Source organism: Coloeus monedula, assembly GCF_965178545.1.
Source record: "Coloeus monedula genome assembly, chromosome: 3".
Taxonomy (NCBI): domain Eukaryota; kingdom Metazoa; phylum Chordata; class Aves; order Passeriformes; family Corvidae; genus Coloeus; species Coloeus monedula.
In genome coordinates, this window is record NC_138783.1 from 47,631,119 (window position 1) to 47,775,297 (window position 144,179).

The 144,179-nt window shown below is 40.7% G+C and overlaps 2 protein-coding genes across 3 annotated transcripts; one reads left to right on the plus strand and one right to left on the minus strand.

Annotated features, from left to right (window-relative positions):
• Positions 1–49,391: 49,391 nt before the first annotated feature.
• Positions 49,392–69,998, plus strand: WASF3 (WASP family member 3; the record flags this gene model as incomplete). Of its 2 annotated transcripts, none has more annotated exons than XM_082277678.1 (8): positions 49,392–49,524; positions 55,701–55,835; positions 58,684–58,837; positions 59,710–59,827; positions 64,274–64,449; positions 66,905–67,168; positions 68,765–69,120; positions 69,841–69,998. In XM_082277678.1, 8 exons carry the CDS (start codon positions 49,392–49,394, stop codon positions 69,996–69,998), a joined length of 1,494 nt encoding a protein of 497 aa, XP_082133804.1. The 2 variants fall into 2 exon arrangements, with proteins under 2 accessions (XP_082133804.1, XP_082133803.1); XM_082277677.1 differs by lacking the exon at positions 64,274–64,449 and adding an exon at positions 66,066–66,232.
• A 34,656-nt stretch (positions 69,999–104,654) lies between these two features.
• On the minus strand, positions 104,655–105,674 carry GPR12 (G protein-coupled receptor 12; the record flags this gene model as incomplete). The annotated part of the gene is made up of 1 exon (XM_082278453.1): positions 104,655–105,674. The coding sequence occupies exon 1, from the start codon at positions 105,657–105,659 to the stop codon at positions 104,655–104,657; it is 1,005 nt and encodes a 334-aa protein (XP_082134579.1). The 5' UTR covers positions 105,660–105,674.
• Positions 105,675–144,179: the final 38,505 nt, after the last annotated feature.

Sequence of the window (144,179 nt, forward strand, 5' to 3'; positions counted from 1 at the left end):
AAGATTGTTTGGAAAGCAATAATCAGGTAATAGTAAGCAAAGGTTCGCTCCTACAATGGAAAACTGTTGCCTGAGATTCTCCAGGGACGTGTCCTGAGTTTGGTAATGTGTTGTATTTACTTCAGGGACCTGGATGATGAAGTAGAAAGTATGTTTAGCACATTTGCAGATGTCACAAAGCTGGTGGAGTAGCAATCAAAGTGATCCTGACAAATGGGACAGATGGCCAAAAAATCTAGGATGAACTTACTTCAAAGAAGAGAATGCAAGGTCTGCACTTAATCTGGAAAAATTAAGTGCATTAACACAGAATGGGAAACAGCTGACTAGGCAGAAGTTTTGCTGAAAAAGATGTTGAGGTTACAGTGACTCACAAGTGGGATATGTATCAACAATGTCATAGTATTACAGTAAAAGCAAACATGAGGCTTTGCTATTGAGAGCTGCATGTCCAGTTCTGTGCAGTCAACTTCAGCAAATGTGGAGGCAATTCAAAAGAAAGAAAGGAAAATGACCAGAGAATTAGAAAACATGTCCAATGAGGCAAGAATGAAAGAGCTAGCGGTTTAATTTATTGAATGAATGACTGGAGAGACGTGAGAAGCTTTCAAATAATCACACATTGTCATCTGTTCTACATATTCCATTGTGGATATCAAGAGAAAAGAATGTGCTAAAATTACATCATTGAATAGTTACATTAGATATTAGCAAAAAGTTTTCGATGATAGACACTAGGCAAGAATGCATGAGGAAATGGTGAAATTCTCTGCTTTAGATTAAATACCTTAAAATAATACAGCAGACATCAGTCCATAACCATATCTCTCTCATTTATGCAGACTTGGCACAGGAAGGTGGATTAAGATAGCCCTTTCTGCCATTTTGGCCCCATTTTCCATGTCTCTATCACTACTCTTCCAATTTAATTCTAGTGTGAACTTTTCTAATTGCAGTTAATTTACATATATTTTTGAAAGGTGGTCTCAGTAAAACTTCATCTCACTTCTATGATTCATACATTTGATTTTCTTCTGGTGCTCTCTAACTTCTACCTCCACACCTTAATCCTTTACAACTCAACTTCTTCCACTCTGGGACACCAGATGCTAAGTCCATTGGGCAAGTCTAACTGGTGATCCAACTGCGTCTAGCAGCTGGGGTCAGGGAGTTGGAGAGTGGCATCTCAACTGGAAAATACACTCCTTTGTCATGCTGCTGGAAGGAGACAGTCTCACTGGCCTTGTGTCACTCCCCTGTCACATAACAGGATACAACAGTGCACTTGTCACAGGGCTCCTAAGAGGAAGCCGTGTACAATGGGCCAGGGAAGGTTCAGAAGAATTTTGTACTCATTGTTGTGCAACTTGTACACACATTTGGTCCCTGCCATCTAAATGGCTGTGCATACAGAGAATAGATTCTTGTGAGGTAGACTCTGAGATTAGTAGTTAGGGTGCTCCCATGACTGCTTTATTCCCATGAGATATGTATGGTTAAAAGCGAGGTTTTTAATATTTTTTATATTTTTATTCATTTTGTACCGTACTCCTCATGTTCGTTTGCTATGTAATATGCCTCCTAACAATTCCAGGATATGCCAGGAGCATATTTTTTATTGGAACCCACTATGATTTTTATAATTGAATGAAAAAATGAAAAATAATTTAATGTAACTAATCCTTTCATCACAGACACCTCCTCCATTATTCCTAGGTCACCTTATCTCACATACTAGGCTGCAGCTATTGCCTGTCCAAAGAGGTGGGATGCTGCTGGGACATTCCAAGCTCTTGAACAAGCTTGGGTTTGGCCCTGCAATTTTGGGCATCCATGTGTCATTCAAAGTACTTTCATGTCTAAGGCAAATCACAGGGGTTCAAATATTAGCCAAAGTCACTTCTCGTTCTGATAGCTTATTTTCACTCTGTCTCCTTGACTTTCCCAAAGTCAGAGATGGTAATGGAGGACAACACTGAGGCACTCAGTCTTTTCTGTGGATGAGAAGAGAGATTTCTAACGGGCCCTAAAGGACCTAGATGATAACCTCTTGCTGAAAGTCAGTGGGAAATGGATGGTTGCAATCTGTGCTGGTAAACTTTACCCTTGAGAGAGACAAGAGAGACAGACAAATCAGATGGAGTGAGGCTACCAGCAACTATTGGACATCAGGCTGGGAGCAATCCAACATAGTTATCATGAATCTTTCAATAACCATGTCTGTTTATGGGCTTAGTAGAGTGAGAAAGTAGCTAGGGACTTCCCAGAACACTGAATAAATCCGCTGACACTGAACAACATGTTGTTATTTCTTACCCTTTTATATTTCTCCAGGAAAGCCTATTTTTACCTATATAAGAGATTTTTTCTCTCTTGACATTACACCCATGTTACAATTGGTGGCCATAATACAAAGAGGCACAGAAGTTTAGGAAAGGACTGCTGGGTTTGTAAAAAGCTATAGCGAATCCAGCCAGGGGAAAAAAATTAGCTAAAAAATTAGCTCATCCTTAGCTGATGGGAAAGTGTTTGTTACAGTACTCTTTGAAACATTCACACTGTCCTGTTTGCAGAAACCCAATTATTCTAGCCCTTCCCTTCCCTTCCCTTCCCTTCCCTTCCCTTCCCTTCCCTTCCCTTCCCTTCCCTTCCCTTCCCTTCCCTTCCCTTCCCTTCCCTTCCCTTCCCTTCCCTTCCCTTCCCTTCCCTTCCCTTCCCTTCCCTTCCCTTCCCTTCCCTTCCCTTCCCTTCCCTTCCCTTCCCTTCCCTTCCCTTCCCTTCCCTTCCCTTCCCTTCCCTTCCCTTCCCTTCCCTTCCCTTCCCTTCCCCTAGATATTCACCCTGGTTCCCAATCTTTAGCTTCATCCCATTAGTGCTAGCTGTGCCCCGCACCACACTAAATCAAGTGTACTACTAACTACAGCTTTCTGTATATAATTTTAAAATCCCTCAGGGAACTTGGAATCATGTCTTTCCTGTGTTTATTTTTATAAATGGAGCTTCTTCAACTGGCCACGCTGTAAAACCATTAAGAGAGTCTGTCCACTCCCGCTACAGATCACCAGTCCTCCCTTCATAGGATATCCTGCTACACTGCCCTCCCAAAATGTCAGGACCAGCAAAGAAAAAATGAGTTCTTTGCATAGCAAATAGTTTTTATGACTTACAGTTAATGGACCTTACTATTAATTGGCAGAATTACAACTCCTGTTTAGTTGATGAAAGTAGCTGTCTTGAAAAGTTATTAGGCTTCCTTTTGTTCTTGCTTCCCTGTATTTTTTTCCCCTCAAGATTGATTACACAGTGACTCTTTGAACTTATATTGAATGTTTCCTTTGAGGATCTGCTTGCATCTTGGTTTCATATTCTTTGCTAGTCTTTCAGTATTCCAGCAATCCAGGGATAGCAGAAGGAAAACAATAAAGAAAAAGCAAAGAACTAATAGTCTCAGGAAAATATTCCTGAAAAATATGACTCATATGGTAATATCAGTAACGCTGAAAATATGAGTAGTATGAGAAATACGGACGCAGCCTTATCAAGGCTAAACAGTTCTGTGATAAAGGAAAATAAACTCCATTAACAGAGATGGAGTAATTCAAAGAGCATCTTAGGCTGTGCAGTGTTTGTATCTGCTGGCTATCCTAAATCAATTCCATCAGTCAAGACATGGTTCCCCTTTCTCTGGGGTGCGGCTGCGGATGGAGGGAAAGCAATTTATTTCAAAAGCTGATTCAGCAAGAAACTCTGCAGGGGCCTATCAATGTACCATTAATAATCAGAGATGCTGTAATGATTATCAGTGGTGTTGTAAATAATTTGTGCAACACTATTTATTTTAACATTATTCAGCAATTCTGTGTTTCCTGGAAGACAAAAAAGTTTTCATATCATGAAATACGCCCTTCAACAGGAAGCAACAAGCTATATAACAGGCTTTCAAAATATTGTTTCTTCTTATGCTGTATCTTTTTATTTTTTTTGGTGAAATTAACTATTCAAGAAAAGGAGGTCCTTATAAATTTGGTCTAAACCAGTGATATTACAAGCAGACATTAAGAAAATGTCATGCTCACTCCCACTAACTCATCTTGGTTTTAGTCTCCAATAACCCTCCCTTTTCATTACCCTCTGGAGTCTGGTTCTTCCTTCAAGTGAAATTAATAGAAGATCAGTCCTGGATACCTTTTGGTGTGCCAGTCTAAACCTCCATTTACTGCCTTCAGAAGGCTTTTCTGAAGCAAGATTTAACTTAAAAATAATATTGGTTCATACAAATGCGGATTCAATTATTCCTTGCATTTAATTTAACCACCTTTCTTTTTTTCTTAATGAAAACTCAATACAAATTCAATGCAAATTGTTTGGCAGATTTACCTTATTGGCAAATTCAAAAGCAAGGTCAAAGCAGCAGTAATAAAGCTGTGCCTGACTTCCTTTTTTACAAGATCTAGATGTTATTAGAAATGGCATTAAAAATGTCATGAATACAGAGCAGAAAAATGAAAGCTAAGAAGTAATCCAGGAGACTAGGAAGCAGCTGGAACGAAATAAATGTTAATTAATACCTTGCATCACACAGACTACTTACTTGTATTGATGGAGCAGAAAAAAAGTAGGGATAAGAGATAGGACTGTTTGAAATTAATATTTTTCAAACCGCAAGATCCCATTTTCAGCATGAAAAAAGGACCACTGAATGAGGATGAATGCAGCTGTATTTTAACAATAGCAAGTCATTTTCCCTCTGTTTTATTTTACAGTCTCTGAAGTGTTTCCACTTGCTGCATATGTGTTTTAGGAAAAATACCCTTTTTTTTGGATAGAGAACGAATTTTTCTGAAAACCTTGAGCCTATTTTGTTCTTAGGATTTTTGTCCCACTAAACCCTTATGCTGAGTAAAAAGCCTGCTGCTTCCTTCTTTTAGGGTTCTGTTACTTAAAAACTTCTTTTATGTTTGTTTTGCTAGTGATCATAAAACTGTCACCATCAGCAGTTCAAAGCTGGCTTGCTGCTTTTTGCTGTGTAACCTGGAGTGATTACAACAGTGGTTCTCAGCTGCTGCTTCTTACCCCGACTGATACCAGTATCAAATACAAATAATTTTTCTGAAAACTATAGCAATCCCATATATTGTTTTGTTTGGGTTGGTTTTTTTTTTTGTTGTTGTTTTTTTTTGTTTGTTTGTTTTGGAGGGGCGGGGTTTGGTTTTGGTTTTTTTGGGGTTTTTTTTGAGAAAAGAAGGTGCTTGTGAGCCTGCAACTTTGCTGTAAGGCAAGATGTGGGTAACTGAAGTGGTACAATTGGGTTTGAGTTCAGTAAACTTTTGGTTGCCAGTTGACTGGAGATGGTGTTTAAAAAACTCTTTTAACTGTTTAAAACTTGCAGTTGTGATTATTTTTATTGACTAAATAGTATTTATTCAATGCTATTACCGAGACAGTGGCTGCCCCTTCAGCTTTCCATAGCCTGAAACACCACTGCCTCACTGCTCCTTGGAGTCCAAGTGACTGCAGCGGAGCAGCCTGAGCCTCCATGGATGAGGGCAGGCTGCTGAGCTGGTTAGACTGGCTGCCCATCATCGCGGCGGGCTATTGCCTGGTCCTCTTCTCTAGAGCATTATTCCCAGTCATGATCACGGTATCGTCCCGTATAAAGGCCAAGCAGAGACTCACTGTCGATCTGGACAGCCTGCTGAAATGGGCAGAGCAGCTGGTCGTCATCTTCACAAGCTTGCTGGTTTTGGATGCACCGTGTTAGTTATCATTAGGTATTGAAGCCCCCCGGCCATTAAAATCCATCTAGCAGTTGTTCTACCCCCCCTGCCCCTCCAAAATCTGATTCACATGATACACTCCCACCTACTTTTTTCCTAGAGGTTTTGCGGCGCGCAACAAAAGCCCCCGCTCCAGAGATAACCACAAAGGACAGCAACTCAGGCAAAGCTGGAAGGGGCACATTGTAGGGGCTGGGTCGGCAGCTGCAGCCCTCGCAAGGCACCTGCCCAGCGGGACAAGGGCCCCGCCGGCAGCAGAGTCCGCCGCTAGAAACATGGATCTCTTGGGGGCCCGGATGACCAGGAGCTGGATTCAGCAGGAATTGGGTCGCAAGGGCAAGGAAAGGGCAGGGGAGGGGTGGGTGTGCCTGTGGCAGTCAGGATTGAGGGCAGGAGCGCCGCAGAGGCCTCTTGCGGGCAGAAAAGGGGCCAGGGAGGTGGGAGCGCGACAGCACAGACCCCGCGAGCGACGTGTGGGAGATGCCCGATGGTCCCGTGGGCTGCGAGGGACTGGCCACCGCTGTCCCGCAGCCGGGGCCGGGCGGGGAAGGGGCGGCTCGAGCACCGGGGCTGGAGGCGGCTGCTCCCGATGGGCACATGGGTCTCGGGGACCGTCTGGGAGCCCCAGGGCAGCCGCCACACCCTGGGGGCTTAAGCGGCCGCACGGGACGAGGCGGGATTCAAGCCGGGGCTGGCAGGGGTCCAAGCGGCGGGGACGGCCGAGGCGGCCGCGGAAGAGAGGAAAGGCTGAAGGGATGGATGGATGGAAGGATGGAGGAGGGAGGGAACTGCCATGCCCGCGCCCGACCGCTGGCGAGCCCCAGGTAGCGGCCGCTGATTGACAGCTCGCCCCGCCCCCCGGAGCCCTCATTGGCCGCTCCCCACGCCGATCGGCGCTCGGCGCCGCGGGGCGCTGCTCCCCATTGGCGGGCGCCGCCCCGCCCCCCGCGCGCGGGCCAAAAGGGCGGTAAGGGGGCGGGGCGGCGGCTCGGGGGGCGGGGCCGGCCGCGGCTTAGCCCGCGAAGGCGGCGGTGGCTGGAGCGGCGGAACAGCGGCGGCGGCTGGAGCGGGATGGGACGGAACGCGGTTCCAGGTGGGTGCGGGGCTCCACTCCAGCCCCCCACAGCCGCCGTGCAGGGAGGGCAGGAGGGTGGGCGGCTGCGCTCAGGAGGTCCTTTCCCGCCTGGGAGGAGCGCGGAGGGGGAGCAGCCGCTTTTTAGCGGTCTTCAGCCATGGGGATAATCCCGGCGCTGCCCTACGGGAGCCCCCTTTCTCCTCCCGGTCGCGGCGGGGGCGCCGGTGGGTCGCTCCGGAGCTGCTGGCTGTGCTCCGCTGGCCCGGGCTGAGCTGCCCGTCCTCGGGCCCTCTCGCCTCAGCTTTGTTCCGAGTCCTCCCGCTGGCCTCGGCCTCTCGCCGGTCCCCGGAGCTGCGGGGCGCGCTCCCCTTCCCCCCGCCGCTCTCGGGGGAGGCTCCGGAGCCCTCCGTGCGCGGGGTCGGGGACAGGCCCCCGAACTGTTCCCCGTGTTTCCCACAGCCCCGGAGCGCTCCGTCCGGCAGCGGGAACACGGCGCCCATTCCCGGGAGCCGCCCGCCCGGGCTCGTTCCCCGCTCGTGTTCGCCCCCCGAGAGCGGCCCCCGCGGCGTGGCACCGGCAAGGCTTTCTCATGTCCAGCGCTCTTCAAGTACTTAGAAATAATCCTTTGGCTTTGAAGGGCGCTGGGAGTCCTTGACAGCTCGGGAACTTTTAAACCCTTCCCCGCCCCACCACGTTTTTGTTTTTTGGTTTTTTTTGTGGGTTAATTTTTTTTTACTTGGCTCTTGAGTAGATGTGTCGCTGCGAAGAAGCTGGGAGTCTGAGTGAGTGCAGGCGTGTGAAGACAGGGATGTATCTCAGCTGCTGAATGTCTAACACCGACCTAAAAGCAGTTAAGAAATGCTTTGTTTATTCTCCTTCTTTCTGATACAGTTCTGTAATCGCTGCAGATAACAGGAGAAGGGCTGATAGTTTTAGGTTGAGCAGTAATCTCTGAAGAGGGGCCAGTACTTGAGTGATGGGTTATTGGATACAGTTGTGAGATTCCTTGATAGAAAACGCTTCAAAGGACAAATGGTTTAGTGTGTGTAGTTCTTTGTGCTCCTTTTGTAAATTACAGGGAATGAGAGGACAGTATTCCTGTTAGAAAAAGATGGGGGCAAATTATGAAAGCAGCCAGGAACTTCAAGAAACTTTACATCTGGGGATGAGGAGGTTGTTTTGTCTTGCCTATCATGCAAGACTGGCCTTCTTTTTAAAACTTTACATCGGGAATCAAAAAATGTTACATTTAGAGGAGACAGACTGTTGTTTTGATTTTGGCTGACACAGTATTTTCCATAAACTAATAGTGAGTGAACTTGAGAGGAATGAAGTAATGGAATAAGGCTGCAGTTGTTATCCTTCAGTATGCTGTGCCACACTACTGCGATCTGTAGTTCAGATGCTAAGTTATGTGGCCTCTAATATGTGGAGGCTGACACGATATTCAATAATCATGCTAGAGTAGTGCTCAGGCTGGAAAGCTGTTAAAGTTACGGGTTACGGTGCTTGCAAACTTCAAGGATTCAGGATTAAGCCCTGTGTTTGGGCCATGGAACTGAGCTTTGTTAGTTGTTATGCTACAGCTTCTTGCCTTTAAGTTCTCATCAGAAGAAAATATGCTAAGATGGAAGGACAGTTATCTGCCCACAGGCTCCAAGTCATTCTTAGTAAGAATTAGGATGTTTTATCTGCAGCTATTCATTTGAGACCAGGACCATACTATGTTTCCCTTAAATGATGTGGAAACTTGATTTGTTTCCAGCCAAATTCTGGGGATGAGTTGTGCAAAGCAAACTTTTTCTATCCCTTGCTGGAAGATTACTTTTGTGTTTATATAGCTAGCGGCAGTATGAATGGAGTTATTAGGCAGTGAACACAGAGGTTTTGTTGTATGTGAAATAATGTATAATTGAGCCAGTCCTCTTCTCGTTTTCCATGGCTATTTTCCTCAAATAAAGAGAAAACAGAAAACATTTTTTTAAGCAGATACTGAAACAATAGTCTTGATTATACTCAATAGTTACAGAAATTGAATAGTCCTTGTTAATCTTTCCATTTGCCCATGGAAATATTAAAAATTATTTTACATGTCAGAAATAGCATTGCTGGTGCTTTTAAAAGGTATTTTCATAGCAGGAATAAGTTATCACCACTGCGTGTTTGATTTATATGGTATAACACGTGTGACATTTCATAGTTAATAGCAGTATAAACCTGTTTTGTTTCTCAGTATATGCCTTTTCTGTAAAGCATGCCTCAAGGGATTATGATTTTAGGAGTAGCAATATAAACTCCTTGCACACACTCTTTGGTGTGCCTGCTTTAGCTCAGGTTTATTTACTTTATTCTTCAGTGAGAAGTTACATGCCATTTATTTTTCTGAAACAAGAATAACACAGTCTGTGGGCAGTATTTCTGTATGGAGGAAAGAGAAAGAAAAGCCATCATCTGAGAGATGATAGAGTATTTTGAAGTGTCTTACACAGTGATGAGGACAGGGTTACTGAAAACCTAACCAAACCAGAGCGGATACTTTGGTGAAGAATTCCAGAAGAGCTGATGGTAGCTGAGTGTTTCAGTCACTGTATCAGTGTCACCTGGACAGTGAATTAGCTTTCATGCCTTTGCAAGTCTTCCTTTTGGGATTAAACTTCCTGCATGGACAGTCACATCTTTGTGTACTTGTTTTGAGCAGTCCCAGAGCGCTGTCTTCCAGAGTTCTCTTGACTGCTTTCTGTGAGGAAGGAGCAAAATATGCCGTTGCAGTTAGTTTCAGTCGGCTCTTGCAGGCTTGTCTTTAGGTGATTTGTACTTAATGTTGTCTTGTAACTGCACTTGAATCTGATACAGGTTGTATAATACAACTCTTCTTGGACTTATCAATTCAAATGTGATGTGTTATTACTTCCTGGTTCATGTGTGGCTCCAGTTAAAATTTTTGGACAAATTGTGGTCGTTACTTTTGACTTGTTTTTATTTTATTTTTGCTTGCATAGGTTCCTGAGCTACAGGCAGTGAATCACTTGAATTGCACTACTGGTATAAATTACTGAGCAGGTTGTGCATGTCCAGTGGCTTATGATACTAAGTTTTGTTAATTATCTCAATAGCAGAAACACAGTCGTATACAATACTGATGGGGAGCAATTGGTTTTGTCAGGCTAATTTCTTAATTCTCTAATCTTAATGGCATTCATATATGGAAATCACTGATAGGATCAGATTACAAATGTCTTCCAGTGTAGGATATAACTGTACTTTGCCTGCAGAAGCTTCCCTGTATGGAAGGAGTATGATGAGTTGCAGGCTGCCACTGCTTCTTCTCTTAAAAGGTGGAGGTAGAGGGTGGATATTAACCTCTCCATATGGAAGACTCGCATACAGAATACCTGTAATCTAAGAAAAATTAGTGTCTCGACTGAGAATTAAATTGAGGCACCTCGAGCCTTAGCTCACTAGCAGAACTGCCATAGCACTTATATTCTCTCCTGAGGACTTAGTCTCCCATTAGAGATAGTAATGAAAATAACCTCAAGTTACACCAGATTTATTTGTTCAATTTTAACCAAATGTTTTCCTTCACATTAAACTATTGCTTAGATCCAAGCTAGCCTTTGGTAAAAGCTGTTGAAATGTTGCTTTGGGTTGTTTTCTTAACTGGTAAAGCACGGTTGTTTTTCAACCCTCTTTTGAAAATTCAAATAATTGAAATTTTTTTAGCTACTCAGATGTAATTTGTTCTGTCACAAGAGAAACCAAAACATTTGGGAAGAAATTAAGAAGTTTGTACAGACAGCTGAAGATCAAAATGGCACCCTTTGTGCTGATTTAGCTGCAAACTCGAAGCTTATCTTTGGTTTCTTTGTTTTTGGCAGGTGAAGTAGCTGGAGAATTATTTTGAAGGCTTCTAAGTACGGTAAATATTTGTTGGATTTGGTCGTTTTTATTTGTATTAAGGATTTATAGGTGTCTGGAATTTCAACACATTGTGAATTAGTTTTTCCTTTCACATACTGAAATATTCTGCCATTGAACTTATGGTGTTTTCTGGGTCTAGAAATGACCCAGAATGTATGGGGATTTTTTTTTTTTTGTGGACCTCTCAATTCAGCAGAATTTTAGTTACTCCTTCAAGATTCTTGGAGCCCCTTCCTATCTGTTGCTAACAAATAAAATCTCTTTATTTTAACAGAGATTTGGTAGCCAAATTCAGTGATTGGGACAGCGTGTGTTTCTGAGCGTAAAGCATAGTATGCCAGATTTAATAAATATTTTGGGTTTGAATATTCATTATACTTGTGCCACTTGCATGCTTGAACTGATTTACTCTTTTATATTTTCAAGTATATGTTCTAGAAGCAGAAAAATTGAGTGTTATTCAGTACTTCAGCTGATCTGAGGTTTCTTGGGCATATTCACAATGGCAAACCACTTTGCTCCTTACAAGTAATAGCTGGAGAGCTTGTGTATGTAATGGGTGATGCATAATACATCAAAACATGTTAATAGTATCCAGTGAATGTTGGAATTGATTTCTTGGTGTTTGTTTTGAAATCTCATAGTTGAAAAGGTCAGTATCAAGTGATGCTGAGGAAAACCTTTCATCTGCTATGGACTTGGTTTTGTCCTAACAGAGCAACAGGCAGCTGTGGGGACTAATGTGCTAGAAGACGAGGCCTGCAAAGCTTGTTTTATTTTGAAACTTCAAACAGCCTTTGGAAACACTTCTTTGAGAAGTTCTTCTGCCTCATTACATGTGAATGAATAAATGAAGTTTGAACTTGTGAATTAGAAGGGGGGGATTTAGTGGCAATGTGGCTTTTTAGTTCATTTTTCTGCAGCAGTTAGATCTTGTTGATCAGTTTTCTACAGAATGTTGAAATTCTCTGGAACTTATATCAGCACAGGTTTACTGCAGAGTTATTTCCAGGGAAAGTAGTTTTTCTTTTTAAAGCTTGGCTGCTGCTTTGAATGCTTAAACAGCTATAAACGTGGACAAGAATACATCACTTCAAATGAAGCCTTTTATTTCATGCTGGATTTGAAGACGTTCTTGTATCAATGTTTTTTACACGTGGAGTATTGACATTTATTCTCACCTCTGCATGCCAACTCGAGCTGGAGTGGGCCTGCAGTTAAGTCATGCTTAAAGAGGATGTCCTGGTACAGTTATACAAGTGGTTTGGTCACAGTTTCAGGTTATTTAACTGAATAGTAGGAGAAGGGTATTTGCATTTCTAGACAAGCAGATGTGCAAGCCGTGTGCTTTCTATCCACCCTTCTTTTGGCAGAAGGAACCAGGAACTAGCATTTTAGTGACTTTCTTTTTTTTCCCCCTAGATGGAGGAGATCCTGTCTCCTCCTGCTCGGCCAGCTTGCTTCTCTTGAAGCTTTCCCTTCAAATCCTACAGGTCTTGTACATCTTCACTGTAGCAATCACTGTATGGTTATAGCAAGTGAAGAGTTGCAAAGCTTGGGCATGGTAAGTGTGACATACCTGAACGTTGAAATGAGGAGCTACAAATGCCTTCCAGAGGAATGTCTGAGAATGCACCAAGGCATCTTTCAGCCCTTGCATGAAATGTTGCTGTTGTAACATTTACCTCTGTCATCAAGTGCTGCTCATGCTCTTGAAGACTATCCTGAAATTTCGGGTATCCTCTGATTCAGAGTGGATAGCTCCACACAAGCACAAAGTGAACATTAGGAGCTATACCTAGTTATAGCTCAAGCTATTAATGCTGGAAAGACAGACCTTCGTGTCTAGTGGCTGAATTTCTGTACTGGATTTGCACTGGTAATGATATGAGAAGCTTCCATGTTGGCAGACTAATAAGTGGTTAAGTTTTTAACCTTAAGGATTTTTCTTATCCTGAAATAGCTGCATCTGAACTACCACTGCGACATCTTTGGGTTTCTGTTCTTTTTTTCTAGACTAGTTTCTAGCTTACTGGGGAAGATGTGTGCTTTGCAAAATGTTGTTCTGGTTGCTGTACCAACAATTCTGAGGGCCTTGAAGCTTGCATGGATCTGCAGCTTGCTGTTATGCTTGGTCACTCAGCTGGCTGAAGCATTGTCTGACTAGTTTGCTTGATGCTGGAGCAGGTTTAGCAGGCTTCAGTAATTTCTCTAGTTTGGAGGGTGATGGCTAGGTTCTGTTCAATGGGATTAAAACTCTTATTTGCAAAAACTGGGGAGAGGCAGGTAATACTCCACAGCTGGGGAAAATTTCAGAATTTCTGTTGTCTTAGCTGCTTGAAATGGACTAAATATTTTACATTACTTGGTAAATTGGTACAGTTACTATTTCTGTGAGTTATTAATGAAGGACAGACTCAAATATTGTAGCAGATTGAACCCTCATCTTAAAATTCTGGCTTTCTGAAATGTACAGAAATAAGTCTTAAGTAGTATATAATCCATTTTGCATGTTTCTATTAGCCATTTTGTCTCTTAATCTAAAACTATTGAGGCAGCAGTGAAATAACCACCTTTATTGGGTATGTAGTATTACTGCTGCCTGTGACAACAGCTGCTGAAACCCCAAATCCATTGCCTTCTCTCCCTGTTCCATGCTTTAAAATGAAGCTGTTAATGTTTTGTGTGCCACTTCCTCATTTGCATTTTCTGTTCCACTTCCTCTTGCTGCAAACTCTCGCTGATGCATTTTTTCTGAAGTCTTTTACTTCCCTTTGAAACTCTCTTCTGTATCCTAGTATTCCTGGTAAAAAAGGAAAACATTATGATGAACTTCTGCTTTGTGTCATTTCTAGTAAAATCCACAGATGCCTTATTTTTAGAGTAAAATACTTGAAGATATAAAAAACACAAACCACAACAAAAACTCTTCCCAGTGCCACATGCATCCCTGAAAAAATTTAAAATGGAGGGAAGTAAATGCAAGACACGAAGTGTAAATCCTTGCCAAATGTAAATCCTTCTTCCCTTAGCTGAGTGAACTGCTTACTATCAAATTTCTTTAAGCCACAGAATGTTTTTTTTGGCAGGAACATCAGAAAGAGTTTTCTTTCTTTTAAACAGTTGTTGTTTAGAAAACAAGCATATGTTTGGCATCATCATGGATCTCTAAAAGAGGAAAAAGTGATTTTATTTTCAAAACATATAGTAGAGCTGTGTTTTCAGCAGAATCAAATGTTAAATGCTTCTGGAAGCTTAAGTATAATAGTGTGTCCATGCAGTTGGTTGTCAAGGTTGAAACAACAAGCACAGTTAGCCCCGAAGCTGCTAAATGCTAATCCAAGCTTGGCAAGTGTTTTTCTCAGCCAAGTTAGCTGAGGAAGTTAGAGAAGCGCGTAGGCAGCTTGTAATAATCAAGTTTTTTAAAGCAAGCTTAAATGTTGAGGTTCAGGTATAAATAAATGCAGCTTCGTTTTATACTTTTTGGTAATAGTGATGTTAGCTGTAAGATCTGTGACTCTAAATCTGTAGTTTGAGTATCCCCACTGTTACTCATCGTGGTGGAATTATGGCTGTTAATGCTTTTGAATATGAAGCATTAGAAAATACACTGAATTAGTTTTTTAGGTTTTGTGAACCTAAGAGATGACAGTCTAAATAGTGAACAGCTTTGATTTGTTGGTCAAAGATAACTTTCTTCATGCCTCATCACAGAACAATAAACACAGCATAGAGCAGTCCGGGTTACTCAAAAGAAGTTTGTCAGGCTCATTCAGTTACAGGGATAGGCTAAGAAAGGAGAAAAATGACCTGCTTTAGCACTGGGTGGGAAACATCAGGGAGATTGAACTGTGAGGGTGGGAAGTATGGGTGTTGAATCTAGAGGAATAAAACAAGTGAATTTAATTGAGGGTTACTGAGAGTTGTTATATTCTCTTAAGATGTTCAGCCTGATATTTTAGAGCTAAATATGGAGGAAACCCGCAACCAAAAGCTTGTCTGAAATACAAAGCTTGGAGGACAAGTGTTCTTTTGTCAGAAGTGTATTTTTGAGACTTCTAAATCCACTTTGAACAAAATACTAAAATAAATGTAACTGTAGGAAGATAAGACTGTAGAAATAATTGAATTCCATTGTGGATTAGTTAATTTGCATTATATTAGTATTTAGTGTTCTCTAAAATATGCCTTCCATACTTTTTTGCTCGTTTCTGCAGGTGTTTAATGAAGCATTCATCCTCTTTTTCTTGTTCAAAGCATACAGGACTTGCTGCTTTAAATCAGATTCTTATTAGGTGTTAAAACAAGAACAAGCTCGGCCCAAGTGGGAAGCTTAAGCAGTATGTTTTCCTGTAGGCTTGAAACAACTTTTGGTGATTCTGGATATAAGAGAACATGACCTATGGAACCACTGGCCCATAAGTAGTAGTTTTGTTGCAGAACGGGCTTACTTACATGTTAACTCAGTAATAGGCCACTCCTAAATAAATGCCTTTCTCAAGGGTGAAATATCTCTATACTGTTGTTATACTTGAAAATGAGGTAGTTGTGAAAACGTAGGATCTTGAAAGTGTTGGGGGCACTCACCTCTTAAAAAAAAAAGTATGATTCCCATGGTAATCTGCAACAAGATTTTCAAAAATAACAAAGCCAGTATGCATCTGCACTGCAGATGAAAAACTGTATTTCTGCAATGCAGAAAGAAAAACTATATTATTTGGGGTCAGATGATAGTTTTAAGTGGTACTTCATAAAGGAGGCTTTGAAAAAAACAACAAACCCGAAACATCAACAAAAACCTCCAAACAGACAAGGTTCCATGCCTTCTTGGATGAGCTGTTGCAGTTCATTGTGCTTGATGTAGAATTTGCCGGGGGGTTCATAACCTGTAATAATGTGAATGGTCAGCTCAGATGACATGGTGCTTACACCACCTTAGCACTTACTAGTCACAGAGGTCATGTCTGAAGACCTACATGAGCATTTCAAACCGAGGTCAGGTGTGGTAGAAGAGTAAAGGCATCACATTCTTGATCTGATGTGGCTTTAGTTGCAACCTTCCACCCATCTGCAGTGCATGTGCTGGTGCTCTTTGAACAAAAGCTTCATGCACTGGATATCAGTAGTTTTAATTGAGCCTCCTTGTTTGGTTGTATTTTATTCCTCTGCTGCTCTTTTGCCAGCACCAGGCAGCTGTGAAATGAAGAGGGGAAGAGGAAGCCGTGTGTCACAGCTGTGCAGCTCTGGCCTTGCCCTCTGCGAAGTGGAGTTGTTACTCTTCAAAGCATTGTGTGGTTTCTGCTATTTTGTATGCGGAGGTGGGAAGAGGTGGATTTGAAGCTGTGCCAGGTTTCCGGCTGACTCTTCTCTCTTCCCACCCCAGAGCAAAGTGGTCAGTAATAACCAAAATAGCTGGTTGTTTCCATTTCCAAATGTAAGCTACATACTGCTCTAGAGCTGTCAGCTGCTGCCTGGGCAGGCATGGCATTGCCCTGGGACACGGCATGCCTTCTTTCCTGTGATACGTCCTGTGCCTCCACTCCTGCCTACATAGGGTTAAACAGAATAGCTGCTCTTCAAATGGAAAAAAAAAAAATCCTTGCATGTTTATTGGCAGCCCATGTCTTTCAGCAACATTAAATGTCGGTTTGTTTTTTTTTTTCCCCAAAAGTCAAGATATTTTGTATCTGACATGATGTAAATTTGTATTTAATTATTGGAAATCTAAATTGTTTATAGTTTTCAAAGTGTTCAATAGAGGAAGGCAAAATTGAAATGGGTATTTTCTGGTTATTGGAAGACTGAGGAAGGGATGCAGACAAGAAACCAATCTAGAATAGGATAATTTACCTGCAGTCACATTATTATGGAGAAATCTAAGATGTATATATTGTATGTATGTATTAAGTAATTTAGGTTTTCTTTGTGGTCGCATCATATCTTTGCTATTGTTTCTAAATCTCTTAATGGAAATTACTTTGTAAGATGCTGCATTTGTGGCAGCTGACTGCCTCTTCTTCCTCCCCCCCCCAGTAGAAAATATTAAACGTGGCTGTGAATGTCACAGTGAAGTTATGTGAAGGACAGGATTTACTGAATTTATTGAATGGGAATATGTAGTGGGAACAGGTAAAACTAATCTCTTTAGTTAGTGTCTGTGTGGCGTTGAATCTGATGGTAAGGCAGTAGATGACCTGGATGGGTTATGTGATTAAGATAATGAAGATTATACTTTTCATTACCCATATTAAAAAAGTATTTTAAAATTCCCTTTTATGAAAACAGGTCTTAATTAAAACCTAAAACTACATAAAAATCTCATGCTAATAGCAGGCATGATGGTTTTAAGCCACTTCAGCCTTCTTTTCAAAAGAAAAAGTGGACTTTATTTCACATACTTTAGGATTTCTGGTGATTTGTTTGATCTTCCTAAACTGCTAAGCTCCTCTACATTGAGTAAGATTTGAGGGCACAGATCCATGCAAAACTGTTTTAGTATAACTGGCTTATAAATAAAAATGTTAATAACAAAGAAGACCCAAAAGAAACAAACAAAACTGCCTGTTGTATCTGGCCCTTTAAAAACAGGAGGAGGGAGGGGAAAAAAAACCGTAGAGAAATTGGGATAGACCTGAACCATGTAGAGTGTTCCAGTCTCTTTCAAGAACTGCTTTCCAGCTGGGGTGTAGAATGGAGTAATTCAACACATAAGTTTCACCTGTTAAAATGCTTTCATTTTTCTCCCTCCCTTCTCACCCTCCTTGTTTCTTTATTTATGTCCTTTATTGAACCTCATAGGTCAGCTGTAAGGAGTGACTCTTTAATTCCATTGAGTTTTAATTTTATAAATGGTGGCTCTTTAATAATTAAATCTCTGTGATACCTGTGTCTGTTTGAAAACAATTTATATGCTTTTTGAGACTTTAAAACTGGGGGAAAACCCCACACTTTTCACAAATATCTTCAAATTGGTGTCCTAGTGATAAAACATACTAGTTTTATGTATAGAGAGAGATCTGTATCTGTAGATACACAAGGCTTTATAAATAGTGAGAACTAAACTACAGTATTAGCTACATGGATACCTAAGTATGTGCATATGAGAGAGCTGTTTATGAGAATAGAATATTTCACTTGAAAGGGACCTAGAGCCATCATCCAGTCCCAACTGTCTGACTGCTTCAGGGCTGACCAAAAGCTGAAGCATGTTGTTAGGGACATGGTTCAAATGTCTCTTAAACACTGTCAAGGGCTGAGGCATCAACCACCTCTCTAGGAAGCCTGTTTGAGTGTGTGACCCCTCCCTTTTGTAATGAAATACTTCCTACTGTCCAGCCTGAACCTCCCCTGGTGCAGCTTTCAACCATTCCCACATATCCTGTCACTGGGTCCCAGGGAGAAGAGTTCAGTACCTCCCTCTCCATATCCCTTCCTTGGGAAGCTGTGGAGAGCAATAAGGTCATGGCTCAGCTTCTGTTTCTCCAAACTAGACAAACGCCGTGTCCTCAGCCACTCATCACAAGACTTTTCCTCCCAGCCCCTTTTCCAACTTTGCTGAGCCCCTCTGGACACATTCAAGCACCTTCACAACCTTCCTAAATTGTGCAGCCCAGAACAGCAGACAATCCTTGAGGTAAGGCCACACCAACACTGAATGCAGCAGGACAATCCCCCTTTTTGCCCAGCTGGTGATGCTGTTTGATGCACCCTGGGATGGGGTTTGCTCTCCTGCCTGCCAGGGCTCACTGCTGACCCAGACTGAGCTGCTGCATACTGTGAACCCCAGATCCCTCTCTGCAGGGCTGCTCTCCAGCCACTCCTCTCCCAGTTTATACTTGTGCCTGGCATTACTTTGTCCTGGGTGCAAAATCCAGCATTTGGACTTGTTAAATGTCATGCTATAAATCATAGCCCAATGTTCCAACCCATGTAGATCCCTCTGCAAAGCCCCCCATCCCTCAAGAAAGCCAAAAGCACCTCCCAGTTTGGTATCACCAGCAACCACAGTAATGGTGTACTGAACTCCTGCATCCAGATCATTGGTAAGTACAGGAACAGGACTGGCCCTAGAACTGATCTCTGAGGAGCACCAGTGGGGACTGGTCACCAGCTGGGTGTAGCCCCATTCACTACAGCCCTTTGAGCTCTGCCCTTCAGCCAGCATACCATGAACCCGCTCATCCTACAGCTGGACAACTTGTCCAGAAGGATGCTGTGAGAGACAGTATTAAAAGTCTTCCTAAAAATCCAGAAAAACTGCATCTGCTGCCTTCCCTTCATCCACTAGATGTGACCTTATCAGAAAAAGTTACCAAATTAGTGTTATTTGTTAGGACTTTCCTTTTGTGAACCCACTTTGACTGTGCCTGTTAATTGCATTATTCTTTAAATGCATTTCAGTATTACCTGGTATAATCTTCCTCCATAATTTTTCCAAGAACTGAGGCTACATGAACAGGTCTGTAGTTTTCTGGATCTTTCTTCATACCCTTCTTGTAAATTAGAATAAAACTAGCTCCTGATCAGCAGGGACCTCTTGACTCCAAAAACCTTTGGTAGATGATGGACAGGGGTGCTGCTGAAGCACCCCTGTCTCATGAAGGTGTCTTATTTTAGTGGTTTGTGTGTGTGTATATATGGTATTTTTGGCTAATGGCTCCTTCAGAACTCTGGGATGAATCCCATCATGCCCCATGGAATTGTGACTAATCAGCTGATGCAGCTGATCCCTTACAATTTCAGTGTCCACAAATGGAAAGTCACTGTTCCCACACTCACGGCCTTCCTACTCAGGGGACTGGGCAGCCCCAGGTCTATCAGTATTATGTATATCTATCAGTATTATGACTGAGGCAACCTTTTCAGCAGGTTGAGGGAGGTGATTATTTGCTTCTGCTTTGCTCTTGTGAGATTCCACCTGCAATGCTTTATCCAGCTCTGAGGCTCCCAGGCTAAGAAGGATGAGATGTTGGAGCAAGTCCAGAGGAAGGCCATGCAAATAATCAGAGGGCTGTAGCACATCTCCTGTAAAGAAAGGCTCAGAGAGCTGGGGCTGTTCAGCCTGGGAAGAGAATGCTTTTTGTGGCAGGACAAGAGGTAATGGCTTTATACTGAAAGAGGGTAGATACGAAGGAATTCTTTACTCAGAGGGTGTTGAGCCACTGGAACAGTGGTGTTGTGGACTCCCCATCCCTGGAAGTGTTCAAGGCCAGGTTGGATGAGGCTCTGAGCAACCTGGTCTAGTGGAAGGTGTCTCTGCCCATGGCAAGGGGGTTGGAACAAAATGGTCATTAAAATCACTTCCAACCTAAGCCATTCTGTAATTCTATGAAAAAAGCACTGAATACCACTGTTTTTAATTCACCCCTAGTAGTTAATCATCTCCCACAAGTCCAATGTTTTTGTTTTTTTTTTAGACCTCTTGCTATTTATGTACTTTAAAAAGCCATTTAAGGGATGATAAAGCAGTTCCCAATGGAAGCAAGCTTCATATCTCAGTTGTGGTTTTCTAACAAAGGATGTGGCCTCTTAGGAGGATATAATAACAGGGAAGGTGAATTTTTTTCTATGTACCCAGCTCTATACCACAAAGTACCTTTCTGTCTGCTAGGGTGAAGGATGTGCCTTCTATTCTTCAAACATTAAATGAGTGCTCTTATGTTTTTTCATTTCTCTTTCACCACCAAGGGGGGGAATTAGCCATGGAGTGATGTGAGTGGTTGCTTTCAGCTAGATCCAGATGTAAAAATATGTCTTGGCCCTGAATGGGGTGTGCTAGAGAGAGCAGCTGCTTGCTTGATCCAGGCTGTGACCATCTGCATAATTCTGATTCCACGGAATTGAAGTTGGCTGTCAGCTCCAGCAGTGCTGAGTTGTTTAGTAGGACCTTGGTGCTGCTTCCTTCCCTGTTGCGCTTCTTTATAGATGTGGTATTTTTTCCCCTTTTTAAAAATCACGTCAGTTCTGTTTAATTTCCCTTTTTTTCCTGGACATTCTGGAGCCTACTAGATTTCATTTATCAATCTTGAGGTGTCTCATTTTAGTGGTTTATGTGTGTGTATATATGGTATTTTTGGCTAATGCTTTTCAGTGGGGCTCTGTGGCCTGTGCTGATTCACGCCTCCCTTCCTCTGCCACTTCTCTCTAACGTTACGAAACTGTAGGGTACAAACTGCATGGCCCTCTGCTCTTTCTGGAGAAGTATGAGTAAAGAATTATCTTAAGTTTTGTCCAGCACAACGTGAAATCTGGTATTTGCTTTGAATGTTGGCTGTTAATTATCTGACAATATTTTTGTATTGATTTTTGTCACCAAATTCAGGTATTTTAATTAAGCATATAACTTGAAGGTCCCATCACCTAGCCTTGGACTAATGCCCTTAATGAACCCACAGGTTTTCTGTCTGGAGTACTTACACAAAGCATCTGTCTAGATGTTCATACTTTTTAGCAGTGTCTGCTAACAACAAGAAGTGAGGCTGAATGGTCCAGAAAGTAGATTTTAAGGGACTTTTTTATTTTAATAAACATTTTGTTAAATATTAGTAGTTGAAAAACTGTGCTATGTAATGCTGGGCAGGTAACAACTGAAGCTAGAGATGCTGTCTGCTGAGGATGACTCATTTTTAGTGTTATGTGAGAGTGGGGATGCACTTGAGTAAAGCCATCAGCATTCCTTTTGTGAAGCATTAGGGAGACATCTCTACAGGCTGGGAGTGGAGCTAGGAGGGAGCTCTCTGCTATTCTGTAAAGATGTGTACGCTGTACTTCTGGAGAAGAGTGCAGGGCTGTATTGGGAGAAGGAGCAGGCTGATAGTACAGAAGACTTGTACTGTGATATTAGGATTTAGGGATGGTGAATGCTGCCAGCAAACCTTTTCAAGTGTTTGAAAACATTTTGATATTGATATCCCATCTGGAATCTGTTCCTTCTCAGAGGTATTGGCCTTTTTGCTTTCCTGGTGGTGGAAGAACTCTTTCTTTTTGGATCAAAGATAAGAGAACTACTTCCTGTCTCTTGTGGTTGGTACTAGTAATTTGTTGTATAATCTTTGTTTGGCTTCATTTGCACTAGAGTCAGTGCTGACCATTAAGAAGAGAGTGTAGTCCTGGGCAAGCCTCTTGTTGTTGAGACACCAAACAGGTGATAGATGTAGGGATGGTTGTGCTTCTTACCAGCACAGAATGTCTGACAAATCACTGCTGTTACTGGCTGGCTCATAGGCTCGATGGGCTGGCTTTTGTAGATTGCAAAATCTCTGATGATCAAGTGTTTAACCTCAGTTAAATTCCACAGGATGTTTAGGATTTTGCAAGCCTTCTGTTTAGATGGGTTTCCTCTGTCCAGTACTGAAGGACTGCTATACTCAGTCAAGTAGTGAATATTTGTACCATAATCCAGTGAGTGAAAAGGAATAAAAGAGACACCAGGTACTCCACACAGGTTCGGTATTTTTAATTTATCTGCCTATGCTCTGAAGAAAAACTTCAAGAGCTTGAACTTGTTCGTTCCTTGGAAGGAATTTGTGGCAAAGGACACACTGGGTGTTGTGACTAAGTCTGACTGTCAGAGTGGTTCTCAAGGACATGCAGAGTGGGAAATTGTTCCTTGAGGGCTTGTCAAAGGGCAGATTGCTCTCTGCACTCCAAGTACAGTGTTTATCCCAACTAATTCTGCATTTCTGGATGCCGTGGAGACTCAGAGTTCGGACTAGACAACAGCAAGAGAATCTTTAATTAAAGACCACCTGGAAAACATGAACTGCTGTGTCTTTATGCTGCTCCTGTTCTGTGCCCAAATGTAAGACTGGGATATGGAACAAGTCTAGTTTAAAGATAAGAAACTTTTGAGTTGTCTCGATCAACCTCATGGAAGCTCCTTAGGATGTGCTACTGACAGGCCCCTTAGTTTTAAGAAATTGATTGTATGGCTCTTTTACAGAAAAGCCCCCATCCCACTGTAGAACTGCTTAAGATCGAGGGGGACCTAATTACTAATTGATGTGTGGTTCTACTCTTTGAAGATTTCAGAATCTGTCTGGATTTTCCAAATGTGTGTTGCAGTTACACTAGTTTCCAAGATCGAGTTTCATGCTTTTAAGATTGAATATGTGCATGAATTTAACAAGGCAAACCAGTATTGAGGTTTTAAACCACTTCCTTTTTTGTGTGTATCCATTGGTAAAGCAGTTATTTGAATTCAAACTATAGTGGTAAGTTTTGGATCTCTATATATGAAAGCATGTTTTAAAAACCCTCCCCCCACCCCAGAAAGCAGACTTAAAAAAAAAATCCTTTTTTCACCATTTTCATGATGACCTGCCATTTGGATACTTTTAATCCTCAATCTGTGTAAAAGTTATGTCTTGCATTAAATCCTTTATGGTTGTTTTCATGTGGATTTCTGAAGTAATCCTCTGTGTGCCATATAGCTTGTTCTTCAAATTGCTTGCCTACAATACCCTCTTTTCTAGGAGTTCTGTTTAGAAAGCTTTAAAACATTGATTTTAAACAAGATTCAGTTGGATATAAATGTCTTGCCAGAAGTCATTGTTATACATTCTGCATGTCTAAATTCTTATCCTGTTGAAACTGTTTAGTACTTTCTGTAACTTAGTCAGTGAATGCGTCAAATGGGGCACTTGGCAGAGGAGTTGGTGATGTACTTGATAATGAGTAAGAATCTTTTATCCTTTTATAATGGCTTTTGTTGTGGGGTTTTTTTTTCCCCATCTTGGGGATTTAATGGGAAAGAAGGAAAGAATCCATTCAAAAGGGAATGTGTCAGTTTTCACAGTTGTGGCAGTAGATAGGTTTTGCTGGACTGTTAGTGGTGTGCCAAAATGTATTTTCTTTTCTGTATCTTGTGTTTTCATCATAGCTGTGTATCTTAAATGTGGAACACAGAGAGTCCAGCACTTTTTTCTCTGGCTTATCCTGGGTCTTTTTCAATGTTCTACTTAAAAAAAAAAAAATCAATCTGATTACAGAAAAGAGATCTAAAACTGCTTGACATTGACCACATCTTGATTTATACTGAAATATATGTCAAGTTGATTTGATTTGATTTCACTGTGAAAGCTGAGAATTGTCCTCACTGTGTGGTAATTCTCAGCTTTCTTTCCATCCCTGTATAGGTCATATATCATTGATGTGAGTGAGGAGTTCTTTCATCACAGGATGGATTCAAGGATCCTGTTTATGTAGTGCAGTGCTACAGACGTTGTGTAGATGTAAATGATGGAAGTGGTAAAGTGTGTGGACAAAAATGAGTAGCTGATGTGGGGAACCGAGAACTTCATAAGGTGCCTTTGCTGCTGAGGATAATGTAATGTGTCAATACATTCTCAACCACCCTGATAGTACTAGAGAGTTTAAGATCTATATGAAGTTCCAGTCACCTTGTACTACAAGTGCTCTATGGTGTCTGTTCTGTAGTGTTTTTAATGTAGTGCTATTTACTCTAAAGCAGATTTACTGTTTTCTGAACCACAAGCATACTTAATTCACTGCTGGTTGAAGTCACTTACAGGATCACAGAATAGCCTGGCTTGGAAGGAATCTTGAAGAACATCTAGTTCCAATGCCATTGCCATGGGCAGAACACCTTCCACTAGACCAGGCTGCTCAAAGCCCCATCCAACCTGGCCTCGAAGACTTCCGTAACTTCTCTGGGCAACCTGTTCCAGTGTCTCACCACTCTCACAGTGAAGAATTTCTTTCCAATATATAACCTAAACTTACCCTCTTTTAGTTTAAAGCCAGTTGCCCTTGTCTTTTCATTACATGTCCTTGTAAAAAATCCATCTCCAGCTCTCTTGGTGGTCTCCTCTTGGTTCTGGAAGTTGCTGTAAGGTCTCCCTGGAGTCTTCTCCAGGCTCCTGTTTTCATAGGACAAGGTGCTTTAGCCCCTCTGATAATCATTGGGGCCCTCCTGGAATCTCTTCAGCAGGTCCATGTCTATCTTATGTTAACTCAAGCTAATAGGATCCTGTCTGACATAATTTAGTTGGGATTGTGAAGCTGTGTTTGGAAGGGACTTCCCCCCGTGTAGTACACCTATCCTGGAAATGAGAACATGAATTAGTGATATGTATGTGAGCCTTTGTAATGTCTCTTCAAAACAGTTTTTTCTCTAAGCTCATAAACACTTAAGTGAGCACCAAACCTTGGCAAACTGGTAGATTTTGCTAGCAAGTTAACTAGAGGACAATATTTTATTTGGAATAGATAGTTACTGCACCAGTGCTTACTGGAATCCAGGTTTGGGCACATTAAAGTTCTAATATTCTGAGGGAGGATGAAGGAAAGTGAGCAAGGCAGGGGGTGTCAGTGAGCAAGCAGGATACTGCTGTCTTGCCTTTGAGAAATCATATGGTGACTTTAACAGTGTCTTGCTCTTCTAGATGCTTTGTCTTTCTTATAAATCCTGGTTTATAATTGTGTCCTTAAGATCAAGAAGTTTTTTTTTCTCTTGGAAATATTAATAGCCTAAAATATTTAGGCAAAATAATGCATAATAGCACCCTTTAAAAATCTGGTAGTAGTATTAACCTCCTATAAGCAAGTGTTCTATTTTAGAGATCATTTTTATACAGTTCTTGCAGAAAGGACATTTATATGTTAACTGCAAAAAACCTTAATTTATAAAAATTTAGTGTATGACTAAATGTTAATCTATAAGTCAGAATGTCCTCTTGATGCTAGGAACTGTAATATTTTCATGGAAACATCTCAATACTTAATTTTTGCAAGAGGTTCTCATTGCTTTTTTTGAGTCTGTTTTTGTGGGTTTGGTTTTGTAATATTTAATTTGCTGTGAAGAATCTCAGAGGGACTTAAACCTGCTGTTTTATTGTGTTTTATAGTAGGCCATTATATGATTTTTCCATCCTCACAGTTTTAAAGTGGGTAAATGTTACTTTCTCTGCAGATATTTCTATTTAAAAATTGATTATAAAATAACATAAGCTATTTTGTTACCTTGAAAAAAATTAAGCTGTAACATGAAATATTTAGCACAAAACAATTACAACTGTCTGCATTCTACTCATGTATATTTTACTAAGTTTTTTTTTCCAGCTGGTCACTGAACCAAAACCTATTTTTAACGCATAATGTTAATTATTCTGTTACTGAAAGACTAAGTTAAATTTGTCTTTGTTTGCAGAAAAAGCCACCTGAGTGTGCTGGGAAGTTGGAGAGCAGCTGTCTCCTGAATAAACAGTACGGATATTCTGTACTCCTTTTTAAATGGTAGGTTGTTCAGGAGAGCTCTTATGGAACATTCCTTGTCACTTACTTTGCATTTGTGTGAATCTACTACAAATAGCTTTGAAGACTGTGATAAGTCCCTCAAACTGAAGACCAGTGATGAATTTTGGAAACTTGTCCAGAAGGTTATAAGTTAGCCTTGTGAAGGAGGTTTATGGTGTGCTGTATTAGGCCCTGAAACAAATGTCAGAAGCATTGCTAACCCAGGAGACTGGTAGCATTTAAATACTAATCTTATTGTGTAGAAAACCAAAATAAATTTACTTTATTCGTGGTTGTTCATGAGATATTGGATTTATAAATTTGCATCTGTTAATTACTTTTACCCTGTATAATCTGTACTTTGTTCATGTATTGTCTAAGAGATTTAAACTAAATCTGCTGAGGTTGAATGTTTGTTTGCCTCAAAGTGCAACGGATAATAAAAGATTTATATTTATTGATATTAAACTAGCTGTGTGGGGAAATATTCCACTGCCCCCAATCTCTCTCAGCTGCCACACTCAGCACCAGGGGCCTTTTAGATGAGGACTATCTGTTGTGTTGCTGGAAGAGTAGCACTTCTCCGTGTGACATAAGAGGTGGGACACACCTGAGGGGGGTGCCAATGAAGGTCTCCTGCCAAAGTGCAGACAATTTTGTTTCAATAAGTAAAGGTGATAAGTGTGTGTATATGTATATTTCCAGGGAGCTGCAGCTTGTTGGCTTCTGCAGTGGGAAAGAGAAAGCTTTTGAGCAGGGGAAGAAGCTGAAAAGCAGATTTGTTGTTCTTCCTTCTGGGAGGGTGAGGTTAAAATTAGCATTAGGTACTTGTAGGTGAGACTGTTTTCTTCCTGTATTGCACACCACAGTGCTGCCTTTGGCAGAAGTCACTGCCAGCCTTGCTTCAAGGTCTGTGAAAACCAGTAAAGTATGCAGCTGTGCTTTAGGAGACTGTTGTTAAGGGTACTGTTCTCCTGTGTCCTAGAGCTGACTCTGTCTATAACCCTGGCTATGATCCTTTGCCACACTTTTCCCCTCAGCTGAAATTTGCTTATGCTTATTTCAATTTTGAGTTCTGAGTATATACTTGATGATACTCAAGATGCTTATCAGCATATATGTTCTGAAAAAGATTGCACTTTAAGTTAGGAAAGAATTATTCTGGAAAATGTGTGCATTCACAATGTCAAATAGAAAACCGTTTTGAGGAGTGAAGGAATCAGGAGGAAATGTGGAGCACAGAGGAATGGGACAGATATGGCAACAGCCTTTGAAGGAGAAGGGTGAAGGAAAACCCACTCTTTCCCCCTTTACCCTTCTTGCATTACCCATTAAATGGAAAGGTAACATGATAGTTATGTACTGAAATCGTTTGGAAAAAAGATCTCTTGCTCTAGACGTCAAAAGTGGAGGAACTGTGTCAGGGAATGTAAGTAGTCTGCAAAAAAACTCCCAAGGGTAAACCAAATGGACATATCCAAGATTGAAAATATGCTTCACTACTATATTAGTAGTTTAGCATATTGCTTATTATTTAACAAAGCAGTGAATGTTACAGCACTGTTATATTTGAGTTGCATTTCATGCTGCATGGAATCATCATTGCTTTTATTTGTGAGAAGCTATAGGAATTAGTTATTACAAGAATAAGAACCTTGGGTTTGGAATATTTTACCTAGGTTATATTTATTCATAAAACTTTAAAAGTTATTTTGAGATATTTGCTGTTTGTTCTCAGTGTAGTTTTAACAAATATTTTGTTTCTTTGTGCAGTTTAAGCCAAACTTTCATGTAGAGTTTAATTAAAGTGTTTCGTGTTTAACTAGTCTGGAGTTAAACATAACTGAAGAGTGTATAAAGACAGTGCTGAACATACTTGAAAATAATCAGCCTTTAAATTAAAGGAAAACCCCAACAACCTAATTCTAGTAAACAAGTTCTAATTTTTGGTTGAACATTGATCATTCATGTATCACAAATGTTCTAACTGAACATACAATTTGGAAACTACCTGATCAATAAAATGAGAAACTTGTACTTAAAATAATGGTTGATTTCTATAGAAATGTAATATATTTTCTTTTAAGATTTCTATTCAAAGAATTTCACTTAAAAGTCATAATAAAAAATTTAAACAGCTTAATTCACTTGTTCTGCATTTGTAGTGAGGCATTTGAAATTAAGTCACTCAGTTTGTCACTTGGATTATAGTTGTGCCTTGTCTTGCTTCTCTGGATTTCCTACTGTGTTTTGCTAATATAAATGCCCCCAAAAGTTGTAAGGTTGATAAAAATACTACATTAAATGTTTGTAAACGTTGCTGATTGCTTAGAATACCATCCTGTGTGAGTAGCATGCACTAGCTTTTCTGAACTTCTGTTATAAACCTACAACACTACAGTACAAAAGTGTCTTCCACAGAAAGTTAGCATGTAGTGGGGAATTAAATACCAGATTCAGGGCTTGAAAACAGCCTCTGATGCTTACTAGCCCCAGCTGTCAGTTCAGTAGACTACCAGAAGAATTCTTTTGTCATCACATACAAGCAATTCTAAGAAATATACCTCTACACTTAGTTTTTCAGATAAAATATTGCATATTCAGTTACACATTTTGAAAAAAGGTGTTAAAAGTGTGTTTGTGATTGCTGTGTGCTGTGAATACTCTTGTAGTCTTTGGAAATACTTTTACTGGGAAAGCAACTTGGATACTTTTAGTCAGGGTTAAATCAAATCTATATGCTAAGACTTTTGCCTGTGCTATCTGGCTCTTCAGCTGTGTGACCTGTATCCTTTAATCTTCATGGCTGCTAAATTATAGATTTATTTAGTAACTTAAATTTTTGATTTAAAATAAACCATTAAGAATAGTTCCCTGAAGGAAGGAAGACTCTAAGAATGTGGCAGAGTGAATATGAAAAGTAGGTTGGGCAGGAGAGAAATAGTCTCTGGAGAGTGGTGGAAGGTTTTTGGACTACTTGACCAGCCAGAAGCTGCAGATCACTAATTGCATAGCAGTGGATGGGGGGAATAGTAAGACAAATGTTTTCCCAGTGGTCTCCTGGGGATGGAAAAAGACCTATGAGAAAGGCAAAAGTATTACAGAATTCTTGCATTTCAAACAGTAAAGCCAAAATGAGGTGGAACTGGTTTTGGGAGAGACTAACTTAAAATAGGATAGAGAAGTGATCACAAATTTCAATCTTGAGGTACATGCATTTTCTAGGAGCTTTTCTTGTTTTCTGTCTGTTTTTGATGTCAGGAGAGGCTGAATATTTGCTCTTAACTCTTGCCTGTCTGGGGTTAAACTCTTCAGTATGCACTTATTTACATTTTGGACTTGACTGCATGGTGTTGAATTCAATTGCAGCCTGGCAAAATGGGTTTGATGTAAACAAATTTCTTCTCTTTGTGTATTAAAACTGGTGTCTGCACTGTGAGAGCCTTAGCATGCTCATCACATATAGATATATTCTTTGTTATCACTGTCTGAGACTGGGAAATTTTCATTTCTGCAAATAAATGCAGTCATTGGCCTCTTCTCTGAACCCTTCTGTGATTGGCATCATAATAACTTCCCTCTGAATTATGCAGCTAGTGCACAGGGCTCTGCTTGAAGATGAGGTTTAAATCTTGGTTGTCTGTGCAGTGATTAAATAAATCAGTTTCTAAATTTAACTGATGTAGTTAAATTACTTTTTGAACTGTGTGTAGATTAGTCTCTAATGGCTTGATTTTTTCCATATGTGCTTGTAGTCTATGTAGATTACATTGATTATTTTAAAGTGTAGTTAAGAGCAATGTAAGTATTGATAGGTTTGTTACATAATTTGGTGGGGTGTATGGAAGATCCATCTAATCACAGATAACTTTAAATTACAGTCTTTGAGAGTTGGAGTCAATGTGTTTGTGCCTACAGTTACCCTGTCAGTCCATAAAAAACCTGGTCTCCAGTCACAACAGGTTTTGCTTGGTTTGATGTGATTCTCAACCTCAGGAGGAATGCCAACAACCATAGCATTGCCCACTGGAGCCCCATCACAGATGGCAGTGGCAGTCCCTTTTCTGTTTAGCAGCCAGCTGGCCACAGCTGTAGTTAAGAAATCTATTCCTCTTGGATTGTGGGATCTCATCAGCTCAATGGGTTTTAAACTAATGATTGCATTTCACAGGAGAAGATTTTATCACTGGTGTAACAGCAGCAGCACTGCTGTGAGGGAGGCAAGCTTAGATTAGGTTCACTTCAGAATTCTGCATCTTTCTTCGTTTCTGTTGTATGTTTTAAAGAAAAACAAAAGCATCCTGAACATTAACATTCCAGGATTTAACTCTGGTCCCCCACCCACCCCATTTTCACTTCTACATGTTTTAGGTCCAAAATCTACTTACCAGTGTTAAGAATGGACATCTAGGAAGTCTTTTTGTTCAAAGCAATTTAATGATGGGTAATATTGAAAGTGTTTTGGTCCAGTATGCAAAATGTTTTGAAGCAAACTCATGGGGGGGGGGGAATAATCAGTTGGGGTTTTCTTTCTTGAGGAATAGGTGCCCTAATTGATTTGAAACTGCTTTCTTTAAGTTTACGAGAGACTGCAGTGATCATCAGGATCTAGATGGCTGCCCTTTCTTTTTTAAATTCAGGAATAAAATTAAAATCTGCTTCATCAAGGCTCATTGTGGTCTTATACTTTTGCTTGTAAATGAAACATTAACTTTTAAAGCTTCCTCATTTTTTATGTGCAGTGTGTGTATTTCACAGAATGGATAAGGTTGGAAAGGACCACAGAGGGGCATCTGGTCCAACCTCCCTGCTCAAGCAGGGCCATCCTGGAGCACATACAGGATTGTGTTTAGATAGTGCTTGAATGTCTCCAGTGGGGGAGACTCCACAACCTCTCTGGACAGCCTGTTCCAGTGTCTGGTCACTGCACAGTGAAGAAGTTCTTCCTCATGTTCAGCTGGAACTTCCTATGCATCGGTTTCTGCCCATTGCCTCTTGTCCCATTGCTTGGCACTGCTGAGAAGAGCCTTCAAGATAAAACAGACTGCCCTTAAATTATCTGGTTGCAGCTACAAAGTAGCCTAAGCTATGCATTAAAACAATTTAAAATAGGCATTAATGGATCCTTATACTTAAAAAGTAGAGCACTGAGTCTTTGCAGATAGCTGTCTGGTGTAGCCTGTCAGCATTCTTTTAGTTACGGGACTCTTTCTTCTGAGAGTGAGAAAGCAGTCTTTAAAATCTGTCTCTGAATAGTAAACAATTTCAATAATAATAATAAAAAAAAGAGAAATGTTTTGTACCAAATAGGGCTTGTTGGCAGACACTGGATTGTAAAACTGCAGGGGTGAAAGTGTAGGCGGAAGGATTAGTTTATATCTCTCTTCTTAGTTACCAATGCCTCCAACTCTTGTTGGACCAGCTGGCAGCTTCCAAAGTAATAGTGAAATGTGACATTGCAGAAGTGAGGTGTGGAGAGCAGAGCCCAAGTTAGTAGAGGAAAGCAGCTGTAGGGCATGTGAAGGACACAAGTCTTGGTTGCTGTGTTGGCAACTGGAGTGGAGAGTATGCACGAAGCAATGGTAGTGAAGGAGGAGATAAAGCACTGTCAGTAGGGCTGCTGTAAAGGAGGAGAAGGTTGGACTGTGGCTCTAAAATGTGGGCAGGGCATCTTCTCACCAGTATAAAACTGAGTGGCGTCAGGTGTTTGGCTGAATGCTGATAGATGCAGTTGGGAAATATGAATGTGATCAGTTCAACATGCAATCTACTTGTATACATTTTATGGCTGGTGATTAATGGTAAACAGGTAAAGAAATGTTCTGTTCTCTATGAATTACAAGATCAATTTGGATTAAATTTGGATTTTAGATCAAAAACATAGAATGGTTCCTTAATTTTTTTTAATGGTTTATCCTTGATTCTATCTTAGTCTCTTGGAAAAGAAAAAAGGGACCTTCACAATTTACCAGGAGCTAAGGGCAGCTACTTTTCTTGAGATGTGATGGTACCTTTCATCAGATAAGTGACTTCTTGTTCCTGAGAAGAGGATATGATACCAGTTTTTGTCTTGAGCTGCTATCCATGCTCCTGTTTCAGAGTACTGTATATTTATTACAAAAAGTACATATTTAATATTTCATTCTTTGAAAGGAAATTTGGTCTTAAATATTTATGAGTGTATGCTGCTTGTTTCTTTTTGTAAACAAACCACAGAAATCAATGTATACCAGGTTAGCATTCACTAAAAGCCTGGTTTTCAGAAAGAGATGGAAAGGATACAGACATAAACTACTTATGTGGCTAAAAAGATAAGCAGAATTTGTAATGCACTCATGGGATGTCTGTTTTCTTCTGTTCAGTAAAGTTTTTGTTGACCTACTCAGAGTTTGCTGGCATGCCTACGTGATTTTGGCAAATATGGCAGCAGAAAGTGGCTGAAAATTGCAGGAGCTCTGAGCTCTTTATTGTCATTGATTTCTGTTCCTACCAATAAGATGGAGTGGGACTAGAGAGAATGACTTATGAGGAGCATCTGAAGACACTATGTGTAAGCTTGGGGAAGAGGGTGCCTTATTGCTGTCTACAAATTCCATGTGAGCCGGGTGGAAAGGGAGATGCTGCTCCAGCCTGTGTCCAGGTGTCCAGTGACAAGACACAAGGGAATGATGTAAAGCTGCATCAGGGAAGTTTAGATTGGATGTTAGGGAGAAGTTGTTCACTGAGAGTGGTGGTCAAGCAAGCACTGGAGCAGGCTCTGCAGGGAAGTGGTCATGACCCCAAACCTGTCAGAGTTCAAGAAGCATTTGGGCAACATTCTTAAGTACCTGGATTAACTTTTGGGTTGCCCTGTATGGTCAGGAGCTGGACTGGACTATCCTCATGGGTCCCTTCCAACTCAGCGTATTCTATGACTCAACTAAAATTCTTTTAATATTACAGTGTTGGTGCCATTTCTTGCAGGAAGCAGTTGCTAGTCTTTCAGGTCTTGTTACCTAGTCACTTGTGCTTAGCTTGCTGTTCACCTACACAACTGAACACTCTAACTGGGTATGAAATGGGAGTTTGGCTTGAATTGCTTTGTTTGTTGGGTATTTTTTCTTTTGTCCTGAAGCAGATTGAATGCTCTATCACTTCCATGCTCTCAGATACAGGGGTAGTAATGCCGTAAACTGCTTTGACTTCTTTCCCCTGGATTAGATTTTTGCTGACTTCCAATATGATTCCAGCATGAGAAGCAGCTCAGCCAGGAGCAGCAGCTATAATAGCACAAATGTTGAAACAGGAATAGGAGAAAGAATCCATTTAATTAAAAAAGGAGTGGTTGGCTTACAGCTGTCTTAAAAAGCACAACCTTAAGTGGAGCAGATCTTAAGGCAATGACTGGGTTTTGCTTCTGAGAAGGAAACAAAACTCATTTTGTGGTTGAAACATTTGTTGCTAAGTACTGATGTGATCTAGGTCCAATTTCTGATTCTTCTACAGGCCTTGATGATGGTGACCAGCACACAAGTGGCTTTTTGCTTCTCAGTGGTATAACTGAGGTGCTGCTTCTTGCCTTTCTCACATTTGGAGAGTAAATTTAATGTCAGGGTGTATAGATATTGTAGGAATGCAGGTGTTTGGTAACCTTACTGTAACAGGCTTTGTGATGCTCCTTGGCAGTTACAGCCTTGCTAGGTTTAGGCAGTCTGTTCCTCTTTCAGTGGTTTTAGTTGGCTGTATTGCCAGGATTTTGCTGTGTGCTTGACTGCCAGTTAGTAAGGAAGATGAGGTCCTTCCCCAAGGATTGGGTGGCTGAGTGCATTATAGGGAGTGAGAGGATCAAGGAAGCTCTGACTCCTGTACATAGTTTTTTTTATTCCCTCTTTTTCTAAGGAGCCTTTGTCTGTAAGTATTGGAGGAAAGCATAATTAAAAAATACTGTCACATATTTTCAGCATTAAGATGATTTTTTTTTTCTTTTTAACCTGTATTTGCCTCTCTTCTGCCATCTTGTCCTGACAAAATTGAAACAAAATAAAACTGCTCTTTTTCAGCCTTTATATAGCAAATCAAAGCATGCTGAAACAACATTGTAGGATGTATTATGCTGCAGGTTTAGTTTAGATCCAGGATTATATTTATGATGCAAATACCCCAGATGTGAAGTATATGAGCTCTTTCACAAGTCTAAAACCAAAAGGTTGTCTGTAGGAGCAGATGTGATGGTGTCAGCATCTAACAGGCCGTAGACTGGGAGAGCACTACTGTGGAACAAATATTCCTGTTTCCCTACCAAAAAAAGTGTATGCAAATGGACTCAGGATCATCACCAGCAGCTATTCTGCTCTGAAGGTGCTTATGCTCCTATTGTACCACACAACTTGCTAATGCAGTCTCTGAAGTCTTTGAATATCCCCAGAGGCTCACAGGTGAAAAACCTGATGGATCATGCTATTCTTTATTATGGAGTTGATGTATTTTGATGGTTTGTGCTTTTATTATACTATGTAAGACTATTTTCATCCCAGCTCACACTTAACATTCACCCACACTTGACATTGACTAAAAGAGGAGAATTACAGACATAGGTGTAAATCAGTGTGATGCTTTCAAATACTCATTGTTAGGTTCTGAAATTTCATAGACCCTTAAAAAAGCTAAGTCATATATGTCTTGAAAAAAGACAGACAAAAGGTTCCACAAGGGGTATTTTAATGCACTGATTTGAAATACAGGAATAAAGCAGATTAAAAACATTTAGTGTTATCACTGATACCCTCTGCATCCCCAGTAATCTTAGCTGTGATTCAATGATTTTTAGCTAGGAGGAAAAGTTGCTTAAGCCTCTTTTTAGCGATTATTTGTATGTGGTAAGAACGCCTTTTTTTCCTTGAAGCTGGTTTCTGGAGCACTTCTATCCTGCCAGCTCCATGGAGATGTGTTGATACAATGCCAGATTTCATGGAACACAACTTTCTTTCCAGCCTTCAAGTGTTGAAAGGGGATTTTTACAGAAGAGTAACTGCTGAATTCTGTCTGAGACTCACTATGGTTTTATAGTAGCTTATTTGTCTCACAATGGGAGTTACTGTATGTGTAACGAGGAAATCTCTTCAATGCTGAAAATGAGGTTTTGTATGCCAATGTTACTGTATCAAAGCATGTTACTTGTAGTACTGCCTGACACTGACTTTAGCTTTAACACCCCCCCCCCAAAAAACCTCCAATTAAAAAAACCCACAAAACCTCAACCCAGAATGCTAGTATAAGCTCAAAACAGCAGCAAAAAGAAAAATCTGAGGCCAGCATCATATGTTGAATTACTAAGAAGGTAATGGTGGGCAGAACCTTGACATCTGAATTTGTGATCCTAGCTAGAGAGAGGATCTGTCACAAAAGAGCCAGAAACACCAAGAGAGAAGGTAGTGTTTTGTATCTGGGGAGATGTAGCTGCTTACGATCTTGGTGTGCCTCACATATCAGTAACAAATATATCAAGTATGTTTAGATTTATGTTTCTTACTGCAGTTTCATTTCTCTTAGTATTCTGTTTCTGGTGAGAGGAACAAATGGGTATCTGCCCATGTAGGTTAGTTTTGAAAAAATGTGTTCCGTATTGATAAGGGCAGAAAAAGAAGTATGATCCATCTTGATTTCTGCTGGACCCTATGTTACTTGCTTGTGATTCAGTTGTTGGAGTACGGGGAGCTCCTATACTTCTGGTAACTGGATGTTCTGCTGTGCCATCTGTAACTATTACTATTTCATTTTATGAACTGAAAAATTACGCATTGCATATTTCTCATGTGTTAAACAGGAACGGCTTCTGTGATTAACTTGAAGATGTTGACTGTGTGGAAAAACAGTGAGGAAGATTACCTAGAAGAGGGAAATAGCATCCTTAGTGCTCAGGTTACTGTGCACAGGCAGATAACGTGTAGGAAAGACATGAAATGCATCCCCATCCTGGGAAAGTCTCTGACCAGAGCTCAGCCTTCCTTAGGCACCAGAGTGAAATAACCACTACACAAAAAGCTGTATTAACAGGGGGCCTTGATAAGGCTGCTTGCGCTTTGTGGTGATTTTATTTTTGGGTGGTGGGTTGGTTTTCTTGTGTTGTTTTTCTTTGGGTTTTTTTAATTGTTATGACTGTCTTTGAGTGTTGCTTTGTGTCACTCATAGTATCTTTCTTGATATATGCACTAGTCCTTGATCACATGGCACTTTGGGATAATGCTGTAGTACGGTAGCTACCAGAAGATGGACTTCATGGGAACAGATGGCACACTTGGCTTAGGATAAAAATAGTTGGGAATTTTTGTCAATTCACTTAGAGTCAGCTGTTGTATCCAGACACAAAATATTTAGTTCACTTTTTCCATGAAAGCACCCAAAATAAATCTGTTTTTCCCCCACATAGACTAGTTGCCTTTTCCAGGTTTCTGATACATAGGGAAAGTCAAGTGTTGGTAGGAGTGTCAAAATCAGGAAAATTTGTGGTGTGGGTGTAAAGCTTCACCTTGAGGAGCTCCAGGGATGTTGCTTTATTTTGTAGTAATTAAAATCTTCATGGGCTGTCCATGTGTTTCCTGACACATACCAGGAAATTTCTGCTGCTGTTGTCTGGCTGTTCAGATGGATATCAAAGTTGCTTTGACTGCAAGGTATTTTAAGTATTGTGATGCATAGTGTGGTAGCCTGAAAAAGCATCATTGCAGTTGTTTCCCAGTGGTAAAGTGTCTCCTGCCTGGTGAGAACTGGGAGTGGGGCAGGTTTGTTAGGAATAGAGGTGGAGAATGTATCATGACAATTCAACATTAATCTTAAGTGCTTTTTCTTTTGCTGTTTGACCTACATCATTGGTCTTTTCCATCATCTCTGTGTGTCATATGTATAATAAATGCGTATGAATTACGTGTATATATAGAGCATGAATGTACACATGAATGAACTGTGTTTGTGTGTATATGCATAAATGATATCCAGAGGATTTCTTGTGTGGAAAAGAACTGTAAGAAAACTTGACACTTCCCTGTGACATTTTAAAATTTGGATTAACTGAATTATGTGAAAATGTAACACTTCCATGTGACATTTTAGATCAACTGCTGGGGATAAGAGAGTTTAAGAACAGTTGGGGTTTTTTTTCTGAAAAGTCCTGTTTTAAAAGATTTTTCGTGGTGAATATTAGATATGGGAAATGGGGAGCACTGTGTATTGCCATAAAATGGCTATTATTTGACATAAAATGGAATGCTTGATCCCTTTTTTACTTTCCCTTCCAATTTAAGGTTAACTGGAGTTCTGAGAAACAAATTACTGAATTTGCTTCTGGTTTAGCTTGAGGTCATTGGAGGATCTGAATGGCAAGTTGTCCCTGCAGGAGGGCTCCTGAGGCCTCACCAGGTGGCCTTTGTCACATGGACTGTGACCCAGACAGTTATTTTGAGCACTTTAAATCCAGTAAGGCTCTGTTAAATGGGATCAATGTAAGTCAGCAAGCCTAGCTGCAACTTAGGTTTTCTTTATATAATCAAGGCATTTGCTTCTGATAACCCTTGCTGTTTGTGAAGGAGGAAGGCTGGGACAAATGTACTTCAAATGGTCTGCAGGAGTTATTTATACATTACTGTTGTCTAGAACACTAAGAAAAGGCCTGTTTATAGTTGCAGACTTTCAATATTCTATTACGAGTTGTTCCAGCACCAAATTGTCTGAAGTAGTGTAAAGAAATTACATGATAATGATTCTTGTCACAGAATTTTTCCTTTTCTGTAGTGTGGATAAAATGTGACTGTCTGTAACATTAAACTCTTGAAAGAATGTGCATCAGATAACCAAAACAGGCTTAAAGTAAGCACTGCAAGGTGTTTATTGCCATAATTCAAGAGACTATTGAAAGAATCATACTTAAAATAGTTTTTTAGTGGTTTATCGTAAATTGGAACATGAAAAGCCACTCTTTGTCTTATTATTTTAATTGTCAGATAGATGAAGAAGGAGTTTGTTTGTAATGATGCTTTTTGGACTGCAGTCCAAAAAGATCCTGGAGTAGGTGGGTAGTGAACAAAGGAATTTCCTTCAGGTGGGTATGATTAATTGTTAATGAAGTACCAGTGTTAAATAAATGGCAGTTCTCTTGGTTTTGTCACATTTAATTTTTTAATTATTATTATTTGTTGCTTTATGGTATTACTCTGCTAGAAGAATTAGCAGGTACTAAACAGGTGGGAATCACTAGTGTTGCAGTACACAGCAAGTTACTTGAACCATGATTTTCTTTTAAGGCTTAATTCATCTTCACCAGTTCATGGGAATACTTCTGGATTTTGAGATAGTGGCTGATAGATGTTTTCTCAAGTGTCTGGGCTGCTGAGTTTTGCTGTGGAAAGTGGGAACTGTGTGGCTCTGTGTGCATAACAAACTCTGCTCACATCTGATTAAGATCCAAGCCTGTTTCCAGATGACATCTGGAAACATTTTGACCTGCTGGTGGAGGGCTGTTCCTGACCTAATTAGCTTGGTGTTATGACTAGCTCTCTGCTGCTTTGTGATTTTGTTCCTTTTGACTTCATCCCGTTTGTACTTCTCACTGAATGTTACCATATAGGGTACTAAAAGTCAAAACAAAATTAGGTTTTACAATCTGCTGCTTTTCCAGTCAGTGTTTCAGTACTTCTAAATTTTCATACATGTGATCATTGGGTATTCCAAGTACAAAGAGCTGAATAATTCAGCAGCCGTATGGCTCGCACATGTCAAGATGATACAAAAGGGGGGGATGATCAATCTAAGTCTTCTTTCCTGTGCTGTAGGACAAAGCATTGTTTCCTCCTCTTTCTTAACTCTGTTCTGAGTTTCTCCTAGTTCTGGCTGGGTGCTTCTTTTCAAGAAAGAAGTGTTATTTTTAAAAGGTAAATGTCTCTTGAGAGGTAGACAGTATACTGTAGTAAGGTATTTATATTTTCGTTTCTTTCAACTCCGCTTAAAAAACAAAAGGCTACCGCTATTTCTTTATATGCACAAGCAAAATGTTTTTTAGCTGCTGTGCCAAACTGGACAAATAAAATTTAAACAAGCTCCAGCAAATGCATAGTGTGCACCTTTGCAGTAAAGACAAGTAATAAAACCAAAGGGAAACAAATGGTGACTCAGTTCAATTCTGTTTGCTTGAACAGCAGAAGGGACGATAATAAATTCTGGGGGTATAATACAGAAAGGTCATATGGAAGAAAACCGTGTTTTCAGTGCAGCATAAGTACTTTGTGATTGAAACAAGTCCGTTCTTAAGATAGCAAAAATGAAACAAGGGCTCTTACATGATTTGAAAAGACATTTTTTCCTTTCTCATGTGCATGCATACCATTTACACTGTATTTGGTGTTAGTCTAGCAGTGTTAGGTTGACATAGTAAAATTGATAGTGGCAGTAAGGTTTTTATTGTTTTTTTGAAATGTATGAATGCAGTGGAACAGATGTTCAGAACAGCATGGAATATTCCTTGTTCCCCATCCCACCATCCCTTTCACACCGAGCCATCTGGAAGGGACTGTGAGCAGGATGAGCAGCCATCACGCTAAGAACAAGATTAACGTGTCGGCATCTTTTGTTGATACTTTAAACTGGTCGCTGTTTGTTCAGCGGAAAGAAACAATGTGAGGTCTCATGATCCCCTGTGTGCTAAGATCATTCACATGGCTATGGAAAGAAGGCAGAAGAGAAAATGTGATTTATATAGAACAATTAATAAATTTAATGGTAGTCAGTCTGGACTTAGACCCATACAGGCAGAAACCAACTTTTTCTCCATTCAGCTGTATTGATGTGACTATCCACCTTTTACCATTAAGCACTGTGTCAGGTAATAGCATTCTGTTAAAACAGATTAAAATTTACTTATTTGTGAAAAAACTTCTGTACATGTTTTCCAGGGTTTTTCAGTTCATGCTCTTCATGAACTTTATTTTTTTACCCTGAATTTTTCTTTTTTACAGCAACAGGTATACCGTGTGTTGATGTCTTTCAGTTTACTCAGTTGGGTTTCTTTAGTACCCTTTAGCCTTGCATCTTTTGAGAGAAAGTGTAATTAGTGTTTTGGCTTAATGAACAAAATTTGGGTTAGAGAAAGGACAGCTTGTGGTCTAGAAGCAAGAGACTCTAGTCATGTGTGAAGGTGCCCTGGATCATCTGTATTCTGATACAGAATGAGTAGAAAAGGGTGGGTGGATCTGATACTGGCAGAGTGATTGGATTCAGTACAGCAAGCTATTGTATTGTGCACTCTGTGAACTTCTGTTAGATGTCCGGTAAGCAAATCTGTTTCTGAATAGATAGCTGAGTAACATTGTGTGTCAAAGAAGACTAGAATGTGTCAGTGAAGAAGAAATTGTATTTCTAAGCTTAACACACAGGTTCAGTGCTACCACAGCGTATTTGTTACATTGTTTTGTGTTTCTTTCAACTGAGAGAATTTTAAGGTATGGAAATCTGAAACAGATTCAGGAAGGCTATTTGAAAAAGAGATGCTTAAAGTCTGAAACTACTACTGTAGTGTCGTAAGCTGTTCTAAGGGAGAAGGTAATCAGAAGAAAGTGACACAACCCAAGATCTCAGCTTTCATCTGTTTTCAGAGTAAAGATAAGCATGAGAAAAATAAGTGAGGGTAAAACTAGTTGAGGGATATGCATAGATGTTCTGGGAAAAACTTATTCTGTGAAGAAGTGGGGTGATGGAATTAAGTAAATATTTGTGTTTAAAAAAAATGTACTTCAACGTGAAAAATATTCTGTGTATATGCTTTTCCTGTATTTTCATGAAAATGATAAGGCATGTTTAAAAAGTATAAATATTTAAGTGACAGGAGTGAAAAAATCCAGTGTACTTTGCTGGCAAAGATTTTTGCATACTGGGCAGTGGAAAAAATGCTGTGAGTATAAATGGCAAAGTCCATTAATTTGAACAGTGAGAAGTTAATACAGGAAATACATTCTATATTCCATACGTATATTGCAGTTGGGCGAGAAAAGTTGCATACTAAATAGAGATAAATTGGTGTTAACCTTCAGTTAAGTGGCTTCATTAGCAGAGTGTGAAATACCTTTATTTCTTCCTTGAGCAATGATGAAGCCATTTAATTGGGTGACATGTATGTGATCCCTTATTTTGGAGCAGGAGATGAAACTTCATCATAATCTGGCTGTATGTACTTCATGATGATAAGCTTTTTATTTCCTTAGAAACTGTGGTGAAAAGTATTGTGAATGGGAAAAAATATTCTTGGGATTGTGGCTTTGCAATGGTACAGTTCTGTTGGGAGGAAGAAGTTAATGCAGTAACTTTGAAGTGGTCCCCCAGTCTTCTTTTCTTCATGGAGGGACTCTTACTTTAAGCAGAAATTGATGAGAGCTTTGACACTATTGGAGAATGGCAGGTGCCCAAAGATCATCTTTAGCTACAGTGGACAGGTAATGCAAACATGGGGTTGTAGAACAAAGGGGGAAAGACCCCAGAATACTCATCCTGGAAGCTGTAGAGAAAATACAGCAATTTCTGACTTCATAGTTGTTAATAATATTTTGAAGCCTTTTATATTACAGTATGTAGTGTCAAGGAGGAAATAGCTACTTAATTTTAGATTGGATCATCCTCAGGGCCTCTTCTTTCCTGCATTTGTGAATGTTATCTTTTCTCTGCATATTCATAGTTAATGTGAAGTACTGAGAACTAAATTTAAAGTACCTGTAAGTGTTCACTACTGTGAAGATCTGTTTACCTTTTTCTCTCCCAACCTTTTAATTGGTGGAAATTCGTGAATTAATGCGTTCGCCTTTTAAAGGTTCTGCAGACTTTCGTGTGTCAGGCCCACTGTGTTAGCAGAGGTAGCTATTGTTCTGCTTCTTACACGTTTTTTGGAGATGTGGAAGGTTGGCTAGGAGAGTGTACATCCATAAAGTTTTAGATTGTAGATAAGCAAAACTAATCACCATCCCTTCCCCTGTTGTCCTTTCTCTTTTCGTTGCTTAATGTCTTGATTTCCTTCATAATATCAGTGGACCATAAAATCTGCCCCGAAGATCTCAGCACAGACAAAAACTGTGCCAAATAAAGAAAAGAAGACAAAACAACCATCCGAGTTGGTGAACCTTCAGGAACATTTCATTGCAACAGACATTAAAGAGCTCTGTTAAAGAAACAAAATAGCTTTAGGGATTTCTGTGCCCATTTCATCATTGTTAATACTTAAATTGGTATGATGTGAGAGGAAGATCAGAAGTGGTGATCTGATACTGAGGAGAAAAAACCCTGCTTTTGTTCCAACCTTGACTGTCATTCCTTTCACGTAGACCTGGTAATCAGGAAGAAGATCTGTGCAAACAATGGTGATAGAATTGGCTATATATTAAATTGTAGTGAGGAGGACATTTTCTAGGCATTTCACTTTACATGTATTGTTGAAAGATGTTTGTTGTGGATAAGAAATGTTCTTGATTTTTAGTTATCCTTAGGAAATAGAATCCTATTAGACCTTGTGTATATTTGTATCAAAAGTCTGCCCTTGCATCAGCAAACTCCTATCAAAATGAAGAGAGTTGCATTAAAAATCACGTAAAACATAATAAAAATGGTATATTAACTAAAAAATACACCATCCCTTAGATTGGGGTAGCTCTAATAAAAGTAAAGTATTTGGTACTTAAAGCTTGATTGTGGTTTAGTAAAACCATATTTTGTTTTGATACTCATTACATAGTAATGTGGCTGAGAGAGGAATGGCATACCTGATGGAACTTGAATAGCTAGAAGAAACTATTAAAAATTAGTCTTGTTTGTATGCCTTTTGATAAAAAATTCTGGGGTAATAGAGAGCACTATTAAACAATAACTGATGACTAAATAGTCTGTATTGTTTTGTAGTATACAAAATGTGGATTCAGATTCTTGTTAAAGTGAAGCCAGTTAAAAAAACCCCACAAAACTTTTAAAAGTACAGATGAATGATATTAGACGAATCTTGAATTCAATAGCTTCCAGAATATATGCTAGTTATGGTTTATTTGTTTTTAACTTGTCATTACTGATCAGGTAGTAAATAACATTCAGCGATGACAAGTAGGAAAGGTTCATGAACATCAGGTTCTCAGTCATCTGGAATGAGGAAAAACCAGAAAGGAGCATGCATTAAAGGCACATTTATTCCTTTCCTTCCATTAGGATAAGAGGGATAGCAGTATTTGCACTCCATGTAGCCCTTTCCTTTTGTCTTGGGAAGGATGAAGATCCTTTGGAGGACATGGAGATCTGTGACAATGGCACTTCCACGGGGAAAAAAAATATGGGGATGGGAGAGCATCTCCAAACCTGGTGCTTGGGGTCTTTCATCTTTCTTGCTTTCCTTTCTATTCCAATTTAGTACATACATGAATCTTTAAGGTGAGTGATGGCAGGCTATCTAGAATTACGAACTTGAACAGAAAAATGGTCAATATTACCAAATTGGATGCCATTCAGAGATGGAAACTGTGTGTTGAATTGATTGTTAGGACATTAGATATGGGAAAACTTAACAGTCTGTAAAAGTTTTAAATGTTGAAATGCCCTAGACATGGAGACTGTGATTAGGACGTAGTGTAACTTGATTGTGTGCCTTGAGGTGAGGAAACTGACAGTATTTCTCTGGTTTTGATGAGGTGAAATGCAGTTCTAGATTCAGACACTGAAATTCAGGTGAGTGCCTATCAAAGCTTACACATGAGGTGTTTGAGCTCACCGTGTCATTCTTGTATCTATCAGGAGATGCAGGGATTTGGTTGTTCTTTGGGCTTCTGCTGAGCTCATATAGATGTATTCATACAAATTTAGGTGCTTAATCTTGAATGGAATCCCATCTGGTACATTACTCATGGCAAGCTGCGTATTCAGTCCATCTCATTTTTCTTCTCCATAGAAGGAGAATTATGGTGTGTTCTCTTTTTATAGCGGTCTGGGAGATTCATCAATGGAAAGCTCTAAAGCTCTCTGAAAAGAATAGACTATATTCAGGGAGAATTTAGAATTGATGCATAGTAAGCTGTTTTTTGTGCTAAAATGTTCAGCTTTGTCATATTTTACTGGAGGATGTAAGAAGAAACCTCTGAAGAGCTTAAAAAAAGGCATTGTACAGTGTCTTTGAGAAAATGTAATAAGTAAACATTCACAAGTAGAGGGGCTGTGTAATGAACTGGAATTTGTTTTGTGGTATTAGTGAATATGTAAAGAACTTAAAATAAAGAACCATGAAATTCAGGTACATATTTTTAGCACGCGTGTAAATTGCAGTGCCTTTTCGGGGATGTGAAAGGATAAAAGGCAGGTTTGGGGGACAGCTGGTACTTCAGGTTTTTGCCAGTAGCTCAAGTATTTGAAAAACCCAGTCTATCTCTTGTAATAGCTGTGCTCTGCTGTTGTTTGGAAAGATTGCACATGGTGTTTGTCATCTTTCAAGTTTGTTACTGTACATCTGCTTTCTACATAATTTTTTAAGAATCTGACTTGCCAAGGCAGCGTCAGACTTCTTGCATGCAGTTTAACAGCTGCTGTCCAGGGGAAGGTGGTCTGAGTAGACCTGGAGTGGTACTTCTGTGGCTGTGGGGGAAGCATGCAAAGAAAAGCAAAAATGCTTTGATTAAGTCTTTCTGTACCACACTTGCCTCTACAGCAGTGACTACTGGGATAAGTGCCTTCTAATTTTAAGACAAAAGGCAAATTGTTATGGAGTTCTTATGCAAGTTGTTATGGGAGGGGGAGAGAGAAAGAAGAGAAAGGGAGATGAGAATACTGAGGAAGCATGCAAAATCTGAATTTTAATGGGTTGATCTAAGCTAATTCAAGCTTTTGATGTCCTGTCCTTTCAGAATGCGTGTGGAAATCGAGTTGCTGATGCCTGGAGGGTTTGGAGAGCAGTGTCCGTCTGTACTCAGTCATAGTTCAGTCCAGCCAGATGTCGCATCTGATCCATGTCCAATGAGGCACGCATGGGTTTAGTGAGATGTTAAGCGACATCTCACCCTCATAGTTTTTCTTCTCTCCCCTTTTGCCTCCTCTTTCTGGTCTGACACTAATGTCTCATACATTTCCACTTCAGCCAGTTGTATATGTGCAATATAGCATCTTTCTAGATTCTTCATCTCTTGTGCTAGATGCTGCTGATGGTTTAAAGGTGGCTGTCAGGCATAGATGGCCTCACAGTGGTGATGAACCTGTTTATCCAAACTGTAAGTCTCTGGTTTCAGTGTGTGCTTAGCTGGGGTAAAATGAGTAAAAAAATTACAAACTTAGGATTGGGACCAATCTACTGCACTGACACAATTTTTGAAAATAATAATTTATTTGCATTAGAGTTTTCAATTATTTGTGGGTGGAAGGTGTTCTGGTTTGGGCTGGGGTAGAGTTATTTTTTTTCCACAGGGGCTAGTAGGGAGCTGTGTTTTGGATTTGTGCTCAACCCAGGGCTGATAAACTAGAGATGTTATTGCTTAGCATGACAAAAAGCCATGGCCTTTTCTGCTTATTGTACTTCGGCATTGGCAAGGAGAATATTGGGGATGCTTGGGAGATTGGGAGGAGACACAGCTGGGACAGGTGACCCAAAATGACCAGGTGAACATTCCAGACCATTTGGTGTCATAGTCAGTGTATAAAGTGGGGATAAGAAGGAGAAAGAAAGGGGGGATGTTTGCAATACTTTGAGTTCCCAAGTCACTGTTATGTGTGATGGGGCCATGCTCTTCTGGAGATGGCTGAACACCTGCCTGCCCGTGGGAAGCAGTGAATTAATTCTTGTGCTTTGCTTTCATGGGCAGGTTTTGCTTTCCCCATTAAACTGTCTTTACCTCATCCCATGAGTTTTCTGTCTTTTTTTATTCTCACACTGATCCAGCTGGTGGGGTAGGGAGTGAGCAACTGTGTGGGGCTTGGCTGTTGGCTGGGGTTAAACCACGACAGAAGGGAAGAGAAGTTATTAAACCTCTGTATTGCAAAATTGAATGTGATTTCTAAATGCCAGTGTGTTTACTATATATAGTGACATCACAGTGACTATCTTGTCTAGGAAGAAACTGAGACTTAAATGCGACTCAAAACAGGTGAAAGATGGATGTGGAAGGCAGTGGAATTGCCGTTGCAAATTCTTGTTTTCTGCTCCTGGTAACACACTCCCTTTGGTCAGGCTGTGTCTCATGAAGACCCTGTAATTCAGAGGCCTATTTTGTTTTGATTTCTTGCCTAACCTCTTGTTACATAGATTTTGAAATTAACTTAGCCTCACTTCTCATGCATTTTCTTAAAAAATATTACATTCATCTGAGTTGTGTGTGGTGAAGAAAAAGGTGGTTGTGCTTTAGTAGTAAGGACACAAGTTTTTTCCTTAGTAATGGGTTAGTGTCTGAATAGGTCTGTAAGTGTTTAATTCAGTTAGGTGAAGTTTTTAAATTAGAAGAAACTTATTGCAGTTGCAGATTTCTTTTTTTCTGATCAGGAGCAGGTAGTGGATTGCTTAATTTGTTGCATATATTTACTCATCAGTGTTCAGTTTACCTTTTGGAATTAAACTTCAATCTGAAATGAGGTTGCTACATAATAATTTAAATCATGCATTCAAATATGAAAGTTGTTTATTTTCCCTTACCCTCAGCCCTGGTGTGTGCTTTAGCCTGCTCTTTAGAGAAATGGGATTTCTTGGGTTGGTCTGTCACTCTCCTGGTAGCTCTTGAACACACTGGACCATTTCATCAGGAAGTGACAAGAAAATGAAAAGCTCAAACTGAAGTTGTAGTTTTCTTTAAATTAGCTTTTACAGGCAAGAAAGAAGATTATATGGAGAAGGGACTTAAATTTAAGAGCTCCTGGTGGAAGGCATTCTGATTGTACTCAGTGTGGTAGGTGTTTCAAGATGTAGCAGACAATTAGCTGGGCAGTCTGCAGCTAGCTTCCCACTGGGCCCAGTGTGTTGTGTGGGCTAGTGAGGAAGTTGGGTGAACTGCAAAAGGTAAGGGTGGGGGGGCAGCTCTGAGAATGCTAGACAGAAAGCCATGGGAAAAACAGGCTTTATTCTGGTGGCCTTTTCATATAAAGATTTCATTTAGCACTAATTTATGCTTCTATTAATTTATAAATTATGTTTATATGAAATGTATTTTCACTGTAGCATTTAAATTACAGTGAAAGAATTCCTCATAATGACTTTTATTTCATAGCTACAATGCACTAGCCTGTTTGCAGAGTGTTGGTGCTAGATGCTGCTTTTCAGTAACAGTGAAGTTCCAGTTTTGATTTATTTTTGATCAAGTTCAGAAAAATGTTTGCAATGGATATGAAGTAATATTTTGAAATGCATCTCTTTGTAAAGGAATACAAAAATATAGAAGAGAAAACAGGAAGTTTTTTTATCAAATATAAAAATCGTTCCTCTGTTACCTCTGATGTGTTGTGTAAAATTTAGCAAACTCAGCTAACCTTAAATTTTGGCATACTCAAACTGTCTCATATTAAGAAAGACGTAAAATATAATTCAAGACTACTGCTTAGAAGTCACAAGCCTGTTCCTTCCTGACCTGTTATGAAATAGTCTTACAGCTAAATAATTTGCTTTTTGTTCATTAAAGTTGTTAAGCTTTTAGAAATGTTCTTAAGAATAAAATATTTTAAATCTTTGGGCAGGAAGTCATTACAAAAATTACTGTGCAACATTTGAAAGGCAAAGAGATCTTTTAATTTACTAATGTGATTTTAATTAGAGAAATTGAAAGGCTACTTTAATTGCTTTAGTACAGTAAAAATGAAATTTTCAGCTAAGTCTTTCCCAAATGAACTATGTCCTTGGTAATAATGAAACTTCTTGTTCCAGAAAATTTCGATGCCACATGGCATATTATTCATGAGTAGTACATGGACATTGAATTTTTGATGTTAAAAATGTAATCAAGTTGACTGTTGTGTTAATGTCATTTTAAAGAAAACTGCTTTAGATGTTTTTGTTTTATATTGCTTCCCTTTTGGGAGAATTCTGTCTCACATGGGCATCCTTGCTCTCAAAGCTGCTCTCTGTAGGACAGTGTTTTCTATGCCATTGTGCCCTTTTGTGATGCTTTGAGATCTCTTTTTGTATTTGTTTTCCCCATCTGTCGTGGTTTAGGAATGGTACTCTGCAATTTAGTTCTCTCCCCCTTCCCCCCCCCCCCCTCCCCCCCGAGACTTTCCAAACCACACTGTCACACTGTCTTCTCCCCCTCTTCTCCCTCTGCCCTTCACCCCCTGGGTGGCCAGAGAGGAGAACTGGATGCACAAAAGGCAAAGATCACAGCTTGAGATAAGAACAATTTACTGGAAACAGCAGTGAGATAAGAAAACAAACAGTAGCAGCAGCACTATTAATAAGAAAAGAATATAAAAAGAGAGAATGATTCATGTGCAAAAATGGTCACTGCAGAGCCTGCCTTGACCACAGCCAGGTTGTTCCTGACTGTAGAGGAACACCCTGCTTCTTGGAAATGAGAGAGGAATCCCTTTTCCCTGCCCCTGGCAATGATGTGAGATGGTATCAAATAACACAATGTCTTGGTTCCCTCCCCTTGGTCTGGGCTGGAACCAAGGCACCATCCTCATTTGTTTCATTTTTCAAGAAAACCAGTTCTGACAACCTTCGTTTTCTCAGATAAATGTCTTCCTGCATCTGGCCTGTTCCCAGAAGCTGTTCAGTTCATGCCCTTACCCCATTCAGAATGCCATACAGCACCACCTGTGGAAAACCATCTTCTTCCTCATGCAGCCTGTTTCTGAGAGGCACTTGCCCTTATGTGTCAGATGAATTTATCATTTTTTACTGAAAACTGTCAGAGCTGGGGTAGGTCGGTGTCTGACGTAGTCAGGGGGCTGCAGTCCTTGATTGGTCTGTTGGTGGCCAGCTTGCCAAGGCAGGATGCCAGCTTGCTCCAGACAGCGACCTTTCTTGCCACTCCTGTGGGGACTGCCAGTTTTTTTATAAATGCAAATGTACACTGAAGTCCATTGATTCTGGAACTGCAGCACAAGTCTGTGCATACAGTAAATCTTACACCAAATCTAAGGCAAAAAGCCTACATTACCTATATTACCTATATTGCCTGTATTCTCTGCTGTCCTGCAGTGCTCTTGTCATATTCTGGCATGAGTGCAGAACTCCAGTGCCTCGGTAGGAATTGTACAGGATCTTACAGTGGAAAGGCTGAAGCAAAGGCTTTAAAAGAAAAATGGTGAAGTGTTTTCTGGAGAAAAAAGCCTGAATGTGTGCTACACTGATTCAGAGCTCTTAATTTCGTTTTTGTAAACGTCATATGTATTTGTTTGTAAATTCCAGACTGTGAGCCATGCCTTTGGTGAAAAGGAACATTGAACCACGGCATCTCTGCCGAGGAGCTCTGCCAGAGGGAATTACAAGTGAACTGGAATGTGTAACAAATAGCACCCTTGCTGCTATCATACGCCAGCTAAGCAGCTTAAGTAAGTATCTGTAACTTCCTGCAAGTATTTATTTGATTAATGATGAAAAACTGAAGAGATGAAAAATTTAAGATGGATTGTTTTAAATAGCAAAATTATGGTATGGGACATTACCACTTATGTATTGTAGTAATATGCTATTTCATTGCTTTTATGCTCTTCTGTATTTTGGAGTTTATTCAAGAAGCAAAAAGCCCAACCCAACCCTCCCCCCACCCCCAAACCCCACTCCAAAAAGCAAATTAGCAAAAAACAAAACAAGCAAAAAAACCCCAAAAACAAATTTAAAAAAACCCAAAAAACACCACCAAAAAAAGCCCCAACCAAAAAACTGGAGCAAAGAAAACCAGAACTTACTTCTAAGGTGAGAGAAATTAGTGCAAGAAACAAGACTAGCACTTGAGTTCTTCTTGCCTTGCAGTTTTACAGGATTGAGCCAGCAAACTCTTCTGCCTCCTGGCATCAAATGACACATTCGACTGAAATTTTAGTTTTTCGTAATGTGCTAATATTTCTTAAGTTTCCTCTTTTATATATATGTGTGTGCTCAATTCATATGAATGAAATTAAGCACATTGAAAGGATGCCATTTGCTGAACAAGCCTGCAGGCTACCATTGAGGCAGGCTAACATCAGCTCTGTACAGAGTAGCCTACACACCACACCTGTCAGGTGACACCACCACTAGCAATTCTAGAAGCATGACTGGAGTGTTTGCAAGATGAACAATATTTTTAATGAAAGGGATAAGAGATGTTTTTCAGACAGTGTTTAACAATCAGCAGCTGTTGTTTGTGCTGATAACGCTGGTCCTAGAAAAGAAATTACTGCTTCATCAGTTGCTTCACTTTGTAAATGGAAGTGGTTTAAGACTGGGAGTCTGTATGGAGCTCAGACTATGGGGCCCACTGGTGTTCAGTTTATGATGATAGAAAAAAGTGCTTAGGGAAAGAGGACAAGAAACACAGCATTTCCTCTTTTCAGTAGTCAGTGATTTAGCGATTTTTCTGAGCTGGAGGTCCATCTGAATCATCCTGTGTAATGAGCATTTGTAAAACTGTCACCTGTGATGTTGCTTAGATCTGTTGAAATAGGGATTGCAGCTTTTTCTTGGCCAGTGACCTGTGGCAGAATGTTCCACAATAGAAGTTGACCTGTTTCTTCTTTTGATACCTTCTCGTTCTGGTGTAATACAAAATAATGAAAGGTGCTTTTATCTTGTGCATTTCCATAATAATTTGTGATTTTATAAAGTGTTTATCCTGTTCTCCCGGTGACATTTTTCCAGGTTGAAGTGTCCTGATCTGTTAGTGATCTTCTCGAATAGAAACCATTTTGTTTTTCTGATCACTGTTATTTCTGCTTTGGATATGTAAGTTATGATATATTGTGGGATTTTTAAGATGGAGTGTTGAGGACTTCAGATAATATTCAAAACAGACTTTCTCTGTTTTGTCATTATTTCCCTAAAAATTTGTAGAATTTTGATTGTTGCTAAGCATTGAGGTACTATTTTCAGATAAGCTTCCAAGCTATCCTGTGGTCTTTCTTGAACAGCAGCTGATGATTTAGTGTCTAAAGTTATTTAGAGTTAATTTGTGTTTGTATTGTCATTGAGTTTCATTTACTGTTTTCTCAGGCAGTTGCACAGTAGTGACATCCTTAAGTTTCAGAAAAGTTAGAAGAATGGCTAATGTTCTAGGTACACTAAAGGATACATGCTAAGACCTCATTTTGGTATTGTGCCATGATTGTCCAAGTGTAGATAATACACTTTCTACTTGGACTTGCTAGGAATGTGTACAGCTTTCATTTATCCAGATTTGGTCTTGCGGCTAATCTGTTATACTGCCTGTTTACATCCTCTTATGATTGTTGCTGAGGAACTGACTACTTACATCCATATCTTGCAGTTCTCCCTCAGTGGATTTCTAGGGTCATCTGAAGTCTTTGTAGACAGCCCCTAAAGTTGTTAGTGTCAGGTTAAAGATCTATGCAAATAAATGATGTGTCCTTAGTCTTAACAGATGAATACATGGTATTTAACAAGTGAAATGTATCACCATTCTTATCCACAGTCTGAAAAATGTCATGTTTGCAGAGGGTTTATTCTGCAGACAGCATTTGCTTTGCCTGTCTTTTGAGCCAGCTGGGAGCAAGGAAATGATCATAGAAAAATGCTGTGCTGGAGCTGAAGTAGTATGTCCTGCTGACAACATCAGAGCTAGCTGGTGTTTCCACAGCTTGAGGCATAGAGTGAGCAACTTCAGGTCTATCTTGCAGTCACACTGGGTTTTTTTTGGTGTTGCACTGTGAATTCAGTGTGGATTTTAAAAACTGGCAGGTCTGTACTGTTGCATACATATTTGGCGTGCTTTTACCTCTGTTCTTTTCAGGAGATGTTAACAAGTTCCTATCCAAAGGGAATGTGCTCTCAGGAGAGCTTTTTCTGTATTATGTTTTCAGATTTGGGTTTGTTTCCAGCCAGCTGGCTTGGAGCACAGGCAGAGTGAGCAGCATTCTGTATGAAACTGTGCACTTTTATGTCAGGCAGAATCTTGTCTAGGGGATTCACCTCCACTTGGGAGGAGAGAATCTACTGGAGGGGAAGAACAGGGAGCATTTTCAGGCTGTACCTGTAAGTACCCGGGAGGAAGTGTAATCTGTGGAGACTTGGAAGAGTTTCTCCTTCATGCAGAGAAGAACACCCACCAACTTGCCCTTTGGTATTTTCCTGGGTAGATTGGCCATTGGCTCAGTTTCACTGGTTTTCACGCAGGCCTGAGCACAGTGCATCGGTGTCACTACCCTCTGTAGTACTGCTGAATCGGCTGGGTTGGAAAGGTTGCTTTTTTGCCGTTACGTATCTTGCTAGTGGTATTGTGAGAAAGGAGATCAGAATCAAGACCTAGTCAGTAACAGCCTACCACTTTTGCATCTTTAAAAAAAGAGGAGGGGGAAAGCATGATTCTAATGTTTCTAGTTAATCCAGTTACAAATGGGTGGGTGAAATCACTGTCTTCTATAGTTGGAGGGAACCTTAGAAGGAAAGACTGCATAATTTCTTGGTGGATTTTTAAATTAATGGGTAGGTTGTCCACATGTTGGGCAACACCTAATGTTTTAAAATTATTGTCTTAGAGTACCAAAATCAGCTCTTAAATTGAAAGATATATGCTTGCAATTTCAGATAGGTTTTTTTTTTTCCTGCTTGTTTCTGTTTTGTTAAAAATCTAATGTAAAAGATGGCAACATAGCAAACACTTGAAGTATTACTTTATTTCTAAAACTTACTGCATCAGATTAATCACAACAGCGTGTCCAATACTGCTTTACTATGTCACTGTTTTCACAGACAGGAGATTGACAATCTGTCTTCCACGTGTTCTAGGCTAGCAAGTGTTTAAAATAAACCCAAATATTAAAGAAATATGTTCCCACTTTGCCTTCTGAAAGATAACTGACAAGCATCCATCTCTTTGACTTCTCTAGGGCTGATGTGTTTAATCCTAGAATGTGGCAGTCCTCCCTCAGCAGGCTGATTTCAATATATTAACATAAACTTAACATCTATTAAAATTGATTGAGCTGTGAATACTGGTGGCTGAAGAATGTAATAACTGCTTTATTTAGTTGAAGAGCTGAAAAGCTTATTTTTTCCGTAGCTTGGAATAACATCTTCATTTGAAGCAACTAAATCAAGTGGGGATTATAAGTGAATTTCAGCTAGCTGCTGGGAAGCACTTAGAGAACACTTTAAGTGTGAAGGTGGTTGAACTCTGGCACGGGTAGCCCAGAAGACTTGTGGAGCCTCCATCCTTGCAAGCGTTCAAAACCCAGCTGGTCAGAGTCCATTGGCAACCTGCTTTGTTTCATTGTGCTTTGAGCAGGGAATTGGACCAGATGATTTTGAACTTCAGCTATTCTGTGGTTGTGTGTGACTTTTGTTGGGGGAGGAGATTAGGAGCAGGTAGACAGCATATCTTTCTTATCCACCTTCCACATATATATGAAGCAGAGCTTGCATACACTGGCATATCTTAACATTTTGGGTCAGTTATTGGCTGATCTTACACGTAGTAATGAAAACTATTATTGGTAAAATCCTCCATTTGAAGGCAATCACTTCTTCTTTTGTGATTCACAAACTGTTTTCCAAAATGTTTTAGTCTAGTTGTTGTTTCCTCCGCCTCCACCCATGTAAGTGATCCAAGAAAGGGGCAGATTGTCCTGTTGACTTCCTAAAGGTGGCCATTTTTTTTACATTGAATTACTGTCTAAGGATGGGATCTTAACTGAAATTTTCATTGTATTTTTACTTTTCTTTGTGAAGTATTAAGGTTGGTTGTTGGACCCTACTTTGAATGTCAATAATGACTGTTCTTTTGGAAGTCATTGTCATTTAGGTGGTTAATGCATATTCCATATTCTTCCAACTATGAGATAGTTTTACTTTGCCCCCCCCATGTCAGCTCTTTTCCTGATACAGGTCATAACAAGACAAACTTAATTCAGAAGCAGGGGTTTAACATTTATTTTTGTTTAAAAAGCATGGTTAAATGCAGGAGGCAGGACTTTTCTTTTTACAAGGATTTCTTGAAGGTGTTTGGCTGCAGAAATTGTAGAGGGAGACATCTTAAATGAAATAGCAGTATCTGGGTAGGCAGGACCATCAGTTCAGTGAGTGGGAGCAATGAGTTTGGGTGGAATCTGAAATTAGTAGGGGTAGTTCGGGGGCAGGCGAAGTATTAAATTGTGGATCTGGAACCAGTGATCTGGAGTGGAGGAGAGTTGTGGACTGGGGCATAAAGAGAGTCAGACTGTGGATGAGTATGCCAAGTTCTGTGGGAGGACTGGGAAAGGAAGGGCCATGCACAATGATCTGTGCATCAAGGAGGGATTTGGTTTATCATGTGGCACCTTCTGTCCACTGTAGCACTTTTAGGGAAGGGCCTGAGGCTGCAGATCTGTACTAGGCACTGGTGAGGTCACACTTTTGAGTACTGTGTCCAGTTCTGGGCCTCTCAATTCAGGAAGGACATTGATGTGCTGGAGCGAGTTCAGAGAAGGGCAACAAAGCAGGTGAAGGGTCTGGAGCACAAGTCTGTGAGGAGCAGCTGAGGGAGCTGGGGGTGTTTAGCCTGGAGAAAAGGAGGCTCAGGGGAGACCTTATCACTCTCTACAACCGCCTGAAAGGAGGGTGTAGCCTGCTGGGTGTTGGCCTCTTCTCCCAGGGAACAAGTGACAGGATGAGAGACATAGTCTTAAGCTGTTCCAGGAGAGGTTTAGGTTGGACATTAGGAGGAATTTCTTCACAGAAAGTGTGATTAGATATTGGAATGGGCTGCCCAGGAGATTGTGGAGTCACCATCCCTTGGAGGTGTTTCAGGAAAGACTGGATTTGGCACTTGATACCATGGTCTAGTTGACCCTGATGGTGTTTGGTCATAGGTTGGACTCAGTGATCTCAGAGGTCTTTTTCAACCTTATTGATTCAGTGATTTGGTGATCTGGACTGGACTGTCCACTCTCACAGTGACTGAGAACATACAGCATGTGAAAGGGAGGCTGAAAAGGTTGTGCACTAAGTCCAGTGTGGCCATGGGTAAATGTGGTCAGTGCCCTCTGACCCTCTCTCAAATGACACCAGGGACAGCAACATACGCACTCGGCATTTGTAGAGATAAGTGGGCTGCCTTGCAGGAGAATCCTGATTTTGATCTGTTTCACTCTGCTTTAATTTTGATGTTGGCCTGTGCTTATGCTTAAAATTAAATGTTAGCTACTATGGATTGCAAGATTTTAATTTCAAAATGTACTTCAGAAGCTTTTATGGACTGCAGTAACTTTAGGCCTTTTCATCACAGAGGCAGGTTTTAATGCTCAGTTGTCTGTCAGTTGGCACTAGTTCAGTTACATAAGGATTAGAATTTTTAAGTCTCCCTGTGTTTTTAAGAAGACTACTAACCAGGATGTCCAGAAGAATCAGGCAGAATTTATGATGTATTTTGACATTTTTGTACAAATCTGTTGCCCCAAATTTTGCTGCATGACAAACTGCGCTGTTCTAATCCTACAGCTACTGTGTTTTATTATACTTCATGATATTGAAGCCATTTGTCTTGTGTTTTGTAAGCCACTAGCAAAGGGATTTCCTTGTCTATTTTCTTACACAGGCAAACATGCTGAAGACATATTTGGTGAATTGTTTAATGAGGCCAACAGCTTCTACATCAGAGCAAATTCCCTCCAAGACAGAATTGATCGCCTTGCTGTCAAAGTCACCCAGCTGGATTCAACAGTGGAAGAGGGTAGGTAATTGCATGAAAGCATTGAGCCAGAAGTGATGTTGACAAGACAACAGTATTTAATTGCACAATAACCTCTGTCTTTTCAAAGTAATCCTGTGCCAATATTTCATCTTGTTGTCTCAGTAAGGCAAGCTGGGAATAATCACTTTAGAAGAGCAAGTAAAAATATTCTTGAGTCAAGAAGCCCCTGTAGTAATGGAGCTATTAAGCTGCCTTTTTCACAAGGAAAACGTTGAGGTTTTGAGTGTAGTAAATCATAAATGAATAAATATAGACCTTACTGGAAGTAAGTCAGAATATTGGAAAAGGTTTGAGACACTGGGTGTCCCTGTTAATTTCAGGGTAGGGTAGTCACAAAGTACATTAGTAGTATCTGTTCTGTGGTCGTCAAAGATCTTACAATACTCTGTATCTAAACAAGGTACTTTGTTTGGATGAACTAGGTGAAATTTTTTAGGGGGTTCTACTCACTAGAAACTGTATTTCCTTTAAAAATATTTCCTGCTTCTGCGCTTGGTCATTCACTTAATAAATACACAGTAAAACCAAAGGATTTAAGTAACATCATTATATTGTTTGAAAGCACTTATTTGGGTAGATAAAGCATTTCTCTGTCTAGCTTTAGAAGCTGTTAACATGCATCTTGGCTTCCATGCTACATGTCTGAGCCAGCCACTGCATATACTTCCTGTTCAGATGATTCCTGACATTTACTAAAATGTAAAAGCTTTTTATATCAGGACAATAGGGTAATATTGACTCAGTAGTAGTTAATGCTGCTTGTGATATGCAGTTCTCATCTTGGTTTTGCTGCTTTTTTTTTTTTCCTCCTCCGCCCCCCCCCCCTTTTTTTTTTTTAAGTGCCTCATTAATGTCTCATTAGTGTTATACAGTACCACCCAGGTAGTTTTCAGAGTTTGGAGAATAATTAAAAGCAATCTATTGGAAGAGGAAACTAGTGTATGGACTGAGAATTTAATCAGTGTTTATTTTAAATTGACAGCAGTTGTTACTCTTGCATTGCTAATCATGCTTCATATTAATAAGCTGTATATACAAACTGCTGTCACCTTAGTGTCAGTAGTAGATTTTCTTAGCTATTTCACTGTAGAAGTTGAAGTCTATAATAATTCATTGTACTGTCAGAAATAGTATGTTTCTGGATAGCTTCGGCATTTAAGCAAAATGCCAATTGCAACATTGTTTTAAAAAGCCCTTCAGATTTGATTGCATCAGTGATTTCATATATTCTTAGCTATGACTAATACAGTGTATTTAAAAATATTTAATATACATAATACTACAGCTGAAAAAAACATTAAAAGAATTGAGGTTAAGCTTTCAAAAGCATATAAATAACTTACTCTAAAAATCCCCAGAAAAAGGTTGGGTTTTTTTTTTTCACTCTTTTGAATGTCTTCCTATAAACAAGAATGAAACAATTCAGATACATACATCTAAAAAAATCTGCCTGAAAAACCTTATACTTACAGGCAGGTTTAAATAGAAACTACTGTCAAAAATGATGTTTTGATACTTCATATGATGTGAATGGGGGAACGACTACTAGCCATGAATTATTCTATTTTTAATTTTTTGCTATTGTAAAACTTACAGAAGAAACTCAGTAGTTCTTGGAGTCAGATGCAAGACCTCAGCACAGATAACAAAAATAGTTGGGCAGAGAAGTCTGAGTGGGATTTGGTGTCCCTCATGACAAATGATAACAGTGCAAGATTTCATCCCTTTTTCTTTTTTTCAGGTCTTTAGTATACTACATTTTTGGCCATTACTGTTCAGTTACCTTGTGAAATTTCTCACAGTTTGTCCTTGAGACTCAATAAATTAGATGAATGGGCAAGAAATATTACATAAAGTGTCAGTGGGAATAAAAAGACACTAAGCCAGTGCATTTTGTTTGCACAAGTCCTACAGCTTGCACTCCTATAAAACACTTGGATCAAATCCAGAAGAGGTCAGTGTAATTGTAGACAACCCAGTGAAGACTTCAGCATCCTGTTCAACTGTCTAAAACCTGTATTTCAGGGTGCTTAGGAGTGGAAGATGGTATCAAGAGCTTACTGCCACTTTTAAATTGTGATTGGCCTTTACCTGGGTCTTCTCTAACAATGATTGCTGCATCTCATGAAAACTTAAGAGTGAAAGAAAGCCCTGATAAAAGTGACAGGAACAATTAAAACCAACTTAAATCTTTCATTTGAAAAGGAAGAATGAAAAGCCTGGTATTGTTTACCCCAGGGCTGTGTATGAGAAGTGCAAGTATTTCTCTCTGTAGAGACATGAGGAAAACTTTAAAGTAAGGAGTGTTCAATTATATGGGAAGACTTAGAAGTTGAAAGAGAGTAAAATAAGTGGAATTCTCTCTCACAGGAGGTTGTTGCAGCTGTAATTTAATTATACTCAGAATGGGCTAAATGTGTATGGATACCATGTGTAATTATAAAACACACTGTGTTAGAGGAATACCAGACCTTGTGTTTTCAGTCTTGAAGCCAGTCTTTCTGCTGTTAGAACTCCATGATAAACCTCATAAAAACGGGAAGTTGTTGAACATCTGCATGTGACAGCATTCTTGCATCATCTTCCAAGACACAGTCCATGGTCCCATTATTTTAAGTGAGGTTCTGGACCAAGTGGGACTTAAATCTGTTTTATTGTGGTAATTCTTACATGCCTTTGCACTTAAATATCAGGATTGTCCACTAAGGAAAAACCTGTCTTTCTATATCTTGCTGAAAATATTTCAAATAATTAGTGAAAAATGGATGTTGTTTATCCACTTCCATTTGTTTGAGACCTGTGGTAAATGTATTTCTGTTTCTAACAGTATCCTTACAGGACATCAACATGAAAAAAGCATTCAAGAGCTCAACAGTTCAAGACCAGCAGGTAGTTTCAAAGAACAGCATTCCGAACCCGGTGGCTGATATTTATAATCAAAGTGACAAACCACCACCTCTGAATATTCTTTCACCTTATAGGTAAGGAAATATTGATTGTTTACCTTCTTGTACTTGGCCCTTTATTTCCTAATTGTATGCAGTGAATTATAGCAGAAGGGAAATGCTATATTGATTACTGAGATTTGATTTTTCAAGGACTTCCTTGTTCATGGAAACAAAAATTGCTATTGACACACTTAAAATTGTAAGTCATACATAACAAAAATCATCATATTTCAAGACAAGTTGTACATGGCAGCACAGGAATCAGAGAACATGGGCCACTGATTATGTAAAAAAGTGAAAAAATTAATACACTAAACTGGCTTCCTTGGTGTCTTTATCCAGAAAGTTGTATTTGTTGCTTTTGTCTTCTCACTATTCTCCCTCTTGTCCCCAACATATACACAGGTGTGCATACAATCTGTACCCTTCCTTTTCCTGGTTACTTGCTGGTGAACAGAAGAGCAGCAAGCAGGACTGTGTTTTCTGTTTCCTTTGCCCAATTCCATTATTGTTGTTCATGAAATGAGTGCAATTTGTCTGAAGGGTTGTGGACAACAGGGTTTTACTGTGTTCTTCAACTTTTGAGAGGTACTACGTTGTGAGGTGTCTGTATAAAATTCAATCTGCAATAAATAGATGTATTTTTTAAGAATGGTATATCAGAGCATTTGTAGTGTATTTAATTTTTAAGAATTTTTAATTGGAAGGTAAATTTGTAGGCTTTATGACTGAAGGATGTGCTTTTTCTCCTGCTGCAAACAGTGGTGGTACTTGTTTATGGACATCCAGTTAGTAGGGGTTGTTATTGATCAGCTTGAGGCTTGGATGATCATCAAAGGTAAGTTTTCTGTATTTAAAACATACTAATTAATGTATTTTTAGCTTTTCTTCTGCTGTTTTTCCAGGGATGATAAGAAAGATGGATTGAAGTTTTATACCGATCCTTCCTATTTTTTTGATCTTTGGAAAGAAAAAATGTTACAAGATACTGAAGATAAGCGAAAAGAAAAGAGGAGACAAAAGGTAAAAGCAGAAACATAATAGCACATTTGTGCATTACAATTTTATGTGCAGTTGTCCAGGCATAAAAATTGCCAGGTCATACTTAGTTTGTGTGCATGGAAAGACTGTTCCTCTCTGTGTGGCTGTAGATTCAGAGCATTCCATTTTTATAGCTTATCCTGTCAATTTTAAGAAGGAGGCAAATTGAATTTTAGGAGCACTGTAGTTATCTTCCAAGATACTTTCTTGAATCCTTTGCCAGTATCTGCTTATTGGTACCCAGAAAAATGGCCTTGTTGTGCTCCAGAAAAAGACATTGTAATAGGAGAGGAAAGGAATTGGAATTACAGCGTTTTCCATTCTGACTTCCCATTTTTTCCATTCTGATTTTAAAGGAAAAAATACAGATGCTCTTATAAGAGTTTATAAAATGACTTGAACATTTCTTTATTCCTTTAGAATGATTTCTACAAAACTATGTATTTAAGTTGCCTTTAGACTTTATCTTAGGGCAACACATCCTGCTTATTTCCATACGTGGTATATTTTTGTAGATTTTAATTGTCTTCTTACAGTCTACAAACCAAATGCAAATATGCCCAATGCCAATCATGTAGGATTATAGCCATACATGGCAGAAATACCCCTTGATAAATTCTAGCTGAAGTTCTATTTGATTTGATTAAATATATGCCAAGTCCAACTAAGAAGAAAGCAGCATAGACTTGAGTTTGCATGGATGCAATTCTCTTTGTGACAGGAAGAAATCTCAGTTTTAGCTTTTCAGAAGATGGTTTGCAAATGAGCATTTCATGATCTGGGTCCCTTAGAGAGCAGGATGGTTTGGGTGAGATGTCTCCCAGGCACACTTTGTTCCACAGGTTGCTGAGCCAAATGTCCTTTTTCTTTTGTTCTTGTCCTTATGATAGCAGAATCCAGAGCATTTGTTAACAATTTGGTAGCTGAACTTAAATTTTCAATCTATTAAATGAGAATTCTTTACTCAATTTGTACTCTGCAGAAGCACAAAACTTGATAGATGTTGAGGAACTGTGCAAGTGAAATGAATGTGTATTGTTTAGCAAGTTACAAGCTAGACATCCACGTGCCCTCCTACTCAGCTGATGAAATGCAGCTAGTTTTTAGCCTCAATTTTTCAGGTGCTCAGTGAAATCTGAGTGAGTCCCTGCACCAGAGAATCAGTTTTCCAGTATTATTTTGGTAATTTGCCCTAAGTGCTGAAGCTGTTGCAGCAGGAGGTTTGTGAGCAGTTTTATTTTCTTGCCTCAAATACCATGCTTTTTGTTTCTGTATACACTTTGATTGAAAAATTCTAACTGGCTTCCTCTGATTGGGCTCCTTCAGGTAAACTTTTTTCTGAAGAAAACTGTAATTTTGATTCTTTAAAATCTGTGTAGGCAGTTTGTTTTCCTTTCAGTAGATCAGTGTCTGAGAGTTCAATGTAGTTTTGACTTGGTATGTATCAGTAGTATTCTGAATTGATTGACTGTAGGTGGGGCAGTTGTAACAAAGGAAAGTTGTTCTAATTTGCTTTTTATTGTTCCTGCTTTTTATCTGAGAATAATTAGCTATTTAAACAAGTAAAAATTTTTAAATTTGGAACACTCGTATCTCAGAAATCATTCTTGATTACTTGTGTTTTGATAGGATTTTATAAATTTGTGCCTCCTGCTTCCAGTTGTTTGAAAGTATTGAAAATACTTTCTGAAGCTACTTTCTGTTACTAGCTCTTAATTCTTTATTAAGATGATTGTAATATCATTTGCTAATTCTTGATGCAAATACCAAACTTAAAATTAACTCAACCTTATTTGAAGGCTCTAATATGTTTTGTGTTTGCTGAAATAATTTCCTGACAGCTTCAATGATGTACCTGTTTTCTGGCTTGATCTACAGCACCCACTTGTCTGCCATAGCTTCTATTACACTTGGTTTAAAAAAAGTAACTCCTCTTAATATTCCTTTAATTTCCTGAGAAATATTTCAAACTGTAGTTATCTAGAAAGGCTTCAGCTCTCCTAGAACTCTGTCATCTTTGCCCTGGGTAGTAAAGCTAGAGCTGTCACCATTGTCAAGGGCATGAAACTGCTACTGGAACAATTTAAAATTACTCTTAGAGGTATATTTAGCTTTGTCAGCTGCTACTAATAGGGCTGCCCCACTGTTTTGGAAGACATTTAATGTTTTAGAGATGTATCGATACAGTATTTAATAAAAAAATCACTACCAGTAGGGTTTAGTACTGCTTGAGTAAAAAGGATTCCAGTGTATTTATTCATTAGCATGCATACAGATGCTGGTCTGGAACAACCTATCCAGCTGAAATCTGATCCAATTAAAACCAGCTAAGCTTTGTGTTTATTTTTTGTTGTATATACATCCATATGTATTTACCTTTTCATAAAAAAACCAATGATCTCTTTAACCTTTTAAATAGTAAGCAGTAACTGTAAGCAGTCATGTAAGCACTCGTGGTTGTACAGGAATTGTATAAAAATGTTTGTCTTCCCAGTGGCATCAAAAGGTGGATATTTATTTTATTTAGAATCTTGCAAGAAATATGTAGTTGTGACTCCTAAATGACAAAATTATTGTTCTGAAAGAAGATAAAACTAAGTGTTTTCGATGAACCAAAAGGCTTACTTGGTCTTTCTCCTCAAATCTAACAAGACTCAGTAACAAAATCTTAATAAATGAATCAGGATAAAAGTCACAAATTAAAAAAACCCAAAACAGTTGCAGCAAGTAATTGAAAAAGACAGATGTAAAGCTTTTAACAAGCATATATGCAATCATGGCAATTAGAAAAACTTTATATATTTAAAATAAAGCATGACTGAATCTGTGTCCTTTCTGCTTCAAATCCTATATTGGCAGAATTTGATGTGAAAAAGTGGTTATCAAATGTAAAAAGGGTGTGATTCTAAAAAGTTTGTGGAGGAAAAATATTTTGGGAGAACTGATGAAGAACCAAGATGATCATCTTTATTTAACATAAATCAGTCCAAAAATCTGTTTACTGTAGGAATGAGCAAGAGTTGTCAAAACATTTTGGTGTTGAAGTCTTTCCTGTCATTCTTAATGTTAGCAGGATCAGCAGGTCCCTCATGCAAACATGCACGAATGAGCAAGAGATCCAAAACAGGGGCAAATAAGCCATTTGGTAGTTTTTTGTTAGTTATGTAATGCCAAATATTATTTCAGAATTATTTACTCAGCACTGTTCTACTGTTGGAGTAAAAAACCTGTGTTCATCTGTGATGCACTTTTTGTTGAGCTAGCTTTCCAACTCTTATCCCCTACTTTGCAGGCCTAAATTCCAGGGAAAGGCTTGCCTGCCAGGGTTTGACCGAGCTCTTCTCTCAATACAGTTCATTGACTGCATCCTCAGAATAGCAATATAGTTCTTTCATGAGAAACTATTTTTCTAGCAGCCAAAAGCCTAATGCCAACCTACTGATAGAAAAAACATGTATTCTAAGGTGTGGGTTCTAGAGCTGATTAAAAAAAACTCTATGAACTCATGAATACTGAGAAAAGGAGTAGCAGATAAATACCCTTCTCAGTCTGAATTGAGCAAACTTGTTCATTTTTTGTGCTGAAGCACCAGTATGATTTTTATATACATACTGAGTAGTCAGAAGTAGGTGAGGACAACATTTCTGAGGTGTGAAAGCATTGAGACCTGATATTAGGAGATCTTACTATCAGTGAGGTAAAGATAAATAAGTAACATAAACACTGACATTGGTTGAGCCTGGGGTTACACTGAAAAATATAGGCAGACAAGTTTGCCATGAACCTATCAAGCTGTAATATACTGCTGGCCTGGGTATTACTGACTCACTGCAGAGAGAATTAGTGTAATTCATTTTTATGTAAGATAATGGGAAACAACGATGAGGAGAAAGTAGGAGGAATTTCAGTAGCTAATCATATTTAAGGAGGGAGAGGATGTTAAACAAAAGTAATTTCACATAGACTGTGGAATAGGAAAGTGTGTCCTTCTCCATACTTCCCCAGGTCCTCTTGATTGTGACCATAATGAATAACCCTGAGCTTATTTAACATTCTCAGAAGTTTGATTTGCAGGAGATGAAATTACAAGTGCTTCAGGGTGGTCTAAATAAAAGACATGATGTCAGAAGAAGTTAAACTTTCTGGCTTTTAAAATTGGTCATATTTCTGTATTACGAAAACCAGTAGATTGGTATCACAGTAGCACATGTATCATACAGAACAAAGGCAAATCAAAAGTCCTGCTGCTAATGAAGTTCATAGCATAAGGAGATATTCTTATTTTCAGTGCAGAGAAATTATATGAAGACTTGGCTTCATCTATAAATCTGGTCTTATTTTCATGCACTCTAACTGCATTTTAACCAGCTTTTTTCCTTTCCTTTTTTCTCTCTCTTTGCATGCTTTATTTCTTTTGTTTGGCATTAGGAGCAAAAGCGTATAGATGGCACCACCCGTGAGGTGAAAAAGGTTAGAAAAGCCAGGAACAGACGCCAGGAGTGGAATATGATGGCATATGACAAAGAGCTTAGACCTGACAACAGGTTGTCTCAAAGTGTGTACCATGGAGCATCTTCCGAGGGATCACTGTCCCCAGATACTAGGTCTGTTTACAGCAAAGCTGTTTGTTATACCACAGTTGTATGTTCAGCAATACTGAGTAGAATTAGGTGTTTCTACAGGATGGGAATAGTTAGACAAAACATACAATGCATGTTTAAAACATTTCTTTTCAAAATTATTTTAAAGCATAAATGACATAACAGATTCTGTAATGATTTTTTTCTTCCTCAGCTTCACATGAGCATTTTGTCACCGTAATGTCATGCACTGCAGGGGAAGAAGTGTTTGCTTTCTATTTGATCTTCAGTAGCTGTAGTTACAAAAGCATTTAATCCTCTACTAGATAATGTCAGTAGCTCTGCCTTAGTGTCTCATTTGTTGTTTGGTGCTCTGCTGGTAGCTTAATAAATATTTTTCTGTGATCTACTCAGTCAAGAATACTTTCGCCTGTAACAGAATGCTTCAGTGGGAGAAGAGTTCAGCTTATTGATGTTATATTAGTCTAAAAAGCAAGCTACAAAACCAGATGAGATGTTATTGCTTGAAATAACAAAAATCTCTGCTTAGAGATACGCAGCAGAATTCATCTTCATTGACTGAGATTCCCTTTGAGCTCAGTGGGAGTTCCTTGGTGTGCATTGAAATCTTAGTTTTTTCGCTAAGCTGGTCTCTCCAGAGGATTTTCCCACTTATTTTATTTCCTCTGTCTGTTGTGATTAACTACTATAATAAAGATAGAAATAATAGAGTCCACTGGAAAAAGTGTTTAAATTGTTAAATGGCCAGGTTGAGGAGGTAGCTACCACTGCAAGAATATGGACTGCTAGCTTTAGTCCACTGTCCAGTGGGGATTGCTTTAAAAAAAACCTACTCAGAACTTTGTAACACTGTGGTCTTTGTGAAAAGTAATGAACTTGTAATTGAAACATAGTATTTGATATTGCTATTGGTCGTTGAATAATGTATTAGACTCCCTGCCTGTCTGAAAAACTTTGTTTGTTTTTGACAGTTTCTAATGCAAAACTTCTGTCTCCTATTAGTCTTAATGAAGCACTGCAGACTGACAAAGCTTTCCATAGGTTGATCTAGTAAAAGAGTAAAAGGTGTGGATTTTTTCATCAGGAGATCTGTTTCACACTATTTGAGTCTTTTTTTTTTTTTTTTTTCCTCAGATTTAACACCTTGCTTCCAGGATTCCTGAGTTTAAATTATCATGTAGAAGTGCTTTGTTTTTGTCTCCCTGCAGTGTCAACATGTATTTGGCTGTTTGCAGATATCTGCGGTATTTGCAGTCTGTAGGATTTTTTCAAGCAGAAATTGTAGGATGCATCTCTGTGTTGGATTTTGATGTTGTGGCATGACAGATACCTTGTATTTATATAAGCCTTTCATATTTTATAAATTATGGGGTGTTTTACATTTCAGTGAATCAGATATCTGAGATTGAATCCTGACGTCTGTTTCATATCCATGAAGGGTTAATTCTGCGAATGATAGTGAAGAGAAGGCTTTTCTAAAGTAAAATAAAACCCAAAAACCAAAACCGCTTGTATTTTTCACTGTTTGCTAATTGTAAGACTTAAGCATTAAATGTTGACATCGCAGTGTTTGGACTGTGGCAATTTACAATGTATTTGTTATACTTATTGTACTTTAGAGAGAGAAACACAAGCTGAATCCAAACAGAAACCAGCAAATTAATGTGAGAAAAGTAAGAACAAGAAAAGAAGAGTGGGAGAGAAGGAAAATGGGCATTGAGTTCATGAGTGACGCAAAGAAAATGGAACAGGCAGGAAGCATGAAAGAGGACAAAATGCCCAAAGGGTTTGTTATTTTGTTTTACTCAAAGCCCTGGCTTTTTGTTGCTTACCTTGCTTCCAGTCTCGCAGATAAGTGCATCAGTTTACTGTGTTCACTAAAAGCCAGGCTGCACCATTGTTCATTACTAAAACAAGTCTTCACAGTAATGGGATGAAAAGATACTTTTGCTCCCTCTCTTGGGCTTATTTGACAGAGCATCCTAGACTTTGTATCTTTATGAACTCTCTGCTCAACTAATACTTATATTTCCCAGTTTCTTTAAGCCTTTCCAACAAAATTAATTGTGCAAAGAAAATAAAAAGCATTTTCTAACTTTTGAAATTGGGTTTCTCTTCATTGGTGAAATTTGTACTTCTGCATAATTGCAAGTGCTTGTAGTATTGCTTTTCTTTTTCTGCTGCCATCCGTTAACTTGAGGCAGGCTGGTAAGTATTATAATTTCCAATACTGGACTATCAAAATCATTGACAAAAACCATAAGCTTCCTTATGGCTACTAAAATTCTTGTGCTTTCTGTGGACTTAAAAGGGAGCGGTGCTTGATAAATCGGGGAGTCCTCTTGCAAGGAGAATAATGCTGATTGTATTCTTTTTAGCTTTTTTTGTCAGTTATTTAGATAATGCCCTGTTACACTCACATAATCTGTTCTTCTGCATCAATTTACTTTAATTTTAGGTCCCATGCATCTGATGTTACAGATTATTCTTATCCTGCTACTCCGAATCATTCCCACCATCAGCAGATAGCAATGCCGTCATATGGAGCAGGAGATGGTCCCCAGTACATGGCAGCATCCCAAAGCCATGAGCATGAATACAGACCACCCTCCACCACTGTACGACACGCCACATTGAACAGACCTCAGCAACCACCTCCACCTCCACCCCAGCCTTCAGATGGCCAGCACAGCTCAGTACCTGTGGTACCAGCAGAATATGGGTAAATCTCCTGATTTATTCCAGTGGATTCTTGGCAAAACCAGAGGAATGCACATTTTTCATAACTATTGTAATGTGTAATGCATCAAACAAAAAGACCCCAAATACACTAGTTACCTCCTTTGGGAGGACAGAAGAAAATTGGTATAATTTCTATGTATGAACTGAATTTAAGTGAAGAAATAGTGAAAGCAGAAATAACCAAGTGTGTATTGAATATGGTGAAGTCAGCTTGGTTGTAAAATATTAAGGGTGCCTAATACAATATTGAAGAGGGAATAATTTTCCTTTAAAGTGGAAAGTAGTTACAGGATAATTTGGATAATACTTTAAACTTCAGGAAATGTGCAGAAAGAGTATTGTTGATTGTGGCAGTCTCTCCTGCATCCCCAAAATGACTTTTTAGAGGAGTTTGTGATCGAGTTGGAAGGGGTCTCCTCAGACACAAATTCCATACTGCCACAGGAGGAATGCCACTTTTTAATTCAAGATAAGAGATTTATCAAACCCCTGTGTAGATACTTTGCCTGAATGCATTCTGAAGGAAGGCTTGCTCCAGACTACTGGTTCTCCTGTAGCAACAAAACATCTGTTTTCTAATGAGTCTGTGTCTGTCCTTTTGTGTAAATAGCTTAAACTTTCAAGTTGTAACCCCAGGAAAGCTGTAGTCATTCTTGCCTGTATTGTTTTATACTATGCAGGCCAAGGTTTGTCATCCTTGCTTGATGCATCCTGGGATAGCATTTGCCTGATTCATGGCTATCATGCTGCAGATGACTCAGTTAGGAGTGACTGCTCCAGCCTGCCCTTTCTGTGTTGTTTCCAGTGTGTAAGACATGGTTGTGCTTAGTCCTCAGGTCCGTGACCATTGTTGGGGTGTTGCAGTTGTCACATATTGGCATGTGTCACTCAGTGTCATCAGTCACTTGGTTCAACTCCTGTCTCCTGTATCTAATTCTTTACCTACTTCAAAACTTACAAATTCTCATCTGTTTTCAGCTTAAGATTTCTTCTGATGACATTTTAAGAAAGAAATGAGCTCTTCCCTGTGCTTCCTATTTAAAGAATCTATCAAATGTATCAATTTAATTAAATGGTATTTAAACTGATAAACTTAACCAAAGAAGCACATGAGATAGATTTACCTTTGGGTAAATCTTCCCTTTCATACTTTCCATTGTTCTCCATGTCTGTGTCCTCTGTTTTCTCTTGGCCTTCTATGGAACTGAAGGGCATGGTCTGCAGTTTTCTTAGTCCCTTCTTCATTGAAGACTTAGTACTTAACAGTCCCACAGAGTAGAAGTTTAATAATAAATGCAGCTTTATACTTAACTAGGCAGGAGAATTAAGATAAAAAGCTCACTTTATAGAGTGCTGAAAGGATATTGTCTTTAACTTCAACATTTGTCTTAAATCTCAATGTATCACCAGTATTTGACAATTCATACACATATAATCACTTGCATATTTAAGCCACTAGTTTAAATTGCCTTTGATTTTTGTTTTACCTGAGGTTGGATGAGTGTAGTTTAAGGGGCGATGATTCTGCAAGTCCTAACTCTGAATGCATTAAATATTTTTGTTCTGTTTTATATAGGATGCTCCCTGCTCAGATGGTGGATTATTACAATCCTACAGGTCCTCCCCCTCCGCCTCCCCCCCCTATGATTCCTTCAGCACAAACTGCATTTGTCAGTCCCCTTCAGCTTCCTGTGCCACCTTCCCATTCCGGACTGGTCACTGGCTCTACATATGCAGCTACTCATCCTCCTCCTTCTGGTGGGCTTGTTGTCACTGCTCCTCCTCCTCCCGGCCCACCTCCTCCCCCTCCAGGCCCACCTGCTGCAGGTGCATCCCTCTCTTCCTCCCCCATGCACGCTCCTCCGGCGTCGGAGGCGAAGCAGGCACCGATGAGCGATGCACGGAGCGATCTTCTGGCTGCCATCAGGATGGGTAAGTGCACACTGAGTTTTAGGTATTCCTTTTTTTCAATGAGAGCACGGTGTTTTCCACTGAAATGAGTGTATGGCTTCTTTTCCCAGCTGGGCAGATTTCACTAACCATAGGTACCTGCCACACACCTGTTCTGACATTTGTCAGCCATGATTCTGGATCATTTTCTAACGCCTAAAGATGCACAGCTTTGTCAGGCATGTTCTAGGGTTTGTGTGGACATAATCTAAAGAAAACAGCACTTGTGTTCATTATGTAAAGTGCCAGTAGATGTACGTGGATTTTTGCTTCTGTTCAGAAGAACTGAGTTACCCAACACCAAGCTTCAGCCCACTGATTTTTCAACCAGTGACTAATGGCTCTTCCTGACCTGGCTTACAATATGGAGCTGTAGGTCTAATGGTATTTCCAAGTACAGTTTTGAAAACTTCCATCTTCAGATCAAAATGGCCTGTACAGTCTTGAATATTTAGCTTCAACATACTGTTAACAGTTTTAGAAGTCCAGAAGTATTCAGTTTCTGAGAAGTAATTCCCATCTGCCTTTTTTGTCTTTCCCTCTTCCTTGCTCAGGGAGGCTCTCTTAACTCAGTGCTTGCTTTCTTTTTTCCCGTTCTTCTTCCTGAGTGTATTGTTGGAATACAACAAACTCAACACCAGCAGCGTCAAATATGAAATCTCTTGCCTGAAAAGCTTTGTCTGAGAGTAATTGTCTCTGCAGGAATCCAGCTGAAAAAGGTGCAGGAGCAGCGTGAGCAGGAGGCGAAGCGTGAGCCCGTTGGCAATGACGTGGCCACCATCCTGTCAAGGCGCATTGCTGTGGAGTACAGCGATTCCGACGACGACTCCGAGTTTGATGAGAACGACTGGTCAGATTGAACGTGGTCCAAGCCTACTGGCAACTACATTAAATACTTGGCTTCAGTGATTGCTTTCTTAGCAAGATGTAAAGCAGGACGTTGACATGTATTAAGGCTAGTGAGGGAAGTGCTAAAATTGAATTGGTATTATTCAGAATGCTGTAGCTTAGCAACTCTGGTAATAATGATGTGATTATGCTTATGCAGATCAGAAACTTGTCTTACTTTCAGTATTTACTGCATAATACTTAAGTGCCACTAAATGTAGCAACTCTTGTGCTGCGTGCAAAATATGCTGCAGTTGTTGCACTGTTACAGAACCAGCATTTTATTTTACTTTCCTGTTCTTGAAGGGATAAAATATATTTTTTTGACTTTACATCTTATTCTTTTAATTATGTAAGCAACATAGATACTTGTGAATTGGTCTGGTTGTTAGTCTTTGAGGGCAGTTAACTGTATGGCTGAGTGAAGTGTTGAGTTCCATAAATGTGACTTTTAGCTTTTTTATTAGGTCCTAATTATGCCCACCTTAGTCTATTTTTAACTACTTCTGGGCTTAAGTTTTTATGCATACAGAATTGATTTTATACTATCTTTGTTTTTATCTTAAAAATGTAGCAGATGATGAGATGTATACTTCGAAGAATGAATCCACATGATCCAAGAAGAACATTTGGTGAGCAGACAGGATATGTCTGTAACAGTACCAGCTCTAAGTTGCTGGCTGCTTGTTGAAAAGAGTGTTGGGGGGGCTCTCTGCTGGGTAGCAGATGCATGTCCATGTTATAATTGAAAATGAAAATACCTGTAGAGCTTTTCAGTCTTATGATAAGGTCAACTGCATGCAGGATAGACCTGATTGAAACCCTGTGGCTATTGCAGTGCAGAAATGCTACTGTTATGACTAAATATTGGAACAGTCCGGATCTAGCAATCAGATACATTTCACAAGTACTAAACTTGGTCTTTATGCCTGTAGGTATAAATGTGTGTAAATAAGTTTTGTTGTTGATTTGTACATGTGTAGTCATGTAGCACATTTACTCAGAAGTCTTACTTTGAATGTATTTCTTTACCAGTACCCCATGGATAAAACATGGGCAGTTAAAGCAGTTTTAATGGCTGTTGAGGTACTATGCCATATATATACACACACACATTTTTGGTCCTTTCCTAGGAATAGTTGCTGCCATAAAGTCTGCTTTGACTGTCTCTGTTTTCCTTTTTTTTTTAAAAATCAGCAGTGCAGTATTAAATTTTTTTTTTCCCCTCTCTTCTGGACTCAGAGTCAGGCTGCTGCTTTGCCCAATGAGGCTTTTAAATTTTATTCATAGCAGGGGAAGAGTTCTTTCCTTACCAGATTACAGTTTTAATCTTTGTGACAGAAGTCTGTGTAATTCCAGGCCTAACATTTGGTAGAACTCCTTTGTTCTGTGAGGCCCCCTGTCTGTTCTTAAAAGAAGTATGTAAAATAAGAAGAGAAATGGAAGGTGATTGTCTAACCTGTGTTTACACCATTAACAGTTTTAGTCCTGAGAATGTAACAGTCTAACACGATGTTTGCATGCAAACTGTTGGCTACTGCATTGCTGTTTAATCTGCATATGATGTTTCTGTGGTGGCTATATGTGCAGCTGTGGTGGCTGCCTGTATGGTAGAGGGGTAACGTGCTGCCTCAGTGCTGGTGTTAAGATTTATCACACAAAGTATGACAGATCTCTGCATAGTGGAGAGCAACTACAGCTCTTGGTAACCAGGGGCAGCTGAAGGTACTTGCTGATCTCCATCCCAGCTGGAGCTGGTTTTGTCTTTGCCATAAAATGCAGAGCTGAAGTCTGCTTTATTTTGTGTCCTGGGGTCTGAGGTCTGTGTGTCCACCATAGAGGACAGAATTTAGGCTGTAGCCTGATGGTGGTTTTCATCACTGTGTGAGAGATGGCTTGTCCTTACCATCATGCTGTGCTTGCACAGTGCCCTGCAGAATTATTCTTCTGAGAGGTAGCTGAAGGTGCAACTGTGACCTCAGTGTTACATCACTGTGTAGGTACACAAGGTGAGAGCACTCCTGATGTTCTTTGATACATGCTGAAATGAAATGTCTCAGCAGAAAATCCTTTCCAATCTACTGAAATTTGATATGACAGAAGATATATTTTATGAGCACAGAAGTTGGGTGTGTCTGAAATTTTGTAATATGTGCTTATTTTAAATAATAAGCATTAAAAAAGCAATCAGTTGTGACCAGTGAAGATAGTGTAGTAGCCAACCAGTCCTAGTAGCCGACCTGTTTTTCTGAACCTGCAATGTTGTCATTTTCCTTTTGGTATTTTATGGATGAAATGTGAATTGAATTTAGTGATGTAAACACTCTTCTAGGCTGTTTTTATCAGTTTTACCATACTTCAGGTTGTGCATAAGTAACAAATATGAATAAAATCTCACTTTTGAGCCTGTGTTTCTTTCCTTAGATTAATAAGATTTTGCTGGTAATCTTTATCTTAACTTACCAATAAGAAAAATGAAAATGTAAGGCTTCCACATGCTGTCTATGATCCCAAGGAACCATGAGGTTCCTGGGAGGAAGGCTGGAGTCTACAAAACCAGATTCCCTTGAGGTACTGCTGCTCCTCCTGACATCCGTACTTGGTTCTTTTGCAGCCTTGACTCAAGCTCCAAGTTCCTGGCTGGCCTAAGCAGGTATGAATTTCCCTACAGGTAGCTTTAGGGATTTTTTTTTTTTTTCAGTGAAATGCATTAAATGCCAGCTCTGCTTTCGGAAAGAACAAGACAGAAAATATAAGTTATATCAGCAAGTCTTCTTGCACACTTTTTTAATAAAAAGTCATTTTTGTAGGTTAGTGACACCAAGCACAATACTGTAAAATACAAGCCCATGTAGGCCTACTAGAAAAGTACTTTAAATTTAATCTTTTAATTGTAATCAGATTAAAGCCAGGAGAGGCTTTTCATCCTGCTGGGAAGAACTTATATAAACCAATTGTGTAATATAGTAGCCTAATTGTAAATTGAACAGATTTGTTTATGCATCTTAGATGCCATTGTTTCTTGGAAAATAAGTTAATCTTTATTCTGTTCAACTGAAAACTCCAGTCCCTCTGGCACTCGGTTCTTACTTCTCTCAAATTTCCCACTTCTTGATTTGAACTTAATTCAGGTAATTTAGAGCACAGACATCAATTCTACATAGAAACTGAACGTGCAAGCTTGACATTTTTTGGTTCAAAGGTTCTCTTAGTAAAGCATTTATAGCTGCTTGTTGGAGCTTGGTTGGAGTTAGGACTGAAGGTCACTCAGTATGCTGCTTCTACAGCTTTTGTGGTTGTCCTTTGAATTTTAAAGAATTTTCATGGAACTAAACTGAACTAGATTTTTGGGTATTTGAGATTTCTGTTTACCAAGATGAATGGAGAAGAAAGACACCTTTATTATGAGTAGTCATGTGTCGAAGTCATAGTGTTGAGAACAAGCTCCAAATTGAGCTCATTTGCAGTGTGCAGATGGAGTTGGGAGGAAGGGAAATGTCTCCTTGGGAAATTGGTTCTTGATCTATTTTTCAGCTATGTTCTCTCTCTGCTGGGCACTGTTTAAATAATGAAGAGGCATTCTCTTCCCCTTGAAACAACATACCTCAGGAACAGCAAAAAAGTAATTTCTAAAAATGTTTAAAATCTCACTGTAAACTGAGCTGAGTGTTAAACCTCATCATAATGAAGACTTCATTAGAATCTTTTGGCTGGAAGCTGAAGTTGCACAAATTAAATTTTGAGCTGAGGTATTAGTTCCAAGAAGTAAAAGAAAAGAACAGCTTAGGTAGAGACGGTTTTTTAGCCTGAATTTTTTTTTAAGGTGACATTACACATTTTTTCCTTTTGAAAAACCAAATAAATAAATTCAGCCTGCTGTAGTCTGCTTTGAGGAAAGGTGCTTGCCCTGAAGGGGTGTGAATTTCCACTTCGGAATCTGAAGCATTCTTGATAAGAGTGAGTCCATACACACATAAGGGCACACATGCACCAAAGTCCAAGGATTTTTAGCATATTGAGGCAGATCTGCACTCAGGTACTTAAACACTGAGAGTGATATACAGGTGATGAAAATATGCTACGATCCCTGCTAGAATCCCCCAGGTGCTGGTGTCTGCCACAGAATAGTCGTGAGAGACTTGAGCTTATCACTGAACACCCTTCCCAGTTTCCTTGGACTTTAAAGGAAGTGTGAGTACTCCAGAAGGACTGTGGGTTCCCAACTGACCGTCAGCTTTCATTAAAAAGAAGAAGAGAAAGAACAAGAACACTGAGAAAAAGAAATCCTTTAGGTACAAACCAGGCAGAAGGAATTTCATATCTTGCCTTCTCTACTAGCACACAAAGAATGTCTTCTTATGTGCTGTCAAGTCTCTGAAATTTCTCTGGAGAAACATGTTCTCATCGGTGGATGACATAGATGTGCACTCCTACAAGTGAAAAGCACTCTCAGGTTTGTGCTGGGCTGGGCTTTTCAGCTATATGGGAAGAGAAGTTGCTCCTAAGATTCTTAGCTAAATATAGTAGTCTCTTGGAGATTAATTCTTACTGCTGCAGATAGAGAACTTCTTATCTGATTAGCCGGAGCAGGGTGGAGTTCTGTGCTTTTCTCTTGTTATGCGCAGACTGATTTAGAGATTAGAGCTGAGGGCAACTGTTTTAAGATGTCTCAGCAGCTTGTCTTAAGCTTGTTGCCTCTCTGAGTCATTCGGCATTTCAATCACTGCGCTGTCGCACCACATGGAAACTGCTCCGTTCAGCAGTCACTCGTTGCCAGTGAAGTGTGGGGTAGAGGAGGGAAGAGAGGCCTGGGAATCTGCCCGAGTTACCCTAATGCCAGTTAATACTGGGCAGCCTGTCCCTTCTGTCTGGGGTAGCAACTCTGAACAGTAGTCCTGCCAAACCTCACTGAAGGGGGTGGCAGAAGTCATCTCTTTCCTCTGTTCCTGGAAATCAGGTGGTCTCTTGGTATCTGCCAGTGCTGATGAATTTTTTAGTCAGCTTCCTGAGTCATCCTGCTGTTAATGTTTGATTTCTCTAGTGAGTTTAACTTTCTAGTCCCTTACCAGTCACCTTCTCTACTTGCTGAATGGCCCATGCCTGCTGCTTGTCACCCTTCACAAACTGGATGCTGTCACCAGCCATGGTGGCAGTGCCCCTGCTTTCCTGAACTCCACAGCCCAGCACGGGCTGTCACCTGCAGCCTGTCCCTCTGCCTCCTCCTCTTGTGAGTCTCGTCCCCCTGGTTTTCAGTAGATGGTTTGCATGTTACCAGCCAAGGATATTCCCCTTCCCTTTTTCAGCAGGACCTATGGTTTGGTTGGTTGACCATGAAGTCTTTCCCTTGAATGGATCCTTGTTCTGTGACCGTGCTGGTACCAGTGGGTGTTAAAAGGGGTGCTGCTTCAGGGCACAAGGCTTTTCCTCTCCACAAGAGGAGGATGGTGGTAGTAGGATTGTTTATCATAGGCTTAGCTTAGTGGTGAAGTGCGACTCTTCCTGAGTTCACTGCTTACTCCAACCATGCGAGGCCTCACCTTAGCCTTACTTGGGACGCTCTTTCAGGTCTGTTTGTATTCATTTTCTCTCATGGATTTTGGGGTGTTTTCAGCTATACCTGCACTGGTTTGTTTTTCTGTTCTGTTTGTGTTTCCTTCCAAATTTGGTATGCTTCCTAAAACTCTTCTTAGGGTGCCTTCACACAGCTGGCTGAACTGCTTATGGTTGCCATTATGTTGTAATCATTATTTCTGTCTTTCAGGAAGAAGGATTTTTGTTTGTTTCATATTCTCAGAATGATGACCAAAGTAACATTTTCAAGGATGGCTGTTAAAGTTTCCCCATAAATTTATTTCTACGTGATTTGTATTTACGGCACATTTTGCTGTAACAAAGGTTTAGAAGTTTTTCTTACAGCAGATGGTGAAGTTTTTGTATTGCTGTGAAGAACTTTTGTATAGGTTCATCAAAATATGTAATGTGACTGTCGAGACTGTTAAGGTGTATAATGTGTGCAGTGCTGTGCTGCAATGTGATCTTGATTAGTTATAAACGTCTGCGGTTCCTTGGGGCATTTGGAGTTTACCTTAAAATACCTGGATCCTGCTGGCTCACTGCTCCTCCCAGTACCAGTCACTGATTTGCTGTAAGTGATGCAAAGCACCACTGAGACATTTCACAAATGTTTTAAGGAAGATAAGCAAGATTGCTGCCTTGTATGCAACCATCAGACAACCATCTGCCATCAGACAAGTGTTTACCTGAAAGCAGTATCCCATTTTTGTTCTTCCCCTGTACTCTGTTCAAAACCCTCAGTTATTAACATGACAACCCATGCTTTAAAAATTTTTTTTAAGAGCCATCTTTATTCTATAAGTTGACATGGTCTGCCTAGAAAACTGAATTTAGGTCTACCATGTGCTTTTAAGTAAAGGATGCTCCATTCCTCTCCAGTGGTGCCTCTCCTGTCCTACATTCTTTGCAATGTTTCTAGAATTTATGTGAATTATTTATATGGCTTGATAGATTTACTTTGTACTTTGCTGAAAGAGATAATAAATCCTTTAGGGATTTTCAAACCTAGTTAAAATACACCAAATGATGAGGCAGCTGCCAGCCAGCAGCTAGAATTATTTGAGATAGGAGATGTGGGAGTTGTCTATAACATTGCTGCTTATTTACTGTGTTAGCAGAGTAAACGCATTTAAGCATGGATGCCACACTTACGTGGGGAGAATAACAGCACAGATCTGTGGCTTTCTTCTGTCACTTAAATGGGAGGTAGGAAAATAAAGATTTTTAGGACAGAGATGGGGAGGAAGAGAAAGGTCAGGATTTTTTTTCTGTTTTAAACAATAGGAGAAAATGTTTCGGTGAAATTGATGATACTTCTCTTTGTTTTATCTCCATACAGAAGCCTCCAAATGGTGAGGCTACATTTTAACCTTTTCCCTGAAGATCACCTTCCCTATTTTATTCTCTTCATCTTATCAGCTGCAGTATGCAATGACCTTTCTCTTCAATTCAGCCATCTGCCTGCTTCAGCTTTTATTTCCTTCACTGATCAGATGAGACATGAGGGTACAAATGGCACTGGCGGCGCTGCTGGCCTCGATACCATAATAGACTTAAGCTGACATTTTAAATAGTAAATAGGTCTTTTTTAAAATTAATGAATACAAGAATTGCTAAAGGAGTCTAGTGAACTGGTAATGTGTTCTGCTCAGCAAAACATAAAATACTCAGGGTGGTAGGATATATAAAAAGAATATGTGGGTAAAGCACACCTCTAAAGTGCCGCTCTGTTTTAAGGCTTCCAGATGTGAGCTTTGCACAATTGCTGCAATTACCAGCCTGCTGCAGGTATTGCTTCTCTCTGGGTTTGGGCAGCAACCATTTATTCTCACCCAAGTGCTTGAATGCCAACTGGGATTATCAATGCTGTAGAAAGGATGCAGAAAAATTTGTTGCCTCAGGAAGCATATATGGAATGAAATGGAGAGGTAGTGGGATGGAAAGAACAAAATTTCCCTCTGAGAACATCAGTGGTCTTGGCAGGACAGAACTGAAGATATACAGGAGGCACCATTAATTTCTTAGCATGGAAGGTAAAGAAGATAAAGTAGAACTTGAAAGTTGTAGGTCTTGAGATCCTCAGCATGGGCACTGTCTCATCTCATCAGTCTTAATGCCTGAAACTGCAGCCTAGACAGCCCTGATGTCAGCTGGCTGGTGAGATCATGTCCAAGTGACTCAGAAGTGGGGCTCAAAGGGAGCCTGTCTGTAGACCAGGGCAAAGCAGGTGCTGGGCTTCAGTCCTGCTTCATGCAGACTAAATGCCTGGAGCTGCAGTGACAGCAGGTCTTGTGCCTACCTGCATCTGGCAGGAATTGAATTCATGTGCTGCTCCATGACAGGAATTACAGCATGGAGAAATGGAGTGAGCAGATTTGCTTCCAAAGCGCTTCTGATCCACACTGAAGTACTGGTATGGACTGCAGTGTGTGAGCAGTGCCTGTGCTCTGTGTAGGACTGCCAAACAGCCCCGTTCTCATGGCTGTTCACCCTTCCTTGGCACACTCGCTCACTCCTGGTCGCTGCTCTTGCCATCCTCCAACATCATCTGTTGCTCAGCCTGGGAGAGGCAAACACCCGTATCTTTGTGCTGAATGTCTGGCAAAGTGTTGGCAGTAGCTGAGGAAGCCTTGCTAATGAGCGGGTGTTGCTGAAAGCAGCGTGGTGCAGCACCTCTCCTACGCAGCCTGAGCAGCAGCCGAAACAGCCGCCTTCTCTGGAGCTCATCCTGGCACACGAGCCAAGTAGGATTAGCTAGATAGTAAAAATCTATTGGCTGGTAATTGCACTTTAGTATCTGATTTAAATACAAAGCCAGGTAATGCAGAAAGTGTGAAAATGTTTCAAAATGGTCATTCATCAGTTATGAGCTTCCTGCTCAATGAGATGGTTTTTTACCCAAGAGAGAAGACTGGCACTTGGTTCCTGCAACTCTGCAGCGGCGGCAGGAGAGCTGCAGGAGAGCACTTGCAGCTTTTGGATCGAGCCTGCTCAATAGCTGGGAAAACACTACATGTGAGCTTCCAGCAATTCTTTGAGTCACTTTGATTGAGAAGGGACATGCCTGGAGCAGGCTTCCATTATGGACCTGCACTGGGCTTCTGTCCTCATCTTGTACCCAAAGGCTTAAAATCCTGTGACAGGAATATGAGGTACTGCTGTAAGATTTCTGTCCCCTGCAGACCCACCAGGTAAGAGGGACAGTCTTTCTGTAGCAAGAGACTGACCTCCAGTGGACAAATGGGGCAGTCATAAGAGCTTGTTCTAATTAAAATTTAGCTGTATGAGGACAGAGAGAGGAGATGAAAAAGTTCTAGTAATAGAGAGAGAGAGATATTCCTCTCTCAAGTAATCGAGTTGTAGTGTGGTAAAAGTGGATGTACAGCACAATCTCAGTGCATGTGTCTTGGGGTGACTTTATGATGCATATCCCCTATCGCTGCTCTATGCCCAGAAATTAATTTTGTGCATTTCTGTGCCTTTAAACTGAGCCCGAGAGTGGGGAGAGGAAAATAACCGAGCGAACTTTTCAAAGCAGTTGTTCAAGGGCACAGATACACAGACTCCTCTGCGTTCTCCTGCTGTGGTAGCAAGAGCAGAGGAAGCACCCCGCTTGCTTTTCAGCCAGCTTTTGGCTCATCTTCTCTGGAGGGAAACGGAGAGTTGAGCTTTGTTTTCCTGGGACTCCTGTTTTTCCCTTCTTCTCTTCTGGACTGTTTCAACATCAGAACACATCGGGAGAATTTTCCACCAAGGCCCCAGAATTTTACACCGACCCAGCTCCTAGGAGGAGGAGAGAGACTACACCTACAGAAGGACTCTGAAATCTTCCCAGGTTTCTCACCACAGCAAGAGGTTTTATTATTTAGCATTATTATCCTTTTCCTGTGTGTTTGTTAAATAAATAGTTTTTCATCTCTTTCACTTTCCTCCGAGGAAAATTTCTTTTTTCCTGAACCTGGTGGCAGAGGGGTGGTTCTAACCTGCTTTCTATCAGAGGATATTTTCCTCCAAATTTGTCCAAACCGGCACAATGTGCAACTGTGCTGACTGCTGGAGGCTCAGAGTCTCAGGGTCCTTGACAAACTTGGAACAAAGTGCTCTGAAATGTAAAACTGCCACGAAGCTAAAAGGACTGGAGTAACAAGGTCTGACAGCTGAGGAACTTATTGCACCTTTGCTGAGCTCCTGCCTGTAAATGTCCTCAAAAGTCCCCTGAGCCTGCTCTGTTTGTGAGGTGATGTGACTTTTCACAAATGAAGAGGAGGCCTCCAAGAAGTTAGGAGAGGGATGTTAATTGCAGCAGATGTTAATGTTGGATGTTTTAAACTTTTCATTCACAGAATCACAGGGGGCTTGAGGTGAGAAGGAATCTCTGGAGGTTGTCTCATCCAGCCACCCTGCGCAAGCAGGATGACCTAGAGCTACTTGCCCAGGACCATGTCCAGCTGGCTTTTGAGTATCTCCAAGGAGTGAGACTCCACAGCATCTCTGGGTAACCTGTGCCAGTGCCCAGTCAGGATCACAGTGAAAGAGCATTTCCTGATGTTCAGAGGGAACCTCTGTGTCATTTTGTGCTTGCTGTCTTCACTTGTGTGCTTAAACCCTATAGATGCTGCCCATCAAAGCTTAATAACTGTGTTGCTGTAAATGCAATGCTTGAGTTAAAAATCTTGTGAGTTTCTCTTACAGAGAAGATTATGTATGACTAGAAGTGGATGTGCTGTTCAGCTTCTGAGTGACACGGTAATAAAAATCACTAAAGAAAGAAGCTAATTGCACAGCAAGTTTCATCATCAGACTTCCAATGGCTGGAGCTGAGCCTAATATGAAACCAGAAAATCTCAGCTGTTCTTCTCCAGCCTTGCTTGGGTGATGTGCTTTGAATTTCACCACACAGTGAGGTTTTTTAATGCCTATCAGCAGCCTAATGAGAAATAATCTGAGGGCCTTGTTGGGTTTGATAAGGCTGTTTTTCAAGGAGGTGAGAGTTTTGTGGCTGTCTTTTAGAAAAGGACTGGAGGGTCAGAGCGAGGTTTTGGCAGACTTAAGTTTCCTACACTCTGTTGTGTGCAGCATAGGTTTGGATGGGGAGGTGATTTGAAACCCATCTCCTTAGTCAGGAAGGGAAGTACATTCAGCAACAAGAGCTAATGCTGTTTTCTTAGACTCCAGCGCTGCTTTGTGTGGTGGAAGCCAGTCCTAGTAGAAAGCCTTTGCTCTGCTCTTTCCATCACAGGGTAGTTCAGGCAGGAGGAGGCCTCGGGAGTTCTCTTGACCAATGTCCTGCTCACACCAGGGTCAAACCAAGATGCTCCACACTTGATGTGGCCCCCAATGCCTACAGTAACATTTGGTTTTTCCCCCACAGCATGTGACAAGGACATTCATGGCAGGGTTAAGCTTTCTCCTGCCAAATGATTGATATGTGGGTCCCACGGCTGTCTTCATTGCTCTGAAGAGGAGAAAACAAATGCTTCCTGGTTACTAAGGAAAGAGCACATAGGAAACACCTCGCTGCGGTACAGGGAGAGCTGTTGGCAGTGCTCACGCTCCCTGATCCCCAGGTGTGTGTTAGGGGAGAAGCTGGCTGGGGTGCTGTGTGGGAGACCTTACCACGTTGATGCTGCTGCTCTACTGTCTCTCCTCTGGAAGTTCTCCAAGTATTTGAAGGATTTGAATAGCTGGTAGGTGGAAGACATTGCTGTCTTCCCCTGTCCTCCTCAGGTGAAAAGAAAGGGAGTAATTATTCCCACAGAACAATGATGGTGAGGGATGCTTTTTGCGGCACTGCTGTGTACACCACTCCTTCTCTCACAAGAAATACCTCCCAAATTTTCCTTATGGTGTTTGATGATGTGCCTGTAGATGTGAGTGTTAATGGGCAAAGGCCTAACTGGGTTTCACTGGGTGTGTTATTGCCTGGAACTTGCCTGTTGGTATGAGAATAGATCTAGGCTTGAATGACAACTAATCTATATTGTGAAGTATATGATACAATCTTTAATTTACATAGAGATGAAGTCTGCTTATAGGAAGTGGAAATCAATAATGGCTTTTATATCATCTTCTGGGTAGAATATTAAGTCTGAAACTTCATAATATCTAAACTGCATCAAGAGATTACAAGTCAATAGTACTAATAGCATGAAAAGGATCATTTTATCCTCTCTTAATAAACTTGATATATCTGCAGTTTCCAGATGGGGTTTTTGTTCTTTCAGAATGAGAAATGTGTTGCAGGCTTTGTCATTTTATTACTGTTTGAGGTTATGGCCAGAAGCTTGTGATGCAGCTGGTGTATAAACACAGAAGGAAAAGGTGGTCCCTGCAGTCTAATCTGAATTTGAGGGGTAGTTGGTGGGCAGCCACATTATCTGAACAGGAGCCTTGGCTTTTTCCTGATTCAAAACCCACCCATGAGAGATTTGCTATGGACCAAACTGTACTCAATTTAATGCTGTACTGATAACCAAGCAGGGAGTGGATCCAGATTAAACCCAACCTTCTCTGCAAAGAGCCCATTGCCACTGCATTCCTACAGGGAATGGTGTGATTCCCAGTCCAGCATCCATCTCTGCTGTGCCTTGGAAAGGCATTGCTGCCACTTGATTTTCTTTGTTCTTTCCTTTGAGCTAACTCGAGCCATACAACAATCTGCTCCAGCCATTCTGAAGGCTCTATTTTTCTACAATTTGCTTTGATTCTGAATAGATGGGAAAAGTGACAGTGAAAGAAAACATTTCAGTCAGAACAACGTCTCTTTCCAAAGGCATGTCACAACAGGAAATACAATTAAAATTGACTGAATGCCCATGGTTGGTACATAAAACCTTGTGCTGTGATTCACAGTAGCGGAGCACAGTGAACATGATGTGCTGGAATATTGACATTCTCTGGCTGTTTCTCTGTAGCTTCTCCAAGTTGTTCTATTTCTCTTTCACACCCTTCACCTCCCCCAAATGCTCTCTCATTCTGTATGATGAATACAGCCATTAATCCAACATTAACTTTATTCACGTTCTTCACATCACCTCTTTTCCTCTGGTTTTAATCAGCTTTGCACAACCAAGTTAGGTCTGTCTTAAACCTGCTGTGCTTACAAAGGTGCAAGAAGAACCAGCAGGTGCAAGAGGATTGACGTAGGGGGAGGAGGATGACAAAATTGTGGGAGTGGGAGGAGAATAGGTGGCTTTTCGGATGGGCTGTTTAAATAGCTTGAAAAATTACTTTTTTCAGAGAACACATAATGACTTCCAAGTAATTTACTCAAAACCGTGACTTCTTTAAACTGAGGTTTTCTCAGAATTTCTCAGGGAATAGAAATTAAAGCATTGAGCCAGTTTGATTAATAACCTTCTGTAACGCAGCTGCTTTTGTGTGTACAGCAAAACCATGTACAGACAGACAATTTTTTTCTGTAAAACTGCATCTCTACTGCAGCATTTAAAGCCTATATCTACTATGCATTCCTTATTTCCCATGCTGTCATGAGAAATCAATTTGATTTCTTTGGTTGCGCCCTATTTAGACAAAAAAAAAAAAAAGGAAGAAAACTTTAGAGACTGCAAATTTCATGAAACATACTGAAGTTTTCTAGGAAAGAGAGCAGATTCTGAACTATTTCTTTCAAGGTAATTAGCTTGGCTTACAGATAATTCTATTGAAATGCCTAGAGTTTGTGAATTGTACAATTATCATATTTTCCCATCTCTGTAGATCTCTAGCCAAAACAAATTCCAGGGCTGGCATTTTGATTTGTGTTTGCATTTCAGCTCTGCCAGATGACTGCTGTTTCTTTAAATGAACCAGGCTAAAAAAGCCTCATGTGAACAGGTGGCAAGAAATAGAGCAGACAGGATTCTTTTCATCATTCTGTTCCTAGATTTCCTCCTCAGCAATGAGTCTCTTTTAGGATTTGATGTCACAACACACATATTTTTCCTGGCCCACCAATATTTTTAATAATTCCAGGTCAGTTTAAGAGTGGACCTGAAGAAAAACTTATGCCCACCAAAGTTACAAGTGTCACTTGTAAGTACTGAAGGCTGGAAGTTTCAGCCATGGAAGCATGGCCTAAGGATAGGCATGGACAAAAGCAAAGTCAAGAGCAACTGAAATGGTTCAGTGTAACCTGTAATATTATAGCAGAGATCCAAAAAGCTCTCAGCATCCACTGAGAAGGTGACTGTTCCTGAAAGATCTGATTTATTTCATACATTATGGAAGTGTTTGTGATTAATCTTCATCTGGGTGCCTGTGACAGTTGCTGTATTACCAACCTATGGTATGGGGCATGGTGTTGCAAAGGTATCTGGTGTCTGGAAGCAGACGGTTTGTTACGATTCTGCTGATGCAAATTATGCAGGGAAGCCAAAAAAGTGACTCAGCATGGATCTGGTACGAGTTACTGCTCTTGGTAGCACTGGCACAGCCTGATGACAAAGGGACCTGGAAACTGAACTGCTGCCTCACTGCGGTGCCATTTGAAGGGGAAGTGGGAATTCCAGAACTGTATTTGCTCTCAAGATATTCCAGGCACACACTAAGGGAGTAGACGGTACAACTGTTATGAATTTCTTACTTCTCTGTGGTGGAGAGGTGCTTAGGGCTTGATTTGTTCTCAGAGTGCCACCTAGTCGTGATGCTCTCTGTGTCTGCACTGACCTTGGCCAGCCCAGGCCTACTGCATGTTCAGCATTTCTCCTTTTTCATTAATTTTTAACCAGTCCTGTAGACTTTCCAGGTGTTCTTTCAGCTGTCGACTCTGGCTGTGCCACAGCTGCTGCTGCTGAGCCACTCAGTGTGACCCTCTGTGCTGCTCACTTCAGGCAGAGCAAGAACAAGACTCAAGAATGGCCTGTGATATGCAAATGACTCTGCCAGGTAGGAGAGCAAAACCAAAGCAAATGAGGGTGTCTTCTAATTAAATGTAACGACAAGAAGGCCAAAGAGCATCCCCTGCTAATTCCTGAACTACTTTGGCAGGAGGCAGAGAGGAATTAGAAAGGGAGAAGAGGATACCTGCCAGAATGGAGCAGGGAAAAAAAACGGGACAAAAAGGGAGGTGGCACTGCCGCTTGTCCTGCACGTCCCCCTGGGCTTTGGTAAGGGCACCTCTGCCCCGCTGCTCACACCAGAGCTGCCTTGCAGCAGCTTCGGGATCCTTCAGCTCCTGGTGCTCGGCTTCTCCTCGAGAGAGCGTTACACGAGCAGTCTCTCACTGGTAAGCAAATCTTTTGGATGAGACAGCACTAGCTGCTCTGGTTTTAATCTTTTCCTAATGCTTGCAGGAATATGCATGCGCCTGAGATAATTTTAGAAACGTGGTTTCTGTAATTCCTTTTTATTGGTTATATAGAGCTGAGGGAAAGCCCTGGTGTCCTGGGAGTTGTAGTCATAAAGACAAAACTTCTTCCTTTGTTTATTTCAGTTTCTTTGTCTTTCAAGTGAGAATGGCTCTGGGGCACCTCAGATCAGCTTCTTGGCAGGGCTCATGCATTAGCTCATGCAAGATTTTGTGCTGCAGTAGAGGTAGGTGGCAGGTACCCTGCACAGCTGGTGCGCAGCTCTGCTGGGCTGTGCAAGCTCTACTTCATTTTGTTGCTCAGATCCCACTTGGAAAAACACCAATGACAAGCAGATTCCCCCAGGAACTCTCCTCAGCTGCTCCTTCTCCTGTCAGGGAGCAGAGTGGTGATGGACAGGCTTTACCTTATGGATGGGTGTAAATGTGTATGTGTGATACTATTACTTTTGGTACATCTGGAGCTTCATGTTTTCTCTGTTGTTAGTCTCCATTGTGGAATACACTCGACACGGAAGGGATTCTCCACACACCTTCATTTCCAGAAGTGTTCAGGGAGTGATGTGAGCACGTGTCCCCCATGTCTCACTTTCTACACCTTCCCAAGAACTTCTCTCCTACCCAAAACAAAGAGGTTTGGTGGCCTTTGGTGGCCAGTAGAGTAACCCAGGTCAGAGAGCCCCGGTTTCAATGGCAGGGAGGGACATTTTTTTTACCCTGTTTTGTGTGGGTATATTTTTTTTCCTCCTACATGAAAAGTTAGGAAATAATGTTTTTCTTTTAAGGTGAAACCTGGCACAGTTTATAATGCACATTCTCCTGAAGACAAGCCTCCTCCCATCCTCCCTCATCCCCAGGCTAAGTGCTGACTCTCACTGGCAGCCTCACACCCTCCAAGGCTGAGTTGCTGAGTGTTTGTAGGGCACCTTCTGCTCTGTTTCAGGGTGGGTTCCCATGCCACTCAGGAGTTAGTACTCAGGGTTTCCAGTGACCAACTGCCAATGAACTGGGGTTGTTTCTCTCTGGCTGATGGAGATGGAGGCTGCCAGGTGAGCAGCTTGTGGCTGGGCAGGATGGTGGTGGGCCCATTGCAATTGGTCCAGATGGCCAATATGGAGACTTCCATCAGGTATTTTTGAGTGCAAAGGTTTCTTAAACATGCATGCAGTGTAAGTCAGGAACAAGTTCTTGCTGCAGGTTCAAGACCTGCAATGAATCTTTTTAACAGGACAAAAGCCTAAAAGCAGTTTGAACATGATTCCTAGCAAGGGGTTTTTACAAGTGGCTGGGACAGTGACAAATGAGCTGTTACTTCACTTACTCAGGTGGTTTGGTCCATTGCAAAGACAGAGCAGGGAAGAGGAATTTCTATAAACTGTGGATGTGTCGTATTTTATTCTGTTATAGCAGCAAAATTGTATTATATCTAGAGATAATGCCAGACATAATAATATGGAAAATAGTATTAAGGAATATATATTAGTTTAGCAATGCACCAGCTGCCATAGAAAATGTTCATGTCATAACCATTAGTACTTGATTAGTAATGCTGGCAGAGGCAGGATATTTTACCTCCCTTATTTTCCCCCCTGACTGGAGGGTTCACTCCATCCAGAAATTGTGCAAGCTTTTCCTTGTACCTCAGTCCTCGGGAGGACAGGACGTCTTTAAGTTACTTTTGTGCTCTTGGTTCTTTTCTAGTCTGTGAATAAAAGAGTCAAACATCAAGGGAAAAATGGATCAGTCACCGCCAACTAGACTGATACCCTCAAATTATTTCAAATAGAGAAATAAATAATGGTGAATTCATATTTGTGATTGATAGTTCTATTTTTTTATTTGTACTAAACACAGGTTATCTATGATTCTAAGGTGGAGGAGCAGGGTATGTTGTGCCAGGTACCCTGCAGACACGAGGTTCTGCTTTAACTCTTTCAGATGATATGGCCCTGCAGACTTGACATCTGCCTACAACTTGGGCTGGAGCTGAGTGACTGTGAGTTGTTTGGTTTCACAAAGAACATGCTTTTAATGGTACTGGAAATTTTTCCCACTGCGAATCCAAATGCTAATGCTGCCTCGTGCTGTAACTCTGATCTTTCTGCTGTTCTGGTTTATCTGTTGAGTAGACCGACACACAAGTGTTAACTTTTTCTTTTAAATACTGTTTCTGCCTCTGATCTGACATAAACCCTCTGTGGGTGAATGAAGACCTTGGTGTAATTTTAATTAATTTTATTTCCAATGCTCATGTCCCAAGGCAGATCTTTTTATAATGTTTGAAATTTTAAAGTGTGTTACCTTCTGTGAGCACCCAGTGTTATGAATAATGGGGAAAATACTTAAAATTCTGAAGGACATAGTGTAAAAAGTGAAAAAAATGGCTAGGGGCCCTATTCTTTCTCTGCCCTTCCACTTTGGTAGACACCAGAGTTGTTTGTTACTGTTCAAGGCAGCAGATACCAAGAGGCCGAGAAGGAAGATCCAATGTGTAACCTGTGGAGGTTGTCAATACCTCTGCTGTGACCACGGTTGTGGATTCCTATTGTTTAACACCAGAAATGTCCACTAGATCTTTAAGTCAGACCACCAGTATTTCATAGACTCTTTTAATTTGTCAGGCATTTATTCTTCTTCTAAATCCAGTAGTTTCTGCTTGCCTCAAGCCATCCCAGCAGCTGATCTACATGTCAGGAGATAGGGATCCCCCATTTCCTAGGGAGTGTCTTCCAAGGCTTGATCTCTATCTTCCTCCTTGTTAGGAACTAAAAATAAGACAAAGAAAAATAGGTACAAATTGAATGAACAGAAATTTAGGTTAGATATTAGGGAGAAATTTTTCATTGTGAGGGTGGTGAGACACTGGAACAGGTTGCCCAGAGAAGCTGTGGATGCCCCAACCCTGGCAGGGTTCAAGGCCAGGCTGAATATGGCCTTGAGTGACCTGGTCTGGTGGGAGGTGTCCCTGCCCATGGCAGGCGCGTTGAGACTGGTGATCTTTAAGGTCCATTCCAACCCCTTAATATTCTATGATTCTATGATAATGCTCTGTTAAGGTCTAAGCCTTCCAGATCATGGTACGGACACCCAAAGGTGTGTCTCATTCTCCATGAGAACCACAGGATAGTTCAGGTTGGCAGCGACCCCAGCAGGTCTCTGGTCCAACCTCTGTCTCAAAGCAGGGTCAGACCAGGTTGGTCAGGGTTTTGAAAACCTCCAAGAGAGATTGTACAACCTCTCTGGCCAACCTGTGCCCTTACATGGCTGTCCTGATGGGGAAATAGTTTCTTCTTATATCCAGTCTCCTCCTCACTGTTTCCCTTGGGCCTGTAGTCTCTCAGCATGCACCATGAAGATCTTGTATCCATTGTCTTGAAAACACCCCCACAAGCTTTGCTGGGTCCTTGTGAAGCCAGATCTTCTCCAGGCTGAATGAGCCAAACTCCCCCAAACTCCCCAGGCTGTTGTGCAACCTCTGACTTACCTGTAGAGGTGTGTGTTTATAAATAAAGAAACCCCTCAACATCCAAATGCAGCACAAGATGATGGCAATTTGTTGAGCAGTCTGACCTCTGTTATCTTGATGACAATTTAGGTATTATAAAGCCTTTGTAGGTAAAAGGACGGATGTCTGTATGTTTTATATAAATGTCAGAGCTTCCAAACAGTTCCTATCTAGCCATTTCATCTGCTAAATTTGATTTTATATCGAAACTCACACATCAAGGTTGAAATCCCTTCCTCCACGCAGGTCCAAGCTGAGTCTCTCTCAGCTGCCCTGCTGGTTTCCAAGCTTTTTTTGTCTCACAGTGATCTGAAATACCATCTCCATACCTCACCAGCTACCCAGACCTCTCTTTCTCCTGATGGTGAACCAGACGAAAAGCTGAGCTATCAAAAAGTTTCCGCATTGCTTCCTGAATTCTTTTACAATGTTCACTGTAGACAAGATGAGCTCTCACATAACACAGGCACCAGCTCATCACCCCACTTATTTCTGGAACACTGTATCCCAGCCGTGATGCTGTGCACTCAAAAGCAACATCCTGCTCTTCCATTTACACATTTGCTCTGGTTTTACCATCAGTAACAAAGCCGTAATCTCTCCTGGGCAGGATTTTGTTTCGAGTTCTGGTTCTCACAGTCAGATGCTACAGCACAGGGGCAATTATAGTGCTTGACAACTGCTGCCAGGTGGTTTTTAAATGGAGTTTTAAGGATTGCTTTTGACTCGGAAAGCTGCAAATGGCCTGTGACCTTTCTGCAGGAAATTGTACCTCTGCTGCAGCTGAACCAATGGATGCTCATTGCAAAATACCTCTTGCGCTCCAGCTTCACCAGGAAAGAAAAGCATCTGGTAAAACCCTCTTGGAAGTGAGACTTTTAGTAACTTTTAATGCGTCAAATAAACCTTAGGCCTCATAGGTTTTAACCTGATGCACTGCCCAGAAATTCTCAGTTGCTGTCTCTCCCGTTGTGTTTTCCCTGGCTCAGACTGGAGACATGTCTTCAGTGTGCAAAGGGAGGTGGTGCACAGTGGCCAAAGCTTCACAGAATCTGTGAAGTATCCCTATCTTTCCCTTACCCTATTACTGGAAGCCTTTCAAATTGCCAGCTCTTTTTTACACTGCTATTTGCTCCTTCAGCAGCAGAAGGCTGATGCCAGCCTGTTTTACACTCTAAGCCTGACAACAAGGCAATATTATGTTAAGTTTTACAACTGCAATGTGGTGGTGCACTCTTCCAGATTATATGAGCTATTGGCAGGGGGAAATACAGGTGATGTGATGTGATGTAGTCTAGTTCAGGAGTGGAAATTGTTCAGAACTTTTAAGTAAGCGTTAAACTCACTGTAATAATTTGTTTTAGACATTAATCCCACAAATGCACAATGACAGAGAGCACTAGTCTTATCTGCCACATTCTCACAGCAAACACTTAGGGAAGCAAGAAGGAAGAGCAGCAGATATTTGTGTTTGCCACATGCTTGATATGACCTCTTTGTGCTCACGTTGCCATCTGTTGTGGAGCACTTTACATGTGTTTGTCAAGGCTTCTGTATCTTTCAAAACAAAATTGCTACTTTACCATAAATGGTCTGAACTATTCTATACATGGGCCCACCTCTCCACATATACTGACATCTTTACAGGTACTCAGCTGCTGCTTGGGATTTTTGCTGCTCATTTCCACCGTAGGGGTTGGAGCCCTGCTGGCTTTTGTCTCAGAACAGCTTTCCAACAGGAAGCACTCTCCACAGTGATATAGTATCACACAAGCTATTCACAGGGGAAACTTCACCTACGGCTGCAACACAGCTGCGACTGATGTTAAATATGGAATCCACTGATATTTTGACACAAGGGGAAGACCTGTGCTTGGGGAAGTCCTTTAATCATATGATTAAGCTGTCATCTAAATGGTGTAAAAAATAACTTCTAAGCAGAGGAAAAAGGAACAGTCTTTTTGCAAATGACTGCTGAAGGTGAGGAGATTGAAAGGGACACAGAGCAGCATTTTGCTCTGTTTTTAACTTGTCTTTAATGAAACACTGTATCATTTTGTGAAGCAGCGGAAATTATGGAGATTCTGCTGTTTAGATCTCTGGAGACAGACATGTGTGATCAATGACTGCTCATTAAAAGAGCCTCTAATAGAATCACACAGAAGCAGAAAAACACTGAAGAGAATAAGGGAAACTACTGAGCTCTGATGAATGCTTTATCTCATCTCTGAAGAAGAATGCAACGTTCCTTGGCAAGGCAAATTAAGGGTAAATGCGATGGAAAGACATTGAATTGATACGAGCTGGAAGCCAACAAGCTGCTGTGGGTCTGCTACGTACACACTCCTACAGCACAGCCCTGCTGCATGTCCACTCACCCAGACAGCCAGGTGAATCTTAGAGGGAAGATGCACCATGGATGGCTGAGCAGCAAACATATCCTGGACAGGTAAATGTCTGTTCCTACACCTGCTCGCAACCTGGGATCACAGGGGAAGGAAAATCAGCCTCCCTGACCAGTGCCTGTTGCTGTCTGTTCCTCACTCTCCCCAGGCCCCAGGGATGTGGTGACCACAGCAGCAGCAAACAGCACCCCAAGGAACAGTCTCTTGGCCTCCCCTTCTGCCAGTAGAAACATCCAATTTTAGCAAAGGCAGGTTGCTGCTGCCATCCGAGCAGGGCTGCCGCCGCTCCTGGGGAAGAGGCGGCTTCTGAGTGCGATTCCACAGCTGACACGCAGCTGCTGAATTGGAGCCAGCCTGAACGACCCTGTGATGGCAGACACGGGGGTTTGCAGATCTAACACCAGACACATCTATTGGCAAGGCTGACTGTGTTTTTGTGAAGGCTGTGCACAAGCTGTGGCTGGATGGAAGGCAAACAAACACTTTCCAGAAAAAGCATGATGAACGAAATGGACTGAACATCAAGAAACCACACCATTTTTCTGTGACATCTTCCTAGAAGAGGGTAAAAACCCAAACCAAAACCAACCTCAGCACAGAGAGCTCCAGGGACACTAATATAGGCTGTTTAATTAAACAACAAAAACCAGATCTGTTCTATTAGTTCCCACAAAAAGCTGTAAAGGGATTGGGAATCCAGCATTGACAATAAATCCTGGAGCCCATTTGAGCAAGAAACAAGGCTGCAGAAGGATCTGAAGCACCAAGGGAGAGATGAGCTGCTGCTGTGTGGCCCTGGCTCAGTGTAACACATGCTATACCTTGCCAGGCAGTGAACTCAACCATACCTCCAGAGTAATGGAGTAAGGGAGTGTCTGCAGGCTGTGCAGGGACCAGCCCCTCCACTCCAACAGTCCCCCTGCCTTTAGGCCAGGGCCAGGGGAGTGGCAGCTTCCCTTGCTTCCCTCTGAAAGCAGTGGGGCTATCTGATCTGCTTAGATGTCAGGGAGTGGTTCTTTGTTGGGCTAGACTGGCAAATAGCAAGTGCTTCCTTCTCCAGCCTGATGCCCTTGCAGATGTATGGTTTGCCACGTTGACAGTAATTTCCATGGACGTCCTTGCACTGTGTCACCAGTGGCACCACTGAGGAAAAAGCAGAAGGGGAGCTGGAGGCTGCAGCAACAGATGTCATGTGAGAGATAAGGGGGGAACAAGAACCAGCCCCCTCATGCAAAGGTGAAAGACTAGGAATAGCCAGGGGAGTGAAGGAAATCCTGAAGTTAGTTTGAGATTCTGGAATCTTCTGGCCCCACTTAGACCTGTCTAATGCCTGAAATGGGAGTTGTGAGGGCTCTTTTCCACTTCAGTTTGCCATATCCTCTGTATTCCCCTTGTAAGCAGAATGATTTGGAATGTGTTGATCCTTGTTCTGGAAACTGTGTGTTTTTGAGCTTGACAGCTCAAAATGATGATGATGGCAAACTCAATGTATCTTAGAAAATGTGTTTATATAGGCTTTCTGTCAAGCACCGTTTAAATGCCATACATCATGATAAAAATGAAGGTGAAAGCAACTCTGCTAGGCCACTGCTGGGAAGACAGTGTCCTGGTTACATTAAAATATCTTTTGCTGTCAGATAAAGAATGCCTGCATTGAAAGGCCACCAGCTTTACAGTTAGTGCAAAATACGGGGATGAAAGGCTTTGGCAGATATGAAAGAAAATCCCAATAAAATTTGCAAGCAGAATATGCTCAAGTAAGAGCCGATCTGCATGTACTACCCAAGTGCTGGTTGTAACGTGCTGTACTGCAGTGGGGTTGCTCAGCTCACATCCACATTAGAGGAATGCAAAGCAGTAACAACCCCATGGAGCACTTTTGTTATGAGGATGACATTTCAATTAGAAAAAAACTAAAAAGAAAAATTAGATTCGAGCTGCTAATTTTAGAAGCAATATTAGAGAAATAAAATACTTGGATGTGCATGATTATAGATAATTTCAAAATAACTTTAAAATGAAGGATTTCTAAAATATCTGCAAATGGAGTTGTCTTTGTCATACATACCACATTGATGGTCTCTCCTATAACATTTTCAGCAGTGAATGTAAAATCTCCATTAACTGCACAGGCCTCACACTTTCCATAGATATCAAAGATTCATGGTATAGGACAGTGGTGAGGTAGCAGACACTCTCTGACATTCTGCTATTCCTAAGAGGACTCATAAGAATTTAGTAAGAAGGTAAAATATGCTGCTCTGTGTCCAAAAGTCTGTCCAACTCAGCAGCTCATCTCTGATGTGACTTACAGATGCTTAAATGAACCTAAGAACAGGCAGGCACACCTGGAGCGATGCAGTCAAGCATCCTTGAACTAAAGAACACTGAAACTACACTTTTTAATTTCCACTTGTGGGCCTCATATAAAGAACCTTTGTTTTGTTTACTGTAGCATGGAAATTATTTCATCTCCTGACAGCTTTCAACTGATTTATCCTTTTAAGCACCGTGACCATTTATTATCGGCCACATCAGTTTTCTGTTGCATACCCATTATTAACAATTCTGTTACCCTCTGCTTAGCTCCAGACTCAGCTGGCATACCTGATATCCAACCATAGTGCATAAAGCACTCTGTCATTGGCAGGAGGCACAAAGTAGTTTTCACTGGTTGGTCTAAGCATTGCCAATGCCTAAGGTTCCCAGTTAACTGTTTCCTGAGCTTCTGATACTGTGGATTGCTTCGTAAGCAGGATGTTACATGCTCTAAACTAAAATGCAGCCAGGATATCTACCAGTTCTGTAATGTCATTAATACTTCCACCATTTTAACAGGAACTCCTTTGCAATTCTGGCTGATTACCATTAAGTTTTGGCAGGTTTTTACTATTCTATTTATTGTTTTGGTCAGCCGTTTTGCCCTCTTAATGGTAATTCCTTCTGTTAGGCTGATGCCGACACTGGGATATATGGAAGAGGCACCAACATGGAAATGTCAAGATGCTTGAACCATCCAACTCTGCTGTTCCTGGCTCATTCCTGGTCCTCCTGACTGCAGTAGCAAGTTAAACATGCACTGTATGGTCAGAACAGGTTCAGTTCATTGTCCTACTTTAGGCTCCATCAATCAAGCCCTAACTGATCCCCAAACAGCCAGGGCCAGATGATTTCAACATTGGCTTCTCTATTAGGTGAAGCATTTATTTCCCCTCCCTCTCTATTGGTATTTTTCCAATTAATTCTTATTTCTTTTCCAGTCTAGTAAAGTGGATGGCTGAAAGTTCCTAAGGGTCTATATTGTGTAGTTGTAGTTAATGTTTGTTGTAAGCAAAAAACATTTATCAAATACATTCTGGTCACCACTGTGCTGCAGTCCTTTTGCCTACAGTTTAACTGCAGAGAAACCAACTGGGTCTCTACTCCTGCACCATGATATCAATTTCTTCTTTAGACAAAACAGGTGCTGCCTACTGTCTGATGTGAGAGGTGGAGAGGACAGCTGTGTCTGGTAGAAGTAAACATCCCTAAGATCTCCTTCAGGATCCATCTGACATGCAGGACTGCAGTCCTGCATAGTATAAAGGAAGTAGCCTCACTCTTAGTCATTTACCTGGATATCAGTCACTGGCCCATTTCTTTTAGAAGCCACACTTGAATGGCTATGGTACACGATAGCCAGTCCTACGGTTAGAGATGTAACTCATTCCATCAATTTGTATGCCTGGAAAATAAGCTGGGTGTTCAAGAAAACCATTCAGACAAATTAAGATAGACATTTTACAAAAAAATTTAATTTGGAAAATGAGACAGTCGACCATTTTCTTTTAGCCTGTCTGAAACAGTCAAACTGGAAATACAGAACTGTGATTGTGCATCTGATTTTTCAGTTACTTAATTCAAGGATTAGGACCAAGCTTCTAAAAAAAAATCTAGGTTAACATAGTTTCTTACTTTCATAGTAACTTTTACCTCTCCCAGTTAATGATTGCTAACTCAAATATTAAGTATTTACATCCATTTAGCAAGACGAAATGCAGAACCTCTTATAATCCATACTGCATTTTGTTCCCCAAAACTGAGTGTGTACTACGATAATAAAAGGCAGTGTGTCAGAAGAGAGTGCAGTATAGATAAATTAACTTGAAGGTCGCTCTGGCTTTCACATTCAAGAATTCCTGTTAATTCTTCTTTCAGAGTTTTTGTCTGTAGTGCCTGGTATTTCCTTCTGCAGTGTTAGTAGATGCAGGGGATCCACAGAAGTTCACCTTAAGTTTGCACAGGTTTAGTCAGTGTCATCTGTCATCTCTTTGCACTGGAACATACTTAAATCTTGTATGTGTAGAAAGGATATAGCTTTGTTATTTGAAACAGAATGGGGAATTCAATGAAATGAAACAACCAACCATTCTTTTTTTAAAAAGGAAAATTTATTTATGGCTACATACACCACATATAAAATTAACATTTAACTGAAACATGTAATTGTTTCAATCATTTATGACTAAACACTTACAATGTTGACTACAAAACTGTACAGTTTATATTTAGTAACCAATTCTTACAGCATAGTGCAATTGTAACATTTTATAAAGAAAATAATTTGTGCCTTTTTTAAATAAAGTGCATTAAATTACTATCTTGTTTACAACAAGAAGCTCTGTAGTTGCAATTCAAAGCTTTAAGCTTAAGGGAAACTGAGGCAAAGATGTTTCACTTCCTTTTAAAATCACTTAATACACTGGCAAGCTATGGTTCAAACTTCAACCACAGTTAAATAAACAGAAACCAAACCAAAAACCTAAATTAGTATAAGAAATAACCACAGGCCCTTATGTATGAAACCAGTAATTGGTTCTCATGAAAAGCACAACATGCAGGATTTCAATCCACCTGGCTCCTAGTGGGATGTGTAGCATGAGAACTATCCTCCATGCAGATGCTTTTGCTAAAGCTTTTAGAATTCAGCACGGAACTACACTGCAGTCAGTAGTATTGAGTGTCTGCCTGAAATGTACAATGTTTCCTAGGAAAAGTTCCCTCTGAGGATTTCATGAGATGAACGTGATAAACTACAGGTTATCTTTAATTGCATTTGGCAACAAAAAATGTGGGGGTCTAGTTAGTAAGTCTAGAAAATGACAAGTGGTTCTACTAGCCCGGGGTATTCCAAATTTCATGGCCTGAAGCTAAAGACAGTTTACAGTGTTATTTCAGAGGCACACTTATAGCACTTATCCTATGAAATTCCATTTGTAAACGCATTTACAATCAACTTTTGTATATTTTGGCTGTGACAGTAAAGCTCAGACCAAACAAAGGAGGACTTTAGCCCCAAAGAGGAAAAACCTATAGACATCAAAAGGGATAGAGGTGTAATTTGTCTCTCTCTAGAAACAATGACAAAACCAAGAATGCCCATTTCCTTTGGTTGGCCCTGGCTGAGGCCCAACAGGAAAGTCCATATTCTTCTCCTCTTCCATACATATAGGAGACTGCTATCAGCTTCAACAATAAAATATATTTGAGCACATGCAAGTAACCCTAAAGACTGCCTATTTTGCTGTATGTGTATCACAGGCAATTTACCTGCCGCTTCAGCTGCAATCCTCATTCCACACTTTTGGCACAAATCACACACACTGCTCCTGCGTTCTGGAAAAGTGCATTTTCTTCCTAGAGGGACCAGCCTGAGTTCAGAAGCAAATTGCTGTACCTTCAGCTGCTCGGCTCTGGGATAGCTGCCGTGTAAAAAGCTGTGTGCTGGAGCGTGCTAACTCCCAGCAACCACTTACCCTCCTCCTCCTAGACTAAGGAAAGTCTCTGCTTACACTGAGAGGGTGATACAAAAGAAAAGAGCTCCAGTTTGCCTGGAACGTGGTTGAAGAAGGCTCCCTACTTTCTGTCACACCTTCAGAAAGCTCTGTGCTGAGAGCAGAGCTCCCTTCCAAACCCACCATGCTGTGACCTGTGACCAACACTGCAGAAACACCTCACCTCTCTGCTCTTTTCTCGTGAGCCCTCTGGGGCAGAGGCACCATGAGGTGGACTGAGTGTTGCTCATATATTGAGGGACTACACTGTCAGAGGGCAACCAAAGAGTGGCAACACAAAAACCCATGGATGTGGCACAACTGCTCACACTCCACGGGGACACAACCTTTTGTCCTTTTCTGGATGTATTTCAATTTTTGAAGGGCCAGGTCATGCTGCTTTCATTTGCATACTATAAAATATCTCTTCCCTGAAAGCAGGGGAAGCCAAATTCCTGATTATTTTGATGGGTTTAATCTTAGTGAACACTGAAGTAAGAGGAAAATTCTATGGGGACCGTAACTAATCAGTACATTAGAGCTCTATACCTTGGCCCTAGATCTTAGAGGTCCTAGACCTTTTTCCCAGAAAACCCCTGAAGCATATATGTATTTTGTGTGCCCTTTAAAAATGAACGTGTAAATTTTTTTAGAAACTCTAATATTCCCCAGGTGAGCATCAGGCAGTGAGAAATGTCCACCTGTGTCCCATGACTGTGTGGAATCATGATCTGGGCAGTCCTGTTAAAGGACTGTTTAAGTTAAAGACAGAGTTTACAGCGTTATTTCAGAGGCACATTTATAGCACCTATGCACCAAAGCACCTATGAAAGACAGAAAAAGAGTGAGAGACAAAAGGGAACAGTGTGTGGATAAAGATGTAACTGCTCTGTAGGCCCATGCTTGTGACAAATATCTTTCCTGAATTCTATACCACCTGCGGTCATAGAACACATTCCTGTAATCTCAAAGCTGGCAGTGGGATTTGTCCAAATTAAAGCCATGATAATTTGCTTCCCCTCCCAAACCTCTAGCCTGTCTTTGTTGAAATATCAATTACTGCTGGATCTTTCAGTGTTTGCAAGACTCATGCAAGTTGGGCAATATTTTTCTTTGATCATAAGAAACTGCCTCAGCAAAGAGGTTACACTTTAACCACATCCACAACGAAGGTATAGAGCATGATATATGGCGTGTCATACATATAAAAAGTAACTTAATTGTAATAATTATGTATGTGTATATATATATATATAATATTTAAGTATGTAATTATGCTATTTAAAAGTGATAGCTCATCATACTTAATCAAGTTAATGGCATACTAAAATATTCTAAGAAACTGTTTCTCTACTCAGCACGTAATAAAACTAGTATGTTAAACCTGGACATAGGTATTTCCTTTTAAGAATGAGTTTATACTTGAAAGAAAAAATAAAACCTCTTATTTTGCTGGCTTCTATTTCTTCAAAGTGGAAGCCCCCTCTATATTCTAAGGCAAATCATTGCAGAATGCAGTCTTCAGCATGTGCAGTTAGTATTGGCTTGCTTTTTCCTACAGAAACCAGGAGTAGGCCCGTGGACATCGTGGTAGACCATATGGTTGGGATCAAATGGTTAGAGGAAAAAGAATACTACCAGCGTAAAAAAACCAGTAGCAGTACACTTGCTTTCCCTCCCCACAGGTGAATCAGATATTTCCTGTACAAGGCAAATGCTCACTTAAGTTGTTCAATGAAAAAGGACTGCTGATATATTTGAAAGGGTTATAACAAACTATTAAAAACTTTGTATATCAGCTTTTTCCTAGGAATGCACCACTGTGCACACTTATGAGGCTGGAAAAAACCTTTACGATCATTGAGTCTGCAAACCAATGCCTGCCTTGAAACAAAAAGGACTGCACCAGACATCTCACTGCTGGGGGCTGCAATGGTAGGGATGTGAAGGAGAAAAAAAAATAACCCAACCTCTAATCCTATGGCCACCAGTTAAAATAGTAATACTCCACACTTGTAATTCAAGGAAGCCCCCAAATGTGCAATGAATGTCTGTAAGTACTCCATGCTTTTTAGAAAGGTCTGGGCTACTTAGAGATATCAGATAACTAAATCAGTTCATCAGTTCTGGGACATAACACACTTTCCCCTACCTGGGAGGGGGAAACATGTAATACTATCTTGTCCAATTGAACATCTGGCATGTCAGCAAGTGTGTAAAAATTGCCTTGGCATATGTAAAGTGCAAAACAAAGGCTTGGGGAGGTGGGGACAATTTCTTTAAAAGCTAATTCAAGGAGTTTGTGACAGCAGCTGTAACTGACCATTGTTTTAAAATGAGTTTTACTCTCGCAACCTATTTACAAAGAATCTCCACTGGAAAAGTCTCCCCCCGTCCTTTCCATGGGGCACTGAATTAGTTGGCATCACAGCAGTGACACACTAATTAATTGCAATATGGTTTCATCTAACCTACATTCAGGTTTGTTTTTTTCCCTTCTCTTTTATAAGAAGTTAACAGTGAAATGTGCAACTCTTTCTTCTTGGGGGGCTTACAAGATCACAACAATTTTGTGAATAAACTGCAGCATGGACTTTTTTAGTGCAAAGGCATATTGTTTTCAAAGAAACATTTTCTACAAAGGTACAGGCTTAGCTGCTCCCCAAAAGAAACAGAAATACATAATGACTTACTGTAAAACAATCTTCTGGTGGTCCCACTTTGAATTTTCAGTATTTTTCCACAAAAACCCTCTTCTGATTTCAAGTGGAGCCATGCAAGACTGTGCTAACAAGAAAAGTAATAATCTGAATAAAATATGGAAAATATTTTCAAGGAAGGTGGGCCTCATTTCTGATCATATCTCCTCTCTGCTCTCTGAATATCCCTCAAGAGGGGCAGCCGTACTGCCAGCCTCAAGGACACAGGACTGCTGCACCACACCCCAGAACAGGCACAGCCCCAGGGCCCTCCCAGGTGCTCTGTGTACCTCGGGTAAGGTTCCAAATGGACAGTTCAAAATAACCTTCTCACAGGGGATGCATTTATTCAAGCATCCTTCCTGGATAAGCTCAAGCACCGAGTGACTGAATCTGGCTGCCATAAAGGCTTCCATCTCTCATCTTTCCTCATCCACTTAATATGAAAGCAGATATCCGTGCAGTTCATCCAGATTTCTGATCCATTAAAAGGAACTGCACATTCTTGATCTGAAGAAGAGAGAAGCACCCAGTTTTAAGGGGTAACTTCCTCTTGTACCAAAAAACTATTTCCAGAGAGGAGACTTTTCAAGTTTATTGGGAGTACCATCATTCTTTTACTGACAGATGAGGGAGATACACATGCCTAATTTATCTTTCCTGACCTATTGCTTATTCATGAGATATAAATTATACCACTCCCTTTTAGTTCCCTATAAGCAGTGATTGAGGGATCTTACTTTTTCTCCATTGAACATCTCTGGACAACCGCTAAGCCAATCTAGAACTGTTCAGTATCTCAGATAAAATTACAGGATAGCTGGTGGGTTTTTAAATAGCAACTACTCTGTCCAATTCTTATTTTTATTTATTTATTGTACATAGAAAAACCAGACCAAATATATAGTTTCTCTTCATAAAAGTCAGGGTCAACATTCTGAAAACATTGTTCTGAATGTTACAGAACCGCCTTTTTTTTTTAAGTAATGAGTGTGTAGTTATGCTTCAGGGGCTTGATTTGTAGCAATGCTATTTTATCCCAACTTCCAGTCACACAGCAGGTTGCTTATCACCTTGGGGAAATGAAGTCACATGTATTTTATTTTTAAAAGCTAAAAAATCCCTAAGAAAATGAGGCAAGAGAATAATAGCTCTTTGGGGACAGCATGAGCCCTGGTATAAGCCAAAGTTCACTGCTGTCCATGGAGGAGTTTTAGTGACTCCAAGATGCCTCAAGGCTGAACACTAAAGGATGGATGCAACTGCTGAGTGTCCATGGCAGGAAGATACAGCAGCAGTATCAGGCCTTTCAGCTTGCTTCCAAAGAGCTTGGGTATTGGTAGGGGTTTTCTCCACTGGTATCATAAACAAGCTGTCTTCAGAATGGGCTAGCACCATTTATCATAGCCATCTTGATGAGCACAACAAATTCAGGTATTCCTGGGATTAAGTTACAACTGGAAATCCTGAACACTATTAATTTATCCACAGAATGCTGTACAACTAAATGCCAAACAATGAAAAGAATAAAACTCCCCACTGCAGTATATAATTCTTTCAGCAAATAGCACAAATTCAGGATCCAAGAATTAAGGTAAAATGTTATTGCTGTGTAATTCTATTCAGGAATTCAATGATTACAAAACAAATCAACCAGAAATAATGTCCCACATCAGTCTGATAGCATCTGCTTAACAAAGGAAGACTTACGCTTACTGAAAGTTCTTATGCAAGTTACTTTTTTTTTGTCTAAAATATATATTGCTTCCTCTCTATTGCTCTGAGTTTATTCAGCAATTTATAGTATCCACATCATGGAGGATTTTATTGCTCTTGTGCTAAAAACATATTTCTCCTTATTGCTGAAATACTACTATTGGGGGAAACGGTTTAAAAAAAAAAAAGAAAAAAAAAGAAGACAATTTTAAAAAATCCTCTCCCAAGCTTTGAGGATAAATGTATACCTAAATAAATTTTTCCCATCAGGATACAACATGTTATTAACTTTGGGTCAAGTGTGTTAATAAATAAACACGAACTTCTATTCTTTAAACCAAATTACGTGTTAAAAAACCCCCAATCTTTTGTCATTACAAAGGAGATATGAAAGCGACTTCACTGTACACAGAATGGTGAATCTAATCCCCCTGGTCTTATGCACTGTTGTCCTTTGATGGGACAACAAAATATCAGAAACTGCAAATTGGCTGGATTTCTGCCAGTTTCAGGAGGGCCTTGGATGGATCTGGCATCTCACCATACAGAACGGGGGCCTCCCCTGTCATTCTGAGGGGACAGCAGAGAGTTGCTTAATTCTGCAGGGTCTGAAAGGTCGCTGGCTGTCAAGCACTTCTTCTGTGCAAGTGAGGTAGGCAGCTTTGTACCCACAGCTCTGCCCCTATTTCCCAGAGCTCAGTCAGAGGTGAGTTATGTAGCACCCATCCCAGCGCTGCAGACCATGGTAACGTTTGGCCAGACTGCAAAGTTTTGAGCTGCAGGCAAACCTATGTCATTGACTTTCAGTAGGATTTTCTGGCCTATACTGCACAGTCTCAATTTAAGAACATATTTCTGGAAGAGGCAAAATCCTCACTGGAGGTCACAGCAGTAGCTTGGGAGGCAGAATCATGTTTCTCATCTGTTTGTGGTGGAAGGTAACCATGCACAACTCCTCAAACAAGGGCAAATCACATCCCTATGAGCTAGCTTTGTGGGATTGCTATAATTAATCCTTCTTTCCTCCGTTTGACTTGCTCTGCTCCTCAGGAGAGAAGCTTCCAATTACAAATCTCTCTGCTCTGGCACAAGGAAGAGGTCGGCTCCCCCGGCACACTGGAGAGCCTCTGCGGAATTGAGCAGCCTGTAGAGTGAGGAAGATGACAAGGACACGAGGTGAAACAGCATGAGAAGAGGAGACAACATTATCTCCCTCTGTGCTGTTTTTCTCTGGCTTCCCTACCACACAGGTGTTGCCTAGAGAAAAACACTAATGCCTGTGAGGTTATCCAAGAGGATGAGAACAGGTCTGCATAAGGAAAACAACAGTTGCCCTCAGGACTGGATTTTCATCACAGTTGTAGCTGCTCATCTTCATCATACTTTTAGCAATTTGATACAGAAGAAAAAACAAGGGAAAAAGCAGGGGGAGCAAAGTTTGCATGACTTTAACTTATTTTTTCTTTTAAAAGTACCATCCTACATTACTTAGCCTCTCTACATTATTCATCTCATGACTTTTACTGCCATTATTTCCCAATAGTTTGCATACTTGCAAAACTGCACACATTTGTAGCATGGATATTTATGAAGTATTTCTTATACAAAAAATTGAAACAAAATTCAATGTCTAGAGTTTCAGTATCATTCATAAGTAGATAAAGAACACCAATACCCTACACTGAGCAGAGGTTATAGTCTAACTTTGCTGAGCATCTGTAAATCACAGGGAAGCCAGGGGAGCTTCAAATTCACAGCTCTACTGGGTCATGCCATGCAATTATTAAACTAATCAGATAACCAAGTAAGAACCAAGTATCATGAAGGTTGAACCAAATAAATAATGGAATTTAAACGCAGCATTGCAACTAAAATTAATTATTGCTCATAAAAATCTCTACAGAGCCTTGTTTACAGACAACTCACATTTGAGATTCAGCTTTGTGTATAGCATATGATTCTTAACGTCACAGAAACTTTGCCACAAAAAGCTACAGTCATCCAGATGTCCACATGAAAAGGACAGATTCCATTTGGAAAAATCCAGACCAGCAGCACAGTTGTCTCTACTATCTCTACTACACAGGTATATTTTTTCATTTAACCGTAAATATTGCTATTTTTACATTTGAGTTTTGGATTTTTTTTTTTTTTTTTAATGGAAGGTACTGAAGCAACAATACAATATGCAGACTTTGACATTCAAGGGAGTATAACCTCCTACTGATGCCAGGGCATGAACACACTGAGCTCCCATCAACACTAATGGAAGCGGTACTCTAAACTCCCATGCACTGACATGAGGGTACACCGTAAGTTTCACGAAGACAAGTGCCAGGAAGATTTTCTCTCTGACAATCAAGTCTTCAAATCAGAAAACAATGCTTTATTTCTAGTGCATTCTAATGTGGCTTCAGTGGAAGGTTAGAAGCAGTTTGAAATTTAACCATTCAGGAGAGGAAGCTCTGCTTTCTAGACCAGAACTATAATGAAGTCCTAAAATGAAGTGAACTGACGTGTGTACAGTGCAAAGAATGAAACTTCCAGAAAAGGAGAAAACACTGTTTTATCTTGCAGTTCTGGTTGCATATAATTTTGAACCAGATATGCTTTGAGAATTTATAAATGTTGGTATTTAAAATTACATAGGAGAACAGTGAAAACAAATGGTAATAGTTTTGACTTGATAACAAATGTAGGGGAACCATTTCATGTAGTGCTAAATACGTGCTGCACACAATTTGTAGGCTGTTTTATGAAACATTTCTTATACTCTTCTGAAAAGATAAACTTGTCTGAGAAACCTAGTTTTCAATCTATTACAAATGCATAGCCGAAAGAGGCCATATTATTTCATCAATTTCAAAGATACCCCCGTCAGTTTTAAAATCAACAGCATAGCTCCAATGTCCAACATGCAAGTGAAAACATACGTCTGACTTTTGAAAAGGAAAGCAACGCATATCTCTTGCTTTAACACCCAGCCACATGAGAGAACAGGTAACTCTTGAAAACAATTGTCAACCTAATTCATGCTGAGATGTAAAATAAAAAGCTGCACAAATACTTTCTCAGAGCAAATTTGTTGCACTGAGATTATTACAATAAATACCATATAAATCAGTACAATTGGCCATTATTTTGAAGAGTATTCTCATGATATACAGATGGGGTAACAGGACTTGGTTTGGTTTTTTTTTTTTCCATTTTAAAAAAAATTAAAGAGGAAAAAATATCCTAACAACAGATTGTAATGTGCAGTATGACTAAACTCAATCACCTAAATGATTTTAAAGAAGTATGCTATTTCAATCTAATTTTAATTAGAAAACTTAATGTAAAATCATGGCAAACATGGCAAAGTCTGGGTAATATGACAAAAAGGACCCTGAGCAACATCATAAGTAAGAACACTGATTATTTTGATTTTGGAAATCTTCCTTAAACCACTTGATTGATTTCGGTCGCTGGGGTTTTCTGTTTACAAAAAGGTCCGTCCATCCTGTGGTTTTTATGTGAACCCATCACACACCATTTAATGAATGCATCTAAACCAAAGACAGAATGTCTGGAAAGTAACATGTTAAGGAGCGTCCTCCTGGCTGCCAATCAGACATCACTGGGTGATCTTGCCCTCTGAGACAGGTTAGAAGGAATACAACCACAACAGACGAGCCAAAGTGCTTTCTGTATCTCCTGGTTTCTAAAAGCATATATTACAGGATTGATGATGGAATTGTAGGTAGCTGGCAGGAGGGTGGCATAGGTGTATATAGAAGGATAGGTGTAATCTGCTATTAAAGAATAGAGCGTAAAAGGCATCCAGCAAGCAGCAAAAGTCCCCAAAATAATGGCCAAAGTAGACACTCCTTTTCGGGTGGTCACATAGTGGGAAGTGGCCAGGAAATGGTGTTGCAAGGCAATCTGATGGGCATGGCGCATCACAATTTTACAGATCTGAATGTAGAGCTGCAGCATGAGGGCAAACATAAGCAAGAAAGAGACCGAAAGGACAGCTGCATTATTTTTAGTGAGTGGTCTGATAACACTGCAGGTGGATTCATCTCTGAGGCAGTTCCAGCCCATTACAGGCAGCAGTCCAATACAGATAGATGCTCCCCAGAGCAATATAAGCATGACATAGGTAAAAGTGACAGTCCTCTCTGAATTGTAAGTCAGAGCATAATACAGGGAGAGGTAACGATCAACAGTGATAGCCAGCAAGCTGCCAACAGATGCTGAGAAAGAGGCAACAATCAGTCCAATCGTAACCAGTTTCGTAGCTTCTGACTGCAGAAGGTAGGCAAAAACAAAATTGATGATCAATCCAATGCCTGCTAAGAGATCTGCCAGCGCCAGGCTGCCTATCAGGAGGAACATGGGGGCGCGAAGACTGGGATTATGGAAAATGATCAGAACCACAACGGCATTTTCGCAGGAGATAAGGGTCCCTGAAGTACACAAGACAATGTCCCAGGGGTTTACCAAAAGCTCTGGCTTAGGGTCTACGGCAGGAACCAGGGAGGAGCCTGCAGCTGAGGCATTCTCTGTAGAGCTGGCTTCTATATGATCCTGAGGCAGCCAGCTCAAATTAACCTTCAGATCTTCATTCATTTTAACCCCTGTCTTCTTCAACAGAAAGACATTATTTTTAATGTTCAGCCACAGCACTGGATACATCACCCCCCGGAGCATGCAACGCCCTAGACAGGAACACCAGCCTGATGTGCAGGCAGGCACTTGTTACATAAATGTGACAATAGAAAATAAAAACAAAAACGGGGGATGGGGGAGGATATTTTAAACTGCCCGAGATTATCCTCCAAGGGACCGATGCACGAAGGCTGAGTGATCCTTAGGGTAACCTGCATAGGGAAGGAGGCACGGGCACGGGAGGCAACCCATAAAGCAGCTAAAGCCCCCTTTAAGCGCCGCAATTTGGGGTGGGGGCCGGCTGCGGGGCGGCGTAAACCCCGCTCTCCTGCAGCCGCGATTTGAACGCGGGATTATTTTTGGTCACGGAGGGAGCGGACAGGATGAGGAAGGAGGAGGGGAAGGGGAATATCTTTCACCGACCCCCAGTGAGGAAACCCCGCCCGGGCTCTGGGGAGAGTGGGGCGATATCCTCTGAGAACTTACAAACTCGACGCGGACACCACACACCCCCCCCCCCCACCCCGACCCCACGCACCCCCAGCGGCGGTTCACCTGGGCTGTCCCCCGGCGGGTCGGAGGAAGGATGGATGAAGGAAGGAGGAGGAGGACGAGGCACGGAGGGGTCGCCGCGGTCCCTTCCAGGCGCCAGCGGGGCCGGCGCGGCGCGGGGGGGGCGGGGGGGGCCCGAAGGCGCAGCGCAGGTGCGCGCCCCCCGCGCGCGCGCGCGCAGGGCGTGTGCGTGTCCCTGAGTGCGAGGGAGGGAGTGCGAGGGAGGGGGCGGGGGCGCGCCTCGTGCGCGCGCGCCTGCGCAGGTGCGCGCGGGGGAGGCGGTGAGGGGGGAAAGGGGGGCGGACGCCCCCGGCCCGGTCCCCCGCCCCCGAGGGACCGCCGCGCCCAGCCCTGCGGCCGGGGCGTCCCGCCGGCCACCGGAGAGCTGCCCCTCGCTGCTCTGCAGGGACCGGCCGGCTTCTCCCTTGCAGCAAGAGCCTCCCGGAATTATTTAAATGGAAATTATACTGTGGGGGTAGCCAAGTGCTGGCGGCACGGGTTTGCCCAAAGAGGTTGTGGTGTCTCTGCCCCTGGAGGTAACTCAAAAGCTGATGACATCGCCGTCCCTGGCAGTGTTTGAGGCCAGGTTGAATCGGGTCCTGAGTGACCTGATCTAGTGGGTGGCATCCCTGCCCATGGCAGGGCATTTGAAACTAGATGGTCTTTAAAGTTCCTTCCAACCCAAACCATTCTACACTTCTATGATTCTGTGGTCCTGTTCTAATTGACCATGTTTTGGGAAGTGGGGCTGGACCAGATCATCACCAGAGGCACCCTGAGGCCTCAAACATTCTGTGATCCTGTGGTCTACAACCATATGAAAATGAATCACAGAATCATAGAATGCCAGAATCAATTAGGTTGGAAAAGACCTCTGAAATCATTGAGTCCAACCCATGACTGAACACCATCACATCAGCTAGGCCATGACACTGAGTACCACATCCAGTCTTTCCTTAAACACCTCCGAGGGATGGTGACTCCACCATCTCCCTGAGCAGCCCATTCCAATGTATAATCACCCCTTCTGTGAAGAAATTTCTCCTTATGTCCAACCTAAACCCCTCCTGGAGTAGCTTAAGACTATGTCCTCTCATCCTGTCATCTGTTACTTGGGGAAGAGACCATCCCCCACATGGCTACAAACTCCTTTCCCAATAGGTCCTGAATGACCTCTTCTAACTGACCCTACTTTGAGAAGTGGGGCTGGACCAGACCCCCACCAGAGGGACCCTGGTGCCTCAACCATTCTGTGATTCTGTGGTCTGCAACCACGTGAAAATGAAAATACAGTATAAAAAATTTAAAGGAGTGATGCCCAGTGTCAGGTCTAGAGCAGGTAGCTCCTGGCTGTGCAGGGAACTTGCTGGGGTAGCGTGGGCATGGGGATGCCTGCTGTCTTTGGATGGTGGCATTATGGACACATGGCCAAATTTACAAAGGTGTTACATATTGAGTAGTGTAGGCAGGCCAGTGGCACTTGGAGTGAGTTGGAACTAAACTTGGATATAGGCCACTTGGTCAGAGGAGCCACATAAAACATCTTTAGACACGAGATACAGATGGTTTTTGAAAAGAGGATAGTCTCTCAAGATCCTCTGTACAGTCAGTGGAGAGAAGTGTGTCCTCCAGAGCATGTCAAAACAGTGGGATGAGTTGGTCTATAGAGGAGCCCGGGAAACTTTGGGAAAGCATGCTTCATCCTCGTTTACACCCATACAGCTAAAACCCTCTGGAAAATCAGGCCCTGCGGGATGACTGGAATCTGGAGGGAAGATTTCCTTCTCCCTTGTTGAGCTATGGATGCCGCAAACATGCATGGTGCCATCCTTCATTCGGCTCAACCTCAGTCACTGTGCTAAGCCTTGTGAAACTTTGCTAGGTGATTCAAGATGATTAATTCATATTTCAGGTGCCCCTCCTGCTTTATAACAAGGATTAAAAATGGATATACCTTGCTGCTGATCATTGTCTTCCAGTTTTATCCAGTGATTTCTTATGTGACAGTGTGACAAATACTTCCCTGTGATCTGGACTGAATATGTTTGGTGTGTTTCATCATCTGTCACTCTTCCATTTAGAACAGTTGCAATTAAAATGCGAAAGCTTTTCTTCAAATGTTTTGCCGTTTTTTTCACAAATGGCGAAGACAGGCGTTTCAATTGAATATTTTAATTTAGGACTTTGGAGAGCTGTGTTTATTCACTTAGTTAATTTGTGAATGATTTCCATTCCAATTATAACACATTATAAACAAGCTAATGTTTGTATCCTATATTGCCAGCTTGTCACTTTTTACTGAGGTAGTGGACTATCGTCATTACTGCAAACAGCATTGGCATGGATTTCACCCAGTGAAACAGAACACTTGTAATTTAGAGGAAAATCTCGTTTTAGGCATTGTGAAGATTACCAGATGCAAAAATTAGTGATAGGTCATAGCTAAAGATCTTATGTACCACTGCCTTGCTATTTATTTCTGTTTCTCACAAACCTGCTGATAGAGATGTTTGCTGACCCTCAAGTGAGCACAGAACAGCCTAGTGCTGGAACAGGAAGCAGAGGTCAGGCTGTGCTGGCTTTGGACCCAGGATCTTAGGATCTCTGTCTGATGCTGTGACTGCCATGATGATGTACAAAGATATTCTGGCCCAGCTCAGGTAACACAACATGACTTTGCACAATAATGGCATATCCTGAGGAATAATATACTTGTGAAGTCTAGTGCTGTTATTTGTCTTGGTCATAGTCTGGAAGTTTCTCACTCTTCAGGCAGTCTGTAACCTGCTGTGTCCAGGAGGTTTGGGTGAATTCAGGGACGTCCACTTCTTTCCTTCAGGTATCTGCGACTGGAATACACAGCAATGTCCTCTCTGGGGTCATGTCCCAGCCGTGTCCTGAGGGCAAGTCTGCTTCCAAGACCCTGTGTGCCATGGATGGGGAGCCTCTTCATACAGATGAGGGATGAAAAACATCATCTGTTCCATTGCCTTCCTGGTCTGAACAGTAGGAGCATCAGGCTTTGGGATACATCCTGAGCTATGAGCCAGTAAATTATAGAGCTATCCACAGAAACTAAATGGTCCCATTTAAACAGAAAACCAAATTATCCTGAAATAACACATTGACATATTTTTCATCGGGGTCCCTACCATCTAGCAGGCCTCCCTCCAGGAAATCCAACAGGGTCCCATGCCTCTCTTATTCCTTCCTAAGAACCCTCTCTCTATTCTTAGTATCTTTGTTTTGACTCCTAGCCTTTAATCCATATAATCAAAACCACCCTGAAGAAGCACCTAATCAAGTGAGAGTCATCCTTACCTGAAGTAATTTTTCCTTTGGATTTTATTTTTCCCCATATGTAGTCTTTTAGTAACTTGAATCAAATTAAGGAAGTTCATATTCTGGTAACAACTCTTGCAGATAGTAATGGTTTGCTGTACAAAGAAAGTGTGAAAACCACAATTATATGACAGCATCTTGTGTGCATTTTAGAAATGGCTTTTGTTAGAATTTCCTTTCAGGAGATTTCATCTTCACATTGATTTAATCTTCAGTGTTACATGAATGTCATTTAGACACTCAGACCATGTAATGAACCAAATTCCTCCCATGCACAAAACTGCACAGTTATTACTGATCTTTCAGAATCTTTGAACCAGCATACCCTGGGCACTGCACAGCCCATTTAACCTTTGTTTTTTAATTTAACTTTCTCCTTTTTTCCTTCCCATTGGTGAATCAAGTATTGGAATCTTCACTTATTTTTTCTGAATTGCTAGGCAACCTGGAAACAATTAGGAGCATAACTAAAGTAGGGGTTATATAGAGAATATTTTGGGTTTATTCTAAATCAGTCTTTGTCCATTTCCAAAGGAAAGAAAGAGAATGGAGCATAAAAGAATACTTGCCAATTTATATCAATTTAATAGAAAATAAGTCTTGTCACACAGACATTATTACAATGGGAAGATATATTTTGTTCCTCCACAGATGCAACTGATTTTTGAAAGGCACTTGTCTTATCATATGCCATTATAACAGAAGTGCCAATTTTCATTAAAATACTTTTGAAGGGGATTAATACCTGTTTTCTTACAACCTCTTAAAACATTAGCTTCCTATAGAGCCTGTGGCAGACTTGCAGTTATTCCATAACCCACAGAACTGTTGGCAAAGAATGGATATGTTATAGAGACAGGTGGACGTAATGGTAAACAAAGAAGACAGCAGAGCATTTGGGGTGGGGGCTGGGCTTTTGTCACACAGCTTGTTCAGGCACTTTATTTTTTAATACATGCAGCTATAAACATAACTGTATTTCTAAGCAAAGGTGATTTAGTCATACCTGCTTTATAGGGGACCAAGTATGGGACAGCACTGACTGTGCACGGGAAGTAGCTGGTTGTATACGAGTTCCTTGTGCAGAGCTGTGACAGAGGGCTGCTGTGTTAAAAGGAGAATCATGAACAGAAGCAGGGAAGGAATTATTACTTCTGGACAGGGAACTGATGAGATCAACATTTGAAAGCTTTATACAGTTTGGGCCAGTGTGTTTTCAAAAGTGCTGAGAAATGAGACAGAATGCAGGAAGGAATCACAAAAAATATTCTGAAGAACAGAGAAAATTTCTCCTGGTGAAGGATTTATAGAAGTCATTCTGTTCAGTTAGGCTAAAAGAAGATCAAGAAATGCATGGATTAAATCATACTTTCACCACTAGTTTGGAATGGCTCTTGAATTTAACAGAAAATGGTGTAATGTCTAGAAGCTGGAGAAGTTCAGATTCAAAATTAAGCTCAAAAATTTAATAACAAGATAATTATGCTCTGGATCAGCACACCCAGGGCAAGCAATGGTTCAATTTCCTCTTGATACTTTTTTTGGAAGACACCCTTATGAAAAAGAAGTTCTATACAGGCACATGCCACAATAAAAACCTTACCCAAAATGAGTAGTAATTTCATTTTTTCCTTTTTGTAGGCCATTAGAGCAAGGACTCACTGTTTGTCCTTTTCAGGTGAAAGAACATGATACTCTGATGGTCTGAGATGTTGGAAAACAAACCCTTTTCCCTTGCATTCTCAGTAGTCTGGGCTTCTCTGAGGAGTTGTCCTGTCCTGATGGGCTCCTTGCCCGTGTCTGACAAATGGCTGAGTATTCACAGTCTTCAAAGTTGTCTGTCTTGGGGGCATGTTTCCCTACAAATAAATCTCATGTTTTTCTTGGTAGCTGCTGTGTCTCTTTCCTGCTCCCTTTAAGACAACATACTGTTTTACTTCTTCTCATAGGTCCTTTAAATAACATTATTTTCTTCCTTTTTTTTCTTGGAGGGTGATTTGTCATGGGTGGATTATTCTGAAACTGAAGACAGCGTACTTTGCTTTGACTTTCATAAGCAACTTTTGGCTAGTTTTTTATTACATCGACTACAAGTGTTTTCATTACAGTCTTCATTTACTAATTGGGAATGAAGCATGAGGTGAATGAGTGAGAAGCACTTAGCTTCTTTATGGCCCCACAAAGTACTTGAAGTTCTTCAACAGACCACAGAGGACATCAGTGGTCTGCTCACCTCTCAAGGACCAGAAAACAAGGCAAGCGTATTAAAGATATTAAAAGGTGTATGTTGTCCTGGGAAAAGTTTGTGCTATAAACCCCTATATTGACTACACTTAAGTAGAAAGGCTGGCTTGCAGCTATATTTGAATGCTCTGCTGGCCAGCAAAGTAGTATCTCAAAGTGGAAAATGATTTGAAGCATGTTGACTATTCTGCTTCTTTTATAAGGAGATAATGGGCATCATGGCTCCTAAAAGCATGGGGAATATTTCTCAGAGTATTCTGAAAAGCATGTTCAGTTGTAATAGATAGTTCTCTGAAGGGTAGGTGACCGTATTGTTGAGACATATAAATGTTGCTTTAAATGTTCATGCTTGCACCTTGGTGGAAATTGTGGTAATAATGCTTAAAGATATGTTATCAAGCTCATCATAAAGATATGCTATCAAGCATTTAATGTCATTTAATTTTAATGTCATTAAAAAAATATTGAAGTCAGGTGTGTCACAGTGCATGACATGGGAAATGCTAGCTGTGTGAGGAGGCTGGATGGAGGGGTTGTCCAGCAACATGCATTCCTCCTGCAGAAACCTTAGCTTTGTTGTCTCATGACTGCTTTGTATTACATGGGATGTTTAGTGAGAGGGGTTTAGCTGTGAGCTTGGTTGGTGGCAAAATCCACTGAATGGAAGAGTTTGACTTCCTCTTTTGTGTCAAAGAGGAAAATGTCAGAAATTCTTTGTGGGTCCAACATGTCTTTCACAGAATTATCACCTGCATAGAAGTGATGCTCCACTTCAATCCATGTAATTAAATGAAAGTTAGGGTTCTTTTTCCCAGAACAAGTCCACTGAAGGAAAAAAACTTGCAATTCCACTCTGAAAGACAGCACCTTTCTGAATTGCTTATTTGTAAGCACCAGAGATCTGTGGAATCCAAGTGTGTAATAACACAAGTGCAATTTAGGACAGGTCAGACGGAAGCTTAATTATCTATGATCGTAGTTAATGATGTGGAAATGTGGGGAGCTGGAAACCATTGTTAGTTTTTACTTAAAAGGAATATTCTTTTAGTTACTATGAACTTCTTACCCAGACCTTTCAAATCTTGAATATTAACAATGGATACCATATATGACCATGTTTATAGAGCAGCAGTAGCAGAACTGCTTTTAAGTTCTCTGTCAAGACATCACAACAAAGACAAGTTAAAAATTGCTTTTTTGCATCCAGTCATCTTCAAAAGAAGGAAATACATGTGTGTGTGTGTATGTATTCCTTAGGGAATGCATGAGTGAAAGGAAGAATTCTGGACAGGAGCAGGAGCTATCCACCCCACTTTATTAAAAGGGAACATTTAGAAATATTATAAAACTTCCCTAGACTGGCATGGCTAGTCTCACCTCTTTACCTGACTTTCCCAGTTATTTCCTGCCTTGGTCAGTGGTCACCACCCTACTTATTTTTCAGAGATTTTTTCCAACTCAGCCCTGTCTCTTTGCATTCAGACTCTACCTGTGTCCTTTAGATTATGATACTGCCTTTCTTGACCCCCTGCACAGTGATAGGTCTTGCCCAGTTCCGCATCACTGAAGCACAATTCTATCCAAGCTCAACAAATGGAGCCTTCTCCAGCTGATACCCATCCAAAATGCTGCTTGAAGAGGTCACTTACCTAGAGCAGTGCTTTGAAAGATTTAATCCTCTCTTAACAACCTTCCATTGACCCTTGCCTCTCAAACTTCAGAAATGAGAGGCTCATTTTCTCTTCCAATACCCTTCAGGAAACATTACATTTAGTACTGAGATGTCTTCACCACCTGTAAAAGCTTCTGGAGCCATCCTCTGCTACCTGTTGATCACTTCCTTTGACACTTGGCATGTGTGTCCTGTAAAACATCTTTGCCACCACCTCATTATCCCCTTTTAAATGACTGTTCAAGCTGTTGACTGATTAATTCAAATGTAAGGATTAGTAGATGAAGTTTAACAGAGGTCAGACTTGTTGATCCAAAGATACACTTCTGTTCTAAATGTTAGTAATCTCAATGATTTCTGAGTTTTGTTTGATCTTTGTGCATGTGATCACATGCTCTGTGCCATGTATGTAGCTGGGTATACTTGTTAGGTTTTACTGCTGTGTATCATGTTTCTAAAAGTGTTCTTATTTTCTGTAAAACAGAGGTATTTACTGAGCCTTTTCTGTATTTTTCTCAATAATTTATGTGGTATCTAATGAAAAAGCCCCTTCAGAATCCTTCTGCTCCTCATCACATCATCACATGAGCTTCTAACTTTTTGTTTGCTTCCAGAATTCGCTTTCAAAGGCAAAGGTGTGGTAACAATTAGAACCTGTGTTTCCTGTTGCCTCATCTTACAATCACTCCCACTCTTCTGTTAAACAAATAGTGATAGAATAAAGTTACTATTGTACTTTTTGGACAATACAACAATACTGAAATTTTAAGACATAGGTTTGTTTTCTTTTAGGATGCCCATCACAAGTACTACTAAAAATTTCTTTAAAAGTTTTGTAATTTATAGACATATATTAACAAAATCTTTTGACTTGGTGTTTAAGCTCTATGAGCTGCAGAGGTCTCTAGAGCAATTTCTGTTTCAGGAGAAGAAAGGGTTTTTTATATCTGTAGGGCTAACTATAGCCTATCATGAATTATAAACTGGATCACAGGCTTCTAATATTTTACTATCTGGATAGTGACCCAGAACAACCTCTTTCTGTGGCCATAAAAGTGATTGATTTTCATGGCTCATTCATCTGTAGAAGTATTTTCATCTAAGATGACCAGTTTCTGTAATGAGAATGATTTTGAGTTACAGATTTCTGAAGTTCACAGAGAACATATCTATTCACAAATCAATTATTTGAAACCAGCATCAGTTCTTACTATGGCATTTATATGATGGCATGCTAATTACAACTCACTCGTATTTTTGGTTCAGTGATCATGCTTATAATTAAATTTTTTTTATACTAGCAATTGTTCTCACTTAAATTTTAAAATTGGACACTTAAAAATATGTATACTAGGGCTGAAATTAAATATTGAAAATTACATGTATTGTCTGAAAATTAGTGTATTGTCATATTTGTTATAATGCTGGTATTTCCCTAAATGTCAGATACTTCATATCTGACATTTAGAAACTGTAAAGGAAACAAGAATGGCAAAATACATGACCATAGAGCTGATAATTGAAATGTGGCCTTATAAATCCAGGTCTATAGGGCTGCTACCCTGGTCAGAGATGCAGGAGGTGTGTGATTAAGTATCTGAATCTGTGAAGATTTATAAGAGTCATAATTATTCACAGCAGCCATATGAAATAAAAAATGGTACTTGAAAGACAGATTGAGGATGAGGAGGAAAAGTGTGATGAGCAGAGCTGGTGGTTCATCATGATTTCATTTACGTGACTGTAAATCTGTAACTGCTTGACATCACCTGTACACATTCGGGTTCAGTGCCTGACTGGTATTTAATGATCCCACAGTCCTGGTAGAGAACCCAGGGCTGGTACAGCGATGGTATAAGCAGTGCAACTATACAGCTGCTGTACACATGTAACTGGGAACACTGGGCTGCCTTGGCTTACCCTACTGGAACAGCAAATACAGGCCCAGTAACTATAGCTGTATTTCTATTGCAATAAAGTGTAGAAGGAACTCCTGAGTACGGCATCTATTCAGAGACCTCTGTCCCCTTGCCTTTAAGAGGGATGAATATGCAAGGAATTCCTGAGATGAAACAGTTGCAAGAATGATGCCTGATTATTATGAAGATTCTATCCTCCAGTCTGATGCTTTGCAGTGTAATTTTATCTGCTCATTCTGCTAAAAATTGCTCACTGGGGAAATTACAACCACTAAAACCATTTGGGGATTTCAAGCCTGGTAGAATGATTTTTCTCTCGTTTTTCTCTCTCTGGCAGGGGTGGAAATACAGCACCTCTTCACAGGGTTGAGAGGAAAGGGGGGTGGGACAAAAACCATTGGAAGTGGTTCTCCTGGGAGCCTTCCCTGGGGAAAGCACCACTTCTGAATCTCAAGTAAAGCTGTTCCAGTGCCTTCATGTAAAATTAGTCCATACTCATAGCTTAACAGTGTAGCAAGCTCTTTCACAGAACTGAAGAATCTAGCCTTGCTTTTTGTATCTTTATCGTGTTGTTTAGGTCTGTTTTTAACCTTCGTGCCACAAAGGCTGCTATAATCCTCCAGGTTTCAGCTGTTTCTGGGAAAATTGTTTTCCAGGAAAATTGCCAATAACTACTGCAGAAATAGCCTGCCAGAAGCTATAACAATACTCTGTCCTCATTTGTGGGTGCAGTGAGTGGTACATTTCTTCTTTCCGTCTTTCTTCCTGAAGCCCTGTGGCACAGGGATGGTTTATAGCACACGTAACAGGACAGCAGGTAGCTAAGTGGCAACATGAAGGAGTACAATGCTGACCAACTGTAACATGAGAAGTTTCTGAATTCCTGTGTGGTGGCTATTGTATGGAAAAGGTAAATATACCTGTGCTTGCATCCTTGCAACTGTAAAGTTCCTGTAGCAGAAACGCTCCAAGCCATGCACTGTAAGCATTCTAGCTTAAATATTTCTTCTTCTTAGATGCTTTTGGTTAATTCTATGGCTGTCCATTGTCAGCTTGAGATTAGCCTGTTTTTACATTATTATCTTGTGTGCTGAGCAGGACAAGCTGTGGGTACAAAAGCTGTGAAACTCTGAGCTGCAAATGTGTTAGATCGTGAGTGGTGAAGCCAGTGCAGAACCTTGAAGTTGTTACTGCCCTTCATTGTCACAGCACTCTTAGAATTCAGATAGGCAAATTACAGGAGATTACACCTTTTGGGGATTAGAATCTTTGTAATATTTTGTCTGAAGTCTTTTAATATCAGAGCAGCTCTCGGGGAAATTCAGTATGAAACATGCTGAGCAGAACTAACTTCTATTGATGTAGGTAGGCCAAGTCAGTTCTCAGTGACATACTGATGCAACATTGATTTACAACAGGTTTCAAAAATGTTGGGCTGTGGTTTTATCTGTTTGCTGAGTACACACAAGACAGGAAGATCTGGATCCACCATCTGGCAAACATGAGGGATGCATGCTGGTCTGAAAGTGCCCCAAATATGACTGTAATTAGCTGCTTGAAATGGGTGCTTGGAAATGTGACAAGTGTAGTAAGTGAGACAAGAAGATATAGCAAGTGCATTATTAAGCAAAGCAGTGAGTTAAAGAGCACATAGTCACCCCTGATAGTAGGTGGCTGATAATGAATAGGAAAATCTGTAGTATGGTATAAAGAAAAAAGAAATACATATACAATGGAAGCTGGAATACACAGTTCTTGGTCTCAGACTGCTGGAGGGTTTCACCTCTCTGTCTGCATTTTGATTCCTAATTTGCCATGCTTTTGTGTACCCTTCTATAAATGATTAATCTTATGGTCTTAGTTTTAGTCTTTATTTCAGAATTCAGATCTGTGGGGAATGAAAGAGGAAAATTCTGGACTACTCAATAGCTAGACAAGAGTAGGAAGGAGCCCTATTTGTGAGAGAAAGAGATCTAGCAACAGTAACTGACCCAGTATATTTTCATTTATGCCTGGAATGTGTTTCCTTGACTTCTACTTTCCTGTTTGGGTTTTTTGTTGTTGTTGTTTTTGGTTGGTTTTGGGGGTTTTGTTTGTTTGTTTTTGTTTTGTTTTCTGGTTTTGTTTTTTTTTTTTTGTTTTGCTTTGCTAAGTGCTCCCTTCTGGATATGGATATGAAAAAAAAAAAGGAGGATTATATAAATCATCAGTACTCTTGTGTTGTTGTTTAACCCCAGCTGGCAACTAAGCACCACACAGCTAGTCCCTCACTCCCCACCCTTGCCAGCAGGATGGTGGGGAAGAGAATTGGAAGGGTGAAAATGATAAAACTTGTGGACTGAGATAAGAATGATTTAATAATTGAAATAAAATAAAATAATAATATTAATATTGGAAACTTATTGGAAAAAAAGAGATGAATAAAACCCTGGAAAGACAAGTGATGCACATAAAAAACAAGGACCAGTGCCCAGCCAGCCCCTGAGCAGCGGCCTGCAGCCAACTTTCCCCCTTGTTTGTATGCTGAGCATGACACCACATGGTTTGGGATATCCCTTTGGTCAGCTGGGGTCAGCTGTCCCAGCTCTGTCCCCTCCCAACTCCATGTGCACCCCCAGTCCATCACTGGCAGGGTGGGGTGAGAGGTGGAAAAGGCCTTGACCCTGTGTAAGCCCTGCTCAGCAGTAACCAAAACATCCCCATGTTGTTACTGTCTCCAGCACAAATCCAAAACACAGCCCCGCACCAGCTACTGTGAAGAAAATTAACTCTACCCCAGCCCAAACCAGCACATTTTGATACAAATGGTTAAAACACACTTGTCTCTAAGACACAAATGTTTGTCCACTAAAGTGAAACCTCCAAGGTCATGCCCGCTGGTTTGTGCTATTTATGAGATATATATTATTTATTTGACCTAAATATTCATGTATGCCTTTCCATCACGTAAAAAAAGCACAAGAGATTGTACAGCCAGTGTATTGACAAGCTGCCTGGAACTACTCATCTAAACCATAGGAACACTCTGCTGTGCTCTTTATTTTGGTTCTGTAGCTGCTGTGGTGTAGTTGTGTACTGATTCTACAGACTGACTTCTTTGGTCTTTTATTTCAGTGCTTTGACATTTCCTTGCCTGTGCAGTAGGTAAACTCTGGTTAGCAGAGTAACCAAAGTTTGGAATACATTTATTTTAAAGCATTTTGGTTCCTCTTTAAAATAGTAGACTTAGGAGTGGGCTCATTAGAAGTGAGTCAATCTGAATTTATTTCAGAGTAAATACAAATGTTGAAAACCAGCCAGGTTTGGTAAAGAAAAAGAAGGAATACTCCTCATACGTTTCTCAGCTGTACCACAGCATGCAAAATCAAGCCCAGCAGAAATCAGAACTTTGCCTGAAATTCATAACTGATTACCTTGGTTATTGTCAAATCATTGTAAAAGTGAAATAAATAAAATCACTCACTACGTAAAACCCAAAACACTTTGGCTGTGACTCAGCTTCCAAAATGTGAAATGCATTTAATACTAGTTTGAATAGACCTATGGTTTGGCCACGCTTTTTCTGTCTGTTCTAAACACCTGTTTTCATTTAGCTGTACAAGATGGACCACAGGTCTGCACTTAGCTTTACACTCCAAACAGCTCTACTGAAATCAGCAATAGCAGTTGATTTTGAACACAATCTGAAGTATCACACTTCATTTCTTCTGGAAAAGAAATAGTGGGGAAAAACTGCAGTGTAACTAGCCAAACTGATGGGAATTTTATAAGATGACTGTAGCACATTTAAAACTCAACTATGCTCTTGTGGCTTCATTCTCTCCTTTCTCTTTGGATGCTAGCTCATTTCTCCTGCCCTTGTGTTACTTGAAAGCTGACACATTTCATGCCAAAGCTCCAGGAAAGAATTGTGACAGGGGAGTATTTCAAGTAAATAGAAACAAAGTAAAAGAAAACAAAATTATATTCAACAAATGAACAAGATGGTTCCTTAAATCCGCATTATTAGTTGATTAGTTTAGTCCAGAAATCCGGGCTGGTTTTTGACCTTCTTCATTTTCTGTTCTAGTGGATTCAAAAGAATAAACAACTGCATGATCCACCTATGTGTTTGATGACTTGCTGCATGCAATTTTCAGTTGTTTGTAGTATTCAACTGTGTCACTAGATTTACCATTCTCATATGTCAATTTTTTCATACATCATTGTACCTATCAAGCATTTTCAAACAAACTACTTGGGTCTGCATCTGTAATAGCTGTGTTATAGAATTACTGATAGATTAAACTAATCCTGTAATTTCCTTATTGCATCAAATCCATCAAAGAATATTTTTAGCAAATGCTTATTTTACTGTCTTGCCCACTGTCTTATGTTACTCAACTGTTAAGATGTGGGCTTGAGTTTTGAGAAATATGAGGTCAAAATCATGTTTTGCTGCATACTTTCTTTGTAAACTAAATCCCTGTGCATGGGAACAAAGTTAGTGTCTTGTACCCTCTAGCCCTCCAGTTTCTCTATGTGTCTAGTTTAAGGTTAGATAATGTCTCAGTGTAATTTCAAGTGTCTTCACTTCAGAAGGACCAGTCACTCTGAAAGTGATGGCTTCTCTTTTGCTTCATGATGAAGGGAACCCAGGTTCATAATTCAGATTGAGAAACTAAAAGTTCAATGAGGTGAACCTCAGTCTTTCAGTGTTTCAGCTTGTCCTCTCTGAAGCAGACATGGCAGCATTACCATGCCTCAGGAAGCTGCCACGAGGATGCTAAAAATTCTGAGATATTTATGAATCATAATAGAAGCTTATATGAATATTAATACTTATCTCATGCAAAAAGGAGAGCTTCTACCTCCCTCTAGTTGAGACTTCCTTGTACTTTTGCATTTACCAAATATATTTTTGCCAGCATTTGGTATTAGAGAGATTTTGCATATAAAATGTGTGAAATCTGAATTTTTACATGTTTTTACAGGCCTATTAGAAGCAAAAATATAATGGTATGTATAGTACCAAGACTTCTGAAGAAAGGACAGACCCTTAAACTGTCTTACTGCACCTTAAAAAATAAGCAGCAATCCATCTTACAGCCATCCCTGGGAGAAGTTCCTGTATGAAGGGCCACAGCAAAGAGGGATTTGAGACTTTCTAAATATGGTGTGGAATTTTTTCCTTTGACTGTGGAATTTGAAGGGAATCTGTGTTCTGGAGTGCCATTTCCAGCAGTGAATGTAGTGAAACATGGACAGCCTGGATGAATCATGATGACCTCATGTCACCTCACAACAAAGATAGGAAGCTGCATAATCAAAAAGTGTCTTAAGCTGGAGAGAGAGGCACTTCAGAAAACTTTCCTAAGTTTATCTGACCTTTTTTTTTTTTTTAACAGGCTGCATGGAAGGTGACTCAATGAAATGTCCCAGTATGAGTCATTATAGCCAAAGAAAGAAAATAAGGCATGAAGTGGCAAATCTGATGGTGACCTCCCAAGCCTCTCTGATGGGCTTTGTTGCTGTTACCCATGTAACTTTTTCTCTGTGTATGTAGGAGTGGACCTCTGGTGAAGCTGGGCTGTTTGAAGCTGGTTCCTCCTCCAAGTGGATAGTACAGGCTGTGTGTAGGGGGTGAATATTGGTGTGGTGTGCTTCATGGGTGAGTGCACTCCTGCATTTGCTGCAGCATTCCAGGTGCCGTGTCACTTAGCGTTATGTCACTCGTCGCTCTTTTTTTTGGTCTTATTGCAGCTCAACAACTGGTAAGTTCAGAATTAATATGCAGCAGTAACTCCCCATGGAGCAGATATTTAAGGCCAGTATTTCAATATCAGAATCCCCTAGTCATGATTTAAAACCAGTCTCTCCTTGCAAGACTTGCAGCTCTCTTTCTGATTAGCAAGAGCTGGACATTGTTTCTTGAAATGTCAGTTTTGCTGCAGCTCAGTAATGGATGTGACACTGATTAAAGAAAGCAGAGGAGACAAAAGCATTGCTGTTGTAACTCTGGCGAAGCTGCAGGCAGATATGTATTTGACTCTAGTGTTGCATTTTGGATACTTGCACAGAGTAATACTTGTATCTGTGCCAGTAGTTTGTAGAGCAGGTTACTTCTCTTCTGCATATTCTCTTTTGTATTAGGTGCCTATTGGCAATGCAGAGGCATTTAGCTTCTTTCTCCGTGGAGCAGGCTGTGTGGTTCAGGGAAAGCACATTTTATTTCATGTGCATTTTATTACAGAGCAATCTGCTCTTCTGTCTGTACAATGAGAATGAAAGAAGTCTGAAGAACTTCAGTGAGAGCCATGCAAAAAGTAATGGAAATCTCTGATACAAATGGGATGGAATACATGAGAAAGAAAATATCAAAAGGCTGTATGTCCTCACTAATTAAAAGGAAATGGTCTGTGCTGCAGTACTTCATGAAGGCAGCATTCCATTTCTATATAACTGGCTACAGACTTTTTGAAACAAGCAGAACTTTGAGAGAAGGCCCTGACCCTCTTAGCTTGTCTTGGTCTGCAGCACTGACCTGACAGCTGGAGCTGTCAAGATGTAAACTGAACTTCAAAAAGTGCCAGTAGCTCTGTATGAAAAATGTAAACAAGGATCACAAACTTGCTATAAGGGAGAATTCAGCCAGTCCTTGGAGTTTGGAGGTCCTTTTTTTATTCCCTCTGTTTATATTATTTTGATCAGGCCTCTGATGAAGTGCTGCCTTAGACATCAAACCCAGAAATCAATAAGTATTTTTTAACTTTAAGGTTGTTGGGATTCAATGCCTTGGACGGGTATGTACAGAGTGCATGGATGGAGAGGTTAAATGTAGCAGTTGGTTATTTTCCTGATTATGCATCTTTTGTAGGATACATTCTTGAGCTGGTAAGGGAGTAGGTAATTGGGATTTACTTGGCTGTGACAACAGCCAATGCTGAGTGAAATGCTTGGATGGACAGAGGTTCTAGAAAGCTGCTGTGTTTTCCTCATTAGCCTTTTTCAACCCCTGTTCAGACAGTCGGATTGCTTTAGAATTAAGGTCAAATTTAAGAGAAATGGTTAGTTCCTCCATAAATCAAAGATTTCCAGACACAGTGAAGGAGAAATTCCTCCCTGCAAATGTAGTATGGAAGTATAAAAGAAAGAAAATACTTATATCTTAAGCTCTTTTAGGTAAAAAGGGAGGGTTACAAATACTCCACTTGTTTACTTGGCACCTTGGCTATGTGATGTACATGCATCGTACATCTCTTGACTGGGAGAGATGGAGAAAGGCAGGTGGTTCCCCAATTAGTTTATGTAGATATATTTTAATACCTATCTGTGCAAACACACATCATGTGTAGCATGCAAGGGACACTCTTCTGCTTTCTAGAGAAGGAACCAAAACCTCCAGTCTTTACACACAATTCTTTGCACACCGAAGTGGGCACTTTCCTGGCCCAGCCCTGTGTGGCTCCATGGGGTCCTGCTTTCAGCAAGCAGCTGATGTAGATTCAATGCCAGGTTCTCTGTAAAGAAATTGCAGAGTTAAATATTTTGTTCATTTCAACATTACTGCAGTGTTTTACAGATTACCTTCTGGCTGGTGTCATTACTGGTTGTCACAGCCTGCTCATTACAGCATTGCAGGGAGCTGTTGCCACTACAGAGCAAAAGCAGGCCTGTCTGCTGTTACCTGCCAAGAGGTCAGTGATTTACTGGTCAGTGCAGGAAAGACAGACTGCTGTTCAAATAAAACTGTCCAGCACTGTCTGTAATGGTAGAAATGGTTAATTGTGCCTTGAATAAAAATCCTGAATACATAAAATGCTGGTATAGCAGTCTTCGTTTCCTTTAGGTAAATGTGTTCAGCTGGTTCAGGTGAAAGTTGTACTGAGCCATGGTCCTCTTATTATCCCACTACTGCTAATTTGATTAATAGCTCAGTGCTGGCAGGTATAATTTTGTGCTACTTGCTATACAACAATGTAACACAGAGCTTACCAGTGAAGACAGTGGAAAATGTAACAGATGAATGGGAGAAAAAACACCCCAAACCAGATGAGCTGGAGAACAGGTGGTATGTGTGAGAAGGGAGATGACAGGGCAGCAGGTTTTTATACACCTGATCAGTAGTTTGGCTCATGTATCTGTTTACTAGGTATGCTCAGCTACAGTACATAATAGAGCTCAGTCTGGAGGCATTTAAGGCCACAGTGGCTTGGTGAGGGAGGACCCAGTTCACATATGAAAGGCAGAATCTGAGAAAGTTCTGAAGGAGGGAGAATTACGCTTTTGGGCATGTATTAGGGTAGCAGTGAAAGTAATCTCTGGTTTAACGGATATGGGAAGTTGCCTTCACTCAGTGAGTTGGTGAGTTGGCCTATTGGATGCTTTTTATTGTTTTATTGGTTTTTTATTGTTACTTGATGACCCAGCTGGCAGCTTTTAGTCTTCTCTTTTAATATTTAATTAATTGCATATATGTCTCCTGTGGAGATTCATTACACAGCTTGACTCAGAGTTGCTTTTTTTCAGTCCTTTCTTCTGCACAGTTAGTGTTTATGTGGCTTTTCCTCATAGTGATGTGTTCTGAAGCAAAGGACATCGATCTTCTCTTAACTAAATAGCAACCCATAAGACACAGTGTTGCATAGCAAAGGGGAAAAGAGAAAGTGACGAAAAAAAGGGGTTTATGAAGTATAAGATCCTTTTCCTATGTGCAAGTCCTTAAATGAAGAATTGTTCATCCTTGTTTAACCAACCAAGTGAAACTTCCTGAGGGGTAAGAAACAAACAATTCCCACCATAAATGAACTGTGAATTATTTTTGCAAATAACTTTTTTACGTATACCATATCTGATCCTCCTGCTGCTGGGAGCAAAATGCAAGAGCCTGTAAACCAGAAACCAACCAGTTCCATGTTCATTGGGTGTTTATTGCCTGTTTTCTCAGATTACAGTGGTAGTTTGTTTAGCCATTCTCTGACAGGAGAAGAAAAAGTTGAGAATTTTGCTGATTCATACTTTCAGACCTACAGATTTTAAGGATGCAGGTCTTGACATATTGCAGAATAACATAAAGAAGTGTGTCGATGAGCCTGCTGCTCTACTCAGAGGCAGCAGTGAAGAATGCAGGGGCAAAGCCTGCAACCTCAAATACTTGAAACCATGACTTGCACATCTAAAGTTTGTGATAATTGCCTTCATAATATGAGGTGCTTTTTTGTTTATTTAGTAATAAATTGTGGTTGTCTTATTTTCCCTCTGTCTTTCAGCCATTAGGATTCCCAGGAACATGCGTCCCACATTTGTAACTAATATGCTGTGTTTTCCACACACAACAGTGAAGCTAGAAGCGCTGAAATTATGTCTCTGTTGAAGTCTCTAAAAGTCTCTACCTACTTAAAAGTTTTACTATCACTTTTTTCCCATGGTAGATACATGTCCAAGAATTCTGAGCACAAACACCATTCTTTTAAAGGTGATGAACTGAGGCAGAGAGATGGAGACCATCCTGCTCTTCCCTTTTCTTATTAGCTACAGTTATGACTGTAAGCTGTGTGATGCAGAGGGCTGTCTTCATCTATATTGCACTGTGTATAATACAATGCCACTGGGATATAAATAGTAAACAATGATGATAAACAAATTCAGGTAACTAAGTAGCTGCCTCTACCTTTGTTGCTTTGAGAATTTGAGATCTTGTCTTTAGTAGGGGAATAAGGCAGACACATGCAAATTGAAGCCTTTTTTTTTTTTTTTTTTAAGGGAAGGTTTGTACCTTATGTTTGAAAGATATTGTGACTATTAAGACCCCAAGATAAATTAAATTGTGCATGGCTTAATTTGAAAAGTTGCTTCTTTATGCATCCAGAGTGCTAGTGCCAATTCCAGAAATTTTGTTGGTGTTTAGGGAGGGAAGGCAAACAAGCAGAAATATCCAACTTATATTTTAAGAAACCCAGGAGATAAAATTAAAAAAAAAAAGGAAATAACACAAATCTCAGATATACAGAGGATCCATGAGCTGCTATAGAAACAGCCTATTTAAAGTCATCGTATTTTATAAATAATCCAGCAAATTCTGGAGTGTATGTGTGTTTCCCTGTCTATTGTTCCCATGGGGCGTTGCTTGGTTTGATTGATGCTGTTTTATGTAGTCAACTTGAGTAAGAAGACAGTGCCAGTTTTTCTGTTGAAATACATGTGACCTGCCAGCCAGGAAATCCAGCATTTTTAAGAAAAATGGACATTTTAAGTTGTGAAAGGCATGTCCCAATCACTTAAAATATGACAGTGAAAAAACTCCAGAGCTTTAATCAAAAAAGCTAAATGATAAAGGCAAAGTGCTGGACCTTGAGCTGGATGTCATTTGGTGCAGATCTGTTGAACCCTCATGCTGGTTGCCAGGATAAAAATGTGATGCATGTTTCTGTTTATGTCTCTGGTTTTATTTGGATCTCTCTATTTTTTTCCCTCTGGGGAGTTGTTTTTTGACCCAATCATTTTTACAAGGCACGCAAATATCTGCAGTAGCTATTTTCTTGCTGAAACAATTTATTTTCTTATTATTGCAAACTTTAAATAGATGTATACAATGATGCACCATGGGTACAGATGGGAACTGTAACCAGGTAATACTGTAAGCTTTGAAATAAGCTGACTTGAAACACTGAGTAGTTGTAGAAAGCCTTTGGTGTAAAAAGAGGTATAGCAGTAAAACATTTTTGAACTTCAGTCTTGAAGTTAATTCTCAGGTTGTTCTCAGAAAAGGCACTTAGCCAAAATTTCTTTTCAGTGCGCTTCTAAATTTGCTATTGTACTGTACCAGCCTTCAAAGAAGAAAACAAAAAGAGGACAAGCAGGTTTTGTTTCCCTCTTGCTCACCAATATTTTTATGCTTTTATTGGGAGTGAGCCAAGGGTCCTGTTTGACATGACAGCATTTTCCTTTGTTTTGAGTCAATGCCCTCAGAACTGCAATCACACTATCAGCTATTACCTTCCAGCCTCTGTGAACCCTCATTGTCCTCACTCCACTGAGAAGCATAGTTTTTCTCTCTATGCCCTCTTCTTTCCTACCCCTGCCCAACCACTAAATCATAGCCAATGTTTTCTTCCCACTCCATGGGTGCTTCCCTGGGCCCTCTGCCAACCAGTGCCTGCCAGACCCACGTCTGTGTATACACACTGTCAGGCTGTCCTTCAAACAGGAGCGAAACGGGAAATTATAGAAACAAGCTTCCAGCCATCCGCAGCCTGTGTCTACACGGGGCCTGTCAAATCAGCCAGCAAAATACTACAGGCAGCACAGGCAGCATGGAAGTGGGAAAGAAATGACCTCCTATCAACTGATGTGCTGTAACTGTGCACACAGTCTGTGGCAGAAGCAAATCACAGCCACCAGTCTTTCCTTGCAGACATTTAACAGCATCAGTGCAGTTAGCCATTGCAGGGTAGCTGACGCACAGTGACTTGTCACTGTGTGGTAACTTGTCTGTATGCCTGAGGCTTCTCGCTTTTGGCCACGTTGCTAAGGTACATTCAAGTTAGCCATGGTAGGAGCGTGATGTTTGTATCTGAAAACATGTCCTGAAAACACAGTATCTCAGAGAACTGCAGCTGGAAACCCACTGCATAAATGTACTGGTCTGATCCAGCTTCACGGGGAGCATATGTGGGGTACCAGTCCCGGTACAGGAAACTGTACAGGACAAGGCAGAGAAAAGGGACTGATGTGATACTGCTTTGTGTGTAACTTGCTCTGTCTTTCGTACTCTATGTGCCACCTGTTTGGACATGGATTAGTCTTTGCAAAGCCAGGAAAATCTTTCTTAGGAGAAACCAAATGACAAAAACATTTATAACTCTGTTTGCGTCTAGATTGTACCTGCACAAAACAATTGTTTGGGCAGTTGGCAGGCTTCAGTGCCAAAATAGAAACTTACAGCAGGAAACACATGTGGGCCAAGAAGATTGTAGGACCTACTGTTACTAGAGAAGTTTCTGTTCTGTATTGCTGATTTCTTTTTTGGGATTCAGAGTTCAAAGGAGGTCACTCATGGTTTTTCCCACCTCCAGTCCTCACTGTGTTTCTATCCTTCAGCCAAAGATTTCAGTCCTCCAAGTTCTGCTGAATTTTATAGTGAGTAAGTGAGCCCTTGCAGTGGTTTCCTCAGTTTTCCTAATTTTTTGTGGGCCTGTGTCCTTCAATCTCAAACTCTTGTCTCCATCCTAATTTTTTGAAATATGTCACCTCAGATCATTTATGAAACTTTCAGTCTCTGTACAAAACTTGAAGGGGATTGATTTATTTTTCTAGTTTCATATATGTTGCTGAAGTCTTCTGTGACTACCTTGGCACTCAGAACTCAACAGCAGCTCGCTGTAGTAAAACACCTGAAGGCCTGATCTTTCCCTCTGAGTATTGAACTTACATTAGAAATCCCAAAGAGCCTTAGTAAACCTGTTTTCAAGTCCTGCCAGAAGCATTAACTTGCTGCTCAGCTTTTGAACCCAGCAGAGCAGGCTGGTGCCTGCGGGCAGTGTGCCAGTAATATTTTAGTGCAAGGTAGGAGTGCACTTTAGCAGCAATTGCCCCCTTAGCATGCTTTGGTTCACAGCAAAAATTGGTCTTGGAGCACACAGATTGAATTCCCTTCAAACATAACTAAACCAAAGAGGCCCTTCAGGAGCACCCTGTGCACTGCTGCTGCTTGTGGGGTATAGGTGGCTTGTGTAGGTGGCAGGTGGCTGTTTCACTCAGTGAAGGCATTTCTTTTGCTCCTCAGTATGCCACATGAAGGTATCACCCTATTGTCCTCACAGCCACTAACAAACCTTTCTAGAGGTTTGGAATTTAATTTCTTTTCAAGTTACAACCGCAAAAAACAAAGGTTTAGGGAAGTACCTTACCTGACCAAGTCTTAACTGAGAAGTCTGTTCCGTAATTTTTAGTACAAGTATCCCATTCACTTCCACCTTAGGAGAGGAGGAAAGAAAAATAGCTCTACTGGTTTTGGAGGAGCTTTGTCATTAGTACTGCTAAGGTACTATAGTTTTTTTTTCAGGCTGTGCTCTGAGTGGAAGATTAATCAGAATCTTATCGGTGCTCTTCAGAGGCTTAATTAATTGATTCAGACCTCATGATAAAAGAATCTTTAGCATTGCGGGGGGGGACAAACCTGTGGAACAAATCAAGGAAATAAAGGATGTGCTTTAAGATATAGACTGGATAATGATCTACCTGAAGAAATCCCAAAATCAGCTTACTGTTGTATAGATTCTATAAAGTTCACAGTTTCACCTTGAAGCCATATTATTCAGTCTTTTTAGTTAGGTTCTTAGCTCAAACCTTACTTTCTAGTGAGCTAATTTGTTCTCTTCTCAGTGTCCCAATTAATTTTCTCAGTCACCTGGATACTCTGCAGTTACTTCCAAAAGCTGGCAATAGTGTCTGTTGCATTTCATCTTTCACCTTCTTATTTGTCTATATTGATATTACTTTGACATTTTTCTTGTTGTGCAACTTAGTTTTCTTTGATGTGCTTTGACACAATTTTGTGTTTTTCTGAAAGTATCAGGTGCTTCCCATGGATTCCAATTAACGTTGTTTAGAGGTTGAGTTTATGGCATGACATAGCTATTGTGACAATGCTGTCTTCTCAAAAGGAAGGTAAATGAAGGTGGCTTCAGCTAAACAAACATCCACAGCTGCAGGAGTCACCACTTAAAAGTCAGTCTTTGCTCAGTATGTACCACAGACACCAACCATTTCTTGTCATATGCTGCATAAATGAGCATCATTTTGTGAGTACTGATAGCAAAATCCAAGATTTTCAAGCCTTAGTGTCATGTACCACGGCTGATTTTTTTAAATGGGATATCACCACCCTCACAGACAAGTTGAAATCAGCTGGCTGTGATATACAGACACCATAATGTTTCCAGACCTGCATTGAAGGCATTTTGCTGCAATGCAGCTATTAGAGTCTGGAGTTTCAGTTCACACTGAAGCTCATCTGGTGCTGTTTTATAGATGTATTCAGTCAGCTTTTGCAAGAGTTATTCTAGCAAGCTCTTACATGCAGGCTCTGTTGGAAGCCCAGTAGTGGTCCCACAGAAACCTACCAGCCAATTCATGAGTTTAAAGCTATTCACTCTTAAGTGCCTTTGTGGAGTGAAGCCTGAAAACACTTTGATAACATCTAACATCTATCATTTACTATAAATGTCATCTGCCTTTAACTATTGGTGACTTACATACTGAGGAAATATCCTTTTAGAAGTAATTTTTAAGGGCAAAAGATTATTTCATCCACAGTTTTCCCCTCAAAGATCCCCAACTGAAATAAGTTTGGAAGAATAATTTCTTCTTTGCTAGGAGTCACTGGATAAAATTGTACACCTAATACATGCAGTGGTTACACAAGAGTTAATACAGGCTAGATGATGCCAGAAGTCCCTTCAGGCTGTAAAATCTATTAACCTATAGGATAATTTACAAATGGAACAATTTATGGAGTGATAATCTGTCTACCGTGCTTGAGGAATGAAACTGCATCATTTGTTCTGATAGAGCTCCTGTTTACACAGTGTCTGCATGCATATTACAAGGGAGCAAGAATAAATTAGTGAAGACTGATGAGTGTTAATGTAGTATTACACAGGCTATCTGTAAGCAAAAGTCTTCTCTAAATTTCATCTTGTTTTTTAATTGATTCCTTCTGCAACAAATGCAGCATCGTGGAATATTCAAATCCAAAGGCGATGATAACAACATATCATGGGTTGAGCAGGATGGGGACATTGACAAATGAGAGTAATTTGCAACAGTGGTAAAGATTTAGGTAATTGCAGTAGCCTAAAGCACTGTAGGTTGGGTTCTTCATAACAAGCCATTCTCACAGCTCTTCTCAAGGATCTGCTTACAGTGACAGACTTTGAAGTTTTTAGAAAAGGAGGGCAAGAGACATTATGAATAAGTATGATTTCATCCCATTAGTTTTAATTAAATCTGATAAAGCTGGAGTCCTTGAACATTTACCGCCAAGCTACTGCCAGGGTCCTTAGGGCACTAACAGGCTCTGTTGGCCTTGCTTGACCTCCTCTAGGACCTCCCCACGTTGTGCCCAAAGGGCCAGGGCCCCATTCCAGCCCCTTCCCCGGCCATGCAGCAGCAGTGCGGGTCTCCAGCTCTCCACAGCCCTGCCTGGCCATCCCAGGGCAGCGCCTCTGTGGAGCCTGGTCCTGACCTACAGGACCTGCCCCATCATGGCAAACCTGCCTGATAACTTGAGTGCTTGGTTGACCCTGCTGCCCTCCAGAGTTTTCCCTGTTTGCCTGTAGGAGCAAGTGCCCACATCAACTATTTCCAATGCCACAGAACTAGATGATTAAAAGGAAAAATAATCCCAGTGGTTTCATCTTCTCAGTCTCGTGTTACCTGAGCAGCCAGTCCATTTCATGAGCTCCTTTTCCAGGTCTCCTCTAAACACAGGTCTGTATGAGGCAAAATTTGGCTTCCACAGTGAGGGAGGGAGGCAGGTAACTTGTGAGAGGGCTCAACCCAGTCTAGGATGCCTTTGGAGTTCTTTTTCCTTCTCCTTGGACTGTTGGCCCTTTAAGTGTCAACAGCTGGATCTGGTGAATACATCTGTGGCATTCGCCTCCATGTATTTCTACCAACAGTTTCCATGCACCAATTTGCTGTAAAAGGCCTCACTGGCATTTTCTGCCTAGAGATTTGGTCACCTTCCTGAAAAAGGGCAGCTTCTAAATTATGTGCAAATGAACAGCATTAAATACTTCCTTAAGAATAAGTTTTCATGGTAAAAGTTGCTGCCATGGCTACAGAGACTACAGGGCTTTTGTTAGCCTGAAGAGGGAAAAGGATCCACACAAATGTGGACTGGGACAAAGTGAGAAAGTATTTTCTTTGAATTGTCTATGCTATGAAATGTGCTTGCTGCATGGATCTGAACTGTATTATTTGGAGGTAAAATAGGTGCCAATGTAAACTACGTGTGAATAAAAGAAATTTGCAAGGATGTGGTTAGAGAGAGGAAATCATGAAAAGTTATCTATGTATCATCCTGTAGGAGTTTTGTTTATTCTGCTTTACCACTGTTGACTGGTTGCTCCTTCTGCTGAAATTTTTCCCTCCTGCCACAATCTCTCCCTTCTGCTCATGAGCGTGTCGTTCATTGGCAATCATTTACTTGGAGTCTTCCACGTAGATTACCTCTGTAGTTGTCCCACTAGAGTGCTGATCCAGGCTCCATCCAGGTCGTGGGAGCCTTACCACTAACTTGTGGAGGTTTGGATCAGGACCACGTATCTCCCTGACAGCATGTACCACAGGCTGGATGCTGTGCTGCCCTTGGAGCTGGTGTGGTGCTCCAGGTGTGGGCCAGAACTGTGCATTTGTTCCCACCCTGAGCCTTACATACAGGCAAACATGGTGAGAAATTAGGTTCCTAGAAGGTGTTGCAAACCTTGCCTATATCTGGACAGCCCTTAAACAGGTGGTCAGTTGCAAAAGAAAAATAAGGAAAGGTTCTGGTGCAATGGCAAGGACTTGCAAAGCCTCAGTTGTTCCATGGTGGAAAACTATGAGAATGGGATAAAGGAAGATGTAAGGAGAGGTAAGGTAAACCATATGAAAAAGTTAGTTTGGTCCATTCAAAATTGTCTCACGCCATTTTAATTATGTTGGGAAAAATTTGGTGAATTCGGCTCTTTAAATGCTAAACTCAGTTTTTGTTTCTCTTCTTGCTTTCTTGCTGTTGCCCCTGAACTGTCACTGTATCTTCATCAGAGTAGATAGGTGGCATCTGAGACATGGGAAGTGGCAGAGTGGGGGACTTGCCAAATGCCAGAAGCCTTGTGCAATATGAACGCCAATCCACAGCTCAGGGCTCCCTGTGCGTGGGCCCATATTGCACTCTAGAGAGCTTCCTAGACTATTTTTCCTTTAGTGAAATTAGTATCTTCCACTTTGACTTCCTTGGGTTGTGCTCAAAAGATTTTGGCGTCATTCAAACTGAAATTGGAAAGTAGACAGATCCTGCTTAGCACTCAGCCTAGAAGTAAATCCATGTGGGGAAATCTGACACAAGCGTTCCAGTGGCTTTCATTTGCTAATGCATTCACCCAGGGCCTACCATGCTAAGCTGCTTCCCCTCCATCTCCAACACTATCATAAATTAAGCGATACAGTCCTGATTTTGCTGTCAGATATTGCTACCACAAGTTTTGAAGCCTGGTGGGCCTCTGGTGACTTCGGAAGTCTGCCAGTGCTGGATCCACCCAGTAACTGGAGCAATGAGCTGGCCTAAAATCCTGTCCTGTAAAGTGAATGTGAGTCAGTGATCCTCACTGAAGGAGCCTTTATCCCTCATGCCATGAGGCTTTGAACAACACTTAGGAGGTTGGCAGAGAGGTGAAAGGCAACCCCAAGGAGCCCACATGTAATGGGGCAAAGCAAATGTAACTAGGGATCAGCTGGATGTAGCCATGGTGCTGATGAAAGTGGCTCCAGAAGGATGGGGACATTTCCCTGACACTTGGATCCAGCTGCCACTTCCCTGATGTCCCTGCAACAATGTTAGCGTTTCTTTGCCTGTTACAGGGGATAGTGATATAAAGTATTAGAGATAGCCAGCATCGAAATTGGGCTTTTATTAAGAACAAGCACGTTTGAAAACCTGTCTGCCCCTGAAATGGCTGCTGAGGGAAGAAAAGTGTTTGACGTGAGAGCTGAAAGTTTTTGTGTGTGCCTCTCTCTTGTACCGTCAGGTTATTGGGAGAGACAAGGAGAGGAATCGTTCCCATGGGGACTGTTCAGATAACATGAAAAGGGAAACTCAAGAGCAGTTCTTTTCTTTCTGCTCTGTGACAGTCCTTGGTGAGGTGGTCTTGCCTTATACAAGTTCATAGAGCATTTGTGTGGATTTTCTGGTGCTGTGATTCTTTTACTGGGCAGGTAATTATCTTCTGTCCCAGAGAAAGCTATTGAGGACGTACCTGCCATGAGAACAAGCTATTGCTACAGGAACCCAGCGGTCCCTGTGGGCTGGTGCCAGCATAGTAACAAAGCTGTGTGTTAAATTATACAGAGGTGGTTAATGAGTTTTCACCTTGTCAGGAGAGCAGTCCAAGGTTAACAAATGATGTGTCCCAAAAAACAAGAGTGAGAAAAGCTGAGGTTTGAAAATATATGACCTGCAGGGTGAGCCAGTATTATAAAACAAAACTATGATAGTATCTTTCTTTTTATGGAAGCAAGGCTCAGCATAACAAAAACCAGGAGAGAGGCACTCTGATTCTCAGTGCAGTGTGGCAGCTAGAATAAGCTTAGCATGTTATTATGCTATCAGTAGAAGTGTTTAATGAGATTTACTAGATGTTCCCAAAGCTGCCTGTCATGTTTATGTATTCAGACAGGGACTCAATGAAGTGGCCTGTGATTTATTTGGCTGGCAAGCCAGGGCAATGGGGGATTTCAATATTTCATGCTACATCTCATCAAGCAAATCTGCTTTCATTTTTGCTGAGATTATAAATGCTACACATGATTAGTATCCAGCTAATTGGTGGAGGCTAAAAAGAATAATATTTATTCAAAAACAAGGAAGGGAGAAAGATTTGTAATTATTTATGAGAAAGAGCTTTTGCCTTTGAATATTTGGAGGTCCCATCCCTGTTGTACCACGTCCTCAAAGCAGTGCTTCCCACATCATCCATCCTTTAAACACTTGGATATGAAGCTCCATCCTCTTCTCTCACCCTATGTCCACAGATCAGAACCCCAAATCAATCCCACCATGCTCATTGCCCTCTCTTCCTACTCCTGATAGTCTCAGGCTGGTACTCTCTTGTCTCCACAGCCTTGACTGCTTCTGGCTCACATTTGTAATGAGCAGAGCCTGTGGTGGGTGGCAGGGCTGGGAGTGCCTGCCTCACACTGGCACAAACTTCTGATGTTAATTGGCACTCGCTGCATGTGTAAAAGCTCTCACTCCCACCCTGTTCACACTTCTGCTCGCTTTATTTGATACATATCACACCCTGGTCCATTTTTGTTTTGTGACAGCCATACTTAAAGCCAGACTCTCCAGCACACATCTCTGGATTGCTCATAGAAAGCAAGATATGAGTAGCATATAAGATGTATTTTTAGAGCAATATTCCTAAAAACACCTTAAATTGTCTTGAATTTGCATAAGTCTAGAAGCTTGTCATAGGAAATCATCGCCAGATTAAAGTGTGTCTCATGAGAGTCTTCAAGGCTCCATACAAGTACCAGCACTATTCAATATTTTGGTACTGAACTTGAAGCCAGAAGAAAACTTGCAACTCACACAAAGACTGTAGAAAGACCTGTAGACATAAGGGGGCAGATCTACTGAGAAGTCTGGAGTGCTGGATAAATTGGCCTTGTTACACAAAGTTGTATTTAAGTGTAATCAAACAGATGCTTTACATAGGAAAACAGTGATGCTGATAAAAGCTTAAGAATCCCAATGAGCATGTACTTGAATATTAAATTCTAGTTTGGTGCTACGGTAAAAAATGTTCATGAGATGCGCAGCTAAAGGACTGCTGAGTCAAAAGGGAGCTGAACTCTGTACTTAGCACCAGTAGGGTTGGTACTCAAAGGCTGCACCCAGTTTATACATTCAAAAAAAAGAATGATAAAAGTTTGCAGAGGTTGCGAAAAAGTCGCATACTTTTTCTGAAGGTAGTGCTTTACAATGAGAAATATAAAGGGCATTTTTAGTCCTGGGTGCTCACTTGATATTGATCTTTATCACTTTGCTTGTTTATGCTTTGTCTGGTCCGGGAGGTCCCAGGGCCACAACCTGAGGGGGGCCAGGAGCATAACCAGGGCAGGTGCTGATGAGTGCTTTCCCTGTTGTCATGCTTTGGCCTGGGCACCTGTGTTTGGGCCAGACAGAGAATGGGAACAAAACGGAGGACTGAATGGACCATTGCTCTGTACATGCATGGCTGTTCTAATGTCCCTGACAGTTTGTCCAGGTCCTAATATTTCCTTAAAACAAAATTAAAGTTTTGGGCTGATTGCAGGGGTAATCATGGAAGAAACCCCCAGAACTTGTGATGGACGAGGTAATGCACACCTGAGCATCTAACAGTTCCTTTTGTCCTAAAAGTGTGTTCCCATTTGAAATGTTTACCTCAAGTCTTGAGGTAAATTTTTAAGGACAATATCAAGTACTTGTTCAAAGGCATGGGACTAGCTGCATGGTCAAGGGACAGCTTGTTTTAACTCCTTAAAGATCTCTTCTCCTCTTAAAATATGCCAATACCACCTTCAAATGACAAACAAGATGACATGCCTACACCATCCTTGCTTTGTAACCAGGTTGGTGGATCTGGCAAAACACTGTTCTCTACAAATCCCTGAAAGGCTACTCATGTATTCAGCTTACTATTAATGAGATCTCTTGCTGTATCTCTTCAGTGTATAACCATCATCACCTTCAGGGAAGCTTGGCGATGCCTCTCTGCCGCCATAGAAGGAGGGCAGGATTTGAACTAGGTTGCTATTCCTTGCCTTGTGCAGTTCCCTGCTGCCTAGGGTGCACCCCAGCATGAGGTATGCAAGTGATCAGACCATCCATATTCCATCAGGAGGACAAGGATGCTGAAAGCTGGGCATTGCAATGGCACATGATGGTAAATTATTGTTAGTGTCCTCTTTCTAAGCATTAACCTCTTGGTGCTGTAGTTCCTCATATGTATAATATTCTGTGAAACAGTGGGGGTAATGTGAGGTTAAATATGTTCAAATTGTTAAAAGATGTTAATTCGTGAGCCATTTGAATAATTCCATTAAGTGATGGAGACCTTGCCAGTGCTTTGGACAAACAAATCCTCAGATTTATGGGGTGCCTTCAGCTGTGAGTCAGGTTGGAGACATCAACCAAGTGGCAATGGAAAAAATCCTACTAGGATCACACTGACAGCTTTGCATTTCTCTTTGGAAAATCTTCTAAAAGATTCCATGAATCCAGTAGAATCACAAAGATTTGTAGAAGTGCTTGGTAGTGCTGAAGCTTAGATGTAATGCTTCTGGTGGAGGGGTGTGGGTAGTTCTTTTGTCTCCTCCCTGAGAACGTAATTAGTGTACATGAATCACTGTCAACAAGATTCATAGTCAGACACACAGGAGAAATTGTGTGTGTCACTACTTCTTCCTTTAATTGTAAGTTTACTGGCAGTGTCTTCACACTTGTGTCCTCCAGGACAGTATTTGAATCCAAATCAGAGGGAAAGAACACAGCTGCTAAAACACAGACTTTCCTCTCTTGATTCACCTCTGTATTCAGATTCTGTATTTTAGCATACATTCAGGTTTTCAAAGGTTGTTTTTCAATGTCTTTAATACATAGTGTTTTATGATGGTGCCTTAAGAAATAGTTACCAGTGACTGCAGAGCTGTTGAAACCATTATTTTTGTCAGTACTGTAATTGTTTAGTAAAGGCAATCAAGTATTGATTTTATGAATTTTTACTGCTCAGACCACATTTGCACAAGTTTATTTCATTACTATGTACCTTTTCCAGCTGGGCTTATGCAGTTTGCCAAGTTATGCTCATAGATATAATAATGAATATTTACTTTAGTGTCTGAAAGGCAAGTGAGAGGCATGGTTTCTCCTTAATTTCCATTAATAACATAAGCATGTTGGATTTGCCAGGTAGTGCTTTTTTCTAATGAGGAGGTTCAGAAAGATTTTTCTTGTGTCTTCAGAGAAAACCCTGTGACAGGACTGCATGATTTGCCCAATGTCCGTAGGTGGAGGACCACAATGGGAGCATCAAGGGTTCCTGGAGCCCTTTGGCACCTTGCTACAATTTTGGCTGGAGACATGACAGTGCACACTGGACTACCACACATCAGAAAGCTGATGGTTCTTGAAAGTATATCCTGCAATCAGTACAACTTTTTCCATTTTTTTAACATCCCACTGAAATGAAGCAAATACCAGCAAACTTCTTCCTACATTTTGGGTACCATGTTCCTTCTGTCTTGCAGATGCTAGTATGTGATTGGTATAAAAAAGAAGTCTTTCTGTGTTGTCTATTTGGAGGATGAGAAGCAACCAAAGCCTCTAAACAGAACGGAGCTAAAAATAAGACATAAATATTCACAGCTGAACATTTTTATTTGAGTCTTATATTGTGTGCATATTAGAAGGAGTGAAACTGGAGGTTGAGTTTGTATTTTGCAGTATTTCATGTTGGGTTGGAATAATAATGTTAGAGCTTTGTGTTTGCCTTGCAGATGGTTCCCCAGCAAAAATCTTACATGTGTGGCAGCAGTTCGGTTTCCAAATCTCTGGAGTCAAAAGCAATTTGTCATCTGGCATTTATTTCAAATGAGAAAAACCTGGAGTCTCTCTGGTAGATAAATAGTCACAGGACTTGAGCTTGACTAGTAGGTACAAAGCAAATAACATGTCTAACACACCAAATTCCACGCTTATTTAGAGGTGAGGAAGGCTGTTTAATCATCTGTTATTTCTAAAGGGTATGCTTTCTATGGCAGTCAGCATAATTTAAACAGATGAAGGGAGATATGAAAGTGGTTTGCTTTTGAATTTGTAGGAAGATTTCTACTTTACTTACTATGAAATTTGGATTAATGAAACAGGAGTGAGTTTAAAATATGTTTTATGCTTACTGATTTGTAATACTAGTGCTTAGAATGCATCCAGGCCTTTCAGTGCTCCTATTTCAAATTATTCACATTAGGCATTGAAAACTAAAGCTTAAAGCTCAGTTGGGCTGGAAAACAAGGACTCTATCCCACAAAGAGATGCTGCAGTTCCAAAATCTGTTTTCATTTTGTGTCAAAATGAAGCTGCAAACTTTTCAAAATACATTCACTAAGGATGATGAGATGTGTAAAGACAAGGGTAGTCTGTTGGGATCCAACATGTAGAGGTGCCACTGCTTCCCTGATTTGGCAACAAGCAGGGCTGGAACCAGGCCTTTGCATCAACCATGATGGGTACTGGCTATTCTGGGCTGAAAACTGAGTTCTCTCTGACACAGCATCCACAGGCCATTTCAGTTTTAACATTCATGGTACACAAGCAGCATTCAGATTTTGCAGGTCAGATGAGGTCTTTCTCTCTCTGGCTTTTAGTAAAACAACCCTACTTGGACTTCGTCCAGGTTTCTTGAAATAAATACAGTTCTGAAAAACCCCTTGGTCTTGCCAAACTGGAGTTTGATTTTGTGCCATGAATCAATCCATGATAGCTTGGATAATTCACTCCTGCAAATAACTTTACGTTTTCTCCTCTGTCTTAAGAGAAGGTGTAAGAGAACTTGTGAGCTTACCTATGGAAGTTTACTTGCTGAATGTCTCCCTAAGTGTGTGCAGGAGCTCCAGATAAATAGTGGCAAAGTTCCCTCACTGCTTGCATTCTGATTTCCCAGTAAAATCTTCCCTGAGGGGACATTTAAAACAAATCAGTGCTGGTTGTACGCAGAGCGGCCCATGGACAATCCTAGCGCTGGCTTGTTCCACTCTGCTCTATCCTTCTGCCCAGCTATACCTGCCTCTTGTGTCTCACATGCACATCGCAGGGCAGGGGCTGTACCAATTTTAACAGGCTAGTCCTAGGACTTCTGCATGCTAGTAAGGACTCTCACAGTAAAATGAAACATATTTGGGAGTCTCAGTCACACTGCTAAGTTTCCTTAGTTTAAACAAATAGAGAACAGCTTTCCTAGGGTAAGATAGAACTACATGCCTGATTTACATTATGAACAAAATACTTATGCCAAAAAATCCTATTGTGTGGCAGGGCTGAAATGGAGATAGACACATCCCCCTGGATCCAGTCAGTAGGTTTAAGACGAAGAAGGAATTTATTTTCAGGTCAAACTAGCAAACACTATAAATTTTTCTTTTTACAGCTTAGAGTCTTTTTTAGGGTCATCTCAGCTCTGTTATGTAATAGACTCTCTGTTCCTGCAGAAACATGAGGAAAATTATACTTTTCATTTCTTCTGGGTTTTTGGGTGGGGGTTTTTTTTGTTGTTTTTTTGTTTGACTTTTTTTGTGTGCATGCACACTGTCATACCTGAGGCTTTTAGTCTTTTATATGAAAGATCTTAAATTACATGGAGCATGTTATAGCCCTTTTGGTTTTTTATGGCTAGCATTTGTCAGGTGCACCAGAGTGGATGTTATTTATAACTTATTGTTATGTTCCTGGAACTCTCCTTCCTAGATTCAAACAAAAAACCAAATCACTTCATCTGGTCTTTGGTGTCTTGCAATAGAGACAGGCATATTGTATTTTAGTACACTGGGAAGGGATATTACAACAGCTCTAAACGTTTTGGGACAACAGCAAGTGATAGAAACTAAAGAGGGAATAATAAATTGGACCCTCCATCATTCTGGAGAGAGTGGTGTGGTTTATATAATAACCTGAAAAAAAATCATTAGGACATCATTATCTTGTAATGTATTTCAAATTAATCCAGCAAAAACATTACCAAAAGGTAGATTTGAGATCTTACTTATTGCCTCACTGGATATCTTGCTGAAATTCCATGAAAAAGAATGATGGATTTTGTGGGATCTCCTTCCCTACCACATCCCGTAAGAAATGTGGGAAAACATGAGGAATGTCAGCTAGATAAAAAGCCCCAAACCACTTTATTTCATGTGGCCATATTTATAGCCAGCTGTGTATGAATGCAACAGATAAAGAGGCACTGGAGATGTGAGTAATACAGGGGCAAAGATGACTCCAGAGCTCCTGCCCCTGTTCTTGGTACACCAGCATGCTCTGGGGAGTGGGAATCAGGACCTCTAACTCCTCCCTATGTGGGTACCTTGACTCTTGGGCACAGGCTCATGCTCAGTCTTTATTAGTGGCTGACCTCCTTTCCAGCACCACTGAATATTTTGCTGCCCTGTGGAGCAGAAAAAACGATGGGAACATCAATAAGAGCAGCCTTTTTGTGTGAGGTGAGAAAATCAGAAATAGAAGAGAAGTGGCCTGGGCAGCAGTAGGTCATACCAGTGCATGGTGAGTCCCTGATCCTCCACTGACACAGGCGCGCTTCCATGGCAATACCTGATCACCTCAGTGGTGTGGAGCCTCAGGAGAGAGGAGCAGAGGCTGGGCTGGGGCAGTGCCCTGCTTGCTGTCAGCCCTGTGCCGTGCAGCTGCTTTCAGGCTCGCTTGCTGCAGCTAGAGCTGAGCCAGGGATAAAAATGCTGCTATCTGTAGCTTGTAAATAAGAATTCACACATGGTGCTAAGCCAATTTGGTGGTGTTATTTCCTTGTTCCTGTTGTTGCTAAAACTGCACTCATAGCAAAAAGCTAAAGGGATTGAAAGTGTCAGAATTCTAAGAAAGCTTTAGACTTTGAAGTGGGCATTTGAAGGGCTTTCTTTTCATGCTTTGGTCATAAAACAGCTTTCATTTCTACTCAAGCACTGATGGACTCAGGATTTAGTTTATGGCTGGTGAAATGAGTTGGAATTTGCCTGCTCAGTGGCTGCTTCTGCATCCTACGCATGCAGAGCAGTCCTATTGTCTTTGACAAGGATATTACTCGAGAAAGGTAATGGTCATTGACACAAGGTCTTGCTGCCTGCCAGCTACTTGCAGTGCCTTTTTCTTAACAGATTCCTGTATGCTTGAGATACAGCTCTTCTGGGTAAATTCATCATGTCAAGAAACTAAACATCAGCAGTCAAACTTTGCAACGGCATTTTCATGCTTCTGTGTTCTGGGTCTTTTTGTTTTGTTTTGTTTCTCCTTGAAGGAACCAGCTGGGATTGGAAGTAGATGATCTGAGATTTGACAAGACAACATTAACTCTACTGGCCTGCTGCTGCTTTCACTGGCTGCCCAGTTATCAGAGAGGCAGGGAGGAGGTGAACAACCAGGGGTGATGCAAGGGGAAGTGCTGGGTGATGAGGAGGACAGTAAAGATATAGGTGAAACATTAGCAGAAGGGGTGATGTGTAAGGGAAAGGTTTTCTCTGGGGGGGGGATCTGCTCTGGAGCAATGACCCTGTGCATGTCCAAGAATTAGCTGAGAGGAACAGTGGGAGAGAGCAAGAAATGGGGATGGACTGGAAATGGTGGGAGGCAGGACCCTGATGTGAGAGCTGCTTTGGTAACTGCTGTGATTGTAAACACCTGCCCAGGGCCCGATAGCTCCCACAGAGGGGGCTGCAGGTGGATAAGGCGGGCCATGAAGAAGGAGAGCTGGAGGAGCAACAAGAGGATTAGGAATACGATATTACAACCAATTTATCTTTGGAAAGATCAGTCACATCACAATCCTCTCTGTTGGCCCAGCTCCTGCCCCCAATGTCACTTTTCCACAGCACTGCATGAAGAATATGGAACTTTAAAAATACAACAATTTCTATTTATTTCCTCAGAAGCAATCAAGAGTCCCAGTTCAATGTTCAGTAAATAGACTAAAAGTGAAGCAAACAAGCGTCTAGCCTCCACACATGATGACACAGGGACTCTCACTCCCTCAATGGCTCTGCTGATCCATCCCTCTCCCTTTCCTAAGTTGGCAGCAGCTTCAGGAGACCTGTGACATCTAAGGATTTGTTGAAGCTGTGGTAATTGGTGAAATGAAATAATTGACAAACTGACAACAACATTTTAACCTCCTTAAAATACTCATAGACTTTCAAGGTACTCAAGGTTGGCATGCCACAGAAAGTGTGCTCAGTGATAGCTCTGGATATTCAGCCAGGTTGTTTCCCTGCCAAGATGTGTGGTTTGAACTGCTGCCAACATTGAGTTATTCAGGTGGTTGGAGGGCATTCTAATAAGACAACATCTTATTGACATACGTGTGTTTGTAAAGTAGCTGAAAGTTATTTTCAAAAAACTTTCAAAACCAGAAATAGGTTAAAAACATTGTATTTTAGCTAAAGTAAGATATTATGTGGTACTTCAAAATTTGTTAGAAAATAGATCTTATGCAGTAACAGACTTGAGCAAACAATAGGTTATTTTCTCTTTTCAAATCATCTGCAAAATTTTTTTTTACTTCAATCTCATATAACTTGCTCTGGAAAGTTATATAAATTTATGGATTTGGGCTGCAAACCTTTTGGTTTTATTACAGTATGGGTAGGCAAAATGCAGCTTATTGCTTGGAGATGGATTTGCGTATTCAAACCTGTAGATGTACTTTTTTTCCCACTTCAGCTGGTTCTCCAGACCCCAAACAAAGCAAAGAAGGCAGCACTCTCAAGTTGTAGTGCACCTTGTCTTGAGGTAGATGAAACCGGTTAGGTAAAATGTACTCTGAAGTGATGCTGCTGCTCTTGGCTTTGAAGTTTTGAAAGAGCATCCCATTGCCTTGGACTGGCTCCAAAGGGTCTCCTCCTGCATAGCTTCACCCTTGGAGGCTCTCAGCCACCAGTCAGACCTTCATCCTTGGATGCCAGGTGATTTCAGACACCCTTGCAGTAGGTCACAGAGTGCTTTGATTATAAAAACCTGCTTTTTGACACTTTCTAGAGTGCAAAGTGCAATTTGGGCACTCCTACCTTAGCACACAGTGGTACCGTGGGATGCTCTTGAGTTTTCCGTGAGGCTGGGGTGGTGAGCCCAGGCACAATTTAATGCTGACAAGCCTGCAGGAGGTGATGAGTTACATTTAGCTCAGACCATATTGCTGCCTGCTGGTGTGGGACACAGCCTCTTAACAACTCAGGCAGTGAAGGAGAGCAGTCTTATCAAACTTTGCTAAGTACTGAAATAGCTCTTCTGGAAATCAATGCTATTCATGCTCTGCTCTGCCCTTTGAATGGTATCATTTACTCAGAATATAACATTGCACCTAGTGCTGCATCTAGCTGTCATTGAAACATTCCCCCTTGTATTTCTCAGTGCAAAGCTAATAGCTTCTACAGAAAAGGAATCCGAGACCTAAAAGCAGAAGGAAAAAAGAAAAAGGTGACAGTCTTAGAAAACCTGCTGGTTCAAAGGTATATTTAAAATATATTGTAATAAAAGAGCGGTTGAACTGAAAAAGAGAGGCTTTGCTTTTTTCCTTTACATGGCCATGGCTATGGAAGTGAGAATACAGCAGGACATTTTGGCTTCATCTATGCTCCAAAATTAAACAGGTTGAAGATGGTCCTCTGGAACGTAGGTCAGCTTGGAAATCATCCTGACAAGTTCTTTCAGCTTCTAAAACAGGGTGGTTACATGAAAACTGTCTATGGGGGTTGCTCCTGTCATGAAGAAAACCAGTTCTTTAAAGCCTGCCCTTTAGCTCTCTGAGCCAAGTCCCTGAAGTTATTGTTGAACAATGGTGGGCTGAAAGCCTTTCGGTACCTGAATTCCAGTTACAGGCCAGTCACTGAGAGGTTTTCTTCCTGTACACGATTCTCAGTACTGGGGCTGAGCTCCACATGTCTGTCAGAGATGTGTGGGTCAGGTGTGGCTGAGCTGGGGTTGTAAATTGGGGTGGAGTGAGTGTTGCCCGGTCTTGGCTAGACTGCTTCTTTCCCATCTTCTCCATATAATGTTGAATGGGCAATAAGAAAACCCTCTTTGTCAAGTACTGACACCATCTGTGCACTCAGCAGCCACAACACTGATCTTTGGCAAGCTCATGAGAAGCTACTGCAGTGGCCATAGTGCTAAATAAGGTGAATGGGCTTACACCCACTTATTCTGAAGGGACAATGAAACAATCTTCTAGGGACAGTCTTGTAGCTAAGAGA